General features: G+C 42.9%; 19 protein-coding genes and 4 long non-coding RNA genes across 55 annotated transcripts; 12 read left to right on the top strand and 11 right to left on the bottom strand.

Moving 5' to 3' along the window:
* Window positions 1–854: 854 nt before the first annotated feature.
* On the bottom strand, window positions 855–3190 carry LOC124203344 (SET domain-containing protein SmydA-8-like). The gene is made up of 8 exons (XM_046600087.1): window positions 2816–3190; window positions 2547–2739; window positions 2315–2467; window positions 1964–2241; window positions 1822–1901; window positions 1481–1757; window positions 1198–1412; window positions 855–1127 (listed from the first exon to the last, which is right to left on the bottom strand). Exons 1-8 carry the CDS (start codon window positions 3004–3006, stop codon window positions 895–897), a joined length of 1620 nt encoding a protein of 539 aa, XP_046456043.1. The 5' UTR covers window positions 3007–3190; the 3' UTR covers window positions 855–894.
* Window positions 3191–7010: 3820 nt separating this feature from the next.
* On the top strand, window positions 7011–21475 carry LOC124202974 (partitioning defective 3 homolog). Of its 11 annotated transcripts, XM_046599508.1 has the most exons (19): window positions 7022–7297; window positions 7676–7947; window positions 11757–12314; window positions 12643–13320; window positions 13703–14066; window positions 14232–15121; window positions 15196–15668; window positions 15774–15908; window positions 16056–16159; window positions 16523–16678; window positions 17050–17250; window positions 17493–17807; window positions 17953–18428; window positions 19054–19301; window positions 19388–19570; window positions 19734–19820; window positions 20056–20223; window positions 20308–20408; window positions 20489–21328. In XM_046599508.1, the coding sequence occupies exons 2-19, from the start codon at window positions 7828–7830 to the stop codon at window positions 20608–20610; spliced, it is 5379 nt and encodes a 1792-aa protein (XP_046455464.1). In that variant the 5' UTR covers window positions 7022–7297; window positions 7676–7827; the 3' UTR covers window positions 20611–21328. The 11 variants fall into 11 exon arrangements, with proteins under 11 accessions (XP_046455472.1, XP_046455464.1, XP_046455470.1 ...); XM_046599511.1 differs by lacking the exons at window positions 7022–7297; window positions 7676–7947 and adding an exon at window positions 8059–10697; XM_046599507.1 differs by lacking the exons at window positions 7022–7297; window positions 7676–7947 and adding an exon at window positions 10814–11436.
* Window positions 21476–21582: 107 nt separating this feature from the next.
* Window positions 21583–23176, top strand: LOC124202976. Its single transcript, XM_046599519.1, has 2 exons — window positions 21583–21800; window positions 21866–23176. Exons 1-2 carry the CDS (start codon window positions 21683–21685, stop codon window positions 22993–22995), a joined length of 1248 nt encoding a protein of 415 aa, XP_046455475.1. The 5' UTR covers window positions 21583–21682; the 3' UTR covers window positions 22996–23176.
* Window positions 23177–23202: 26 nt separating this feature from the next.
* LOC124202975 lies at window positions 23203–27152 on the top strand. Its single transcript, XM_046599518.1, has 5 exons — window positions 23203–23354; window positions 23430–23598; window positions 23662–24080; window positions 24161–25761; window positions 25833–27152. Exons 2-5 carry the CDS (start codon window positions 23479–23481, stop codon window positions 26855–26857), a joined length of 3165 nt encoding a protein of 1054 aa, XP_046455474.1. The 5' UTR covers window positions 23203–23354; window positions 23430–23478; the 3' UTR covers window positions 26858–27152.
* A 200-nt stretch (window positions 27153–27352) lies between these two features.
* Window positions 27353–29109, bottom strand: LOC124202977 (ran-binding protein 9-like). Its single transcript, XM_046599520.1, has 6 exons — window positions 28870–29109; window positions 28640–28751; window positions 28155–28577; window positions 28057–28092; window positions 27819–27987; window positions 27353–27755 (listed from the first exon to the last, which is right to left on the bottom strand). Exons 1-6 carry the CDS (start codon window positions 29021–29023, stop codon window positions 27720–27722), a joined length of 930 nt encoding a protein of 309 aa, XP_046455476.1. The 5' UTR covers window positions 29024–29109; the 3' UTR covers window positions 27353–27719.
* Window positions 29110–29423: 314 nt separating this feature from the next.
* On the bottom strand, window positions 29424–34613 carry LOC124203130 (plasma membrane ascorbate-dependent reductase CYBRD1-like). Of its 8 annotated transcripts, none has more exons than XM_046599724.1 (6): window positions 34278–34613; window positions 32292–32530; window positions 31935–31996; window positions 31695–31853; window positions 31054–31223; window positions 29424–30827 (listed from the first exon to the last, which is right to left on the bottom strand). In XM_046599724.1, the coding sequence occupies exons 1-6, from the start codon at window positions 34472–34474 to the stop codon at window positions 30677–30679; spliced, it is 978 nt and encodes a 325-aa protein (XP_046455680.1). In that variant the 5' UTR covers window positions 34475–34613; the 3' UTR covers window positions 29424–30676. The 8 variants fall into 8 exon arrangements, with proteins under 8 accessions (XP_046455680.1, XP_046455681.1, XP_046455678.1 ...); XM_046599725.1 differs by having other exon boundaries at window positions 31707–31853; window positions 34278–34485; XM_046599722.1 differs by having other exon boundaries at window positions 29424–30120; window positions 34278–34459.
* A 522-nt stretch (window positions 34614–35135) lies between these two features.
* LOC124203128 (homeobox protein aristaless-like) lies at window positions 35136–38759 on the bottom strand. The gene is made up of 6 exons (XM_046599720.1): window positions 38420–38759; window positions 37494–37716; window positions 37254–37377; window positions 36630–37020; window positions 36526–36561; window positions 35136–36447 (listed from the first exon to the last, which is right to left on the bottom strand). The coding sequence occupies exons 1-6, from the start codon at window positions 38757–38759 to the stop codon at window positions 35789–35791; spliced, it is 1773 nt and encodes a 590-aa protein (XP_046455676.1). The 3' UTR covers window positions 35136–35788.
* A 19-nt stretch (window positions 38760–38778) lies between these two features.
* On the top strand, window positions 38779–46896 carry LOC124203127 (calpain-C-like). Of its 2 annotated transcripts, none has more exons than XM_046599719.1 (15): window positions 38779–38912; window positions 42477–42651; window positions 43461–43650; window positions 43798–43853; window positions 43986–44089; window positions 44218–44674; window positions 44763–45042; window positions 45114–45188; window positions 45286–45497; window positions 45573–45691; window positions 45798–45994; window positions 46066–46124; window positions 46199–46463; window positions 46539–46597; window positions 46662–46896. In XM_046599719.1, the coding sequence occupies exons 2-15, from the start codon at window positions 42511–42513 to the stop codon at window positions 46686–46688; spliced, it is 2241 nt and encodes a 746-aa protein (XP_046455675.1). In that variant the 5' UTR covers window positions 38779–38912; window positions 42477–42510; the 3' UTR covers window positions 46689–46896. The 2 variants fall into 2 exon arrangements, with proteins under 2 accessions (XP_046455675.1, XP_046455674.1); XM_046599718.1 differs by lacking the exon at window positions 38779–38912 and adding an exon at window positions 38935–38989 and having other exon boundaries at window positions 42479–42651.
* LOC124203131 lies at window positions 39531–40731 on the top strand. The gene is made up of 2 exons (XR_006878448.1): window positions 39531–40462; window positions 40607–40731. It is a non-coding gene; the product is annotated as an uncharacterized LOC124203131 (long non-coding RNA).
* Window positions 46897–47588: 692 nt separating the features above from the next.
* LOC124203129 lies at window positions 47589–49093 on the top strand. The gene is made up of 2 exons (XM_046599721.1): window positions 47589–47825; window positions 47893–49093. Exon 2 carries the CDS (start codon window positions 47894–47896, stop codon window positions 48947–48949), a length of 1056 nt encoding a protein of 351 aa, XP_046455677.1. The 5' UTR covers window positions 47589–47825; window position 47893; the 3' UTR covers window positions 48950–49093.
* A 418-nt stretch (window positions 49094–49511) lies between these two features.
* LOC124201838 (speckle-type POZ protein-like) lies at window positions 49512–51563 on the top strand. 5 transcript variants are annotated; one of them, XM_046598080.1, is made up of 4 exons: window positions 49534–49629; window positions 49701–49746; window positions 49804–50048; window positions 50111–51563. In XM_046598080.1, the coding sequence occupies exon 4, from the start codon at window positions 50204–50206 to the stop codon at window positions 51275–51277; it is 1074 nt and encodes a 357-aa protein (XP_046454036.1). In that variant the 5' UTR covers window positions 49534–49629; window positions 49701–49746; window positions 49804–50048; window positions 50111–50203; the 3' UTR covers window positions 51278–51563. The 5 variants fall into 5 exon arrangements, with proteins under 5 accessions (XP_046454038.1, XP_046454036.1, XP_046454037.1 ...); XM_046598081.1 differs by having other exon boundaries at window positions 49807–50048; XM_046598082.1 differs by having other exon boundaries at window positions 49512–49629; window positions 49701–50048.
* Window positions 51564–52214: 651 nt separating this feature from the next.
* LOC124201839 (TD and POZ domain-containing protein 5-like) lies at window positions 52215–55515 on the top strand. 3 transcript variants are annotated; one of them, XM_046598086.1, is made up of 3 exons: window positions 52215–52349; window positions 52430–53298; window positions 53373–55515. In XM_046598086.1, the coding sequence occupies exons 2-3, from the start codon at window positions 52498–52500 to the stop codon at window positions 53400–53402; spliced, it is 831 nt and encodes a 276-aa protein (XP_046454042.1). In that variant the 5' UTR covers window positions 52215–52349; window positions 52430–52497; the 3' UTR covers window positions 53403–55515. The 3 variants fall into 3 exon arrangements, with proteins under 3 accessions (XP_046454042.1, XP_046454041.1, XP_046454040.1); XM_046598085.1 differs by having other exon boundaries at window positions 53419–55515; XM_046598084.1 differs by having other exon boundaries at window positions 52216–52349; window positions 52430–55515.
* Window positions 55516–56756: 1241 nt separating this feature from the next.
* LOC124201840 lies at window positions 56757–57349 on the top strand. Its single transcript, XR_006877721.1, has 3 exons — window positions 56757–57032; window positions 57127–57229; window positions 57291–57349. It is a non-coding gene; the product is annotated as an uncharacterized LOC124201840 (long non-coding RNA).
* Window positions 57350–58760: 1411 nt separating this feature from the next.
* LOC124203138 lies at window positions 58761–59999 on the bottom strand. Of its 5 annotated transcripts, none has more exons than XR_006878449.1 (4): window positions 59847–59999; window positions 59663–59787; window positions 59300–59466; window positions 58761–59015 (listed from the first exon to the last, which is right to left on the bottom strand). XR_006878449.1 is itself a non-coding variant. In XM_046599772.1 (4 exons), the coding sequence occupies exons 2-4, from the start codon at window positions 59710–59712 to the stop codon at window positions 58772–58774; spliced, it is 384 nt and encodes a 127-aa protein (XP_046455728.1). In that variant the 5' UTR covers window positions 59713–59777; window positions 59847–59999; the 3' UTR covers window positions 58761–58771. The 5 variants fall into 5 exon arrangements, 2 of the variants coding, with proteins under 2 accessions (XP_046455728.1, XP_046455727.1); XR_006878451.1 differs by having other exon boundaries at window positions 59377–59582; XM_046599772.1 differs by having other exon boundaries at window positions 59377–59466; window positions 59663–59777.
* Window positions 60000–60366: 367 nt separating this feature from the next.
* Window positions 60367–61159, top strand: LOC124203139. Its single transcript, XR_006878452.1, has 3 exons — window positions 60367–60470; window positions 60543–60712; window positions 60778–61159. It is a non-coding gene; the product is annotated as an uncharacterized LOC124203139 (long non-coding RNA).
* Window positions 61160–61460: 301 nt separating this feature from the next.
* On the top strand, window positions 61461–62515 carry LOC124201682. The gene is made up of 2 exons (XM_046597843.1): window positions 61461–61559; window positions 61622–62515. Exons 1-2 carry the CDS (start codon window positions 61461–61463, stop codon window positions 62513–62515), a joined length of 993 nt encoding a protein of 330 aa, XP_046453799.1.
* A 1005-nt stretch (window positions 62516–63520) lies between these two features.
* Window positions 63521–85780, bottom strand: LOC124203140 (dynein beta chain, ciliary-like). Of its 5 annotated transcripts, none has more exons than XM_046599775.1 (41): window positions 85581–85780; window positions 85207–85499; window positions 84374–85136; window positions 84197–84272; window positions 83436–84134; window positions 83185–83375; window positions 81243–83127; window positions 80980–81151; window positions 80276–80877; window positions 79966–80217; window positions 79296–79895; window positions 79148–79233; window positions 78824–79082; window positions 78237–78765; window positions 77863–78176; window positions 77625–77803; window positions 77506–77565; window positions 77048–77444; window positions 76653–76980; window positions 76255–76589; window positions 76030–76190; window positions 74883–75974; window positions 73729–74821; window positions 73419–73670; window positions 72753–73344; window positions 71157–72696; window positions 70807–71087; window positions 70278–70747; window positions 69227–70204; window positions 68979–69152; window positions 68769–68917; window positions 68561–68693; window positions 68114–68500; window positions 67929–68029; window positions 65710–67692; window positions 65547–65656; window positions 65370–65482; window positions 64673–65311; window positions 64462–64601; window positions 64204–64404; window positions 63521–63803 (listed from the first exon to the last, which is right to left on the bottom strand). In XM_046599775.1, the coding sequence occupies exons 5-33, from the start codon at window positions 83883–83885 to the stop codon at window positions 68339–68341; spliced, it is 13716 nt and encodes a 4571-aa protein (XP_046455731.1). In that variant the 5' UTR covers window positions 83886–84134; window positions 84197–84272; window positions 84374–85136; window positions 85207–85499; window positions 85581–85780; the 3' UTR covers window positions 63521–63803; window positions 64204–64404; window positions 64462–64601; window positions 64673–65311; window positions 65370–65482; window positions 65547–65656; window positions 65710–67692; window positions 67929–68029; window positions 68114–68338. The 5 variants fall into 5 exon arrangements, with proteins under 5 accessions (XP_046455731.1, XP_046455732.1, XP_046455733.1 ...); XM_046599776.1 differs by having other exon boundaries at window positions 65710–67153; window positions 67217–68029; XM_046599777.1 differs by having other exon boundaries at window positions 65370–65466; window positions 65710–68029.
* LOC124203142 lies at window positions 67232–68143 on the top strand. The gene is made up of 3 exons (XM_046599781.1): window positions 67232–67363; window positions 67452–67799; window positions 67870–68143. The coding sequence occupies exons 1-3, from the start codon at window positions 67322–67324 to the stop codon at window positions 67990–67992; spliced, it is 513 nt and encodes a 170-aa protein (XP_046455737.1). The 5' UTR covers window positions 67232–67321; the 3' UTR covers window positions 67993–68143.
* Window positions 84396–85647, bottom strand: LOC124201683 (BRISC and BRCA1-A complex member 2-like). The gene is made up of 3 exons (XM_046597844.1): window positions 85581–85647; window positions 85207–85499; window positions 84396–85136 (listed from the first exon to the last, which is right to left on the bottom strand). Exons 1-3 carry the CDS (start codon window positions 85645–85647, stop codon window positions 84396–84398), a joined length of 1101 nt encoding a protein of 366 aa, XP_046453800.1.
* Window positions 85781–85949: 169 nt separating the features above from the next.
* Window positions 85950–87519, bottom strand: LOC124203141 (cytadherence high molecular weight protein 2-like). The gene is made up of 4 exons (XM_046599779.1): window positions 87081–87519; window positions 86918–87027; window positions 86741–86854; window positions 85950–86682 (listed from the first exon to the last, which is right to left on the bottom strand). Exons 1-4 carry the CDS (start codon window positions 87388–87390, stop codon window positions 86041–86043), a joined length of 1176 nt encoding a protein of 391 aa, XP_046455735.1. The 5' UTR covers window positions 87391–87519; the 3' UTR covers window positions 85950–86040.
* A 195-nt stretch (window positions 87520–87714) lies between these two features.
* LOC124202773 lies at window positions 87715–88503 on the bottom strand. Its single transcript, XR_006878330.1, has 3 exons — window positions 88397–88503; window positions 88240–88326; window positions 87715–88074 (listed from the first exon to the last, which is right to left on the bottom strand). It is a non-coding gene; the product is annotated as an uncharacterized LOC124202773 (long non-coding RNA).
* A 237-nt stretch (window positions 88504–88740) lies between these two features.
* On the bottom strand, window positions 88741–93297 carry LOC124202774 (bromodomain and WD repeat-containing protein 3-like). The gene is made up of 7 exons (XM_046599194.1): window positions 92269–93297; window positions 91800–92094; window positions 91641–91730; window positions 91218–91571; window positions 91004–91152; window positions 89975–90943; window positions 88741–89915 (listed from the first exon to the last, which is right to left on the bottom strand). Exons 2-7 carry the CDS (start codon window positions 92086–92088, stop codon window positions 88947–88949), a joined length of 2820 nt encoding a protein of 939 aa, XP_046455150.1. The 5' UTR covers window positions 92089–92094; window positions 92269–93297; the 3' UTR covers window positions 88741–88946.
* Window positions 93298–99006: 5709 nt separating this feature from the next.
* LOC124202775 (zinc finger protein Noc-like) lies at window positions 99007–101783 on the bottom strand. The gene is made up of 2 exons (XM_046599196.1): window positions 101087–101783; window positions 99007–100937 (listed from the first exon to the last, which is right to left on the bottom strand). Exons 1-2 carry the CDS (start codon window positions 101150–101152, stop codon window positions 99171–99173), a joined length of 1833 nt encoding a protein of 610 aa, XP_046455152.1. The 5' UTR covers window positions 101153–101783; the 3' UTR covers window positions 99007–99170.
* Window positions 101784–110571: the final 8788 nt, after the last annotated feature.

Genomic DNA, 110571 nt, shown 5'->3' on the forward strand with positions numbered 1-110571 from the left:
GAAACAGAATTTTATTACGCATATATTTCAAAAAAGAAATTTAATTTTTAATTAATTCTGATCGAATTAAATTCAAAATTCAAAATTCCATAGGTGCTGCCATCTACTATTGCGTAATATGCATACTACGCAGTATCCATGTAAATACATTGTCCTATGTTCCTATTACGCAATATTGCGTAATCAGAACATTGGGTCTAATTTAAGTTGAATAATTCGCGTAATTTTAATTGAATTCGAATTAAAGATAATTTGCTGGAAAAGCAGTAAATGTACTGCGTAATTAAAATAAACGCCCGTCTCATATGAATATTTATCATCATACTAAGTCAAAAACAGCTTGGGAAATGACGTAAGAGGTTATAAAGGAACTGTGTTTTATTATTTAACTGTGATCGAATTATATTCGAAATAAAAAATTCCATAGAGCTGCCATCTGCTATTGCGTAATATGCATACTACGCAGTATCCATGTATTGCGTAATAAAAAACATTCCGTTGATCAATTCAATTCAATAATCTTAGTGGGCTTAATTTAAGTTGAATAATATGCGTAATTTTAATTAAAGATGATTTCCAATTAAAGATAATTTGTAAAAGCAGAAAATGTACTGCGTAATTAAAATTAACGCTCGTCTTATGTGAACATTTGTCATCATCATATTCATCCCCAGAAACTGCTTGGGAATGACGTAAGAGGGCGTAAAGGAGCTGTGGTGATTTCACTGTCGGTTCATTTGCCAGTGAGACGTAACTCTTGTTCTATATTTAAAAGTGCCGCTGTAATTTCCAAATGAATTAAGATAATATCATACATGAGGGAGGGTTATTCTATGAAATCAAACAACAGCTGATGAGAAATCAATTCGTTTATTTTCCCTTATTAGTTGTGCATCACATGGACGAGATCCATCGCTGGATTTGATCCAGGGCTTGAACGGCCGCACTACCCATGGCCCCTTCCGTCGAGGCAGGATCTTCTAGCGACAAGATTCTAGTGGCTTCCGACAATATCGACCGGACAGATTCAATCTTCTCTTTGAATTCCGCCGAACTGATTTGGCCGGCCTCGAACGTTCGTCTAGCCATCAGCAACATTGGCGCGTGCATCTCGTATAGTGTCACACCTTTATTCAACAATCAAATTGCTGTTTAAGTGATGTGAAAAGATTGAATTCATTTGGTTTCTATGCATACCTCTGATTCGTGTCAGGCCGGGCTCGACGACATCCGCCACATCCAGCAACTGCCGGCAGATGGCAACTTTACGTTCCAGCTGTTCCATCGTCAAAGTGTTGAGCAAATACTTTTCATCCCGTCCGTACAATTGGCTCAGCGACTGCCGGGCGCTCGTGAACAGGAAGTGATTGGGATGGACAAGTGAGGCGTGTCGACTTAGGAATCCTTCGAACCTTCCGGCCCAAAAAAAAAGGTTTGATTGCAACTTTTATAATCAGATTTTTTAAAAATCTCAAAATACTTTTCGACTTCGTTGGGTCCGATAGTTTCGAATTCTTCTTTGAGTTTGTCGACCACTCGGTTGACAACGACGGCCGTCAATTTGTACGAGCACAAATTGCATTTCCATTCCGTTTCTTTCTCATCCAGCGGGCGGATGGGCAGCACGAAGCCCGTGGGGCATTTCTGGCAGCGCAGGGCCGATAAATAAGTTGAGCATTCCGTCGGATCGGAGCAGCGGGAACAATCACATTCGAATAATTTACTCTGACGCAACAGAGATCGACGTTCTCTCGTTCCTGTAATTTTAAATGTAGCGTCATTTTCAGTTTAATATATTCATTTAATTGGATTAAATATTGCCTTCGAGCGCCAGAGCATAACTGGAAAAGACTTGCTCTCCTCTCATAATTGGAACTGAAGCTCGAACTGTCATCTGGTAACTAAATAAGAAATTTGATTAGGTTTTATTATTTCGGTATCAAAATTTTGAATTGATTTCTACTTGGCATCGATGACGTGGTTCATATTAGACACGCAGTTGTGAGACATCATCGAGGCCAGAGGGAACAGACCGAGGATGCGTTGCTGGCCACTGTTGGGAGGTCTGATTTCATAGGCATTGACGTCCAGGGCCCCGCAAGCCGAGTGGATTTCTTCCTGGGTAAATTGATCGGATAATTCGCAAACCTTGTGGAGAAATTCGACGACGTTGATTTGGTAGACGCTCCAATAGTCCGACTTTCTCCTCAAGTCGTTGTGGTTCTCCAATCCGTTGAATTGCTGTTTATTATATTACAAAACGGACTGTGTGTAATTAATTATTTTAATTAATTTGCAGTTTTTGGTTTTATACTTCGAATAATTTGGGCTGGGTCGTCTTCAATAAAAGTCCTCTGAGTGGCGAAATACATTGGTAGACCGGATGCGATTTGCTCATGTCGGTTATTGTGATGCGCGATTTGGTCCGGCTCAAAACTTTGCATTCCGTTTCGCCATGTTCGGGACTCTATTATTACGTATTTTGACGGACGGACCGTTTTTAGAAAGTCAAAGTTATTGTTATTTGTTTGGTTATATGATTTTACCTTGGCACATTTCTCTTGACAAAACGGGAAATTACATCCAGGGCACCGGAAGAGACTGGCCTCTTCAACATTCTCCAAACTGGTGTAGCACGCCAAACAGCACGGCAGACAACCTTGTTTGGGTCCCGTGAAAATGGCCTTTTCCCGAAATATGATTTCACCCGGTTTGATATTCTTGGACGCCACCATGATCCTAAAAAGATATAATCCGTTTATAGTCACGATGTGTTTTTATTTTAAATGAATTCTAATAGATGTAGTATTTATACCTGCCATATTTCTGGTCGAAAACAATCTTGTAAGGTTTGCACTGGCTCTTGTGAGTGGCCCAATGTTGTTTCTGGTGTTCCTTTGAGCAGTAAGAAATTTCACCGCATCCTCCGCAGATTTGCGAGGCTTTTGAACGACACAATGCGCACACTTTGCTGCTGGTGCCGTTGGCCGTTGGTCGATTCATCATCACAATTAATTAAATACAAAGGCGCTGCGTTCAAGTTTAATTGCACTGATTGTGTGCTGGGAGAGACAATGAGACGTTATATCCCGACTTGCGTGATCCAATGTTCCAACTGCGTCCTGACACGAAGCGTCTGGATTTTTCTTCGACTTTCTGGTTATCTGGTGTCGAGTCCCTTTTTGTTGCTGCTATAATTAGAGCTTCTCTCTTACATATATACACAGGGTCAAAACTGGAGAGTCCCATTATTCTATTTCCATATATCGGCGTTCCTCCCCCCACCCACGCCACTGTTGAAAATGTTACACACACACAGCGCAAAAGTCGGTCAAGTCTGGCGCTTATTCGACCTGCTGCTGGCTACTATATCCGACACTTTCAAATATGGGACAGTTAAACAGCACTAGGTCAGAAATTCAATATTATTTAGAAAGAAAAGAGAAATTCAAATATACACAAGATGAAACATCATCCAGAAAGACACGCCCGATACCATGTGCGCTTCTGTGATTCAAATAGGCGGTTGTACATGGATAAAAGAGAAATAGGGTCCTAATAATCATCCCCTTACAGCGTCTCCTATTGTCGCTTTTCACCCCAACAAGCGACGTGATAACACACCTTGAACCACGACGTTACACAATGGAAAGGGGGACTATATGTGTACAATCAGGGCTTTATCTTCTTCGGAGAAATATGTATACTAAGACGGAAGAAAGTTTTTTTTTGGAGGGGTATTGTTATAGACACACTCGGCCGTACTGTATGGGTCTCTGTCAACGGGCGCCGGGTGTGGTCTTTCTACCAGTTCAAAGAAGATAAGACTCTTATCTCTCTCTATACATGTCCATAAGCGCCTATTATAATACATACAAGCTATTATGAGTAATATCTCGTGTTTGAGGTTATTTAGAGACCTTACAGCTCAGCAGCTCTTGACATATAATCCCGATGCAGATTTGATGTTGAATGATCAAGTAGTGTACGTAGTGCCCTAGATATCTACATTTTTAAAAATTGGGTGGAATTAAAAAAAAGAAAGGAATTGGGAGCGAGAGAGACTTTATCCGTCAGCTGATCAAAATGGCCATAGCGAGCAAAACTATATATATTGGCTGTTGTGCTGCGTACTAGTTATATAGCCAATGATTTCACCTCAGCAGCAGCAGCAAGTAACAAAATGCGAGAAATAGGGCGTGATGCGCAGCAGTAGACACAGCACACGAGTCACTAGTCCCGCGTGACCCCATTCCCGCGCATTCACAACATTTCTTTCACAGTTCCCCCATTTTCTATATCGACTTTAATCGAGAATTCTTCTTTTTCTTCTCACCGTCTTGGGCGACTCTTTTAATTGCGTGAGCAATTTTCTTTTATTGTCATGACGACAGGAAACGGCTGAATTTGATTAACTGCCATTCATTTATATTATTCCCTGTAGTGTGTATAGTTGATGGCTGGTAATTTTACATGAACAACAACATTTAGCCTGGGATTATTAATTTCCCGAGTTAGACGCGCTTTGAATTTCAATGTCGTGACGGCGAATAAAATCGAAATGTTTTTAAAAATAACGACCCCCCGATTAAAGCGACTGCCGTCCAACAACATTCCTGCAAACGATATAATTAAGAAACACAAAACTCGTTATTATTATTATGATTTGAAATTGTTTCCTGTTCTCTCGATCAACCGCAAAAATATGAGTCACTAGCGCCCAAGAAGTGTTGTTGGCGGAGCAGACGGATTGAATTACACAAACCCAACCCTTTTGAACGCAATTCAACAACTTTTATTCTTTTTTTTTTTAATAAAGCTTATGGAAAATAATATTCTTTGAGAGCGATCTAAATTTCGTGGTCCTTAACACAAATTTTCAGCGCCAAAATGGGCGTGTCCGTTGTGTACAATGCGCCGCCTGCCAGTTGATCCGCGTAGATCCGCAATCGTGATTTTATATAAAAATGTGTACGAAAAAACAACAAGGAGGATTTGCCGCCACGCCCAGTGGGAAAAAGGCGTTTGAAAAATTCAAAAAACCTTTTTATTTAAGTTTTAAAAAATGTTGGGTCGATTCACAAGTGAAATTGTTTTTTTCTAAATTCCGGATAAGGATATAGCGTGTTGTCATCAATGTGTGCATGTCGAACAAACAAATGCCGCCATGCACACAGATGAGAGAGACTTCAATTAATCTATAGCCGAATTCTCTATGTTTTATTGCCTTTGTCAACTTTTGAGGTTTTCCTACTCCCCTATAGATATGGTGTATAGTCTAGAATGTGTGTGACCGGTTTTTCTTGTTATTCCAGTCAATATTGTCCTCAAGAAAAGAATGTCCGTATTATTTTTGGATTTGATTTGAATATTCCCTTTCACGTGTGTGTACACTTTCTCTGATAACGGTTGGAGAGTTGCTGATATAGTCTCTCAGCCACTGGCGTTATAGACGAGAAAGTCAAATAAAAAATCTCAAGGAAAAGTTTTTTGGATAAAACAAGTTTGTCTTATATGAATTTACATAAGAGATATGAATCTGAATATTTCACGATTCAACGATCCGAATTTTTATGTGCATGTATGGGCCGGCCGTGCAGTTAACTCTTTGTTTAACACGACGACCTTATAGTAAATTATAATTTAAACTGTGTGTATAGAAAGAGGCTGATCAACGTCAGGCCACATTTGCGCGTTCGGCAGCCGAGAGGCTTATGACAGATGGGATTTGACGTGTCAAACCAACGGGCAATTGAACACAAACATATTACCAAGTTAAAAAGAAAAACCGGCTTATTGTGTAAGAGAGTGGATGATCCGTGATGATTATTATTCAGTTTCCAACTACTGTGCGATTCATAAGAAAGTGTCTGAGAGAGTGAAATAAGAAAGGGAAAATCTCGACAGCAGCTAAAGTGAGAGTATGGATGCAATTTTTTCAACGCCCAAATTTTTAAAAATAAAAAATTGAACGACCATCCATCATCGTCTTGGGTATACAAAAATAATAAAACAATCGAATAAATATCCAATAGCTTCTCTCTCTTCCATTGGCAGCCATATATGATGAAATTCAATCCGTTGCTGCTGGGAAATCACACCCTCCTCTTTGAGCTGCTGGTTGATGATGAAATGAACGGAATTTTTTCTTTTCTTTTGATTATTATTTTCGTGTGTTATTTCAGCGCGACTGCCAAGGACTCTCTGCTGGCCGTCTCCCGTTTCAAAAGTTTTCGTAAGTGGCCCTCCCATGAGAGGCCCCTGCTGCAATCACGTTGATGAATGCGATGAGAAATAATATTAGCTAATTGTTATGTGGAGACCTTCGCGTCGGCTGGGATAAATAAATAATTTGAATGCAAGAAAAGAAAGGATGGACCTTGAGGACATGCAGATATGACTGTCTTGTGGTACTGTTATTTATAGTTTGTCTTGTGGCACGGAAATTTGAAATTAGCGCGCGGATGAAATGTGAAATTTAAAACAGGACCAGCTGGCTGCTGTGTAGATCTCGTTAATTAGAGTTTGTTATTTTCTTCTTTTATTCTGGAATATATAAGACGAGTTCATGTAGGATGTACTTCATCCATCATTCATCATTGATTTTTCTCACGGGTGTGAAGATTGTAGCAGCCAGACTGGCGCGTTAGATTCTCCTTGTGTGTGTGTGGATTATGTAAAACTATTCATTGTGTGTGTTCCTCCTGGCAGAAGAGCTAGCCGATAAAAACCCACACATTCCAGTTAGAGATAACGTCGTTTACCCATGGATTCCCAAATCGCCGATTGAAATTTGATGCCCCTTGCAGATAAAGTCAATTACCCGCCTGTGTGTGTGTGTGTATGTGTGATTTTGTAAGCGGTATTTTTATTTTCTCTTCCATTTTTAGTACATAGCAGCAGTGGAAATGTTGTTTGGAGAAATCACAGGTGTTGCGTTATTACGTCGAGTCGACATTCCTACTGGTAGATGGCGCTGACGGCGGCGGCGGTCTTCCCACCTTTATGCTTCACAACCACCTAGGCAAGCCCTCCAGTGTTATTCGTCGTGTCGGTTGCCGAACAACAGCAGCAGTTTTATAAGGCACACACACACACAGCAGCGCTTTCTCTCTCTCTCTCCCAACTACGAAACAGTTTAACGAGATATATTTACTGGGAGAAGAAAAAAACGGAAAAAAAAAGAAGAACTGGGTTGTGTGCTGCTGTAGAGCCCCATTGTGAATCGTGATGTTCAGTTCAACCGACGTCTGTCTTGTGAAGTAAACTTCGTCCGGGACCCGTACTAATAGTTTGTGTGAGATATTATATATTTAGATATTTCGTATTTTTCTTCTTTTGTGTAATTGTTAACCCCCCCCCCCCCTTGGTAGAAAAAGCAGTGCAACTCGTCCCCCCATCGTGGTTCCCCCTCCTTTTTTTCCCCTCCCTCCTGTCAATGATGGCTGGGTATGAAACCCCAGTTCGACTCTTGTAATTCGAAACGAATTTCCCAGGGAAAAGATCGCACACGTCTCGAGTCCTTTTTCTTTACTTTTTTTTCTCCTCCCTCAACCCAAGTTTCTTTTTGAGTTAGTTTCTTGTCTTGCATTTCGAGTCTCAGTTTGGAAGTTTGCCTCCTTCGGTGTTAGTGTGTGTGTTCCAGGAGATGCTGACAACTTTGTTTCTCTTACAGGAAGACCGTCAGTATCAACAGTGAGGTGGTTGCTGACTGTTGTGGACCGATCTGCTCTCTTCCCTCAGTGCTCAGCAAGTTTGGTTTACATTATCGGGCCAAATGTTCATTTAGATTAACACAAACATCAGCAGCAGCAGCAGTTCTTCGTCATGAAAGTCACTGTTTGCTTTGGACCTGTCAGCGTGGTGGTTCCTTGTGGCAATGGAGACATTTTGGTCAGAGATCTCATCAGCCAGGCTGTGACGAGATACAGAAAGGCATCCAACAAGGTATTTCCATTCATTCGTTTTATCTTATCTTGTGCTGAAATCTTGGTGCTCCACATTGTCTGAGTGGTGGACAAAGTGCAAGTCAACCCTTTGCCAAATTTGGACTTTGGTCATTAATAACTGTTTTGCATTCCTTAGATAGGTGAAGTGACTAATGGGCAAGCCATTTTTCTAGTTATTTTCACTCGTTTGCTGTTTCTCGTTTGGGGTGGTGGTGTTGGGGAGGAAGCCAAGTAATCGAAATAGGAAACGGGTATTTATTTTTCTGCTTTTCGTCGAGGCGTGTAAGTGTAGTTCCCGTCGGTCCAGCACGGCCGTTCATTTCATTCAAGATTTTTCGTTAACGACAAGAAGGGGGGTGAAGAAGAACGTGCATTCAAACGACCTTCCATTGCGGTTTTTCTCCAAAAAACAAAATGCTGTCGGAATTTCTTTCCTCGTCATCGTACGTTAGCTTTCAGGCTGGATGCAACCCGACAAACATTATACGGGAGTGTGTAGCAATACGCGGATATGCCCACGCACGGATTCTATCGCCACCGTTTTTATTTTCTCAGGAACAAAAAAAAAGAAGGAACCCAATATTCACGGCTGGCTTGTGTTGTTGTTGTTGTCGGTCCCCTATCCCAGCGGTACAACTCTATGGTAGCGGACTACTTTTGCTATTTTTCGTAAAAAGTGTTGACTCTCCAACGGTCGCGTGCCACTATACCGTCGTGATGTGTTGCAGCAGCAGCTCTCCTGTTCATCAGATAAAAGCGACTATAGTACAAGGGGTGGTATAGAGCAACAGCTGCCGTGATGTGTCTCTAGGCCCCTTTTGATTCGTAATGCATCTGCCACCCTCGTAGTCGAGTTGAGGGTGGGGGGGAAATTGTATAATAAGAGCAGAGAAGAAGAAGAACGACCGTTGGGGAATTTTACCCAGAGGGGAAGTTTGCACTGGTGTCAGACTGTGTGGACGATATTTGAGACTATTTTCTTCTTCTTCTTTTATTATTTAGAAAAGAAGAAAAGAAACGTGCGCACACTTTTACTTTTTTCCCCCATTTTTCTCCCTCGATTGACACTGGGGAGTCACCGCGTGTCGTTTGAAAATCGAGACGGGATGATGATGTCACCGATCGATTTTTCCGGTCGTGTGTCTATGTGTACCGGGGGGGATTGACATGACGAGATACACAAACCGTCAAAAAGCCCGTTCGTGATGATGTAAGGTTTCCCAGTTAGGAGTCGATCGATAAGCCCTTTTGTTACCCTCCGTCCGGCTTATGTCTCCAAGATTTAATTGCCGTATTGATTGATTCATTTTATCTTTATGAGATGAAAAAAGAGTCGAGTGGCAAACAGCGCCATTTCCTCTTCTCGTATGGCCTCTTGACCTCATCCGCCCACTTTTTTGGAAACGTTTGACGTTTTCGAGTGAAACACACAGCTGTTGTGTGTGTGTGTATAACAGTCATCCGTAGGCAGGATGAGAAAAAAAGGAAAAGTATAACGAGTAAAAATGTCTGCCACTTTTAAAAGGACGGCCATAAAGGTCACATTTCAATGTCGAAATGTGAAGCACATTTCCTGCGAAAAAGAAACCACTTTCTTCTTCATCTTGAAGTTGTGTGGCAACAACATCTTTTTCCCAGGCACCAAATTCCCAGTGGTCAAATCATGTTTTTGCTTCTTTTATTTTCTCAGAAACAGGATCTTACTCTGGAGACGGTTGTGTCACGACGATATTCATTTAAGTTTAATACTAATTTTGGAGTTGTTTGTTCTTTGGCATCAGGAATTATCGACCGTCAAATATTGACGCAGAGTTTTGTTACTGATACCGGGAAAGTTTGCTAGATACGATAGTAGTAGTGCTCTGGAATCATTCAATATTGACAACTATGGCGTCTGACGTCTGAACTTGGATGTTTGTGGACGTGACCCAGATAACGCGCAGGTTTTACAAAAGAAAAACGTGCGACAGAAGGAAACCTGTTGGATCACTTGAACGGCTAGTTTATTTCTATGCGATAATGTCAGTTGGAGGAAGACGGATGGATTACTAGTTTAGTGGGAGAAAAAAGGAATTGTTTACCGGAAAGTTGTTGACATTTTTTTGAAAATTTTTGACAGTTGCGAAAAAGATTGAACGAGTTGGTAATTTGACCGCTAGATGGCGGCGGCGCATTGTTTTTGTTCGTAAAAGACGGGGGAGGAGATGGAAAGGTGGAAAAATGTTCCATTCCGGTCTGAAAATGTTGTTTTTTTTTCTTTCTTCTTCATTTGATGTTTGCCTTGGATAGTTGGTGGGGTTCTGGTTGGCAGCTCATGCAAGACATTTCCCCCTTTCAAAACAAGTAAAAAAAAAAAAAACAGTCTCTGGTTTAGTTGGCTGCTGAGTGCTTCCCCTACCGCACTCACCGCCAGTTGGGTGTATTTTTGACTCCCGTCCGTTTTTCAGTACCTGTACCGAAATTGTGACTCTGACCAACGTGTGGTGTCGTGTGTTTGTTGTTGTGTCATTAGAGGAACCATAAAAACACGCCCATAGTGTTTTTTTTATCAGACTGGGCAGAATTCTTTCGTTCCATTTTTCTTTTCCCGTCCGCGATTTCCTGCTGACATTCAAAATTCCGATGGCTAATCGACTTTTGACACTTTGCGTTGGAGTTTATCCAATCGACCAGCTTTAATCCCCTTACTATTACCACCATCCGAGTGTTGTGTGTCACCTGGCGGCCGCCATTGTCTTCATCATGATTGTATGTCACGTATTTTCCTTTTTTTCTTTCTCCTGCCAAAATAAGAAATATTCTCTGACGTTTTGGTGTGTGTGTTTGTAAATCAAATACTTGGACTTTTTTCTTTCCCCTATTAGGTCACACTGTCAAAGATGGCAATAGTTTATTTCTTTTTAGAAGTAAATTTTCAAACGAAAAGTTTGTCCATCCCGAGGGGTGGAGTTGGCAGAGCCTCATTTTCCGTTTGTTGTTTTGTATTTTATTTTATTCTGGAAAACCGGACATTGCCCGCCCTTTTTTGCCTGTTATCAGGTGCCCCCCAGCTCCCCACACACACACACGGCCACCATTGACTATCACACAGTACATGTAGAAATTTTCCTGATTGTCCGTTCTCAGTCGTCGTTCGTGAGTTACCGGGTGCGTTGCGACCCAACCGAAAAAAAAAAAAGTTGTCGGGACCGTTTTCTTTCTTTATTCGTTTCTTTGTGTGTGCGTTCGCTTGTGACCCGAGGATATTCTACAGCACAGACGCAACGGTAGAAACAGGAGGAGAAAGATGTGAAAGAAAACGGTTGTGTGTGTGTGTTTGGCAATGGCTTACAAAAGTTGTAACAGTCGAGCAGTTCAACTGGTTCATTATTTCCCGTGCAGATTATTCTCCCATCGCGTTCAATCCTACCAGTTGGATAGTTGCGATTCTCTAGACATTTTCGACGACGCCACTTCTGGCTTATCCAACGGCGTCTACAAGCACCTGGTAAAAAAGAAAACACAAAACAAGACACGTCGTCGTCGTCTATTCCCATGCACGATTTCTTGTGGCCGGCTGAATTCATTTCTCGCGTTTTTCTTCTATTCGCTCGACTATATGTTGTTGTTTTTTGGGTGGTGGTGAGGGATGGAGAGAGTTGTATGTACGTGTCTGTGGCTGTAGGGAGAGAAAGCCATTGGCCGACCGCTCCCTTTTTGGTGCTTTGACATTTCTGAATGTCTAATGAGAAGGAAAAGACGAAGAAGAAGAAGATGGAATATCATCATTTGTGTTTCATTTTCTCGTTTTTCCCGTTTTTTTTTCAGTCAAATGATGCTGCCATTTCTGTAGCGGCTCTTCGATCATCGGATGGTGCCATTCTAGATCCGGATGACCGACTGGCCGATGTCGTCGACGATCGGGAACAGTTGGCCGCTTGCCTTTCCAATGGTGGCGGCGGTGGTGGTGGCAGCGGATCTGAATTGGACGAGCCTTCCCTGGGTGTCCCCTTGGTGCTCGGCCCGCGGATCGGATTGATGAATCTGCGAGGTGACGGCACTTCGGCCAGTTCCAACTCCGGTTCACCTTCGCCGACCGATTTCGGTCTCCATCACCACGGCTACGGCGTCGTCGGCAGCAGTCATCCAGCCAGTCGAAAGGACATTGAGGTCACAGGCCAAGAAGCGGCCACGGGTCTCATGGTCGATCACCTACACCTGCAGGTCAGACGCGGATCAGAGCCGGCTCTCAATCGCATCAGTCCCGACGCTCCGTCTACCGCGCCAAACACCACAGGCTCCTCATCTTCTTCAGCCTCCACCGGCCATCACCTCCACCACCACGCAGACATGCCACCTACCACCTCCAACAGCAGAGACTACAAGGTAACGTAACACACATGACCAAACTGGGAGTCCTTTTTTTCCAGGAGAAAGCTCCAAAAATCCAATCGATTTTTTCTGTTTTTCTACTGGCCAAAAACAGAAAGAGAAAAAAAGCCTTGGAGCTTCTTTTCTCTTCTCGATAAAAAATGGCAATCATAATAATAATCCTTGAAAGTTTTCTCTGTGTGTGAATTATCTTTGTGCACCGGTTTGATCCGGTGTCAGTGAATTGCAGTTTGGAATTTTATTTTATTTATTTTTCGTTTGTTTGTTTGTTTATCTTTTGTTGTACATTATGTGGGTCAATACCATATGGCCACATGAGCAGAGGTGGTCGGCAGCCCCCATTGTGGATCCCACATCGGATTCCGACTGCGAGGAACGTGACTTGGAAGTCGTACGACGCCACCCGTCCGGCCCGCGGTTCGCTCGATCCGGCGCTCGCGTCTCGATGCAAATTTTTGGCGGAGGCGTTGGCAGCGCCGCCAACGGCGGAAGCCATAACAATGCTGGATATCGGTGGGCTGAAGCGGCCGACAATGCCTTACTTTCCGCCGCAACGGCTCCGACGGGGGTGGCTACGCCGACCGCAACTACTCCGCCCGATTATGAGGAGACGATGCACCGGAGGACCCGCAGCCTCAGACGGGAACCGGTGGGCGCCACCAGTGAATCGATTCCGCTCAGCGACGGCCATCACCACCTCTACCAGCCGCACCACCTTAACAACAGCAGCAGCAACAACAACATGCAGTCCCAATTGGCAACAACTCAACTGGTGGTGTTGCCTAATGAAGGCGGCCAACCGCTGGGCATCCACGTCGTTCCCGATTACTCGCCCCTGGGTAACGAATTGGGCCTATTGGTGCAGGGCGTCGAGCCCGGCGGCCGGATTTACCGGGACGGACGCATCGCCGTTCACGACCGCATCGTCGAGATCAATTCGCATCCGCTCAAGGACGTGCCTTTCCACCGAGCTCAGGAGCTCTTCCGCAACGCCCTCCAGGTATATTTCTTTTTCTCTTATCTCATTTTTGCCAATCTCGTTTGTCTCAGCTGTTTCTGTTTTTGTTCCTCCTCCCGCCACATTCCGAAAAGGTCGTTCCGGCCATTTGATTTTGTAAACTACCAAAAAATGCAAAACTTTTCCTTTTTTTTCCTGAACGATTTCTCGCCCAGCTGTTAGCTGTTGGCCCTGGCATTTTTGTTATCGTTTCGATTGCTTATCTGCCTGCCCTCCCCTCCCCCCCTCTCTCTCTGAGTTGACCTTGATTGTCTACTTAATCAGGCCGCCAGTCACGATCCATAAAAACGGGTTCATTCCCAAAATGAAGACCCTCATCGAATTATTATTTTTATTTTGTTATTTCTTCATTTGGGAAAATCAGAGTCGTGACCTTCGTTTGCGGATAGTCAAATCGAACGGAGAAGTGAATCGCGGCCCGGCGTCGGATCAGTTGGATGAAATGACGCAACAACAACAGCAACAGCCGCAACTAATACAGACTCAACAACAACAGGCGCCCCCTTCCCGTGTAGCCGCCGTGTCGCCAACTCGCAAGACACCGGCCGTCGTCCCTGGAACGGGCCGAGCCAGCAACGCCCTCATGACTGTCAGCACGAGGAAAATCGGCAAAAAACTGGATTTGGAGCTGACGAAAGGCCATGAAGGACTCGGCTTTAGTGTCACGACGCGTGACAATCCGGCTGGAGGGCTTTGCCCCATTTACATCAAGAATATCTTACCCAGAGGTTCGTTTTGTCGTTCGTTTTTCTTGACTTGGCTCAGAAATGTCAAATTCCGTTTTTTCCCAGGTTGTTTTCCAACCTTCTTTTCTTTCCTGGAATCCTCCCTGTTGTTCTTTTTTGGAATGGCAATCAATTTGACTTTTAAAAAAATGTTGTAATATTTTGCAGGTGCCGCGATTGAGGATGGCCGACTGCGCTCCGGTGATCGACTTTTGGAGGTCAACGGCGTGGAAATGACGGGCAAGACTCAGAGCGAGGTGGTTAGCCTTTTGCGCAACATTCCCAGCGGTGGTGTCGCCCGTCTCCTAATTTCCCGACAGGAAACGGAAGAAGAAATCCAACAGTCGAACCAATTGCAAAATCAACAAATTCAATCGTCTCAGCTTCAATCGTCGACTCAAACTCAGCAGACGAGTCCCAAATTGCCCCGGCAGATGAAATCCATCAGCAGGGCCAGCGAAGAGAGTCTGCTGCTCCTGCCCTGGAAGCAGCGCGAGATCCTCACACTCGACATTCCCGTCCACGACACGGAAAAGGCCGGCCTCGGCATTTCAGTCAAAGGCAAGACGACGTCGTCATCGGGAAATGGCACCAGCGACCTGGGCATCTTCATCAAGTCGGTCCTGCACGGAGGAGCCGCTTCCAGGGACGGCCGGCTCTGCACCAACGACCAGCTCCTTCACGTCAACGGCGTCTCTCTGCAGGGGCGATCCAACACGGAAGCGATGGAAGGATTGAGGCGAGCCGTCCACCAGGAGGGTCCTAAGCCCGGGCACATCACCCTGACGGTTGCCCGCAAAATGCACGCGCTCAAGGATCGTGAAGTGACGCTGGAAGGGCAGTCGCAGGACGACACGGTGAACGGAACGGTTCGACTGGGCGGCAACGGGGGCGACAGCTCCGGCAGTTACGATCATTCCGGAGGCAGTAGCGACCAATCCGGTTCCACCGTCATTTTTGTCAGCGGAAGTGGATCAGACAGTCGTGAGAGAAATCTCATGAAAGACAATCGACTCTCCGGAATCTCCTCTGATCTCCGCAACGAGAGTTACTACCGGGTAAGTTTCAACTTTTGATTTTTCCCCAGTTGAATTTGAATTGATTGAATTTTGTTTTGGTTTTATTTTTGAAGGCCACGCACGAAACGTGGAACACGACACAGTTGCAGGAAACTTTGATGAGTTCGTCGAAATCGAACGGTGGGCACCAGACGAGCGTAGTGCAGCAGGGTCCAGGGCGGAAGCAGCATTCGCAAAACAGCCCAACGGTCCATTTGACGCCGGGCGAGGTGGTTTCGATCGACGGTGATTACCTGCCGCAGTCGAGGCCACGCCCACCCTCTATGATGATGATGTCGACGTCCAACGGTTCCTCAGTGGCCTCTACACCGGATACGACCATGAACTTGCCTTGGCAGCAGCAACAACAACATTCCAATAATAACATTCGTGGTCCCGGTGGTCAACGCTCTGGACCAACGGATGGACGCGACCGACCGTGGCCCAATGCCGAGCAGCCACAACCGCCCCAGAGTCCCCTGTCGGAAACATCCATGCGATCCGATGGACGTCCCAGCGATTCGGAAGCGCCCACCTACACCAGCCAGTACGTCACGTTTTATTTTTTGTTTTGATTGTTTTGGGAAATTCTTTTTATTTGTCATTTCATTGTTTTGTTTTTTTCTTTGTTCTTTTTTTTCTTTTTTTGAAGGACTTCTTTGGACACGGACCCGAACGCTCCCGGCTTTTCTCGCGACCAGTTTGGTCGTCAGAGCATGTCGGAAAAACGGCACGCCTCGCTGGACGCCAAGAACACGGACACTTATCAAAGGAATAAGAAACTCAGGTCGGTAGAAGAACCAACGCGATTTTATTTTCCTCTTTTTTCCTATTGTCACCAAGACGACCAAAACGATGATTATTACACAATTAGAAGCGTACGGGACTCGATACGGTTTTAACACGTCGGAAATATTTTTATTGAATTCTACAGGGAGGAAAGAGAACGTCAGAAACAGACCCAGCCCGAAAGCGAACAGCAACAACAACAACAACAACCGCAAACATCCGCAGTGAAAGAGAACATGCCTCCATCAGGTAAAATAAAAATGACATTAATTTCACAAATTCTCACCTGGACGCTCCGTGTATTTGGTGATAGGCTAAAAGCTTCTTCTTTTGTCGGCGTACTTTTTTTTATCGGGAATAATATTAACTACTTTCGGCTTATTTAACTCTCTCACCTTTTTTTCTCCTTTTGATGCTTTTCCACGTAACGAGAAATAACAAAATAACATTCATTTAGACATTTAGATAATAATCTCATCCTAACCGTGAACCTTCGAATTTTGTTCTTTTTTCTCTCTCTCGTCTACCCTCTCCTACCACAACCCTCAACTCCTCCGACTTGAAATGGAAACATTGCGTGTCCTCTGGCGTGTTGTTGTGTGGGTGACTCAGGTCGGGTGATCCGTCGCGCTGTCAAGCGTCGTCACGCCCATCCTTTGGTTTCGCGTCTGGAGAAGGATTACCTCAGCTCACCCACCTATCACCGATCCAGTCCCAATCTTTATCAACCCAACGATGTTGTTGGGGGTGTTGGTGGTGTGGCTACAGGTGTGTGTGTGTGTCTGTCATGTTGTTGCTGTTGTTGCTGCTGTCCCTTAACTTTCTTTTAATGGCCCCCCTTCTCGGTCTCCTTCTGTCATTGAACTTTCTTTTTACTGGTGACTTATATTTTAAAAACATTTTTTCTGTAAAATAATGAACTTTTCGTGAAGGTCAAAGTCATTTGAAATTGCGGAATTACCCGGAGAAGTTCATTATTGCGGATTAATTGCGATAAATCTTTTTTTTTCACTTTCTCTCTCTCTCTCTCCTTTTCTGCACACGCAAATTAACCAAGAGACTAACCTCGACTGAAATTTCTTTTTTCCCACCCTCTGTTTGGCCTTATCTGGATTGGAATTGGATTTTGGTTAAAATAGCGAATCGCCGGGGGGTTGCGGGCACGGTTGATCGGGGTAGTCGCCTCTCTGTGGCCCCATCCATGATGATGATGATGACGGATCATTATCATCAGCATCAACGTTCTCGTGTCTCTTCGGTGGAATCCCTTCCCCTAATCGCTCCGTCACCTGTCCTATCCCTTCAACAAGGCCAAAGACGGCCGCCGCTGCTACCTCCATGTACGTAACGCAATTGCCGCTTGCTCGTGTGTGTGTGCACCTCTCTTTGTTTTATTATGCTTGCTCGGTTTTTTATTTTTATTTATCGCATCGCGCTGGGTGTAACGCTTTTTATTCCGTTTCTTTTTTGGTTGCCGGTTTGATCCGGTTTTTATTTTTATTTTATTTTTTTTCAATTTTGCCATTTTTTTAAATTTAAATAATGATAACCGTTGTGGATTTTTTAAATGTGCGTGAATCAGACAAGTCGCAGGAGAATAGCCGGCCGCTTTTCGTCCGTCCGGTTGACCCGCCTTCAAGAAACTCTTCAAGGGACATCGGCCCGACTTTGGGGTTGAAGAAATCGTCGAGTTTGGAGTCGCTCCAGACGGTCGTCCAGGAGATCCAGATGCAGGAGGAGGAGCCTCAAATCGGTTGCTACGGCTATCACCGGCCGACGGCCATCCGGGTGGTTCGAGGACGCGGCTGCAATGAAAGTTTCCGAGCGGCTGTCGATCGCAGCTACGACGAGTCGGGCCAGCCAACTGACGGCACCAACAAAGAGCCCATGGAGACACGTAAGCAACCCGGAAGCGTTTTACCAGACTAATGTTTTAATGTCCATTGAAAATTTCGTGAAACTTTCGGGATTTATTCCGGACTAGTAGACTGGAACATTCTTTTTTTTTTAATTTCTCTATTTATTTTCTCTTTGCGATTTAGTGGACGAAGCGTTGGAAGTTGAGGTGAATGAAATGATGCCACCGCCACGCTCTCCATCGGACATCGGAATTCCCATGTTGAACAACAAGAACGAGACGCGCAAGAGCAAAAAGAAGAACGCCAACGCGGCCGGACTCCTTTTGAAAGGCCTGGGCTCCATGTTCCGCTTCGGCAAGCACCGCAAATCCGCACCAGCCAGTCCAGAATCCGGTCATCAGTCATCCGGATCGGATCCGACAGTTTCGGGTCATCATTCCATGGCCGGCGGCCACATGATTATGCCTTCGTCCGGAAACCAATCTCACCATCACCACCAGAGCGAGCGGAGATCTTCTTCCGGTCATTCCGGAAGCATCGGCAGGTCGTCTGCCGTGAGCGAAGTGGACCGCCATCACGTCCTCAGACGAACTCTTCCGCCCGATGAACGTGACCGTGCAGAGCTCGGACGCCAAATGGCCATCGCCGTCGCTCGCCAGGTAAATTGCAAAAAACTCAAATTCGTGCGGATGATTGAGGACAAAGAAGAAGTTTGGGTTGACGTCATCTCGCCTTATGTGACGTCTAAAAGGAGAGGGGGGAAAACAACAAGTGATTCACCGGAAACATTTCACCGACGCTCGATTGTTTCGTCGAATAATGATGTTCGATTAAAAGCGAGTCTCGACTTTTTACGCATTTAATTCATGGGACTCCCACGCGTTCACAGGGAGCCAAAGTTCGTGTACACAGGATTTGCGGCTTTTTATTTATTTTCTATTTTTTTCTACGCGAGAGAGAGGAGGGTTGGAATAATTGAATGACGGGATATTGTGGTTTTTTCAAGTGCACACAAGCGACATTGTGAAAGACACACGATTTCACTTTGGGAAAATCAGTTTTCTTTTTTCTAGCTATAGAGCATAGGCTTGTAATCGAAGAATTTTTGTGAGTTGTAAACCATTTCGATCGTAATGTTTATTTTCCCGTTGCGGAAGAAATTAGTGGCCCCGTTTCTAGTCCATTTGCTGTTGCCATCTAACGGTTGTTTGTTCTGGCTTTAGAATTTCTGGTTTTTATTCTTTTATTTGATTGTTCGATTCTTTTCTCTTATTCTTTTTACAGGCCGCCCAAGATGAACAGAAGAGAATACAACATCATTATTTACGGTTGATGGATCAGCAACAACGCCAGGCCGCCGCCGCTCACGATCACCAGCAGAAGCAACAACAGCAGCAGCAACAACAGCAACAAGGGAATTCAGCAACAACTGGTGACCGCTCGCAGAGGCTGCATCAGCTGCGCGCCCAGCACCAAAAACGGCACGCCGAACAACAAAGACAGTCGACTCACACGCCGACGGAACAGTTCGAGTATGAAAAATATTCAAATTGCAGACGATGGAAATGACATTTTAACGTTTTTTCTTTTTCTTTTTCCCTTGACTTGTTTTGGTTAGGTCAAATAATAAGAATGTGCCGGAAATCATACACGGACGCTCGGCCAGTTACGACCCTTACAACGACGTGAGGAAACCCCGTAGCCGGGCAGCTGTCGGCGAACCCAATACTCTTATGCCCATTCCGGCCGTGCCTTCCTCCACGTCCAACTACAACAACAATTACGACGAATTTCAACTCAAGTAAATATCTTTATTTTCAATTTCACAGAACTTCTTTGAATTTAAGATCGTTTGCAATGAACGTGTTATTGTTGTTCGTGTCTCCACTAATATTTAACTCGACCAACATGTAACTAACGGTTTTGTGATTTGATTGGGGGTTTTCTATTTTGGCTACGAAAAGAAATGGCAATTTGAACCCGGTTCAGATTCGTGAAATGCAGGAATTGGTCCGTCATCAAAGACTCAAAGTTGAACAGGGACAAGTCATGTAAGAAATCAACAACATTTCCAAACAAACAAAAGTAGCGCGAGTTGATTATTTTCTTCGGTTGGTTTGAATTCGCCGCATCCGTCGCCTGCATTTTTATTTTTCGTTTATGATTTTGCATGGTCCCCAGTTTTATTTGGTTTTATTAGTTTTTATTTCGGTAGACATTTTGTTTTTTAAATTAAATGTTGATTGGAATTTGTATTAATTCATTTTCATTTGTTTGTTTTTGCAGTCGGCGTCAGCAGCACTATCACTCGCAGCGATCGGCTCGCGAGACGCGGATGAGCCCACCGGGTGGAAATGGTTGGTCGGGTGCCGATCGGCCCGTCTCCAACTATTTCGAGTATGAAAGTCTTCACATTGCTGGTCACAAGGTCGCATTGAGCGGACCACCTTACAAGTAATATTGCACACACACGTTTCCGATTTTTCCCTTTGTGCAATAAACTAACGAAATGTCTGTGTTTTTTAATGACTTTCTCAGACCTCAGCAACAACAACAATCGGGAAATCGTCGCCCACCCACCGTGCAGGGCGATGATACAACATTTTTCCGGCGCCCTGATAGAAACAGCACTGGTCATGGTACGTCTACTTCTGTTATTTCGGAATTTCATCATCTTCTTTGATACACTTGAATATGAATGGATTATTTTAACTTGCAGAATACGGAAGCAATCAAGGACGGGCATCTCAACGGGAATCGGTTTATGGTGCATCCACCTACGGAAGCGGCAGCCAAAATAACCCCAGCAGACCGGCTCCTTTGACAGGATCTAAAGTCTGAGCAGCAACGACGGCAGCAGTTAACATTCAGCTAATTATATAGGGACAATAGGTATCTGTGTTAATATCAAACTCAAAAAAAAATGAAACTATCAAGTACTTTGAAAACGAATGCATGTGCAGTCCATTGGTCAGATTTTCTTTGAAATATTTTCAAAGGAAAAAAGTCCATTTTCATTTTCATTTTTTTGCTCGATCAAAAAAACTGTTGAATTGTAAATAACTTAAGAAACTGTTTATTTTTTCAACACAAACCCAACGCGGAAATCTTCAAAGTCTGTCCCCATCAACCAATCTATTTTTAAATATTCCAATCCCTCTTTTTACATATTAAAACACAAATTAAGCTGAAAAGTAATTGAGCGAATCGTGTGTTGTACATATCGCGGAACCGTCCATGAAAGAAAGAAGAAAAGAGTATTATTTTCTTTTTTTAAAATTATAAATAGTCCCAGTCGTCAATTGAATATTCTCGCACTAAAAAACAAAATTGAAAACTTGACGACTTACGGGCCAAATGTTTGTTTTTGAATGAAGAAGAGTTATAATTCACAATTTGACGCTAATATTTGCGCAGGTTGGCTCTTGAAAACTGTTTCAAATCGTGTGTCTTCATCTGTCACTTTCTATTTGTTTTTATACATTCCCCCCCATTTGCCATATCAAATCAAGTGTCTATTATTCCTCCTCTCTCATTTGTAATAATAATTTCTTTTATATTTCGGTTTTTAACTATGCATCACAAAACACACTCCGATATAGTATAATAACTCTGCTACTGTTTAATTTTTTTTCCGGTCGAAAGAGAAAAAGAAAAGAAACTAGAAAAAAAATTATCTTTTGAATAAACGAATGACGTGATTCTATTTTTTTTCGCCTTGACAACAAAATATTTAGACCGATTTAATTCATCAAGGACGTGAGGGACAGGAAAACGAGGGTCGGTGGTTTTGGAATCTTTTCCAAACGATTGCGTCTTATAACCTTCCAGGATATCCTGCAGACACCGTGTCGGATTTTCAGGGGTCTTTAGGCTACCGTTCCACATTGTGATTCACATTCATTCGCCGTAGATGGTTCACTTTATTTTCTGTAAGAATTTGTTTAAAATAATGACTTTGTTTTTTATTGTTTGGACGTGTCTAACCGTTTCGGTTGCATTAGCGAATGTACGGAATGCCAACGGCCCAGGTTCGTGAATTTTATTTTATTTTGCAATTTCTATTTTCGTCAATTTAATCACCCTTTTATTTTAGGCTGCGTCTTTAATTTGGATAAAGAATCGCCCAAATATCCTCCGCATTTATTTGACGCTACCAAGAATGAAATTATTCAACCGGTTTTGGTGGCCAACAAAAGAGTTATCAGTTTACCAGTCGGCCAGCAAGTTATCGTCGCCTGTGTAGGATGGAACAACGTTTTAAATGCTGCCAATCTGTCAGTCAGTGCAGCCGAATGCGTTTCGCCATCATCTCAACTCCGTTTGGGCGCCCAGAGTCTTGGCTACAAATCGTTGGGTTGCAGAACTCAAGCGAAAGAAACTCTGAAGACACTGGGGAAATGTTTTACCGGAGGAACTTTGATTGAGATCGGATGGCAAATTGAATCTTCTTTCGTCAAACAGATAACCATCTGTCACCAGCAATCCACTGCCAACACCCTGTACTCTTCCAGCGTCATCCGGGGAGCTTCAATTCTGGCTGACGATGAATCCAACAATCGTCCGCCCTTCCGCCAAGGATCCTTCTTTGCCGGAATTAACGTTAATCGAGCTTACTTGCAAACCAGTCAAATGGCTACTTTTACAAGGATTCTTGGCTCGGCGGAGCTGGCTAGACGATACCTGGATCCTTCCAAGAGCTGGTACTTGTCTCGAGGTCATCTGGCACCAGATGGCGATTTTGTGGATGCCGCTAGTCAGGATATGACGTATTATTACATCAACTGCGCACCCCAATGGCAGTCGTTCAACAATGGAAACTGGAAAGCGCTCGAGACGGCCGTCAGGAATTTGGCTTCCGGGCGGATGGCCGATTTCACTATTTACACTGGCACGTTTGGAATTCTGACTCTCGCCGATGTCCATGGACAACAGAAACCAATCACACTGTCAGATGGGAAGATTCCTGTGCCCAAATATTACTGGAAAGTAATTCACGATCCAGCAAGTGGAAAAGCGACGGCAGTGGTTGGCATTAACAATCCCTATTTGACTGTCATTACCGGTGCTGACGTTTTCTGCCCCGATGTTTGCAATCAAGTGACGTGGATCAAATTTGAAAGAACTAGGTTGGCCAATGGTTACACCTTTTGCTGCACAGTGCAGTCTCTACGCAAAATCATATCGTATTCTCCAGACTTGGGCAATTTATCTCTTTTGATTTAATTTGAAGCATTTACAAGTTTATTGACAGAAGCAGACAGAAGGAGATTATAATAAATTCAATGTCAGCCTTTGGTTCTTTTTCAAAAATTTTATGATAATTTTTGAATTTTGATTTTATTGTAAAAATCGGCAATGTTTTTGTAAAATGTTTTTTTAATTATAACAGTTTGGCAAACACGTACGAACTTCCGTTTCCCGCGCCTTCCTTATTAGACGCCATTGAATTTCTAGAAAACCTATCAGTTGGTTAGTAACCACCACCACAAGACAGACGTTCGGAGTTCAGACCTTCATAAATGTTTAATTAATGTTCCGTGGGATGATACATTTTAATTTCCTGCTATTATCCATCGTATTTGGTAAACAACCTATTGATTAATTTGATTGAGCTTGAAAACAACTTAAAGATGGATGTATTTATTTACATTTAACAGCTTAAGTGGAAACAAGGTTAGAGCTTGGCAGTTGGCAGCATCAGTAAAAATGATTCCAACTAATCGAATTCAGTCGCTAATTCACCCTTATTATCCATACCGTGACACATTTGCCGTTAATGTGCTAGAAAATTACAAATTTACTGAACTGGTTGGTAATGAGATCAAGGTATGCTAGATGGTGTTGAGAAGATAGACTTATATGTATTAATATATCGTAATTGTTATTTAGATTCTGTTTCTTGGATGTGTGGACCTAAGAAGCATTTTGAAGACAGTATCAGCAGGAAATGTAGAACACTTCCAATTTCATCTGAATTGTTCTTCCCCGTTGGTTTTGGCACGAAACATGTTGATACTCAAAATCATAACCTCCCAAGATTTTGATACCAAGAATGATGAAGATGTTGCTTTCCTATGGGATGTTTGGTATAATATGGATTGGCCAGAACAAACCCAACATCGATTTAAATTGGTATTGAGGGACCTATTGGACAATGATCTACCACTAAACATTACCATCACTAATAACAGTCAGTCCTTGGAAGATATAAGAACAGTGTGGTTATCATGGTGGTTATTTGTGGGTTTGTCTACTTTGGAATCCCATTCAGCAAGAAAATCGCTGCTGGAGAAAATCAATGAAGAAAGGTATTGAAACACGCAAACAAGTCTGTTTTAAAAAGTAAGCCAATGTTATATTACTGACAATTTTTTTTATCGAACTACAGGCTGAACTATATTGTGGAAGGCTGGCGACAACTCCACAGCAAAGATATAAATCCGCAGGGGATATACAGCAAATCATTGATTCCAGAAGCTGTAGATAACTTTGCGTTTCATCTAGATTCCAAGTTTAAACATCTGGGTGATGCAACAAGGAAGAAAGTTCACGAAGAAGCTATGCGATTTTTCTCAAAAGGAAGCTGTCGGCTGCGAAATGGAAATTCGAACGATGCTTTCGTCAACCCAACTATGATGCTAGATCCAACGACTCCCCATTGGAATGTTGCTCCGAAACTATCACCATTCGATAGTTTTCTGCCGTTAACTGAGGAAGAGCTTGATATGTCTGAAGGCGAAATTCTAATTCGTTCTTGTCAGAAAATACTCACGACCCAAATAGCCGGATATCGAAGTCGTCTAGAAACAGTCAAAATTGTTTTCCACCTGGAAGATCCCATGAAGTTTTTCTATTCAGACACAACCAACCTAACCTTTGACGTCATTGATTGTTCAAGCTTATCGGACACCGTTGGATTACTTAATCTCATCGTGGGAAGTAGCAAGAAATTGGCCGATACTCCTGAAGCTATTTTCTTAACCGAGAGCACGAATTGGCAAAACTCAGCAATCTCTGCAGTGGAATACGTCGAAGAAGCTCTTTGTTCTCCTCTGAGCATGATTCCGACACTTTACGGATTGAAACTGGCTAATCACATCGAATTGGGCTCTTCGCTACCTACTTTTGAATGCTTCTTGTTGTACTCCATTAAGCTTTGCTGGAAAAGGGCATCGCCTTTCCGTAATGTAGTACCGAGTCCGTCTCCGGAGATGAGTCGTTGGTTTCAAGAACTTGCGAAAAAGTGTTTCTTAGTTGGAGAAGGATGGACAGACAAATATCGGAACGAAAATCCTAAGAAGTCATGTGGTATGCTCTGCTACACCCCTCTCTCGTTCAGCTACGCAGTGAACTCGATGATTCAGCGCGTTGGTGGTGATTTTTTGAAAGACATCGAGAAGTTGGAACTGCCGTCTATATTTAGACTTACTTGGCGAACTTTTGAAAGCTGGAAGAACAACGAAATTGTCATGAAATTTTCTGCTGTTTTGAAGGGCTCTCCATTCCAGAATTTTTTGCTCAAAGCGTTAATCGAACTGAGAAAAACCCCTGTGTTGAGGCTTATGCTGATCCCCAAGAACGAAGTTCACTGCTTTGATCAATGTGTTTCGGAAATTCGTTCTCAACAGAGGCCCTGGTTGAAGATACCTAATGCTCACGTTATCGAAAACTTCGAAATGGATGTACAAAAGACTTCGGATGGATCCGTCAGCAAAACTGTTGTGTCATTTCTAATGGTGTCGAATCATGGCATTGAAAATACGCATTGTGCCGTCCTTTTTGAACTGATGACTGGAGTGCCAATAGTGAACTCTGGATTGGTGTCAGCTATGCGAGTGACAAAATATGATCATTCATTCCCATGGAATTCTAGAGTACCAACAGTACTTCCACATCTGTCTGCAGTGCGAATGGGCGTCATCAGTTGCAACGAGGATCCGTACCAATACGCCGTGGAAATAATGATTGAATGTGTCGGAAATATCTCGGGTAAAATCACATACATTATTCTTCATCGTCTTTTTATTGAAAATCGCTAATGATCTTTTCTATTTTTTTAGGTTTAAAAGTCTCCACAAACCAATGTCTACCCTGTGAGTCTATCCACGATGTGACGCTATCGTTGAGTCAGCCAAAAAACATGGAACCGTTGGTTTTGTCCTTTCCTCATCCCATCCTTGTCGACGGAATCAATGCTACACTTCACCGCACAACCCGTTCGATCAAATTAGTCTTGAAGAAGGCTCTTTCGGAGCCCTGGCCTTGTGAATTTGAAGTGGATCATTGCAAATTGAATGCGGATTGCTTAAAACCATGGGTAAAAGACAAATGTTTACTTTTAACTCATCTCCTTGGCAGCGTGGCCCGGGTCTACGAAAACTCGAATCCGCAAATTTTGGCTCTGAAAAAAGTCCGGGAAATTGTAGCAAAACTGTTTGTGGAGTCAACAATCAACGGCCATGAATATGTTCGCATCCAGAAAGAAGGTTCGACGGGAAGTCCCGATTGGTATATTCGAATTCACTCCCCACATCGCGTTACTCCGCTGAGCGCTCCTTTGTTAATCATATCAGCTGTTGACAAACGTTTGACGGAAAAACTTGTGCAGCAAGGAAAGTTGGATAAGTCTCGTGCTGATAAAGATTTATTGCGGATTTGGGAATCTCCAAGATGTAAAAAAAGCGCGAAGGGCAAAGATAACCCACTGACGATCCTGATTGGCAATGCAGAAGAAGCTCAGTTACTCCGCTTCGTTTTACGGCTGAATTCCACTAAGATCACACCGAGTGCCTGGCAACGCAAAAATCTTCCTCTTGGAGAGAACAGTCCATGGTTGGCAACGTTCATTACACCGCTCTACCAAGACAGTCCGCTTGACACCGAGTATGTGGAGAGTAAAATCTCACCTGCAGTTCTGCGTTATTATGAAGGAAAACAAGTGAATGACAGATATCGCTGTGCCGCATGTGACGCCATTTCCCCACACCTTAAGCAGTGTGGCCGCTGTCGCAATATTTTTTACTGTGATGTTCAATGTCAACGAGGGGATTGGGTTAATCACAAAAGCACTTGTTCAAAGCAGTGAATGAACACCTATGTATTGTTGATCCCTACCCCCCAAAACACTTAAAGTTCCCTTTAAAGTTCTTAACTTTCTGAGCTTTCAACCGTTTCAAATTCAATTGTTTGTTTTTGCGTTCTTAGCTGTTTGTTCGCTTAAGCAATGTGTCCTTTTTATGTAACTGCTAAAAATTGCTCAACTACCAGACTTCAAGTACGATATGCGTAGTTCAAAGTTATCCTGAATTGGATATTGTATTTCAAGGTTATCAAAAAATTTCGAGTTTAATGGTCAAATAGACATTGTCCTTTTCTACTTACTTGAAATTTCAGCCCTGTAAACTTTCTTTAATCGTTAATTCTTCTTAGGACAACTAATACCGAAGAGTCGATTACGAGTAATTCACGATATGAAGGTAAGACATTTTCATTATTCGTCTTTAAATTTCATTTGGTTTTTTGTTTGAAGTCACATCACCTCAGAAATGATAATTTGGGTTCATTTATGAGGAGAATTCACTTTTCTCGTAAATATCACATTTATTTTGTCCAACTGAAAACTAAGTTATGCAATTTGAATATTTGATGCGTAAGTTATTTGATGAGATTTCGCAAGCTCTATTTAAAAGAATAAATTCGTACAGTATCAAACAATTTCAGGGTCGACTTAAATACAAGGACAAGTTAAAGTTTAAAAATTTGTTGAGCTGCTAATAATCACAACACTCGGCTGGGGATCTGTTCAAATTTGTGTGACAATTTTTGCAATCATTAGGAAAAATGGCTGAATAATGCGAGCACTTGGAGGGGCTCAATGCGTTTCGAAGAAATCTTGTGATAATGTTATGCTGATGAAAAACGAGACGAAAAAGCCAAGAAGGCAACTACTAGGCATCGTCAGCTTTTCTTTTCCTTCTAGAGTCCTGTACAAAAATAATATTTTTTAAAATTTTATTTCAGACATTTGTTCAACAAATCGTACTCACCTTGCTGACGTGGAAGAAATTGCGATTGAACCAAAATTGTGATAATAGGGACGATGCCGAGCCAGGAGAGCTGATTGTTGTTGACGAGGCGATATCTGACAAACTGGAATCTGATGAGGCATTTCCTGAGGAACTAGAAGCTGAGGAAGCAGATCTGGGTACGTCACACCTACAATCAATAAGTAAAACATTTGATAAAACTAAATATAATTTAAGAAAGCTATAATTCAAAACATACCATTGTGGATGGTGCACTAAATACGTAGCAATCATACTGGAAAAAAAAGGAACTCATATCATCTGATGTAATTGATAAATCAAGAAATTTTGCGATACCTTTGAATTGAAGCTTCCATCGGTTTGTCAGGAATGGGATAATTAAGAATAACAGAAGCTATACGTGCCCTGAGTTCTCTCATATCATCTCCGATTTTGTATACAAAGGGACATTGACCAAAGTTGGCTTCAACAACTTCACCATGAGAATTTAAACCAACTGTTGGGTACAAATTTAAAGGTAAATCGACAAAAGCTGTTCCAAGGTTGAGTCCATTTTTTGTGTAAAAGCAAGTGTTGTCGATGAAGTTTATCCCGCATCCGATAACGTCGTTTGTGGTGAAAGTAGGTCCATATGTTTGGCCAGTACCAGATGAGCAAAATGACTTTCCATCATCACCGTGATACCCAAATGAGTTTTCTCTCCAACCGGGAAGTGCATTCATGTCAACCTCCTCAGCTGAGAGACCAATCCCAATGTAACTATCAAAGAAGAACTAATTTAGCTGCTTGTAGTTGAAACAATTTTTAAGATAAATGTATACCCATCACTTCCTCTGTTGATAATTTTCACTTCATAATAATACAGGCCACAAGCTGATGGAATAGGGTGGGTAGCCCTGACACTTACTGCGTCCAATTGTGTTTTGCCGTAACCTAGAATAGAATTGGGAAGTAGGAGAAATCAATGACAAGTTGCTTAAGAAAGAAAACACACACCATAAGAGTTGGTGCTGATCCCAAGAATAAAAAAAGAGGTTTAATTATTCTATACCTTGATAGCTGACTCTTAGGTTGTTTTCTGACAATCCAACAAAATAGAATTTATCCTCAGAACTCCAGCAGAGTGGCAGAGGAAAGCCGTCTTCTTCACAAACGAATGGGTAGAGGGTCCTAAGGCGGTTCAAACCTGGAGAATTATTCTCCATTTCCTAGAATAGTTGTAACCGGTAAAATTTAACGCTTATTGTGAGTTGACGTTTATGTACTATTCGATAAAAACAATAACAAATGTAACTCTGTTTGTAATTCCTATCGCTAGATGAACAATCTTATTTTGTAAAAATGTCCGCTAGATGACACTTACATCAGATTCAAATGGTATCTGTTTTGAAATTTTTGAAATTGAAATCGATCAACTTGAAATTTCTCCCTTTGAGGCTTTGAACTTTTCTTTAAAAAACTATTTGACGATGATTATTTGTTTACTTTAATTAGGAATCGCTTCACCGTAACCGTTTTTTTTTCGTTTATTATTTATAGGTTCTAATTCAACGAATCAATTTATATCGTCGGAATATTCGTAAAGAATGAAACAATTTTGATTGGCCGTGTGATAGTGATTTGTATTTTAATCTCAAAAAGTCAGCCATTATTATTTTTCCATAGAACTCATTTCGTAAACGGGAATAGAGATAGAAATAAAGTTCGAAATGAAAAAGGAAATAACAAACGAGTTGGTGGGTACGTGGCATGATGGTCGGGAAACTAAATCATTAAAATGGATGACAATAGCAGGTTGGTATAAAGAGAAAATATGTACATGATGAAGAAGCTGCTGTGTATGTGTGTTTATATGATTAATAAGAGAACAATCACCTGCTTTTTTGTTTTATAGTGAAAGTTGTTACACCCAAACATGCAAACCAGACACAGGAAAACTATTAGAGAGAAAGTAAAAAATGTTGTTACTGAAAAATGGCGGTCTGATGAATAGAGAAATCAACAGTAGCAGTTTTGCTAGAAGCTGTGATTGTACGAAAGAAATATAACAGACTAATAAGACATGCAATTTGTGGCGTGTGTGTGTTTACGCGAAGGAGATTGTGTTTGGACAAATAAGCCAAATTAGAGTCTCTCAGATTCCTCGTCGTGATCGCCGCTAGAATGAGATGAGATGGACGACGGCCCGCGATGTTGGCACCGAATAAGCATCAGCACCGGCATTAGGATTGCAAGTCCCATCAGTGTGGCTCCCAAAACATTGACAACCAATCCTTCGGGTGGGAATGCTGTGTACCAGTCTCTGTAGTGGTTGTTGTATTGTTTTGTTCACAAGTGTTGAAAGCAGGTTATTTTCAATTAGTTAAAATTAGGGAAAAAAAAGGAAGGAAATCATAAAAATAAAGTTATGAGAAATAAAAATCCTCAACCGCTTTTTAAAATAAAAGTTGAAAGGCTAACCCAACGGTAAACATAACTGTTGGCGTTTGGAGCTTTTTTTGAGCTTTTGGCGCCAAAAAGTTGTCGTTGCCATGGGAATCAAAGCAGACGAAAGGAGAATTGTGAGAGAAAACGTGTTTTGTGAGGCAACGAGGCAACATTCTAGCCATGAATATTTAAAAAGGGGAGAACCAGGTACACCCATTTGTTGTTTAAGGTATTGTATGAGATAGTGAAAGAGAGAAAAAAAACCCTCTTCATGCATTTCAAATGACCATTGATATTAAATATTAGGCAAATGTGGTTGTTGTTTCGGTGTCCTGATTTGCAAACCATTTTACAGTATAAAAGAAAATAACTGTCCACATAATAAATGAGAGGTATATATATGTATACGTCGCTTTGCTTTCAACGGATTCTTAGAGGCCATGGACTGCAACAACATGGATGCGTCGTGCACGGAATTTATCAAAGAGCAGGAGGACTGGCATCAATATCATCAGGGCCAGCAAGGTGACGGCAAGGACATTAACTACAATGGCTTCGTCACCAAGATCCCTGTACTTTGCCCTACATCACATTAAACGAGTATATAGATTTGATAAATTAATCATTATTTGAAATTAAATCTTTGTGATTTTGCAGTTTTTCCAACTCAACAACAAGATGGAAGAGTGCCTATAAAACTATGGTAAAAAGCCAGGGTCTATCAACCCCCCGAGTGGGCAGCTCTTGTGGTGAGTAGGATTGATGCCACATACTTAAGAATGCAAGTGAATAAATTGTGTGTACTAACCCCAGGCTGTTGATGGCCTTTTCTGTGATGCCAGTCAGGCAAGTAGCGATGGCCATAAGGAAAGTGATGAGTCCAAATGTAGCGTGCACCGGAACCAAGGCTGCCCTCAAGGCAGCGGTCCTAGCCTCACAGCACAACAGGATCAAGAAGCTGAAGAATCCGACAACCAACTGTACACACGTGGAGAAAAACAAGAAAGTCGTCCTCAAATTAACAGGTGAATCAACCAGTTGTTATAGATATTGTTAATAGTATCAATTTTGATTGAAGAAACCACTTGTTTGCCCCATTATTTGGCGGTACACACACACACACAATGACGTAAAAGCTGTCGCGCGATATTTAGGTCGAATGAAAAGCCGGTAGCCTGTTATGGTCTAGTAAGCATTTTCCTTAGAATTATGTGATTAGTGAGTAAAATGATGTAAGCATCTCGTGACGAACGACATCAGGCTGTCGTGCTTGAAAAAATAACAAAATAAAAATGAGCCAATAACAAGCTGTTTGGTGAATTTTGAAAAGGGTTGGATTAACACAAAAAAAAGAAGGCGGTGGTGGTGGTTTTTTTTTGGGTGGGCGACGATGTGTGGCGGTCAGCAGAGTGGCGATCTTTATTATTTGTAGTACACTAACTCTATTACCGTCCTGACTACCTGGATAGCGAATAGGCCCATGGTCGTGAGACCCATCCATGAATGGAGGCTCCAGAAGTTGGCGATGGGAGGAACGCTCAAGTTGCGAGAATCCCACACGGTGATGAAACCCATGACGATGGCCGGCACGGCCAAAATGTGGAACACCTGGGGGGTAAAGAAAGAAAAAAACATGTCGTGAAAAAATAAAAGAAACGACTCCCTACAAAAAGATCTGCGGTCGCTCACCGTATGAAATAATTTCTTGTAGATGTGGCGGCAGCAGCCGAACGAACGGTACGACAATAGAGCTGTTTTTTGTTAAAGTTTTGTAGAGAAATGTAACATGTTTTTAGGGCAGTCTAAGAAATGGACCATTCTGAAATTCTTTTTACGATTTTCTATCGAGATTATTTTTTACGTTTTATTATCCCCCCACTTTCAAAGTTCATGTTATGGCTTTAATTTTGGTGAGGAAAATTGAACTTTGTTTGCCCGGACAAAGGTTATGGTTTTAATTTTAAATGTTTTTCCATTGTTGTTTTCAAAATACCTTTTTTTAAATATTCAAATCTTTTTTTCTTTTTAGGGTGTTGGGTAATTTACCATTTCCAGACAGGTAGACGAATCCTCCAATCATGAGGACTGGATGGTAGTTGAATTCCAGTTTGGGTTGATCTTGCCATCCGAATCCGCCTAGATAGTAGATGACCCAAAAGAGGACCAGGCCGAGGGCGCCGTGCAACAGGAGTTGAGTCAGAGCCAGGAGCCAGCCGAAGAAACACCAATTAGGCGGGCTGGACGATCCTTCCTCCGAGATACTCACCGTCTCTACCTTACCAGATCTAAATGGAATAGACACAAGTAAGTCTGTTGTTGTTTGCCATGGCCCCCTTTTTTATTCCCCCCTCATCCACTCCAAATCATCTTATAATGGAGGTCGTCAAATGATACCGACGTTTTTACTCTCTCTCTCTTTTTTGTGTGCATCGTGCCATTCTCTAGAGAACAAGATCCTGCCCCCCAAAGTAGCAAGGTTATACTACTGTCTATTAGTTCAAGCAGAGAGTTGTTGTTTTCGAAAGGAAATGGCTGAAACAAAGAGGAGCAACTCTGAGAGACAGGACAGGGACATATTGGAGCCATTTGATGACCTACTTCCTGTAGAATTGTCACTCGCAATTGTTTCGGTATTCTTTGACGTAATCGAATGCTACATCTAAACGTCCAAGGCTAGTCAAACTCGTTTCTCGTCTTCCAAGGTTCAATCTACTGCGCAAAATTGACACGAATCGGTTCAAATTTCATCATGGCAACTCACCTGACCATGGCGTAAAATTTCCAATCGGTAGAACAACTATTTTTTAAAAAATCACACACACTAGAAACACACGATTGAATTCACTGCTAACACACTCTGAGAATAAAAACACCTGTCCGATTCCGACTTGCAACTGCGATTGTGTGTGTGGTGCGGACTCGTTGGCAGTCGTGTGAGAAGTGGACGAACGTGGTGGGACGCCCGTCTCCCCCGAAAAAGCCTTGAGCGTGTGTGTGTTGAGCCACCAAACAGCGTAATGGAAATCGGGAAATAAGCCTCGAGGCCCTTTCTCTCTCTCCCCTCGATGATTACGTTTATATTTTTCATAGTGCAAGCAGCAACCGACCCGCTCCATACGATCTACTATACTCGGCCCAACGAAAAGTGGTACCCCGTAGTAAAAAAGTTCCATTGCCGCTGGGCCAGCTTTTTAAATGCACTAGAGTTTGTTGACTCTTGTGTACTTGTATAGCTCTTTCGGTTTTGAACTCCTCCTAGTGCTGGGTTGTATATTTCTCCCATGGATTCTTTCCAGCTTGACCCCGCCAGCAACTTTTGCTTTCTCATTCGACAACAAGGAGAGGTCCTTGTACGCTTCTATCCATGTCGAGAGGCCTTTTGACTACAGTTGAGTGGGAAAATACGAGGGTGGAAATCGAACTAGTTGTGCTGTATCATCGCCAAAATTCTTTTTTTAATAACCCACTTTCACGGACGATTGTCAGAGCAATTTCTCTTTGCCCCCCACGTGAAAGTTGATAGGTCTAAAAAAATTGTCGATTGGCCATCAAATTTTTTTAACTGCAAGGGCGTGCTATGTAATTAGTAGACAAGATGTGTACGTCAAAATTTATTGAGGAAAAACCCCGCTGAAATTTCCCGGACTGGAACACAAAATTTTTTGGCCGGGCTTTCTCTCATTGATTGCAAAAGAAGAATTAAAGGCCGAGGTGCACACACACACGTACTAGATTCGGTCACCAATCCTTAGTGGCTCGAACCGGAATTATTCAATCAATTAAGGAAAAAAATAAAAGGAGGAGTAGGACAGAAGTAACTAGTTGTAACTTCCTTGATGATGATCGCCATTTCCTGTCTAGACCGGCCCTAACACACGCTCACATACTTTTCGAATCCAGTTGTAGGATATTCTCTGTTAACGTGCCATGCAAACCCGCAATTCCGGTTATCAAATTGGAATTTTCAATTGCTTTTTTTGTTGTATCAGATTTTTAAAATTAGAAATTTGTGGTAAAATGTTAGAAACTTACTTGAAAGCCATGATTGTGAATCGGTGAAATGCCAAGACGCTCGTGTGCAATAATCGATAAAAACAATCCCGAACGGAAGAAAGAGGGGGGGAAATTTTAATTAAAAGTATACTTGAAAGATTGATGAAGATTTCAAGTCGACCACTCTGTTGCGACACTGGTAACCGACTGATCGACGACGTTTGGACGAAGAGCATATGGCGGACGGGAAGCGGATGAGCCGTGAACGAACGAACGAAGGAACCGGCTGCGGTGAGGCGTGGCCAAACGATTTCGCTTGCTACACTTGAATTGTTATTTTTCTTTTCTTTTATTTTTGCGCGCTCCCCTGGGGGTGAACTAGCGCATTTTTCATCGCTGTGGTGATGCCATTATCAACTGGGCGAAATTTTTTTTTTCTATTCCCACCCACTCGTCGATTTACGTGATCGGATTTTTAATTTAAGGCAATTTTTCATTTTTTTTCCCCTTTGGGGGGGTGAATAATTCAATTTGTTTGAACTTGAATTATTCATATAGTCACCCCCGAATGTTTCACCCTCCCAAGAAAAAACAATTCTTCTTATGCGGTGGAACATGTTTCCGAATGAATTTTTCTCCCCTTGAAAGAATCAAACGAAAATTTCATCTTGGCCTATTTGCGGCATAGGAAACAGCAAGACGATGACCGACTTGATCCGCAGAGCGTACGACACCCAATCATTTTCTTGCTGACTCCCTGACTCAACATTTTCTCCACCCCAATCGTGACTTTGCTGGACCACCTTTCGTCGCACAGCAGAAACCCAAAAACAAAAAAACTGGTCCAAAGTCAACCAACCCAAGGTTTATTTCTTTTAACCAAAATCTATTGCGGTTAAATGGGGGAAAACTCGTTTTCCCAAAGAAAAAAGAAAAGGTTTCAAGTGGATGAGAAAGGTGACACTCTAAATGTTATATCGAGACGGAAGTGTATTTTTTGAAACATTTTTTCAGACCTGTCCTGCTATGGAGGTCATTGGGATCCTGTCCAAAAACAACTCGTCTAATAATTCCGACTCCTCTGCTAGACAGATAATTCCAAACACTCGTTTTCTTTTCCTCTAAATTTCCATTTTGACTAATGAGCAGAAATTTTCTTTCGTTTTGGTTTTGGTTTGCAATTCTTTAATCGACCAGTTCACCTGGATACAAAAATGTCCAGTTCTTTAGGTTTACACGTCCCACGTTTAGGCAAACACAAACAAATGAGGAGGGGAAAGACTTTTTCCAAAAGAAATGTTCACACATATTGTTTGTTCTTTTTTTCTATCTCACATTAGTGAGAAGGAGGGGAGAAATGGACTCTGTAACGGGACAAATCAGAGAGGAACACATACACACACCGTTACGTCTCTCTAATAGGTTAGTGGAGGGGGGATGTTATATATTCAAACAACAACATGAAACATCCACACAAATAAACTGAAAATTAATAGGACTAACAACAACAACACAACCATCCATCATCCACGTGTCCATCTTTTTCTTGTTTAAGAGTCGTTTAAACTGAGAACAACTTCGTCGTCAGCATCGGCGGCTCCAAAATCGCCGGAATGTGGCGGATAATCTTCTTCATCTGCGGTTTTGGTGTCGTTAGTCTTTTGGTGGTGGTGTTGTTGTTGTTGTTGTAGGTGATGGTGGTGGTGTTGTAGGTGTAGTCCCGTTTTGGATGTCGCGTTCATAAACGCCATGTTGGCTAAGTGGATTTCATCGCCGATATCGGCGTCGTCGTCCGTTACATCCGGTGGCTGCTGCGGCTGAGACGGCCCCAGGCGCTGCAATTGAGACGCCAGCGACGGGTCCGATTCCTTGTTGTTGGTGGCGTTGTTGCTGCTGCTGTTGTTGCTGTTTTGATTCATGAACGACGAGGCCAAATCCAATGCGCCGTGACTGGCGAAGAAATGGTAATCGTCGCTGTTGGCGCCGACGCCCACGTCCTCTTCAGTCCCGTGGTCGTCGGGCTCGTCCGATTCCCGGTACGTTGGATGCTGCTGAGTGGGCGGCGGTGGGTGGTGGTAGACGGGCGAAGATGCCGTCGACGTTGTTGTCGTCGTTGTCGTTGCATTGACGTAATGGGGCCAGTCGGGCGATGGAGACGCCGACAAGTGGGCCAGAAATGTTGAAGGTGTCACGCTCCCGCTCGTGTTCACTGTCGCATTCCGGTTCATTGAGATTTAGTTCACTCTGATTCAATTTGACTATTTTATTCAGGAAAAAAAATGTTTACCGTAAATCTGTTGACTCGATTCACCAGTTGTCGTTTCTAAACAAAATTATTTTTACAAATTTTAAAAGAAATCTAAATTGAATTGAAATGATTTTGTGTTTCACCATTAGTGGAGACTGGCAAAAGAGGTTCCGGATGATAAATGTAGGACGTTTCGTGGCCGACAACATTTTGTTGCTGCTGGTGGTGATGATGAAGGTATTGACTGAAAAGTTGTTGCTGCTGCTGCTCACAATCAACTTTGTTGCCAACGATGCTGACCATCGATGACGACGAGGCTTCGGGCTGTTGCATCAGTAAACCGCTGACGTCGGCCGTCAGTGACGCGCCACCCGATGGGTCACGTTCGAAAGGATTGTCGTGGCCTTGGTGCTGCTGTTGTTGTTGTTGTTGGCCGAGGTGGTGCTGCTGCTGCTGCGGGTGATGCTGGTGGTGTTGGTGATGAGTAATTCGTTCGTGTTTCCGAAATTTGGCGCGACGATTTTGAAACCAAACCTGAAAAATCAATTAGTTTAGGCAACGACTCGTAGATGGCGCTAGCGTCCGCGATCCACATTTTTAAAAAGGCCATTTTTATGTAATAAGCTCGGCTCGGCGCTCTTTAAGCCGCTTTTAGAAACAAAAAAAGTCGATAGATTAGTCCGTCGTGTATACCAATATATGCAAATGAGAGCCTTAAAGGTAAAAGAATTTGATAGTCGTAAAAATATTAATAAGAAAATTGGAACCTGAACTCTCGCTTCGGTCAAATCGATTTTGACGGCCAATTCTTCACGGAAAAAGACATCGGGGTAATGGGTCTTGTGGAATGCGTGTTCCAGCTCTTCCAGTTGGAAATTGGTGAAAGTCGTCCTGTTTTTCCCCCACCATTTTGTTATACCCAATCAAATTTTTCATTTGTTATTTTCTTTTTTTATCTTCGACTATCTATGATTTATTATATATATTTTGTGTGTGTGTGCAAGTACCTATATCTTCTTTGCTTTCGTTTCAGTGGGCCGTGACCACCTCCGCCAGATGTTTGCTGCTGTTGCTGTTGCTGTTGGTGATGGGATTGTTGCGTCACCGAAAGTCCCTGTCCCTGGGAACGGGTCGTCGAAGAGGTCGAGGGTGAATCGTCGTCGCCACTGTCGTGATTCAGAGTTTCCGGTGAACCAAGAGCTTCATCCTCTACCACCACACCATCCACCCCTAGTGGCAAAAATAAAAGCCAGAAAAAAGAAGAATAACAAAAAAGGCTGGTTCACACATATCCTGGACATCCATATCAGATTAGGTATAGTTGCACAACAAATAATATCTAGAATAATTAGCTTAGCTTAATTTAGTTAGAAATGCCTTTAGTGAGAGCCCTGCCGAAGACCTGAACATTATAGAGTCGATGGGGTAGTAGTAGCAGTGTGTGTGTATATGCTGTTGCTGTGTGTGTGTGGTGCTCTGCTCTCTATAATTGAATCAACTATCCTCTAACAAGGTTATAACAGCTCTTCTATACTCTCTCTCTCTCTTGACTAGCGAAAATTCTACATATAAGTTAGACTGGGCTGGGACCTGTCGCTTTTCAGTTACCAGATCTTCTCAGTCAACTCATCATCCACCACCCGGATGGGCTCCCGAAGGACCAACCGATTTCTCTGCTTTTGTAGTAAGTACTCTTTTGTTAGTGTACGTGGTTGAATGAAAGGCTCTTTCTTTTTTTCTTTTTCTCTCTCTTTTTATGGCTCTTTTTTTATATTTTATAAGAGACCCTGAAATCAACGTATCACGATGATTATGCAAGACTTGAAAGGGGGGATCCAGCCTCACGACATTTTGACTTTTCACGACTTTTTGTGTGCGAGCGTAGATTTGATTTTATATATTTTAAAAGAATCAAAAAGGGAATTTCTTTTACCTAAATGAGCGGATGATGATGAAGGGACGTGATGATCTAGAAGGAGTAATCCATTGTTGTTGCTGTTGTAAGGTGGCGGAGGCGGCTGAGTGCCGGACGAGGACGGAGGACAATCGAGCGAGTCGAATTGCGATTGAATGGAGACGGTGGGATCATCCGGACTGGCTGGATTGTAGTGCAAAATGTCGTGAATCGAGTAGCACGACGGCGGCAGACAGTTGAGCCGGAAGTGTCTCAACGGCGACGAGGACGACGAGCTGCCGGAATCATCCGGCTCGACATTGCCTCCTCCGCTGCTGCTGCTGGGCGTTGTTGTGCTGCCGTTGTTCATCACAGACATTCACACGTACGGAATTCGCGGACGACAACGGCAACTGTTCCGGTCCAGCTCAATCGACTTGACCGTCTAGATGAAGTGACACACTACGGGCCCCGACATTATCGTCGCCCAGTTGCAACTCGGATGGCAGGGACGGGCTGCCAAATAATAAAAAAAGGTAACGCAACGGACCTGATTGTCGCCGTAGCGCATGTCCGCCCCCGTCACCCTCTCTCTCTCTCTTTCACCAGGTATGGAATTATGATTTTCTTTTTTCCAGCCAGGGGGTTGTCGACTACGTTTGAAGTAGATGTGGATACCTCGATCCGCCTTCTTTCTCCCCCCTTCCATTTCGTTATTTGACTGATCTAACGGATTTCGAAGCTCTACGACCGTTTTTTTCCGTCTCTTTTTTTAGTCCGTCCGTTTCGTGCGTGTTTTTTTTGTTCACACAACAAGGTGGGGGGTGGTGGTCCACCTGAGTTTGGGGGGTGTCGTTTTGTCTCCCGGGGTTTATTTTTTGATAAAATGTTGAAGGGAATTATAATTGATTGGAATGACATTGCGACTTAACAAAACCCTCGGCACATTGTCGAAATGTGTCGGGAATCCAGGGCAACCAATTAGTCGGGATACAAGGTATCGGATAGAAAAATAGACGGGCGACTTTTGATAGGCTTTCCAATCCAATCATCGGTGCGTTTGTGTGTGTCGTTATATACCTACTTGATTGAGCCAGGGCAAATCAATTTGAAGATATCTTTTGGGTTTGGGAATAGAACGAGCGATCAAAAAGAAAAATAAGTTTTTCTTTAGTACATGGGTGGAGAGGGGATACACACAACAACCTCATTTTCATATTTTTTCTGAGCTCCGGCACTTTGTCGGCTTGAATAATCGATGGTCCCGCCGTTTCGTTAGACTATTGGAACTCCTTTTTTATTTATTTTTTGGAAATATATTTTTGTACTACACTGTGCAGTGGAGGACTGTACTGCAGTCAAGTCAGGAAATGATTTCAAACACCTGCTACCGCTGGCAAACTCTTACGCCATATCTTACTTCTTTAGCTTCTTTTTGAGTGGAAAACAAATAACAATAAAAAGAAAAAGAATAAAGGGAATCTGCACCGTTGCTGGAACACTTTGGCACGTCATGTCGGTCGGCTGCCTATGTGGAACAGCCCAGCGCCAGCCCAGCAAGAAAGAAGAAACACATTGGCGGCCGTGATGTAAAACAACTCGAGGAAAGACACAAAATGAGAGGAGATTAGTTTGACTGTTTGGAAATTGAATGTGTCGGACGGAAATAAATTATTGGGCCGTATAATACTGTTAGAAAATGCTCCGCGCAATGGCGGAACCGCAGAAAAGTAATCATCTTTTTTTCTCTAGTAGCTAATAAGAGAGAGAGAAAAGTTAATCCGGGCGCCAGTTTTAAGCGGGCATCGATGTCACTGGAACTTTCTACACACGTACTCATCTCGTCTTTTTTGTGACTTTTTTAAAACTGTAGCGACAACAATGGTCCAGCACGGAACATTATATTCCCTACTTTACTGTCGCCCATTTAGTTGGGGTAGTAAAAAACCAAAATTGAAACTTTTTCTTCTTCTTTTAAATTTTTCTGGTGAAATCTGATGTTGTGAATATTTCGTGAATTTCTGCCGAAATCTTAGACGTGTGTGACCGTTTGTCCGGCGTGTGTTGTACGGCTTCTTCACGGTTAGTGGATATCGATTGCATTCACATCACGCAGGGGAAAAACCCGCACCTCTAAATTTTTGTATCAAAATGAAAAATTCTAGCGCGCCATTATTCAAAATCAAATGGATTATTTTGCCCTTTTTGCCGATTTTAATTTTCAAGGTTCCACAAGCTGAGAAAGGGAAAAACAATTTAACACAAGTCGAGATGAGATCACACCCACTATCGCCTAGCATCTTCTTTTTCTCTCCGACCCTGAAGAACAAGTCAAATCGAATAAAATAAAAAGGAAAAATTTAAAGGATAGTCATCACGGTTCCTCCTAATATTTATTCTTCTTTTTCTTGTTGGAGGCGTCCGCTTGGCCATTCCGGGAATTTTGTTTGTTTGCGTAGGTGCGGTCGTCGCCGTCGCCGAAGAAAAAGAAGAAAAAGTTGAATACCAAAAAAAGATGGTCCATGATAACAACATTCAAAAGGCGAAGAGACGAAGGCAATAGAAAACGTTTTTCCCTTTTGAATTTTGTGTTTTTTTCTAGTCTTAGCTAGAGGCTAGAGTCTTGTGTGTGTGTTGACTGCGGCATTTCGCCCTGAGGCTCTCACCTGGTTTTTTTTTACCTGCGTCTTGCCAAGCCCGAAGAAGGAGGAGGAGAAAAAGAAAAGAGAGAACCTTCCAGCAGGAGCAGCAGCGGCGGCAGTATTATATATTTTGGTGTGGTGTTACAAGAGGAGGTTGGTTGGTTGGTAGGTACAGTACCTCATGGTCATCAGTTGCGTTCAGCTCGTGACACAGTGCGGTCCGCTTTTTATTCTTTCCATCCAATTTAAAGTTGCAGCTGTCGCCCGGTTTTTATTATTTTCTCTGTCTCAATTTTGTGTTTGTGTTGATGTGCTGTGGCCGTTTGCGAGTGAAATTTTTGGTTGATTAATTTCCCTCCACAAATTCGAATGGCTCATTGAGAGTCGTCCGGCCGACCAACGACGTTTCTTTTTCATCAGGTAAACACACACACACTAAGAATTGATTGGTATTTTTTACAAAAGATCTTTTGGGGATGAAGAGGGAAACTTTCACCCGTGTGGTAAATCACGTCGACCTATTGAAAATTCCTGACTCGTTGGTCATCATACACAAACACGCAACAGGTCGAGAGAGAATCGGTGTGGGGGGAGGAAATTCGAAACCGCCCAAGGAAAAATAGGAATTTGTTATTTTTCTTTCTTTCTCGGTGGAATAAATGAATTTTTTGTATTTATTTATTTTCTCCCTTTTTTTGACTAACAAATTGCTCACGTCGCCCACACGGGAGAATATTTTTGGTTCTCTTGTTTCCAACGAGTTGGACACGACCGATGTGAAACCGATAATCCACACGAAAAAGAGCGTGAAAAGAAACATTCATTTCCTGTCTCCCGAAAATAGTACATCTATTCAAACGGGATTTTAGGGTTTTTGTTATTTTTTACGATTATTAGATTCGCTTTTCTGATTTGATTTTAGCCTGCGGATCGTTGGCAATTGAAACGGGACAGACACATTTTTCTACAGAAAAAAAATCTGGGGGGGAGTTGTCATTTATTTTGCGTCACAGCTGTTTCGTCATCTCTCTGGTGTGGGCGCAGAAGGTTCTTTTTTATTTTTAAATGCGCGCACCTGCCGCTCACGGCCACGTTACGTGTTTGGCCGCGATTTATTTGCCAAGAAAAGTTTCCCCATTAGCGGGCGTCATTTCACGACGGCCTTTTGGGGTGGAAATTTTCAGATGACATCGTGACAAGGAGAGTTGCGTGCCATCAAGTTGTAATAAGATCAACCGTCAAATGATGATGATGAGGCTTGTCTCCCCCCGCCATTTGCCGGCGACCTGTTGACCTACTGAAAGAAAATCTGCGACATTTTTAACATCCGTCTGAAAATAGAAAACCAACACACACCCAGAAATTGTTTTTGTAAAAGTGCTAATCATCAGTTGAAACGAGTTTTTTTTATTTTCTCTTACTGGAAATTGACATTTCTAAACATTTTTATGCGCAGGATATTTGAAGAATTTCCCTCCACCCACCGTGATGGCGTCCGAATACGAACGCATCCGGCGCCAGTGCCTCAAACGCGGCGAACTTTGGGAGGACACGGAATTCCCGACGACGCAAACGTCCATTTTCTACCACCAGTCGCCGCCATTTCAATTTGTTTGGAAACGGCCCAAGGTAAATAATAATAATACAACCAAAAAATTGTCGCATCGTCTATTTAAAGAGAAGAGAGAGAGATAACAAACCCGCCCAACACACAAGAAAGAAAAAAAAGGTCGATTGTGAAAGTGGCCGGCCTGACTTTCACCGACTGGTTGTTGTTGCAACAACATTCAAGGCCAGTCCTTGTTCGCCTTTTTATATCCCTTTCCCAAATCCCACGTCTCTCTCCTTTGAGTTGTCATGTTGACGTCATGAATTCCTAGTCGGAGAAATGGATATATCCATTTGGGTGCGTGTGTTTGTGTGTTGTGATGGATCGATTAAGCCCCCCGGAAGAAGGAAAAAAAGCCGGATATTTTTTTTGGGGGATTTTCACAACACAACACCTTTCTCCTTCCTCGTTTATTGCGATCTAGCAGCCGACGAATGGAAAGTGTGTAGTAGTTTTTTGGCAGCACGTCAACCGTCAAGTGACGTGGCGTTGTGTTGCGATCCCCGACACGCAAGTCTCGGGAATTAATCGTCCGCGGATAACAACGCCAAAGAAAAACGGGAGGAAACTTTCTCTTTTCTGCTTTTGGTTTCTTTCTTTTTCTTTCCCAAAAAATTGATCTGACCGTAAATAAAATAAAATCCACCGAAAATGTCTGAAAATAAAAAGGGAAAATGTTCGTGAAAGTCGAAACCCGATAAAACGGAACGAGCAGCGTGCGAATCTATTTGGAATCAATGGACTGTCGATTCCGTTACAACACCGGGCACCACCGCCACTGTAATTTGATTTTCTCGTTGGGACATTTTATTATTTTTATTTTCATTAGGAACTGGCCACCAATCCGGTGTTTATACGCGAGGGAACTTCGGTGCTGGACGTTGTTCCGGGTAAACTGGGCGACCGTTGGCTCGTCTCCACTTTGGGCTGCCTCTTTTTGACCAAAGGATTTTTCTACCGGGTCGTTCCGGCCGACCAGGGATTCGACACGGCCCTGGACGGTACAAATTCGTCGACAGGTGAGAAAACAAAGATCCTCCTCCTCCTTGTTGTTTTACCCAACAATTAAAGTCTAAAAAAGAAAATTGTCGAGTGAATGAGAGCGGAACCAACATCATCATCTCTCACATCATCTTGATTTGTTTCTATTTCGTTTCGCCCTGCAGGTTATTGCGGAGCGTTCCGGTTTCGGGTCTGGTGGTGCGGCGAATGGGTCGAAGTGGTAATCATCGCCCGGTTCATTATGTCTTACCTCCTTCCTTTTTTCGTCGACTACTATGTCTTTTTTAAACCGAGAACGCGAGTTAAACCATTTTGTCTTGTTTGTTTTTGTTTGTTTTTCTTCTGCTCGTAGACCGTGGACGATCGTCTGCCCACTGTCAATGGCCGTCTGGTGTTTGCCCACTGCCTCAATTCCGGTCAGTTTTGGCCGTGCCTCTTGGAGAAAGCTTACGCCAAGTCAGTATAGCCACAATTAGGACAGACAGACGGACAACAGAGTTCATCATCTGGAAATAGTTTTATTATTTTGTATTTTTAATCATTTGCTTTCCTTTTGTTGTTGTTGTTTGGATGGCGTCCACCAGGTTGCACGGCTCGTACGAAGCGTTGAAATACGGCACCACATTGGACGGGCTGGCGGATCTAACCGGCGGAGTAACGGAAAGCCTTTCAGTGGTCGGCGGTGGTCACATCAACAAAGACACGTCCTTTCATGTCCGGCTCCTGGCCCGCCTCCTGGCCAACACTTCCATACTAACGGCCGTGGCCCATCGCCCTACTACTACTACCGGCACCATCCAGCAGCAGCAGCAACAACAACCCAACAGCCTGACGTCGCCGCAGCCCAACAACAAGGAGAACAACAACAATAATAATAGCTTGTCCTCTTGCAACAGCAGCAGCACAACCACAAGCAATGGATTAACAACAACCAAGGAGCAATCACTGCAACAACAGCAACAATCATCTCGCAGCGTCACCGATCGGCTGCCCATCGGCATCCTCGTCGGCATCAATTACAAAATCTGCGCAGTAGACAAGGTACGGCCAATGTTTTTCAAATTTATCTTTAAGGCAAATTTTTTTATTCAAATTTTATTCCATTTGTCTGGGAATGGAATGGAATTAGGTGGATACATTGACGGAGGAGAGCGTGCCACTTTTGCGTCTGCGATGCCCGTACGGGCGTCACGGCGAGAGCACGGGCGACTGGTCCCGTGGCGACGCCAAAAACTGGGAGACGTCCGTTTCCGTGTCGGCGGCCGAGCGCGAGCGACTCGGACCCGACCAACTGCCCGACGGCGAGTTTTATCTGAGTTTTCCCGATTTTATCGCCACGTTTACGGCCATCGAGTGCGTCCACCTGGACGCCGAAACCAGTCGCGACGAGCCCACCTTGCAGGGGCGAGGTACAACAATCGCCCATCCCCAATTGTTGCCCAACAACAATTGATTTCCATCTCTTTTTTCATATTTCCAGTTGCCTGGATCACTCGAGTTTACCAGGGATGTTGGCAACGTGGAGTCACCGCCGGCGGCTGCCGCAATAATTCCGGTAATTCAACTTGACCGCAGACTTGTGTGCACAGGATAAAAATAACGACAACTGATTTCCCCATTTTGATTGTGTGTGTGTGTGCGCTCGTATACAGAGACATTCCACATTAATCCGCAACTGCATCTGATTGTCAGCGATGCCGACGAGGTTGTCATATCGCTGAACCAGCACAGCGTCCTCGAGCCGAAAGTCATCGGCTTTTCGGTTTATCCGCTGCCCAAGCTGACGGGCTCAGACCTTATCAATCGAGCTTTCTTCAAAAAGACCAAAAGTCTCGTCAACTCGCAGTACACCAACAGTCGACAGGTCAGTCAATTTAATTTGATTAAAAATTCGGTTATCTCTTCTTATGCTAATGAGTTGGGTATGCGTTCATCACAGGTGAGTCAGCGCTCCCAACTGGATCAAGGCGGTTATTTGATCGTTCCTACAACTTTCGAAGCGGGTCACGAAGGATCCTTCACTTTGCGGGTGTACAGCACTCAGGCCATCAAGCTCAAGTATAAAAATTCGATTCTTAATTAGTCGTTGGCATTGAAACATTGGGAAATGATAAAAAACCCGTTATATAACATAACCAAACCCAACCCCAAAACGACAAAACAGATTGGTGGATATGTTGCCGTGTCAAATGAAACCGACTCTGATTCGAGCCCCTCCGGTCATCAACGGCTACAGCACGCAGACTTCTGACGGTAAAAACGTGGCCCAATACGAGGCCGTCTTCCTCCAATTGGCCGATGAGCATCGCACCGTTAACGCGTTCGAGCTGCACGAATTGCTCGAGGCTTGTCTACCCAATGGTAACGCTATACTCTCTTTGCTACATTGCTATTGAAATTTAGACCACATGTGTTTCAACTTCTTTTAATAGATTACATCAAGAGCTGCGCAAATTTGGACGTTTGCCGGCAACTCGTCCTCGTCTTTGATGTAATCATTTGAATTTTGCCTTTTGGCGATTTAATTCCAAACTGAATTAATTTAATTTTGTTTGTTTGTTTTAGGTGTCTGGACTGGGTAGACTGAAACTGACGGACTTTCGTGACTTTATGGCCAGTCTGAAACAATGGCAAACGGCTTTCAAATCGCACACGAAGGAGAAGACGGGCATTCTGAGAGCCGAGCGCTTCCGTGACGCCCTTCACGACGTCGGATTCCAAGTGAATAACGACGTTCTCTCGGCCCTCATTTTACGTCACATGCGCAAAGATGGAACCCTCAGATTCGGAGATTTCGTTTCGGCCGTCCTCCACCTCACCGTGGCATTTGGTAGAAAACAATTCGTTTCCTATTTCATTGACGTGAATTTTTGATTGTAAAAAACATTTGATTCTGATTTGATAGGGACTTTTGATAAGCGTGATCCGCTCCAGAACGGAAGTGTCAAGCTCACACTCACAGAGGTAAATTTTGTCAAATTTAATGTAGTGAATTTCATTAATAATGTGAATGTTTTCATTTTTACAGTGGCTCAAGTACGCGCTTATGTGCTGATCTTTTTTTGTGATTGGCTGCTTTTTTTTTACATCACACACACACACACACAAGTTTTATATGCTCACATCCGCATTGCTGGATTTTTGCTCATTTTTTTTACGTACACACACCCACACGAATAAGCAAATTTTTTATAATTTTGTATATAGCCTTTTTTAAAAGAAATGCTTGGCAATAAACAACCAATTGTTTGTTTTTTTCGGGATTTGAATATCTCTGGCAAATTTATTTTTAAAAATTTTGCATGACGAATCGAAATTATGCAAAGGAGATTGCATCACTGGCCGAATTTTTGAACTGATCTCTAATTTTATTTGAGTGATGGGATTGTGGAACTGTCGTCCTAATTTTCACGTCCTGGAATTCTTTTTGGGAAGAGGTAGAAAACGAACATTTAAATCCACTATTTCTTCCAGTCGACGCTTATTTATATGTTTTGCTAGGGGGCAATTTTACTCCGAGATCTGACCCAAATCTTTACTTCTAGAAGCTGTGTGAATCTCGGCATAGCTCTTCCTGTTTTCATAGTTTTATTAGCAACCAGTTGTATTTTTACAAGGAATTAGCATAACGGGTGTATACATCCCGGATCCCGCACACAAGGAATGTCAAGCGATTGATAGTGGCTTGGAACATATCCCCCATGTATGTGATGGTTAAATTTGATTGGCATTTTTTTTTTCGTTTGAACTTTTGGAATCCATGATTTTTTTTCTCATGCGGTGAAGTCAAGCTGGTTGCTAGACTGTTAGTGTTCATTTTAAATTTATCACGTTAATCGCAATCCGTGGGAATCTATTTTTCTAATTAGATATTAGAACCATCTAGCGGCCGCTAGATGGTTTCAATAGTGCTGCCACCTTTCGTGCTAATTTAACATTTTTAAATAATCGGCGTTACCGCGTAAGTGTGACGCACTCTGAGCAGTGAGCTGAGCACTGACATTTATGCTAATTCTTCTCAAAGTTATGAGCTCAGAAAATTTCGAAAGTGACAAAGTTTGAAAAAGTTAATTCTAAAACTTCATTAAGACTTAAATTACTTGTTTATTATAAGGGTATAAATTGTAATAGGCCTACTACTTATAAGGGGGTCTCGACTAGTCGACTCGAGAGACTTCATTCCACACATTTGGTAAAGAAACTCAAAGCTGTTCAAAGTTGCTTCGAATATTTGTATAATTTCTTCAATTCTGCATTAGAATGTCGGACATATCCGTTCAAGAATTGCGGCGTGGACTGTTCAGTATAATCTGGAAATTCACAGGCAGTTCTAAGAAAGTTGAACTTGTTGAACTTTGTGGATCCCAGGTGGGGCAAAAAATAACCATATCTTATATTGAAAATTCCACTGGAAAAACCAAGAACAAATATGAATATACCCTCCTTGTCGAAGAAACTTCATGGGGTAACACCACAAGTGATGATTCACAGCTTAGCGAAAGCAGTCAAGTTGTTGAAGAAATGCAACTGGTTCAAAAACAGATGTATGAAGTAAACAAAGAAACGTTTGTGAAAAAAAAATCAGCAGATCCTCTAAAATTGCTGAAATCTGAAATGCCCAGCCCAATACATATTTGGATTAAAGGCTCATGCATCAAAACACAATACTATCCACTGGTAAAAGTTGATTCTTTCAAGTGGAAAAAAGTATGCACTACGAATCAGCAACGAGATGTTCTTTTATTGTGCGTTGATTTCGGCTCGACTAATAAAAGTGAACGAAACATCATCACCGGATTGACCGAGATGTTCAACAACCAACATCGCTGCGACGTCCAGTTCAAGTTCATCAATGAACAAACGATCGGTGCCCATATTTTGATTTTGTCTGCTGGCAGTCCCGTCTTCGCTGCAATGTTTCAGCCGTGCATTTCGGAGTCAACAACCCGTCAGGTGACCATTACTGACATCAAAGTGGAAGTCTTCCGGCAGCTACTGATTCACTTGTACTCGGGCAGTGCACCGAAAATAGAAGAAGAAAACATCACCCAACCGCTCTACCTGGCTGCGGAAAAATACGACATCGAGACCCTCAAAAGCGATTGCATCGACGTGCTACTAAAAAAGTTGGACATCAACAACGCCATCGAAATGTTAGTTTGGTCTCATTTGCATTTCATCCCGAAGTTGTTTGAATTCGCCCTGAAGTTCTTGACGGATAATAGACGCGAAATCTGTCTCCTCCCCAAATGGCTAGACTTCGTCAGGAACCACCCGGAATTGTGTGCGCTTGTCACAAAGCGTATGGTTGTTTAATGTGAATTTAAAACAAAAAACTTTTGCTGTTACTGTATGTTCATTGCACAGCGCGTAACCTTTTTTTACAACACAGAAAACCTTTTTGTATTTGTTAGAACTTCGTGAAATTAATTTCATAAGGAAATAAATCTTTTAAACTAGGTTTAATTGTTAAATCGCTTAATGATAATAGATGAGATTTTTGAAATTTTTAATCGGATGATTGGATGACGTGGGATTCCTGTTCATCTTTTATTAGCAACCAGATAGTTTTATAAGAAATTAGGATAACATTAACAGGTGTACATCCTGCACACAAGGAAATGTCAACCATAAACGCTTGATAGTAACAAGGACTTGATCAGGTCCATTAAGAAAGTGACGGTTGAATTAGATTGGCGTTCTTTCTTTTTGTTTTTACAATTGGTAACAATTTTTGAAGTGTTATATCACTTATATGCAGATTGTTACAACGTCACGCCCATCGCAACGCATGCCGTGATGTTATTTTTTCAAATCGAAAAACAAAATCCATCTAGCGGCTATTTGAATACTTCAACCTGCAAGCCTGTTGAAAAACAGCGCCCCCTTTCATGCAAAGCGGCAAACATAAGTTTTGACATTTCTAATTAGCAACTGTGTTGGACTGTGACGCACTTACGTTATGCAAGTGATTTATTACATTTATTTAAATCAAAGTACGATCTCTTGAAATTTTTATATTCAAATGTGACGAAGTTTTTGATTTTCGTTTTGGGTTTGGTTACAGAAACTAGGAACCGCCGAACCGGACATCGTCCACACGTGGTGAATTGGTGAACAAACTCAAAAATTCCGATTATTCGTTCTTGCATTTCTTAGATTCTGTTTAGAAGGTTTAGAATGAACGCAACATCTGTTCAAGAATTGCGGCGTGGACTATTCCGTATCAATAATATTTGTACCAACTGAAATTCGAAAACTGATAAAATGGTTTAATACATGCAAATGGCAACCATGCACCTAGCTCCGTAGCTTCACATCATATCCACACACTCGATTGACGTTTAATTTTTGATAACATTTTCATAAACTTTGGAAGCATTCTCGTAACTTTCGGCAATTTATGGAATATTCAGTAACATTTTAAAATACCCATTAATTTTGTCAGTTGTTTAAACCCATTTTTTCTCTCTACAGGCATCAGCTTATCTGCTTGGAATTTTCGATCTTGAAGAGGAACTTGAAGTCGTTTAATACGTGATACCTGGTGATACTACTGTCTTGTGTGAAATGTCAGGCAAGTCAATGATCTCGTTACAAGAAGTACGTCCAGGATTGATCCGTATACATTGGGATTTCATTGGCCTTATGAGTGAAGTTGGTGTGTACACAGAGACAGTTTGTCTGTATCGATATCAACTGGGACTGACCTACACAATCACTTACCATCTGGAAAGCACAGGTGGCAGTTTAAATTATCTATACACTGTCACTGTTGAAGAAAGTCTGTGTAGCTGTGCTTGCTGTAAACTATGCTGTAATGAAGCATCAGACTCCACCATTGAAAAGTTCAAGACACTGCAACCAAATCGATCATCATCACATGTTAAGGCACCAGAAGCTGAAGTCCTTCGCCCCCTCTACATGTGGCTAAAAAGTGCTTACGCTGAATGCAGAGACATGCCACTACAACAAATGAGTTCAATCAAGTGGAAAGTATCGAGTGAAATCAGCAAGACACGTGATCTTCTCACACTGTACATCGATTTCGGGACGAATACTTTGAGCCAACGGAACATCAGTAATGGGCTGGCCGAAATGTTTACCAATCAAATTCTATGTGACGTTCAATTTCATTTTAACGACGGGCAGACGATCGGTGCTCACGCTGTAATTCTGTCTGCCGGGAGTCCAGTTTTCTCGGCAATATTTCATTTGAAAATGTTGGAGTCGCAAACTCGGCAAGTGAAAATCACCGACTGTGAAGCTGAAGTATTTCAACAACTTTTGATTCATCTGTACACGGGCAACGCTCCAAGACTGGCGGAGGAAAATCTCACACAGTTAATTTTTGCGGCCGCAGATAAGTATGGAGTGTCGACACTGAAAGGCGATTGCGTCAACGTGTTATTAAAACGAGTAAGAGTCGATAATGCCATTAAGTTGTTGACCTGGTCTCACTTCAACACCATCCCGAAACTCTTCGTAACCTCCATGACATTTTTGGTGGAAAACTGCCGCGAAATTTGCCTTCAGTCCGAATGGATAGATTTTACCAAGAACTACCCTGACTTGTGTGTGTTGGCCACTCAGCGTATGATCGCCTTGGTCCCCTCATCGACTGTCCCATCGCCTGAAAATTAATTCTCTCCTGTTCTTTGCCTATAATGCTTCTTTCTTTTAAATTTTGTTCTTGAAATTTTTGTAGTTACTTTTTTTATTTTTTAGATCTTTTTGTGTTTATTCGTTAAATGGACATCCAGAAGAAACAAATTGTTTCCAAAAGACAACATTGCTATTATTGATGGTCATGGTATTTTAATTTACATAAATCTCCTCATCTCCTTTTCATGAATCAATTTGTAATTTTGTGCAGGCTATGTTTGAGACTCAGAAATTCTGATAAGTAAACCTTAAATTGAAAATCTCAGATCTTTGCTTGACTTGGTGTCAAACAGTTAAACGAATAATTTTTTATGTGTGTCTGAATGGAAAGTTTCAACGTCATTAGCATTTTGATTTTTCCGTCATTTGCAAACGACTAAAAACTGTTAATGTGAGTGAATCACGCGGGAGCGACGGAGTTTTTTTTAAATGCTTTTTTTTATTTTATTACAGAATCGCAGGTAAAAACAGCAGTGAACTCTGTTCGAATCCTGAATGGATGGATTTCATGAAGAATTACCCGAATTTGTGCTTGTTGGTGATGCATCGATGGCTTCTCGACACCAAGGGTCTTTTTTCTCCTCGGCGGTCGTTTAACCATTGATAATTATCGCTTATTATTATAGAAAGCATTTGAAATCATTGTCTCAAAATTGAACTAGTATTTTTAAGTATGAACTCTAAATTTTTTGTCGAACTTTATTTTCTCCTGCGTCCCTGTGTGTTGTAGTTGTAGTTAACGTTCGTTTTTGCTCTAGAATGTTAATCGCCACAGGGGACAGGAGTACAGTAGAATGCATCCCTTTTGTGAATTCATTTTATCATGTAGTAAAATTCTTGAATAATATTGACTAATTTATTGTCTATTTAATAAAACACTATTCTAGATAAAGTTTTGCTATAATTTTTAGATTTGTCGCAAACGTCAAGTTGGCATTCCAATACGAATGGCAACTCAGCTGATTTCTCTTTTGAGGCAACAGAAACTGTCATATTGCACACTTCATCTTTAATTTCATTTTTTTTTGTGATTCTCAATTAGATTAAAAAGGTAAATAAAATTTCAAATATGTGCTGTGTTTTCATAATTCATAAGTATATGTATTTTCATTAACCTTTGATTTCTCATAGTGCATTGTGACATTAAAGTGTTTAGCTGGACCTTCATTGGCTGTCTAAATTTTCAAACCGGATATAACATGACTGATACATCGTCGATTAAGGTTCAAGAAGTGAGAAATGGCTTATACCGGATTCATTGGATCTTCAGTGAAGTTATGAAAAAGGAACTGGGCGAATATAAAGAGGCATTTCACCTGTCTGGAACCCAGTCTCATCGAATCTATACAATCAACTACCACATTAAAAGCACAACTGAAAAAGACTCTAAGCAGGGATGCAAATATGAATACTCCATAACTGTTGGTGAAAAATCTGAATGCCAACCAAGTAGAGATGCATCGTCCAGCAACCCCAAAATTCTTGATTGTGCCTATTTGTTTATGGATAACAAATTCGCACATGGTAATGAAATACCATTAAACAAGATAACTGCTGGTAAGTGGATGATGAAGTGCATTCATCCGTCATACCGAGAAAACCTAACATTGTGGATGGATTTTGGGGCGGATCCGCACTTGAACGAGAACGTAATGGATGTCATGAACGGACTTTCCGAAATGTTTCACAAACAAATATTGTGTGATATTCAATTCGAGTTCAACGACGGACAAACCATCGGTGCTCACGTTAGCATTCTATCAGCAAGAAGCCCAGTTTTCTCTGCCATGTTCCAGTCTGGTATGGTGGAGTCTCAAACTAGGCGAGTGATCATCACTGACATTTCAACGGAAGTCTTCCGCCAGCTGCTCATTTACTTATATACTGGCTATGCGCCTAAATTGGAAGAGGAAAGCATGACTCCGCCTCTTCTTGATGCTGCGGAAAAGTATGGTGTTGAGATACTCAAGAATCAATGTGTCGACCTTTTGCTGAAGCGGGTGAGAAAGGAGAACGCCATTAAACTGCTAATTTGGTCACATATTCATTCAATCCCGTCACTGTACGATTCCAGTATGAACTGCGTCGTCAGTCATTTCCGTGAACTCTGTTTTATGCAGGAGTGGTTGGATTTCATGAAAACTTACCCGGAATTGTGCGTGCTGGCTATACAACGAATAGCCTCACTGTCCTGCTAACAAACTCAAGATCTGACAGTGTGAAGCTATATTGTTCCCTTTTTGTGTGTGGAATTTTATGCTCAATTTGTGTTCATTTAGTAATGTGCTGCATCACTTATTTATTATTTTTCTTTTCAAATATCATTAACATTTCTTTCTTTGGTTCACAAAATATTTTTTACGAAATGATTACACACTTACGTTTGCTTTGTTTGTTTTGACATTTTTGTTTTTACGTAAACAAAAGACAGAACCATCTAGTGGTCTTTTCATTTGTGTCAATTATTTTATATTGATTTAGAAGTCCAACTAGTAAAATTTAATTTTTGCTAGATTAATTTAATAACAAAAAACATGAACATTATAGATTGTGTTTTATTGGAACTTTTCTAAAATATTTGAAATTTGAACATGCAACTTTCGTCGCAACGGCAACATTGGATTCCAGTCTATTCGGTCGTCGTTATGACGTTATCGGAATCCATTAATCATTTCCTGTTTGGTCTTAGCAGCTTCTTGCTGGTGAGTCGGTTGCTCTATTCTTACTCACTTGTGCAAAAATTACAGTGCTGTGCATCTATTTTGTGTGCTTCAACTGACTTTTATTTTCGCCAATTGCACTTTTTCTCCCGAATTGTTTTGTTACTGACTGACGTGTTTTTGCAAGTGTGACGCCATTACTTGTTGTGCAACAAAAGCTACCCAACAAAAGTATGACTTCGAACATGTCTGATAGTTCACGACACGTCAAGCTGCTTGAAATAAGACCTGGCTTATTCCGAATTCAGTGGAAGTTTAAAGACATGGATGAAGAGGGAATCTATACGAAAGAATTCAAACTCAATGTATCCCAATCCCAACGTTCCTACAGGATTACGTATCGTCTCAATAAAGTGACCAAGTCCTCGACTGCTAAATATGGATTCAAGTACCAGTATAAAGTTGTGGTTGAAGAAATTGGGAAATCAGCTGCCGAAAAGGTTTCTAAAACTTCAGGGCCTCTCTACATGTGGATCAACAGTCAAGTTCTTTTTGGGAATGAAATTTCATTGAAACAAAAACTGGAATCTGGCAAGTGGAGAAGACACAGAATGAGACAAACACCCCGAAAATCGCTCACGCTGTGGATTGATTTTGGCACCTCAACTGAAAACGAACGAAATCTCATCAGCGGAATTGCCCAAATGTTTTACACCCAAAGCTGTTGCGACGTCTTATTCCATTTCAGCGATGGTCACGAAATCGGTGCCCACGTTTCGATACTTTCAGCCGGAAGTTCAGTCTTTTCAATCATGTTGAATCGTCCCGATCCAATTAAACGGACAGTGGAAATTGGCAGACTGACTACGTACGACATCTTCTACGAGATACTTACCTTCTTATACACTGGTAATGTCCCCAAATTTGAAGAAAAAGATGACGGGATGATGCAGTTACTCTACCAGGCAGCTGACAGTTTTGGAGTCGAGGCACTAAAACAGAAGTGCACCAACGTATTGCAGAAACGAGTTTCATTAGACAATGCGATCAATTTATTGGTTTGGTCTCACATGCACTCCATTACGAAGCTGTTCGAAGTTACCATGGAGTTTATTGTTCACAATTTGCGTGATTTGTGTTACCAGCCCCAATGGAAGAAATTAGCAACCGACTTCCCGGATTTGTGCGTGATGGCTACTCAAAAGATTGCTGGCCCTCCCACAGTCACCATCGAATCAGATTCTGATGATTAACTTTGTCCTACACTTTCTTGTTTTTGGTTGTGCTTTCTTCTTTTTATTGATTGTAAAATTTTTGGATTGGAATTGAATTCAGAAATATGGTTATTCTCATTTGATTGTTCCAGATCCGATTCCAGGTTTTAACGACTCGATTTAACCATTATTCAGTTAAATTTTTGCTTTTTAAAATTGTGTATTGTGTGTGGCAACCCCGAACGTTTTGTTTATTTGTCTGCTAAGCTTAATTGTTTCCTTTTGTTTGCTCTGTTTTTTTGCAGTCAGTCGGTTTCAGAATATAACACGTGAAAAAGTTAAAGCGCTTCAAGTAAAGAGTGTAAAATTATTGTTTTAATCTTGCGTGAGACGACGAGATTTGTGATGTGTGATGGCCGTGTCTTGATAACTACGAGGTTACGATGATTTGGCGAGGTTACCCGTTACCGTTGCGTAAGTTTAGAGGTGTTTGTTACTTGTTTAGATATTTTTATTTCCGTTGAGTATGGATGTGATAGAGTGGAGAACGTTTGCTGTAAAAAACGTTTTTTGATGGCCTTTGACTGGCCTTATTAGATCACTGGTCAGAAGCGTTAGTTCAGTTACTTTACCTTATTTGCACACATCTAAAAACATTACTGTGAGGTGGCAAGTGTGTGACAGTTACTGTGAGGTAACTGTGTTTTGGGTGGTAACTGACAGTAGTTGTTTTACCATCAAAGTTCACTTGTTAGTTATTTAATAATCCTTCTTGTTGTTTACTTCCGAGTTTGAAATGAGTTCATACCCTACTACGAAAAGCTGGTATACATGTTGAACTATCTCTAGTTGAACTATCGGCCGTATAAAACTAAATCAATAAATGTGTAATTGAAAATAACTTGTGCCTAATTTGTGTTTTGTTTTTACTTCGGGTGTTGCAGGATGCAAAAATTGTGGATTGATTACCGTTTGGAGTTACTTATTTGGCTGTTGGTGATGTGTTGGCGGTTTTTTTATGGTGAGAAGATGATTATTTAGTGAAGACCATATTACGTAAGTATCGATTTCTCGTATTTCTTTGTTGTTTTAATGAGTGTCGATTACTTAAAGCGGGAATTATTTCCAATTATTTTAAACCTTGCCTTTGCCTTATTTTCTGCAGTTATTTTGATTTACTTTACACGTCTCTGAAACATTTATCGGCAGTTGCTGAGATGCGATTTTTAGTGATGACTAACATTTATTGAATCAGCAACAAAGCTCACTTGTTCGATTTTTGAAAAAATGATTTTTTTTCTACTTCCGGTTTTCTCATTTTAGTCAGTAGTTCAGTAAATATTCATTCCACGAAAAAAAGAACCACATTTTCGTGATCCTCGTCAAATTTGTGGTAAAGTTCATGTTTTTTTTTGTACGTTTTCGTACTTCCGGTTTCGAAAATTTTCCTGAACTATAGTTCAGGAAAATTCTCGATTTTGACAAAATTTTGGATTTCGTTCAAATTACACCTATTCGACCCCAAATTTCATGGAGATCACGAATATTTGGTTTATTTTGTCAGCAGCTCAACGGTTAAGGTGCTATCGCTTACTTCCGGTCTACTTCCGGAAAATTTGCATAAAACTAGCAAGTGAGCTTTGTTCTCAATACTGCTCTCAAGATTGATTGCTAGGTTTTGGCGAACAAAAATGCGCTTTTCAAGTTATGTGAGTATGTTAAGACCAGCCCTTCAAATACTGAGTTTTTAGACGTGTCTAATAGATGGCGTGTCGATTATTGTGTCAGTTATGGGCTTATGGCGTTTTGCTGTCAGAAGTTAAGTTATCTTTTCTTCGAAAATTACCAATGAATTCATAGGTAAATAACGAGTGATTTCGTCTGTAACTTGTCGGTGATGTGTTCTATTCCGTGTATATGTTGGATAACCTTAATGTTTTTCATCAACTTACAGTCTGATAACTGAAAACTTACAGTCTGAATGTCGTGCAGCCGGCCGTCAACTATTTTGTTCAAACTCATTGTATTCTACTGAATGTGCCATCGAAATGATACAGGTGACAACCAACACTAGCTTTATAACATGCTGAAACCTTAATTATTCTCATGTTTTATTAGGATTCATCATAATTATCGGCTGTTTCTATTGGACTTGCTAGATCACCAACCCCAGCATGGACCAATCTCTCATTCCAGCTTCTAGAGAATCTTGGATAACTGATTGGCGGTTTCATGTGTAAGTTCACTTGTCATGTCAGTCGTATATGTTTCAAAAGTATTGATCTACACTTACATCTATCTAATGTTTAAGAGACAATTTGAGTGTGTAATGATAACTGTTTAATTATTCTTTTAGATCATAGACGCACATTGATGACATAAATTATAAACAAGGTGACTTATTTTTCTTTTTTATTTACAGGATCTTAACTCCAGGTTTCTAAATTTGCACGGCAGACTTTATGAGAATTCATGTCCTTTAAAGTAAGTCAGCAAGGTCACTTGTTTACTAACCTTTTGGCTGCTACCCTTGAATCTCCCTTTTTACTCCCTAAAGCGGGCCATCTTAATTTGAGGTATTGCTTACTCTGTCGTTACAATCTTGTTTGAATATTATTGATATCCAAATTAATGTTCATTCTGCTTACAGGGTAATCCTTCGCTACTTGTCATGAACTTCAACCACTGGTGAAAACCGACGAGAGAATGCTGTAATCCAAGACTGATAAATTGTTTAGTCGTTAGATTAAGTTATAAGTGCATATCTGGGCTCCCTTCTTTTCTGTGGCCCCGTTTCCCTAACTTACCACTAACCAACGCCCGCCGGTGGTCACTCACCCGCTGTGAAACCAGGAGGAGGGGAGGGCTCTGGTCGAACGGGGACTTGGAAGGCGCATGATCCGATGAAAACTTTTGGAGGGTCATGAGTCTAACCCGGAAGCCTAGTATGACTACATCTCCCCGGAAAAACTTGCCTCTTACTTCTCTCTTCTTCTCGGTCCAGATAAATATCTCTGGGGGCCGTAGACATATCCTATAACAGCATGTGCGAGTTTAAACAATGCATCCACTACCCAATGAAACAAATAGCCATGGTTTATTTTTTGTGGAAATCTCCGTCAGTCAAGTTGCAAAGACGATGCAGATTTCCGCAAAACTAAACCATCGCTTTTTGTCTCATTGCCGCAGCGGTGGTGGCGGGTTGCGTTTTAACTCGTGCAGTAGTAAACCGCCTTGAACCGGACGCTCTGTTTATTGAAATTTTTGTACATATAAAAAATAAAAAACAGTTTATGCATTAAAATTTTTATTTATTACAGACATCACATTGTTAGGGTTTAACATTGGTTTATGTGGTTTAGGGTATAGATTTAAGGGTTGGTAGGTGTATGTTTTCGGAGTTGGAGGGATTGGAAGGTATATATAAGGTGGGGTTTGGGGATTAATTGGAAGGTATATGTTTGTGGGGTTTTGAGATTAATTGGTAGGGATATGTTTGTATTTAGGGTTATAGATAAACTGATTGTTTATCCAAACTTGAATTACCCCCTCCCACCAACATCCTCCACTTTCCTTTCCCAATCCCGAAAACATGTTTATTATTTGTTTGACATAAACATCCCATATTTGTTTTTGTTCCTTCTTAACTCCTGAACGATAACTGCAGACACAATGACAATAATTGAACAATATGATGATTGATGACGCAATTTTGGTAACACAACAACACCGCCAAGGAACAACCAGTTGAACTTGATGCAGAAAGATCTTTCACCAGACACCAGCATAGGCTGCAACAACGTGCCACATCGGACAGCAACTACGCGAACATAAACGCTAAACCTATAACCAAAATTAAATGAATTAATCTTCAGCATCAATGGAAATGCTGTCAATGAAAAGACAAATAAATCTCACTTTACGTTATTTACAAGAGTTAAGTCTAATCATAATTATACCAATAAAGAAAATTGTACAAGTCAAATCCAACAGACCATGGCTGAAAAAATACATGTGTGAATTAGACTGGAACGAAGAAGAAGGTGAAGCTAAAACTTAAACTAGCTGTAAATCTACAGACATAATGCAAATTGAACAAAATACTGCCTGCTTTTGTAACAAGACACCAGCAACAAGGAACAGCCACAGGTTAACTTGATGCACAACAATCTTTCACCAGCCAAGGGGTAAACAAACAAAGAACCTTGTTGACAGTGTTGGTGGTGTTGGCCTTTTCCTTATCCTTGGATGGATCCAGTGGATGGGCAACAAAATGGTTCTCATTCGGCAAAATCTAAAGCAAAATTTAAATTAGAAATAAAAATAATTAAAACTGTTGCACACAAAATGATGAATTCTCTCTCTCTCATCAGGATCTGGCGAAGGCATCAACATCTTGAAGATTTACAACTTGAAAGGGAAAAGTTTATGTGAACATTATCGTCTTAAAGAACACAGTAATTCAAAATATTTTTGGTTAACTAACTAACCTGCAACAGAAATTATTTTTCTTCAGAAGACGTAGGTTGTGAGCTTGCATTTTTGGATTAGATCATTTCATTTCAGTCACAAGCACCTAGTTGACAAGGTACATGAAAACTTCAGCTGAAATTATCTTAAAAACATTTAGTTAAGAATGCAGTAAGAATTATTAACGATTGTTTTATCTATTACTTAAAAACAGTTAACTTGCTATCCGATCTCCGTTGTTAAACTTTTTTGACGTGAACTGTCATGTCTGTCTGTGACTTGACTGTGCAACCAACTAAAGATTCAAAACTCATTACTAGATGTCGCTAGTGTCGCCGATGTTGTTCTTTCATGGTGAAACGAGGCGAAATGAGCGAAACAAATTGTTGCTAATTTATACTTATTCCTGTGATTTCAAATACCAAATTGAACTTCGTATCTTATGTAGGTTTATCTTTACTTAGTTTTCTTATTTTTATACTGTACCAACTTATTTCTTCAAATTCTAGATGCCTACTGCTACAAGTTGACTTAGTGCTCAGTCAATTTCCATCCATTAGATCCTCATGCTGTCAAAAGCCTAAAACTCATGTTTGAAGAGCACATATAGTGGAATATAAAGGTGCGAGATAAGGTATTTCCCCATTACTGCTGTATCAATCACCAGACCATTACAATTCAGATTTTCATATAACATAAGTATTCTTGCTTGTATGAACCATAGGATCTGTTCTGAATCTCGCAATTTTGGTGGTGTACCCTGCAACAGCATGTTTGTTGTTATGGCTGTTTTACTTTGGTTTAGAAGGCAACCCAGCTAAGAGCTAGGTAGAGTTTTATTTCTTATAGGTAAATTTGTGTAAATAATGTAGAGAATTTCCTTGTCCCATTTCCACTTAGAGTTTCAGTGACATGAAGAGTGTGAAGTGAACCACCTATCACCACGCTACTGCAATACTTCATGACACTTGGAAATTTATCCCAACATGTGGAGGAATGCTGTTGGTTTCTGTGAATTCCGTTTTTACAGTTTTGTCATCATGAACTTTTCAGTGTGCTTCTTAGAAAAGGTAAAGATTGATATGCTTTATTCATTTGTATATTTTCATTAATGTAAAACATTTTTTTTTTTCAGAGCACTCAGTTTCTTTGTGGATTCGTGTGGTCCTGGCACGGATATTCTTGAGCCAACGCTGGCTTTTGTCCATGACCAACGTTCTGCTCCATCCTTATCTTCCCGATGTATCCAGCTCATCCAGCTTCTGCTTCATCGCTTCGTACACAAAAATACAACTTGTCTTACTTCACTGTTGAGTACTCGAGTTGGAACACTTCAGCGGTCGCTTCCGTGCCGCTGTTACACACCTGCAGTCACTCACCACGGAATTATGCCCAGGTACCCGACAATTTACTTATTTTCGTAGATTATCTATTCTAATAGTATACTTACTTGTGTCTGTAATAATTCCGAAATCAGGCCCTACTTGCGCGCAAACGTATTGTTTCTTAGACGTTTTTTTTCTAACGCTAGATGGCTTTTCGATAATAGTCAGCTGTCAAAACAGTCAGTTTCAGTTACATTAAAATCTCTTTAAACATTTATCGGCAGCTGTTGTTTTGAAATTTTTTAGTGAAAACTGACGATAACTATTCCCCCAACAAAGCTCACTTGTTAGATTTTGAAATAATGTGTTTTTTTTTCTACTTCCGGTTTTCTCATTTCAGTCAGTAGTTCAGTAACTATTCATTCCACACACAAAAGAACCACAAATTCGTGATCCTCGTCAAATTTGTGGTAAAGTTCATGTTTTCTTTTGTATGTGTGGACGATTGCCAGGGCCGTTCAACTGTTGGACAGCAAAGATCAAGTTGTCCGTCTCGTTGCCAGAGCCCAACTTGAGAAAACCGTCTCCAGGGGTATTGACCAAGCCACGGATGTGCCGCTCCCCCTCTCCGATTTCCTGTCTGGCTCAACACAGGGGGGCCTGTACGACACTCGGTTCTACGGGTGCGGTCCGAACACATGGACTCGAACGCGAAAAGCAGCCAGGCGTCTTCACGCAAGGATCGACGTATCCAGCGATAGTTCCCTTTCAAAAGTGATCGCTGATGACGTCTCCTGCCTGTCGAACAAGGCTGTCCGCGGATTGAGGACGGTGATCAGGGGCCGATGGACAACCGAACTCTCCAACGCCTCAAACCAGGGAAGAGTGGCAAGAGGTCTCCTTTTGGACTCGTCGAGCGACATCGCCAGGCTCACATCATCACGCACCAAACTCAACTTCGAAGAATGGAAGCTGATCCATCGCAGCCGACTATCCATCCTACCTCTTTTCGGCACACCTGGAATTTCGGCTCCTGACAAGAAGTGCCGAAGGTGCAGGACGGACGCCGAGACCACGTCTCACGTGACCAGCCATTGCCGGGTCAACCTTCCGGAAATCGGACGGCGACACGACGCAATTCTGCTGGAACTGGCCAAAATCATCTGCAGGGCCGGTCACACGATTCGTGTCAACCAGGTGTTCCCGGACACTACCCTCCGCCCAGATATCGTCATCACCTCCGCAACACCGCAGCTCATCATCGACGTGACGATACCTTTCGATGCTCCGGAATCCCTACAAGCTGGATTCGACCGGAAAGTGGCCAAATATGGTCATCTTGGACCGACGCTTCCGGTGGTGATCGGCGCTTTGGGCTCCTGGATGCCGTCCAACAACGCGGTGGCCAACTCCCTCAACATACAACCTAATGCGTGGCGCCGTTTCAGGCGGAAGAGTCGACTTGCAGCCATCCAAGGGTCAATGAGAGTGGTCTCTAACCACCTTCACGCAGCTGACAGGGATGAAGGCCTACTGGGGCCCGCATAAGGATAGCTCCAGAACTCAAACTGTATGAACTTAACGAAATCGTGTCGTGTAAGTGTAATCGAAGTGGATATGTGGCATGTGCTGTAATTGCGTATTGTAGTTGCTCCATCTCTCCATTTTTTCATTCTCCATGTTTTAATTCTTTTTAATGTATCATCATATCGTTCACATTTTATTGATAGATCGTTGTCATGATCTCATGAAAATAAATTCTATGCATCAGGAAAATTCTCGATTTTGGCAAAATTTTGGATTTTGTTTAAATCACACCTAATCGACCCCAAATTTCATGGAGATCACGAATATGTGGTTTAATTTGACGACAGCTCTATGGTTAAGGTGCTGTGGTTACTTCCGGTATACTTCCGGAAAATTTTCAAAAAACTAGCAAGTGAGCTTTGTTCTGCTTACAATTCTCAATATTGCAAGCTTGATTTTAAGTTCTAAAAATTGCATCTTCAAATCTTTGAGCCAAAAAACCTGACTATTGTTTCTATCTGTATTATGTAACTTTTATTGGCATTTCACTTAATAACAATTGTTTTGTGTTTATTCAGGTAATGCAGAGGAGACGACGAGAAGATGGACACCAAAACATCTTCGTTATCTCCAAAATGTCAGCGCGGATCATCATTTATTGTTGGTAATATTTGTGTTTGTGTTAGTTAACCGTTGTCTGCCACGCCTTTGTTCTCCCCTACCTCCTTAGCACGGGCCTCCTAGAGGCCTCCTAAATGCGTGCATTCCATCTTCCCTGTCAGCCCGGACTTGTCAGCAATGGCAAGTCCCACCTTGGTCATGGATCCTTCAGACATGGCGCGTAGAGAGTAGAGAACAACCTACGGGTTGTGTGGCGTGGCAGCCAACGGGTTAACTTAAGTGTATGTATCTATGTATGTATGTTATTGTAAAATGTGGTGGAATTGTGGGTGGAGGTGGGACAATAAAGCAATTCCTTTTCAAGTTTTTTGTTTGCTGTGTCTTATAGCTTATAATAAAATCATGTTTAGCACTCGACTTGTATATTTCTTACAACTTTGAAGTTTTACATAATTAAAAGGCAGAAGTAGCTGATCATCTCCAGACTCTTTAAATAAACTTCTATGAGGAACAAAACACTATCTGCAACACTTGTGGCACAGCAATTTCAGGTGAACACCAGCACAGCTACTTCAGTTCTTTTTCTGTAATCCTGTATCAGCTGCATAATCACATCTCTCGACTGGAAACAGGCTGCAAAACCACTGCACATTGAACAGCACAGGCATAGTTTAAGTATCACCAAGTCCTAAGGGGAAAAAGGAATATTATTTTCCATGATCAAACTTAAGATGCAAAAGAAATCATGTAAAACAAATGACAGACATTTTTCCAAGATTCCATTGACGAATTAAATTTTAAATGAAGATTAAATCCCATGAAAAGAGAATTCTGTACATCTAATTCTTAAGTGTTAGAAAAAGTTGGTAATGCAGAGTGGAAAGTTTTGTTCTAGTTTGTTCAGAAAAAATTTGTTAACTCAAAGGAAACTGATCACTATCTGATATCTTTCACAGAAACTATTAGTTAGAAGCAAGAAATAGCACGACTCATTGTCTACATCAGATCACAGTTTACTTGTCAGTTGAATTTTTAAAAAAAAGACGCAAGACTTCCCAAGTTACAACCAATAAATTCAATCAACTTACCATTCCAAAAAGTCTTCCTGCAATGACACTTCAGGATAACACCAGCTCGATAAACTGCATGCAGTAGCTCAACTTGACTCGATCACACCTTTCACCAGCTGGCTGCAACAAAACCACTGTAATGATGCCAACCATACAGCGCACACTTTGTTGGGTTCTCACATTCTGCAACAGTTAAGCAATCTCCAACCTGAACACCAACTAATGAAATCTTTAGCATTATTGCAGGGAAATTGATCAACAAAATTGCTATATTACTGTAGTGTTTCTGCGTGAGATGAGACGTACATCCATACATCTAACAACGGACGACATTTCGGCAAAATGGACAGCATGTCTTCACTCTTCAGCCCACGCGATCGATTATTTGGCCAAGTGGAAAATATATGCCAGATTGCCTGAAAATTCAGACAGCAACGTCTAGGATTAATTGTATTTACCAAATCCAAACTAGAATTTAGTAATTTACCCATTCAGTTTTAATACTGAAAATGTAGATCGACACCTCAATCCAGTAACGAATTTGTAATACCTTTTCAATTGGCGTTACGGAACAAAATGGCGAAAAATTTCGTCCTCTCAAAGACACACGCGTCATCTGGCGGCTGGGGGACAACATGATTTTAGCCACCTACTGACGGAGCCAAAAGATTCCTCCATTGTTGGACTTTTAAAATCGTTGAAGTTCTATTGTCGCCTTGTCGGACATGAAAATAATTAAAGAATTTATTGGAGTTCTATTGTTGAAAGTTGAATGAACTCCATTGAATTTTAAATGTCCGACAAGTTCCGTGTTTTTATCGAGCAAATTCTGTTGGAGTTCATAGACAGACTTTTGTTCTTCTGTCCAAGCCATTTCTTTTGTCAATTTTTCTTCTTTTCTATGGATCAGCTGCTGTTGAGTTTCTTCCTTTTGCACCGTCAAATGCGCCAAGGATTCTCCAAACTCAAGTTCTTGCTTTTCCTTAAATATACGCTGCAAATAACTGTCAAGCATTTCCAATGTCCGGAAGCCATTTTTGATATCTCTCTCCAATTGCTTGAGGGTGCCCACAGATTCCTCTCCGTCAACCGATTAATTTTGAGAAGAAGTACATCTGATGGTAAACTAAAAATATACAAAAGTGTTAGCTTGTGAAATCCTATTCAGAGAATCAATCTATTACCTCTTCTTCATCATGAGTAACAGTCCTCTATATTGATCAATAATATTTGTTATCACAATATCTGACAGAACTGGAGATTTATTCTGCCTTGATTTTTCTGCAGCTTTCTTTTTCTGAAATGTATGAACAACATATGAAAAGAGGAATTTGAACCTGCTTAATTGTTTAGCGTTTTACCTTTGATTTAGAAGCTCGCTTAGTTTTGGGTGGTGATTCATCTCCAGATGTTTCAGGTGTCCCTTGAAATGGGCTTTCACTCTTGTGAACATAACCTTCTGTAGCATCATCTATAATTAAAAGTTAGTTAGTTGTTTACAACAACCTTAAAAAATATTCTAACCTGAACTGTTGTTTTCTATACACTTTTGTTTCTTTGTTGGAGGGAATGTTGGGACAGCGGTAGGTTTTAGATGTTTCTGCTTTGATGTCGGAATGTAGCAGTCTTCTGAAAAATGTTCCCCACAAATATATGTGTTGTCGCAGTTGTGCGCTTTCTTTCTCGTTTTAGACTGCCGAAATCCTCCATTTGCACTAATGGCCTCTAGCCATTTTCCTCTCAAAAGTTCATTTGATGGTAAACTGTGATAGCTTAATTTTTCCGTCTTGTAATTTGAATTTGTGCATCCAATGATATCACAGGTACGACCCATTTTGTGCTATTTACGTAGAAAGCAACAATTTACAATGCACTTTTACGATTTATTGATTATTTATGTTTGGCTTAACAAAGTGGACACACTATCACACCAACGACTCAACGAGTGAGTTGACACTATCGTCTGCTCTATTGACAAGACAGCGACGCCATCTATAGTCTCCACATTTCCCGATCCAGAGTAGGTCGATCTAAGAGGGAATTTTTGCAGTATTTGAATTTGAATCAACCTTTTCTCCCCCCATCAAAATGACGTCACAAATCGCTAAACCCCCTGAAATTTTAGGCTATAATTAATTAAAGATGAAAGCATTTTATCTTGAATTTTGACACCCCTTCGCATCATATAAGTAAAAAAAAATAATAATAGATCAGGAAATCATTTTAAAAGTGAAAAAAATCGCAGAAAATTTTTTCGATTTAATGTTTTTTAAATTTTGCGTTTGTGACATCACACTTTAAGAATCTCCCCCCTCCTGTACAGAGATCAGAAAATTTGCAAGTGAAACAATAAATAATACTAAAGCGAAAACAGATTCTTTTATTTCTTTTTATTAGTAATTTTGTTCGATCAGTCCATCATCATCATCACGTGTCGTGTCCTCTACGCCTACACTACCATTAAACTATTTATAACAATATGAAATTCCAAAACAATCCATCGAATCGTATATCACATTACAGATAAAATTTTTTAATAATGGACAAAATTAAAATCCCCCACATTCAGCCTGCATTCTTCACCACTACCATTTAGGTATATTTCAATTCAAATTAGCTTTAGATTGCAGAAGAAAGCGCCTCTAGTGGAAAATAATTTTGAAAACAAAAAAAAGCCAATCTGAATTTTAAGAAATTCTTCTTGTCTATTAAATTCTTACTTAACCTGTAACTGTAATTAATAAAAGATTCCACAACATTATCTTTTGCGATCACAATTTATGTCGACGCTGAGAATGACTAGAATTAATTTTGACATCCGGCTATCGATATACCACCCATCCTCAAGGGTCCACCCTCTCCAACCGGAAGAATTAGCCCTTTCACATGATATCTTGTAACCTATGCTAGTGATTTCAGAATATACTTTTCTCGTGGATCAATTTGGAGGTTATCGGGAAACAAATATCTGATATGAGTAGTAGACCTTGAGACACTTCTACGTTAGACCGACGATATATGGGCTGCTTACTTTCGAATTGTTCAAAACTACTGCCCCGACACAGCTAACCTTCTGTCGCAGTCTTCAATCAGCCGTTCGTTTAGAACGCAGCAACTCCAGATCGAGAGGTGGTGAATGGCCCCGTCCGTCTTCGTGGTGATGTGCGCAACCTTTCTGGTAAAATTTAGTTGTGTCTCATTTTCCGTAGGCTCATTTATGGTGCTAAATCTATTTTCCGGTGGGTGAAAATTAAAAAAAAAAAAAGTTGTGGGCGCAATTCGAGTCGACTTCCGCAGACGACCAAATGCCAGAAGGGGCTGCAGTCCAACATTTCACCGAGAATTCCAGTGGCCTAGCAGGAAGTGTTGCTGAAGGACACCTTGCTACACCCATGCCCAAGCACCGTTTCTCGTCCATGTTATCCGCTGCCAAAAAACTGACGAAAGCCGGTGCCTGTTCGCTGCCAGATGATCCTTCCGTTGACTTGGCGCTGGACCATTTTGGATCTAATTTACCCGTGACAAAAATCATTTCAATACCAGTTACAGAATTCTCTTGTAATGACCGCCAACCGGGTTATTACGCAGATAGAGATAGAGAAGCGTCTTGCAAGGTAACAAATATCAAGTGCAGGGACTACGGGCTGTGATCAAAATAATAAGGACGTCGTTATCCCTTTTTAGATTTTCCACTACTGTTACGAAGACAACCCCATCGTTTCCTTCATTTGTCCGACATGTACCTTGTTTCACGATGAAAAGCAACTCTGTGACTATTGGTACAACGTCGATTGCAAAGTGGGATGAAGGATTGCACCAATAAGCCATGAATATACTACACAACCTGCGAACAAAGAGAAATCTGTTATTTACATCATGTCCTCTATTTTCGTTCATATCAATTTGTAGTAATAACAAATTTTATTACCTGAATAATACAAACGGTGTTCTTGGTTAACCAGTTGCTACACACCCACTTATTAATGATAAGAGATAATGTTAGAAAGTTCCAATTTAACTACAGGAAATGCTGTTAATTTGAGGCGAATTTAGTTGGGTATATATTATTAGGTTACCAGGTGTGCTAATATACTATATCTACAGAAGATGATTTGTGTATATAGTATTCAAGATATTAAATGGGTTAAATAGTTTAAACTTGAAGTAGCAAAGCTGTGCCGGCCAAAACCCATTTCGATGGTTTGTCTCTCGTTTTTAACTGGAAATTCCAGATGTAAGTCTCGGCTCTCTGTTGCGTGTGATAGACCGGGCATTCGTATGTTCCTCTAATATCTAATTTATCTTGCGTGACAGCCTAAAGTAATCCGATTAGATAAATGCCCGCTATTCTTTTGTTCACAAAAAAAATGGATACCTTGACGTAAATAACGGGCATGGGTGGATGCAGTTCTTTGAGTTTCGCTTCCGCCAACACACCAAGATTGGAATCCCATCGGGCACCTTCCAAAAATAAGCCATGAATGTAAACGCCTTCACGAGGGGCAGACCTGTTATTTTAAAGAAATGACGTCAGTTTCAATGCCAACATGACAAAAAAATTTAGGGGAAAAAAGAAAACGCACGATATTTCTTCACGGGTTTTTTTGGTAACTTCTACAGATAAAGTCATTCGATCCAGCGGCAATTCCGCCCTCCTTGCGGCGGTTTGCATGACAGCAGTTAAGAAAGCCTGAGGACTGAAAAATCCTCCAAGCCAAACCGATGGAGGTGTCTAAACAAATAATTAAACCAATCAATTGGGCCAAAATGTCATTTGATGTTTAAGTAAATACCTGGAAATCGACAAGCCAAATGTCGAGCTCTTTATGTCTTTGTTGTAAATCGGTAATCCAGGCGGTCAGAGGCAACATTGATGGATAGGCCAGTTTAGCCCACCGGACCGGAACTTGATCGAGGTAAAGGGACGAAGACATTTCCTCCATATCCTCTGTCAAGGACAACTCTCCCTATGATTATACAAAAAAGAAAAACGAGTTATTAAGAACTCGTTCTAAAAATAATAAATAATAAAGCAAAATACCTTAAGTCCCTTGTCGAGTTCGCGGAGGGATCGTTTGGCCTCAATCAAAAGGCCATTGACTCTTTCGCATTCTTGAACGATAACGACCATAAAGGGCGTCTTTTCTTCCAATCGGCTACAAATTTCTACCAACGGGAACTCATCCGGTAACTTTTCGAGGATCTCATCCAAAATTTGTTTGACTCGATCGTCTTTGCTCAGCACGGCGCCTCCACTGACACCGGCACCCTGTCTGGGCTGCAGTCCGAGAAGTTCACGGCACAACATTCCAGCGCTGCGAGTCAAGATGCCGATTTCAGCGTTGGGGTGTAATCCGTAGAGATAGGTTGATTCCGGCGGAAGAGACTCGTCAATATAACGCTGATATCCGGAGTAATCCCTGTTGGGTGGCGCAGGGAAATTGGGCGCTAGCAACAGTTCTCCGTCGAGTAGATCCGGTTGTAAAAGTTCTTCCAAATAGGCGCGGGTTAAACGTCTATCCCAGTCATCTGTGACGTGGCCACCGTACATGATTTCGCCCAGCAAGTAGCGCAAATCTTCCCAAGGAACTCGACCGGAATTGCCGCTACTCTCGATGTAATTGAGCAACACGTTGACACTGATGGTCAAGTCACCTGCAGAGAACGGGTACGTTCTGTTCCAGCCCTGAGCCCCAAAATGGCGACGCTCAGTCACGACGGCGTGGAAATAGCACAGAGTGAACAGGAGCGTCTTGAATTCAGCTTCACGGGAACATTGCTCCAGCGCTTCTTGATCAAAGTGATCGAGTGCCATGTGTAGATTGGCTTTGATTCCACGAGGCGGCTCACTGGTCAATTTAATGCAGGATTCCAATAGACCCTGAGGGACGACGCTGGATGTCTTGGTAGTCGGCGGTTGAACGCTTAGAAAAACTCGGTACTCTGGGTGTGCATTGGCACCGAATCGTTCGAGAAGGCGTTCCAATGTCGGTAACCATTTTTTCACAAGATGGATGTTCTGTGGATATAAAAGGAATACCATTAACACTGAATAATCAGCCAATAAATCAAATAAAAGGGTATATAATTACTTGAAGAATGACCCAATGGCCATATTCGGATGATTTTTTCAGTACATTCTCCGCATTCCCTTCTTGGCCTTGTCCTAAACTGACCAGGTGTAGAAGGCCGTTGTCGGCTGTGCGACCCATTTTTCGTGCAATCTGTTCCACTTCCAGCAACGGATTGACACCCGTCGAAAGAATGAAACACAACGGTGTAGTCGGCGACATTTCCGCGACACATTGCGACAATTCAACGGTAAGCGATTCGACGTAGCGTGATCCCAATTTCTCTTCAATGAAGAGGCGAAGAGCGTGAGACAATCGGTCGGGCCGCAAGGCTCTCAATACGCACAGGCGTTGGAGTGCAGATCGTGTTTTCCAATCTTGGGGGAGTCGTTCCCGTTCGGGAAATTCAGATTCGATAATTTTGCGCCATCTCTTAGACGAAGACTCGATATCTCGATCCAAGTGCCGGAACTCATCCGTCGACGATAAACCTGCGATATTTTCCAAATTATTACAATGAATTTACTTAATTTACGTATTTTGAATTTACTTTTGACAACGCTCCAGGTAGAGGGAGTGAGATAATCGACTGGACTGCCGGAAACGTTGAGACCAGAAACGACTGGGAAGCGGAGGAAAAAGTCCACATCAACAGGATCGACATCTCCTGAAGCTATGAGAATCTGGAACGTCTGTTGAACAGTGTAAACCAAACGATCCTGTTCAAACAATCCTCTGGCTACGTATTGGAACAGAGCGTAGGTGATTGAGTCGACCAGGTAATTGACTCGGATGGCCACATCCGCCGAAGGAGTGGCTTTTGCCAATGCCCTAAACAACAAATCAAAACATTTGACGATAACATTTTTACGATCCTAAAAATTGAACAAAAAATTTTACCGTTGAAAAACCCCAATAAAGGATTTTAATGAAAATTGATAAATGGGATTCAGTTGACGCAGATCGCCAATGATGAAAAAGAGAAGCGAAGCTCGAGATGCAGCTGGACGGTAGAGCTCACGGAATTCGTTGACGGCCTGAGCCGTTTGGGCCGCTTCAGCCGCTCGTTGTGTGATATCGTTGGCGGTAGCTTTAGTTTGTTCCAGAGAATCTACCAGCTGTGAATCGGCCAGGAAAGCTCCTTGAGCTTTAGAAAGTCGAAGTAGGAGATCATCTTCAAGAGCTTTCAAAGCGATTTTAAAGTCATTTTCTTGTTTGACCAATTCAGCTCGTGAATTCTCCAAGTCTGGCCTTTCTGCCCGCACAACTTCAGCTAAAAGTTGTTCCTCTAGTCCGTCACGAGTGACGGTAAAGTTTAACAGAGTAGCCTGAGCTTGTAATTCAGGTCGAAAATGTGGGTTGGCCAATTTGGAGTGAATAATCAACCGGAAATCGGGATGCAAATCCACTTCCTTGCCGTCGATTTTAATGGCTTTTCCTTTCTTGACAAACTGCCGGCTCATCAGTGGATCCAGCGACGAATCCAGCTCTTCGTTTACATTTTCAATGAGGAGCACTCGGCCTTCCCGTAAGCAGCGCTCCAACATCTCGTGAAAACCTTTGAGCCCCAATGAAGTGATCTGCAGACGATCTCCATAATGTCCTTTGATCCACTTCAATCCTTGCAACTGAGGGTCAATCAATAGCGGCCAACGCTCGCAAGTTGTTAGAATTCCGGCGTTTTCAATCGACATCCGGTCGGCCGGAAGTCCTTGATTGTTCCACGTAGCTATTTGCGCTGCATCGGCTAGAAGATTGACAGGATCGAAGCTCTCGGACAACAGGACTGGCTTGGTGGCAAGTCCGTTAAGGAAAGGAATCCACGCCTTAGAGAGCAGATGAGTTCGGTAACGTTTTGGGAAGATTCCGGCGTAAGATACGAAAGCTGTGGTAAGCAAAACATCGCCAGCCATCGTCAGTTCATTGCGACGAAGGAATTCAACGGCCTGGAACCAGCGAATTTTCTCAGATGCCAGTCCGTGAATCAGTCGATTGGCTTGGACTAGTGTCCGATTGGTGTGTTCCGCCTCTTCTTGGCATTCTCTCTTTTCAGCGTTGGCTCTCTCGAATTCCGCCGTCAATTGCTCCAGAGTGGCTTCCAGAGTTCTGACTTTGGATTTAATGGCGGCTTCTTTTTCTTGGGCTGCAACTAATTCGGCGTCGGCCGCTTCCAGCGCACGACGTTTGGGTTCAACGTTGCAGTAAACCTCGTAGAAGAGGATGATGTTGATGACCCACGAGCACAAGCCGGCAGCAGCCGATGATTTTGACGAGATGAATTCAGGATCGAACTCGGGATTATCCAGATAAGGATGGATTGCACGAATAACATCCGGATGGATGTGCTCTTTGTCGTAATTGATCAGCGAATCCAAAAATTGATCGACTCTTCCCATCATTATCTTTGATGACCTCCATGATCGATCCTTTGGGATTTTACCTAACAAGTAGAAGACAAATGAATACACATAAGTGCGCATCAATTTATATATTTACCTTGCGGGGATAAAAGGACTAGAACGGCGGCTGTCACGTTTGTTACGGCAAGCGGAGGTGAGCTGAATGACTTGAGCTCAGTCAGATTGGCTTTATTGAGGGTGTTGAGGGCTTCCTGGGCGGCAACTAAAGCTGGTTCGGCTCTAACCAAATCTTCTTCGCACTCACGCTGCCTTTGAGCTACTTCAATGGCCATTGCGGCCACACGCTTCTCTTCGGCATCGGCCAACAACTTCTCCTTACTGACTTTTTCAGTTTCGATACGCACCACGTTGATTAAACGGTCAGCTTCTTCAGTTTTCTTGAGCAATTCAACTTCCTGGACGGCCAAAACTTCCTTCAAATCGTCCACTTGTAATGCAGCTACCCGCAATCGATCCAGGCCGTTCTCCAGTCGCCCAATTTTAGCCTGGAGCAAAGAGGTCTGTCGTTCGAGAAGTCGAACAAAAAGCTGCAACTGTTCCAAAAATGATTTCGGAGTCGTGTATGCGTAACGGCCCTCTGTTTGCAGCATAGAGCGACAAGTGTCACTGACGCTCGAGTGAACATAGGCCATGAACTGCGAAGCGGAATCGACGAATCCATCCGGTAGCTAACAAACAAGACAGGGAATATTAAATGGGAATATTATTTCCGAAATAACCGAACGCTTAACAGAACACTTACCGGAACAGTGATGTTGGACAGATATTTGTATGAGACGGAAAGTAGAGCTTCGTGAGGCCACGGTAAGAAGCAATCGATGGCCATACTAGCCAATAGCGCAGGAAAGCGTTGCGTCCGTAATCGCAGAGTCGAACCGACAGGTGAACAGCACAGGATGATGTGCAAATGACGTCTCACTTGTTCTAAGAAGAAACGCCAGCACAAATCACGGGAATCCATCAAGCCCAGTGCTTTGACTTCATTGCGCACGGCCTGAACGTAGAAAACAAGTTAAATGATGAAGAACTGAAAATAAAATGAAATTTCTAACCTGAACGACATTGTCGATTTCATCGTCGTTGAAGAGTCCCGGAATCTCTCCAGCTGCCAAAAAATCATGAATTGGACCGAGCAGGGTCTCGTCGACTAGCTGGGCATCCGTGACTAGCAGCACAGTCGGTAGTTTCTTCAGTCCAGCTTTGAGGCAGAGAGCGGATAAATCAGTCCGCAATTCCGGAATGCCATAACCCGGTCGGATTTGCAGTTGAGTCACATCGTATCCGGCGACGGAAGCTGCTAACCTAGCTAAACTCTGTTTGCCGCTTCCGCCGACGCCGACCAAAAGGGCGTGTCCCCTCGGCAGCTCTAGGATTCGATTGATCCTGCAAACGTGCGAGATGGCATCTTCAAAGAGGACGAGCTCCATGGCGGGATTGAGTTCGTTATAGGCCGCCAGCGCCTGATGAAGAATGCCGTTGAGTGAAGTGTATCCTTCCGCCTCGCCGTATTTAGCGTCGCCCAGTCCGCGTGAAAAGTGGCAAAACAGTAAAGGTGTCCGCATGACACTGGCTTCGTCCACATCGGCCAGCGCGGCACAGCAAGACTCGAGCGCTTGATCCGACGCCGACTGTCGATCGAAGCATTTCTTGACCGTATCGACCAAGGCTTTTTTGAACATGTCGGCATCCTTGTCGTCGTTGAGTCGATCACCGTAGACGCGGTGAGCTTCGTGCGCCCACAGCCGGACCAGCGACAAACTGGTCTGGACGGTTTCCGGTGTGCTAAGGAGTAATCCTTTAAAGAGAGCAGATAGATCGCGCAAGTTGAATCCGTAGAGGAACTTGCTGGCTGTCGCTTGGAAAATCAAACAAAGTCGTTGGTGGAGCGTCATGGAGGCCACCACCAAAGCCGGGACAAGATTGAGTAGATTGGGGGCGAACCGCTGCACCGGATTGCCGAAATGACGCTGGAGCCACGAACCAAACATCAATTCCTGGGTTTCGTTGCTCGGAGTGCTGACGGCGAATGTGATGAAGTGACGATGAAGGCGGGAGTCGATGGTGAAAGTTCCAGCGGTGGGATTCATGCAGGCAATATACTGGACGTTTTTGATTTCTTTGGGTACCAGCTTGATTCGATCATACCTTTAAAAGCAAAATTAAAATTGAATGTTAGAAAATGTTATTTTGAGACCACGAAATTTACCAATGGCCGTAGCTAAGATGCTGTCGCAGTAGAGTGTGCGCCTGGGCAGTGCCGTAAATATCCATATGAGGTGCGTTGAAATCGTCTAAAAAGTAAATGATGTGCTTGGTTCCCGGGGGTCCGTAGCTTCTTCCGGCCTTCTTTTCCAGGGAATTTTCTAGTACACCTTGCAGCATCTCTGACGTCATGTAGTAGTGCATAGGTACGGCACGAGTGATGTATTCTTCAGAGAGGGAACCCAGGGCCTCTTCCACTAAGGCCGTTTTACCGCTGCCCGAAGCTCCAACCAGTAAAATCGGTTGGCCAGCTCGCATCAACAAATCGAGGAAATAGCGAAGGCAAGTGGACTGGGCAGTTGGAACCAAAGTCGTGTAAATAGGCAGGTCGGGATCAGGATCAAATTTAGGGACTCGCTCAGTCCAGGGAACCAACGTTTGCAATTCCGTGTCGATACAGAAATCGAACACGGTCGGGCACCCGAATGCCACGGGGAATCGAACGGCTTTGAATTCGCTAACCCACCAAGTGCTGAAATCCGCTCGCTGGTTGCAATTGAGGTCACCGGGTAGAGCGGATCCGAAAGCCCAAACGCACGCAAAGACGAAATAAAGTTCAAACAGTTCACGAGGATTTTCTGATGTCATGATGGCTGGTGTAAGTAAGCAATCCAGCAAGCGACAGAGCATTTGCAAATGGCAGATTTCCGGAATGGGAAGGATGGTCTTGAAACGTGTGCGGATGACTTCCAGGCAACTGGGAATATACTTGTCCATCAGGATTGTCAAGTACTGTCGTTCGCCCTGGTGGAGAGTACCGCCAGGTAAGTCGATATCCTCCAAAGGACCTGGTTCTTCATCAGTGCCCGAACCTTCAGTCCTCGATTCGATCCAACTGGTGATGTAAGGAGTCCATCCGAGGTCTTGCACGTTCAAATGGACAATGCCAGCTCGGGAAACAGATGAAGGGGTAGCACATTTCAGATGTGAAATTTCAAATAACAACCGCATTTGAGGCGTCAATGCAATACGCTCGTTGCTGGCTAGTGTCAGGATTTTATTGTCGTCCATCAATGTGTTGAGCGACTCGATCCATCTAAATAGAATTGCTACAGCTATCAAAATTTACATAATAAGAGAAATAATAGTACCCAGGATCGATGTCACCATCGAGGACAATCCATTTAGGTCCCGCGTTTGGTTTGTTGGCGCTTTGAGCGGCCTGTTCTCGAAGGATCGATGACAACAAACCGTCCCTCCATTCTCTTGTGGTTGGATTAACGAAGCCAAAAAGCTCGTCGGATGTCACAGCCTGTAAACGAAACAAATTCGTGAAAATCAAATCAGAAATTTGGTACAATTAATTCGAATTTTACCTTTGGATCAATGTCCACACAGACGGGTCGCAATCTCATCAAGGCGTACGTTCGTAAAAGGGTCCGCCAGACTTGCGTTTTCCCCGTACCTGCTCGACCGAGCACGAAAACTGAATGTCGAACTTGAAGAAGTTCGTGTAACTGGACAACTCGAGTCACAAAAATATCCTCTGGCTGCAACTTTAAATCTAGAGCAGCTTGCCGAATAGTTCTTTCCATCGTAGCATCAGAGATGCGATTGAGTTCAACCGATGGGAAAAGATCACCCAACAAAGCCAAAAATACAGGAACATCGTCAGAAACCAAACGCGGCAAATTGGCATCGCGAAGAGCACCTGACAACATACAAATATTTTAAGTATAAAGGCGATAACAAGTGGAAGTAATTTATCGTTTACCTAATAATAGCTGCTCTTCGCTCAGATTGTGAATGGAATTGTTTCGTTTGGAAGTACCAGCCAGTACTAGCACAGACTTGATAGCTCGTAATCCCCAATCGTAATGATCCTGTTTGGATAGCAGACGGCAGCACAGGGAGTAGTAGAGGGTGACCAACTTGCGGGCCAGAGTTCGGGCTTCCAGGAAACCCTCGGCGACCAACATGATTTCGCAAATAAGATCGGAATCAGGGACGATCATGGCGCATGGTCGGAAGAGTGATTTCAAGTTCTCTGGGAGCTCTGTTCTTCCTGCGTAGCCAGGATTCATAGTGACGAACATACCGACCTATTGTATTTTAAAAGGAATTGTATCAGTTGAAGTTCTAAATTGTCTGCATCTATTAACGACTTACTGTAGGCTGAAGTTGAATCTCTTCTTCCATCATAAAGAAGCGCTCTCGATGCTGACGTAGAGCGTCCAAGATGGAACGAATTTGGACAGCGACGACTGAGAGGACTTCAACCGAGATACGATTGAACTCGTCAAAACATCCCCACGCGCCCGTCTGGGCTAATCCTTTGTAAATGTTGCCGCACGTTTTGTAATCCATTTGTTCTGAACAATTGAAGACATAGACCAACATGCCCAGAGCTCGACCCAGATCTTTGGTCGTTTCCGTTTTACCGGTACCAGCCGGGCCGGCCGGTGCACCTCCCATAGTGAGATGCAAGCTCTGTGTCAGCGTGATGTAACAACGATCCGTCAAAGGTGTCACTACAAGACGTGGAGTGTTGCCGAGATATTCGTACCTACAATTCACAGGGTTAGATGGCTATAATTTAATTAATAAATATTGAAGTTTAAAAATACCAATAACGAAATTGGGCATCGCAAATGTTAACGAAACAATCCTTTTCCGTATAATTCCATCTGTTGGGCACCAAAATATTTGTTGACACATTAACGAATAACTGGAATGAAATTTGTACCTGTGACGAAGCTGAGATTGCCATGCAAAAGCCTGGCTGCTTTCCACTTTATGCTGGACCAGTCGAGCGACAACGTCTCGTGAGTGAACGTCAATCGTGCACAGGGTCATAACTTTCTGCCTGTCGTTTGGACTGAGGTCACCTCCAAGTAGTCCAACAAGCGAATTCAATTGGACAATCTTCAAGAATAAATTATTAGCACATGAAAAACAAGTTTTACTTTTCCAAATAAAAATACCTGTTTTCTATGCAGATCCTTCATAGAATTTTCATAACCTTCTTCCAGCCTTTGGAAAGCTGCGCTGACTTCAGCGTTCCATGCAATTTGAGACGCCGTCAAAGTCACTTGGGCTGGGAAATCCCAAATCCACGTGTCTTTAGTTTTTTCTTCCAGAATGGCCACAGCGTCTTGAAGTAAAAGACGCAAAGAGACTCGCATGGAATCGGCCAGCGCATTCAACCAGCCCTCCACTTGGCCGACGCACTGGATAGGTTTACACAGAGGAACATATTCTCCGTCTTTAGACCAAAGCCCCACCGCTTGATAAGGTCCTGCCGAGTAAAAAGGATCGGTTAATATTGATCTAGAACACCTGCAAATTTTAGTCTTACCATCTTTTTGGGTAGTTGTGATGGGTTCCAATTTGATGCGCGCCAAAGCGTCAAATAATTTCGTCAAATGCCTTTGAATCAACTGCGGACTATTGCCGTTGGAAAGAATGTCGAGTAAATCGGCTGTAGAGACGAAATAAAAGCGCGGAAAGTCGACACGTTTCGATTCCAGGTATTGGGCAAGTGCTTTCTCGCAGAGCTGCAACTGGGAATCGATGCGGTGCAAGTCGTCGAGGACGTTGGGACGTGTGGCCACGCTAATGACGTTGGGTTTCAGTAGTAAGTGGCCGAGAAGTTCTTTGAAATTGGCGTTGGTCTCGTCAAAACGATTAGAGTCTTCGGGTAGTTGTTGACGAATATCGTCCGTGCCAGAACCGGCAAAAATGGACTCTAAATGGGACCAGGAACGCTGGACTTCACACCACAATGCCAGCACTTGATCTGCAAGTCCCAAGCGACGCTGCCAGTCCAAGACATCGGTCATCAAATGGGCAACGTACTTGGAACTGGCCAAAGTTTGCAATTGGACCTAAACAAAAGAATTGGTTGGTTATAACATCCGCATGGAGGTGGTAGACGGTTATCACCTGATTATCTTCCAGAGTTGCGATGAGCTCATCTGATGCTTTCAGCAAAGTCAATCCCGTTCGAGCGTGTTCTTCTTTGCCCAACTCCAGAGTGGCCCAAGTAGCTTCCAACTCTCGCAGCGTTTTCTCCATTGACACTTCACGCACGGCCCGGTCAACTACCGATCGCACTTCATCTTCGTAACGGTGAAGATCCAAGGCCAGCAAATCTGCAAGTGTAGTATCGATACCAGTCACCAGGCTGACAGTAAAATTGTCTCTAAAACACAAATAAAAGTCCATAAATTATCTGATAGTAGTACTATAATTTAAAGCCAAACTCACCTGAGGAATGTTTTGCGTTTAGTGGCTTCAATGAGTTGAGTCCAATGTCGTTCACGTACAGCAGGATTTTGCAATTCAGAAATAGCCTAAACAAACACATTGATCGTGAGACACTAATACAACGAATTAGATTTTTTTTTAAATAAACCTTGAGTGAAGTCAAGAGATCTCTGACGGAAGCATCGAGTCCAATATAAGCGTCCCATGCTCTCATCTCCTTGTCGAGACCGCGGATATTTTTAGCAAAATGTTTACATTCAATTTCCATTCGCTCGACATCGATTTCCTTCCAGTGCGTCGTCTTCCAGTTGTCAACACTTGATCTGATAACGTACGAGTAGTCCCACAACTGCTTGATCATAATCGTCTCGCGTCGGCAGTTCTTCAAGCCTCGAAACTCGGAGACGGGAACTTCAAACAGAGCGGCCCAGTTGGATAATTCTTCTAAATATTTCTCCATGGCGCAGATACGGTGATGGATATGGTCGAGGGTCTTGTAAGGATCCTCACAATTGAACCGGAAAAAGTCTTGACGATGGAATTCGTCTCTAAATTGAAGTTGCCTCAACTCGAATGAGCCCAACTTCTTGCGAACTGCTGCGATCTCGTTGGCTTGCAGCGATGCGACTTGTTGTTTGGCTACATGAGCAGATTCTTTGATGTCTTCCCACCTTTCAGGAAGATGTTTCAGTTTGAGAAGGATCTCTTCGGATAATTCATTCTCCGATTCCCTCAATAGTGTAGCCGCCTGAGAATAATCAGCAAATTAATCATTACATTGAATCATTTTAAAAGTTAACATGATTAATTAATCCCACCTCTTGCAGTGGAGCAAAGAGAGCATCGGTGCCCGACTGTCTGGAACGTACTTCCGCCAAATGACCCATCATGCGGAGGAGAGCCTCGCGTCCATTGTGAGAGTCTCCGTTCTCATTTTCACCTGTGCGCCAGACCAAACCTTCTTCGGCTTCTTGCAAGAATGTCTCGAGATCGCACACACTGTCCATGACGTAATTGGTAACGTGTTCCAGTAAGAGCACTCGCCATGATCGCATTATGTTTTTGATGCTCTACAAAATAAAAGCAGTTGTGAAAATGTTGCGTTGATTTAATTCAATTGAATAATACCTGAAGGGCCGGTTTGACGTTGAGTTTCAGTTTACAACTTTTTCCAACCTTCTCCAATTCTTTGATGCAATCGGAGGTGGTGACTTTCCATTCCGTAAGTTGGACCAGTTGCTGTCTAAAGTGCGGCAGGGTGGCTGGATTTGCAGGGGCGTTGTCATGTACGTATTCGCCCAGCAGACAGGTGTGATGCAAAAAGTTGTGCAAATAAATATTGGGGTCCGTGTTCCAAAGGAATGAATACTGCTCCAGCGATTGAACAGATTCGGAAACTCCAGTTACGGCGTTTGAGACGGTGGCGTTCAAGTCTTGTTGGAGCGTCATAACTTGCGTGTTATTGTCGACGCTGTGCGGGAATTGAACTTCTTTGCTGAGGGGTACCATTGAACTGGCCACTTTGGTGACACCCGTCATTAAAACGGCGAATTGCTGCATGATGCCTCCTGAGCCCACTTGGGCTTCCGTCCCGTTATTGATTGGTGTCGTTAGCGGCGGCTGGAAGCTGATACCTTCCGTTGTTATATTCAACTGTAGCTCGTATAAATTGCCTTTATTAGTCATTTCGATAAAGTGCTGGTACGTGTTGGTGATTGCTTTGAGTAAACCTGGAAAATATTACGAAAGGTTAAGTGTCAAATTTATCAGGAACCAATGTAACAGTGGATAAGGATTGGTCTGGAGTGAAAAACGACGTTTTCTTTTCTAACCTTCGAGAATGATTCCGTCAATCATCTCCAAATACGTGACCCAATCTGATGCTGGTAAGTCTGGCATCATTTGCTGGGCTTCTCCGACAATCAATCCAATCTTCTTGGAGATGGCAGCGTATTCGCTGTATTTCTTGTTGAATAATTCAACCAACTGTTCGCCAGACGGTAGCTATTTTTGCGGGGGGAAACAGATTGGTGAGAATTTCGATACCTAGCTTAGAAGTTAGAACATAAAAAAGAAAAAAAAGGGTAATTCATACCATTCCTTCTTGGAACTCGACGATGGGAGCCTTGGACCATCCATTCGCGATAGACTGGACGGTTTCGGCAGTCGACGAAAACTTCTTCATGGCTTGATGCAGTCGCAGTGTCGTCTCGGCCATCACGCGAAGCTCATCCTTCACCGTGGTATCTTGACTGCCCCACGTCCATGTCGAATTCTGGCACTTTGCAACAATTTCAGCCTTGATGGTCAATAGGCGTGGCTCGAGTAGACAGCGGGTGGATGGAGTCAGGGAAGCCTCGGTATTGCTGCAGCAACTGACGATGATATCTACCAACTTCATCTTGATCTTGAGTGAACCGTAAATGGCCGTCCAGGATTCCCAGCTGGGCGGAACGGTGGAGCAATCCAAAATCTGCTGCAGCTGGCGGCACTCGGTAACCATTCGGGCCATGGCGTTTTCTGCTCCGCTCTGTACCCGCCCGTTTCCTGCCTCGGCGACGGTTAAAAGCGGACGATGAATAGCGATACGATTCATCCGGGCCGTCCACAATTCCAGGTGTTGATTCATCTTAACGTGGACAGCGTCTTCCAAGTGTTTGTGTTTTTCCTCCAGGGTTTTCATACCGACCACATCGCTTTCAATTCCAAGACTGTTACAAGCGGCCAAATGACCACGGGCCCGCCTGCTGATTTGCTGAATTTGTCGGACGGAACTGACCAAATCCAGGGACTCGACGGCATTCGGTAGGCTCTTGAGGTAATCGGAACAGGTAGATATTTCTTGTAGGGCCAAGGTCACTAGACGAGGATAACTTTCGCGGACTTTCTGCATCATGGCCGGCCTGTCGAGGAAACTGCCCAGCAGTTGAATGACTCGGTAAGCATTCAAAGGTGTCGTGGCATCAGTGAGGGCGTTACTGACAATCGAAATCATTTTCTCTTCTAGACCAACGACTGAATGTTGAAAATCGACGGCTACGGTTTCGAATTGATGGTTGTCCGGGTCCATACAGTCGCCAAACTGACCGCTGACAACTGGTGCTTTAATATCGCAAAATTGGTTGCAGATATTTTGCACCTGAGCGGTTAAACTCCGTCCACCCATGGCGCTCAATTCGACTCGGCTCAGTCGTGAGAATTCTTGAATCAATTGGAAGATTTTGACGATGGTCACCAATCGTTTCTCGAAGATGGTCACTTTTTCAAAGACGATCTGCGTGGGCGGATTCCAAAGTTCTTTCGCTTCCGATCGACTCAGCGTTAAAGTGCAGCGTTTGGCTTCACGGAGACGTGTAGTCAGGCTGGGGATATTTTCACGTTCTTCATTATAAAACTGGCGAAAATGACCGAAAATGGTTCGGGCAGCCGCAGTCTTTTCCATGGCTTCTTCAATCTCCCAGGTGAAGATGGAACGTGAGTCGAGAAAGACCCGACATCGGTCAATCAAAGCATTTCCTACTTGTCGGATTAGATTGGCTAATTTGATTGGCTGGCGGAAATAAGCGCAAGTGCACCAGACGAGTGAGGCCGTGTGGAGCAAAACTCGTAGCGGTTGGGCCATTTCAGTCACATCAGCCGCTTCCAGGTTTTCCAGTGGTTTGATGATGGGTTTGAGGTGAAGCGAGATCTCTTGAGCTTCAGCCAGAGCGGCAATCAACCTGCGCAAAAGCATTTTGAAAGTGGCAGATTGAGCACTGCCGATTTCTTCTAGCGTAGCGGCCATTTGACGGACGACTCCTTCTTTCAATTGCTCGAAAATATTTTCCAAATCTTGGCTGCGGTTGCGCCAGTACATCACTTCGTCATTGAGAGACGCTCGCTCGCTAATACCACGCTCTTCGGCCTCTAGTAAAGGTGTTAGCTGAGTGGTCCACTGCTGGACGCAGCTTTCCATTTCCATTCGACTTGGTAGCTCGGTCCTGTATAAAACGATGCTTAATATTCAATCAACAATGGTTGTTGTTTACTTATTTTACCTAGCTGCACCTGTCCAGGGCCAATACAAAACCGTTTTGCCATCAAGAAGACCTCGAGCTCGATTGACAGTTCCGCGAATATTTCTAGCCTGGCGTTCCAATTCCATCGATACGGCAGGTGGCCATGGCAACTGCAAACTCTGATTATCCTTTCGTCCTTTAGATGTTTGATCTAACACGGGCGCCACCACCTAAAAACAAATTTACATAAGTTGAGGCATTTAGAGAAATACTAACTATTTATAACGTACGTCATCCAGAAAGGTGAGAACTTGCTCCAGCGGATGCGGAGCCAAATCGCCGAACAATAAGGAACTGCGTGGATCCTCGCGGTTAACTGGCTCGGGTCGTTTCTTCAGGAAATAAAGCGATTTCATACGAGCAGCCGAGCTCCCGCCTCCAGTTGTAAGAGTCACAGCCGGATGTTGCGGGCTGTTGAGTGGAGCATTGCTAACAGCCAAAATACCTGGTCCGCTCTGCGTAAAGATGAGGAGAGGAGGTTCGGCATTTTCGAGAAATTCTTGAATAATTTTGCGGTATTCTTCGACAGTCAACACTTTGATCCAACGATCGGCCTTCAAACGCAAAGATTTCTGAATGACGTGTGAGAGGAATTCGAGTCGAACATCTGTCGGCTGAGCTTGGGAAGATGCTGGTTCTCCGCCCAAGATGACGTTCACCCCTTCCGGTTTCGTCGCCATCCTTCCACTAATTTCCAATAATTTTTCTTTCCGAATTGCCCATCAAGACTACTTATTAGTTATTACAAACCAACTCGGTGTTGTGAACTGACAGGGCTGCTGTTGGGTCGATTTCACCTCGGTGACGTTTTTTAACCGACACATTTGGTCAATCGATTTCACATTTTTTTTTTTTTTTTTTTACATGTTACATTTCGTGTAAGGAATGCTTCAGGATAGAAGAAATCGCAATAAGACCAGCAAGAGGGACTGAAAAAAAAATCCGCAAAACATGAGTTATAAGTTCGACATAGCAATTGATTATGCGTTACCATGGCAACCGGTGCTCGATTCCCTAATAGCACCTATACGTTCAAAATGCAACCATATTGATTGAAGATGATAATTCTGAAATATAAAAAAATATATATATTGATGTTAAATGAAAACAAAGGTATGTATTGAAGTGAATTCGTGTCAGTTGACAACTAGATAGAACAAATGTTTACCGGTTAGGTCGAAGCTAAAAAATTAAGCTGGTGTAACACTTTTCAGGGCTCTGTTGACAAACAGTTTCAATTTTGAAGTAAGCGTTTTGTGGAGGTACTTGGAAAACTCAGCGGTGGAAGGTTTGTGTGCAAAGGAGAGCGTCTCAGTTTCTGTGTAGGGAATGGTTTCTTCTTTTGCGATTTTGACGGGACAGTCCATAGCAAAGAAAATGAATTTAGCCTCGTCATTCAATTCCAGGCGGGTTACGTAGCGAGCATCATCTAACTTGAAGAGTAGGATAATATGGCTGTACAATTCCTCGTCGTAGAAGACAACGTTAGTTGGATAGAGACTGAGTAGGGTAGATACAGTATCACGGCGTCTTTTATGGTTTTCTCTGACCTTTTTCAGAATTCGATACAATGATAAACTGAAATCGTTAAGGACGAGGGCGTCAATGTTTTGGCTGAACGAGGAAGTCGACTGTAATTGGTCCAGCAGTTGAGAGCCAAGGAGGCGTTCAAGGTAGGGAGAAATGACTAGTGAATGGGTTAGAATTTTTCCATCCATTCCCAAACAAAACAGCAGACCAGCGTATACTAGAATGCTTCCAAGCCCTTTGACTACAGGGAGATCTTCATCATTTACATTCAGCTTGATCAAAAAGTTGAATTTTCTTTCTCGAGAGAGGTAACATGCTTCAATGTTTTCAACCAAGACACCTGCTGTCACCAAGGAGTGATAGGTTTCAGCTGCTTTTCCGAAGCCCAGAATTTGAGAAATCTAAATAACAACAAAAATTGGGTTATTACCGATTTAGACGTCACCTCAAATATGGTTATTTGTATCTTACTTGGTATTCTTTGTATATATGGATCAACTGACTGATCAATTTCGCTAAACAATCAGGACTTTGCAAATCCCAGAACTGCATCATTTGACAGTAGGATTCTGGATCACAATTTATGTCATCGGCACAAACAAAATCAGGTGGCTGGGCTGGATTCTTGGGATCAAAAAGGATTTCCCATTCAACAAATGTCCCAGAATAAGGAATTCGAAATGTAAAGTGTTGTCCAGTATAAGGCTTCACAAAATCATCTTCTGATGTAACTTTACTGAGTTCAAGTGGTCCACCAGGATATTCTTAAATTCAGAAACACACACAGTTTGATGACATGGTAGTATTGCAAACTTTATCATCACACTTTGAATTATAAAACTCACCAAAAGCAAGGGCCGTTTCTACCAAGTCAGAAAAAAATGGATGTATTTTGTCTTCCATGTCGTCCATTTTGTCTTTTTAATACACTTAACTAAAGCGATCTTTTCCGAAATAAATCTCCCTAGTCCCTACTCAACTCACGTGCTCGATTACCTCCTATCTGCTGTAGACGACGAAATAAAATGAACAACCTGCCTAGTTCTGCGGCTGCGGGAATTGAACAATTGAATCAAATCGACATCGAAAAGCGTGGTCCTGTTGACATCATTCAACGCCATCTGTAGGTGAACGATAATTTCTGGATAAATTTTTATGACATATTTTTTAAAAAAGAACTAAAAAACACAAAAACGTGTGGATTTTCATCAACATCATTTAAAAATCTGTGTATTTAGTTGAATATGTATCAGTACATATATTTGGACCCACATTTTCAAATACTTCCCGCCTAAAGTCTGAACACTAAGAAGTGTACCGATCTAATTTATTAAATCTTTCTGCAGCTTTATTTTGGATTAACTTAATTTCAAGCACTTTTGACTCTTCGACTTTTTGCTTGAGATCTTCAATGAGATCCTTCTTTTTTATCTGCAAAGTCGATTCTTGGTTGAGTAGTTCTTCCAGTTTAGTCGAGCGATTGTCTTGGAATTCAGAGATTCGTCGGTCAAGATCTTTTACTTTCTCCTCCAGGACGAATATCTCGTCATTGGTCAAATTTCTCAACTGTTTGATTTCTTCTTCCCTTTCGGACAAGATTTTTTCCATTTCTCTAAAGTGCTCCGTGTTTTTATCGTCGCTGAGCAAATTCTGTTGGAGTTCATAGACAGACTTTTGTTCTTCTGTCCAAGCCATTTCTTTTGTCAATTTTTCTTCTTTTCTATGGATCAGCTGCTGTTGAGTTTCTTCCTTTTGCACCGTCAAATGCGTCAAGGATTCTCCAAGCTCAAGTTCTTGCTTATCCTTAAATATTCGCTGCAAATAACTGTCAAGCATTTCCAATGTCCGGAAGCCATTTTTGATATCTCTCTCCAATTGCTTGAGGGTGCCCACAGATTCCTCTCCGTCAACCGATGAATTTTGAGAAGAAGTACATCTGATGGTAAACTAAAAATATACAAAATTGTAAACTTGTGAAATCCTATTCAGAGAATCAATCTATTACCTCTTCTTCACCATGAGAAACAGTCTCTCTATATTGATCAATAATATTTGTTATCACAATATCTGACAGAACTGGAGATTTTTTCTTCCTGGATTTTTCTGCAGCTTTCTTTTTCTAAAATGTCATTCAACATATGAAAAGAGGAATTTGAACCTGCTTAATTGTTTAGCGTTTTACCTTTGATTTAGAAGCTCGCTTAGTTTTGGGTGGTGATTCATCTCCAGATGTTTCAGGTGTCCCTTGAAATGGGCTTTCACTCTTGTGAACATAACCTTCTGTAGCATCATCTGTAATTAAAAGTCAGTTAGTTGTTTACAACAACTTTAAAAAATATTCTAACCTGAACTGTTGTTTTCTATACACTTTGGTTTCTTTGTTGGAGGGAATGTTGGGACAGCGGTAGGTTTTAGATGTTTCTGCTTTGATGTCGGAATGTAGCAGTCTTCTGAAAAATGTTCCCCACAAATATATGTGTTATCGCAGTTGTGCGCTTTCTTTCTCGTTTTAGACTGCCGAAATCCTCCATTTGCACTAATGGCCTCTAGCCATTTTCCTCTCAAAAGTTCATTTGATGGTAAACTGTGATAGCTTAATTTTTCCGTCTTGTAATTTGAATTTGTGCATCCAATGATATCACAGCTACGACCCATTTTATGCTATTTACGTAGAAAGCAACAATTTACAATGCACTTTTACGATTTATTGATTATTTATGTTTGGCTTAACAAAGTGGACACACACTGTCACTCCACCAACGACTCAACGAGTGAGTTGACAATATCGTCTGCTCTATTGACAAGACAGCGACGCCATCTATAGTCTCCACATTTCCCGATCCAGAGTAGGTCGATCTAAGAGGGAATTTCTGCAGTATTTGAAATTTGAATCAACCTTTTCTTACAAGAAAGAAGAAAAGCACCAGCAGAAAAGATTTGAAATTTCAACTATTGTGGACATTTAAAAAAATACAAAAATTAATGCAAAACATTTTCAAAGTATATTTTTAACGTTTCCAACAAAAACATGGATGTTTTACAAATCTATTTCATTTGCCTCAACTGTCAACTCTCCCCTTCCCCGTCCCCATGCTTCGACCGGATCGACCCCCATTTGAAGAAAAGTGTTCCATAAGAACTTCCAGTGGAAGGTCATTCAGCACAGCCTCAAGCCTGGATTGATGCTCTACCATCATTCGGGAATTTAGTACACACAGATCGTCAAGAGCTTGGGCCAATATAAATTTAATTTGTGACATCTTAGCAAGTTTCTTTCTCAATGACTCATTTTCGGCTTGCAATTCAATCAAATTGGGAGATGGCTCGCCAGAGGATTCACTGCAACACAGAAAAACAAATGAATACTTAAATCTTGAGCAAAAAAAAACAAAATACAGTTATTGTGGTTCTCTCTTGCAAAGTTGCATCATCCTCATGCATTAAGCAAGTGGAAAGATGGATACTAATTAGTAATTAAAAACACTAATTAAAAAAAAAAATAACCTTGGTGTTGTTGGTTCACTTTTATTCTCTGCTTCTTGACTGGACTGGACAGCTGAAGTACTTTTATCCATTTTTCTTCTTTGCAACCTTAAGAATAATAATGAAAAAAAAAGATAAAACAAATGAAGTAATGAAAATAAACTTTTGTCAATTTTACCGTTTATAAGCAGAACCTTTGCACGACTCGAATCAGAAAGCGACTGAACTTCTTTTCAGTAGAGCTTCACGTGAACTGTGAACTGAAATTGTCAGGCGCTCACAGAAGGGGTGGGAAGTCTGGGATTTTTACCCTTGAGTAACAGACAGACAGGGACATCATAAATGATTGAAATAAATTCAGCGTGATGTATTATGAAACGGAGATGTCATTTTCATTATATCCAAGGTTATTACTACCCTACCCCTTCTAAACAGTTTTCTCTACAATCAAGAAAAGAACCAGCAGAAAAAATTTCAACTTTTTAGCTTTTGTAGACGCTGGCATTAAAACAAATACGAAAATTAATGTAAAACATTTTTAGAGTATATTATAAACGTTTCCAACAAAAACATTAAGAATGGAAAAGGATTGGGGGAAAATGTCACCTATTTTTTGTTTGGGGGCTTTTGGGTCTGGAAAGAAAGAATGAGTTGCACTGGTTTTGAACACTAAAAAATGCATAATACAGTCGAGGTAGGAACACGTTGAGATGGCAATTTCTGAGTAATCATCCCATGGCATCGTTGAGTTCAAGTGGATCCGATTCGGCAAGTCGGTCCAATTTGTTCAACCTCTCTTCCGCTTTCTTATGGCTGTCGGCTATGGCTTCTTGATAAGCAATTTTGATTAATTTCATTTCCAGCATCTTACTGGCATGAATGCGCTCTTTGAGATTACAAATAATGTCCCTCTTTTTCGTATCCATGTTGGAGATTTGATTTTGTATGGAAGTCGCTATCACTTCCATGGTAGCCAACAGGTTGTTGAAATTGGCTTTCAGCTCACTTATTTGACGATCGAGATCTTTTTCTCTTTGCTTTAAACTCAGTAATTCGTCGCTGATTGGCTTCAGATTGTTTTCCATCTGCTTGGCTTGCAGTTTACTCTCTTCCAGCTTCTTTTCAATGGCACGAAACTGTTGCGGGTTCTCTTTGGCGTCCATTAAATTCAGTTCCACTTGAAGTTTCTTGACCACTATTTGCTGTTCCAAAAAGGCCATTTCCTGTGTCAATTTCTTGTTTTCGACCAGAACAAGTGGACTGTGAACTTTTTCTCTTTCTTCGGCTAAACGCGTCAATTTCAATATCTCCGGCCATTGACTGTCCGCCGGTCTGCACGTCTCGTCGCGAGTTTGCTGAGACATGGCGACACGAAGGGCGGCGATTTTCTGCTTCTGCTCCGATAGCAAATTCCGTTCTTTGACCAATTCAGACTCGATGGTCGTCACCAGCGTACGGAAACGATTTTCGATGTCAACTTCCAACTGCTCCTTCTCATTCAGATGTTGGATTTTATCTTCCAAAAGGACATCGATGGCACAAGCGCAAGAATTTTTGGGATAAATCGCCACCGTATTATCGGATTTATTGGCACAATCCATTGCAGCAGTCGCGGTGAGTGGTGCAGTCGACTGGCTTCTCTCGTTGGAGCTGGGCGTTGCATTTCCGTACGGTCTCGGGGTAGAAATTTTCTTCTCCTGGAACAGAAAAGACAAATTAATTTTCTTTCTTTGACTAAATTGACACGTATACTAACCTTTGATTTAGCCGTAACGACTCCGTTGATTTCTTCTGTAGGCTGTGAGTGAGGCGAGTTGAGTCGACTGGCGGAACGAGGAGTGGGAGGAGCAGGTTGATCGCATTCTTTAGCGACGGATGTGACAGGGTTTTCCAGGATTACTTCATCGTTTTGACTTTTGTACTTTTCGACGAGCTGTTGGTAGACGGAAGTGATGGCGTCGGTGGAATCGCGGTTGCGGATGACTTCGAGACACAGGTCAGAGATGATGGACGCGTTCCGGACAATGTCCGACTTTGGTTCGTTGAATTTGTAGGCATTGGAGCAGATGGTGCGGACGTCGTACTGGACGGCGGCCAGGCGCCGATAAAATCGGTTGTCCAGTCTCGCCTTCACCGTCGACAGATCCATCGGCGGATATTTAACTACAAATACGTAAAGCGGGTAGGCCTCAAGGTTGACGGGCGCAGTGAAAGGTTTGGCAGCCGTCAGGTTCATGATTTTGCTGATTCCGGACGAGATGCGGTCGCACTCAAAGTCCATGTCACCTACTGGTGGCCAGTCCACGATCTGAGGTTTGTATGAGGCGCTGTCGGGGCAGTCGATCGATCCTGGCATGTTGACTTTGTTGACGGACCTAGGCCGCCCTCTTGGCTTCTTCGTGGTTTCGTGCAAATCCCAGGGACTCAGGCGTTCCATTTCGCCATTTTCCCATCTGATGCGGTAGCAGAGAAACAAGGAATTTGGGCAGTGCGTGCTGAAAGGTTCCCGCATCTCAATCTGTCCTTCCCGCCACGAGTCATTCCTGTAGCTGCGGAATCGTTCACCGGGCTGCCAGTCACGCCGAATAGCCCAATCGTAAAACTGTTTGAGAACCAAGAAATCGGGAACTCCGTCGACGTTGTGGTACTTGACGGTAAACGATCCGCCATTCAAGACTCCCGACTTTGTTTCTAGACCGGATTCGGTATCGGGCGTAAGGCGAAGCTAATATAATTAGGAATATTATCATTATTATCCACAGATTCTAGACATTCAATTTTTTACCTTCAAGCAGAAAAGTCTGTTTGGTGGTTTAATATCGTACTTGATTCCGATTATTTTCACCAACTCCTGCTCATTCAGCCAAGGAAGCGAACGCAGATGCAGGTCGGAATGTTTGTGCTGATTAACCGCATCCACGTAAAGTTCATGACCTGTAACAGATAACAAATACAGGTGAATAAACTGACAATGAATGATAAACAATGCAAAAAGTTACCTTGTCTAAAGTAAATGACTTCGTCGCCCATTTGGGGTTGGAAAGGAGTTATGCGTGAGTGTACCGAAGTCAAGAGATCGGACGGACGCAACGCTTCGGCGGGCAGATATAAACCGCTGTTCAACGTCACGGGATTTGATATTCTAATTCGAGCACGTTTAGCCGGGATGGGTGTCCACATTCTCTCTGAACTCTCGACCGTCCAGTCGGAATAATCTGATGAAGATGAGGAATGGTCCAATTCGATGTCGTCGCACATTTCACTGGCCCTGTCGCTCTCGAAATCATACGAATAAACTTTGGCACGATTGGAGGCAAAGTCTTCGTCGGTCATGGATCTAGTCGACCTGCGACCTAGTAAAATGTGAAACGAAATTATTCGACGGAATAAAATAAATGGAGGACAAAAAATATTTTGTTTACCGGTAGATGCAGGTGTGTGGGGCGATTTTTGTTGTTGGGGACTTGCATAGCTTCGAGGCGAACGTTGGGAAATGCCGTCAAAGATGGAGGCTATTGGAAAAGAAAAACATGTGTTACGAAGTAGCAATATTTGGCCAGTTGACACACTGCTTTGTTAACCTGGGAATATTTTTGGAAGGGCCCCTTGTCTCAGTCTCCATTGCAGTGGATGATACTGGTAGAAATCTTTTTTCCCATTGATGACGATTGTTTTACCTTTGATTATGTCATGTTCTTGGAAGTGCAAAGCGCAAACTCTGTGTGTCTGCTTCAAAGGGCCTTTCCTTGGCAAGATGTTTTCCCATTTCTTACGCTGGTGATTATCCTTGGGGACCCAAAACAATGTGTACTTTTCCGGATTACTCTTTAGTGTGTTTTTGCAATGTGGGATGCAACACTCATTTGTCATCGTTAACTATTTGAAACAAATGAGAAATTTAGACGTGATTAAGAGAAATCAATATGTTTCTAGCAGTCGCCTAAGCCGAATGCAGACATTTTTGTTTACAGAATTAAGACTTTGAACTTAATTTGTTTTCTAAATCACTGGATAACTGATAAACTAGTCGTTTAGTCGATAAAACATTACCTGTTATTAACAGTATGACGAAGGTATCCAATTAGGCCCCAATCTCGAGATTGAATTTGCCAAATCACAGCTTTTTTTAAATTTGTACACGTGTCATGTTGGCTGCAATATTTACACGAGACGACATCTAGCGGTCGATTTTGACAAATGTTCCTAGATGGCGTTGACGTGCACAATTTTTCGATGAAATTTCATCGGGAATATTATTATTAGCCCTCTCTGATGTGTGTATTATGCCACACACAACAATTGCATCGTAAAACAAAATCTTTTTGCTGTAAAGAAAAATAATGTGTAGAGATAATTGTCGGAGTATAGAAACGAAGCAGTAGCGCTCTAGTCTACATTACATACTCATTTCTTTCAAATAAATAAGAGAGAAAAACTGAAAAAAACATTCCTCTTTTCTTTTTAAATACCGTGAGATTGTCATCATTTCGAAGCAGCAACAGTCATGCCGTTTGTTTTTATGAACACACGGTACCGAAAGGAAATAGCGGACATAAAAATTGCTGCTCACCTCTCCAGAGTCGTTGAAGAGACGATCGTCTGTTTTGTTTTTAACTGCGGGAAATTTAAAAAAAGAAAAAGAAAAAAAAACTTTTGTTGCCCATAAAAAAAGAAGAACCGACCTCCCCTCCTTTTATATTCCAAAAAGAAAAAAACTACCGGTCGTGCGGCATTGCAGCAGACAAAGAAGGCGAAACGAATATTCGTGTAATAATAAATGTAACGAAAAACCCCGTCATTAGAGAAGAAAAAAAAAACGTTGTGTTACGTAAAAAGGTTCACGTGATAAAAGGCTCAATAGTAAATCTGGAGAAAGAGTCAATATATATAATTCGCGGCCAAGAAATGTTGGACACATATCCTCTGCCTCCCGCCGTGATATGTTATTGAGCGACGTCCAATAATAAATAAAAAATGAGACTCGGCGTTCCACTTGAACCTTTCCAAAAAATAAGAAGAAGAAGAAGTTATGGCATGCCCTTAAAAAGGAGCGGCGAAGAAGAAGGTCTGCTACAGTATATACACACACAGAAAAAGGCAGGAGCAACAGCAGCAGCAGCACTGACGCGGCCATATAAAATACAACAAGGCACTTTTTTAATGGCAGTCGGCATCGTTTGAAGCCAATGCGCTCTGTATACACACACACGTCGTCGGGCTATCTATCAGTTTATCCTCCCGCAAACATGTGTGCTGCTGCTCCTGCTGCTGCTGTGTTATTTCCTTAGCTCAAAAGTTACAAACAGCCCCCCGAAAGAAAAAGAAAAATTTCAAAATTTTTTCGACGGGAATTTGTTGTTGGCGTTGGACCAAAGGCGAAGAAAAAATTGGGAATTCCCCTGGAACGAAAAAATGTGAAAATAATAATAATAAAAGATGGATGGATGGAGTTGGCCAGGCGAAATGAAGACGTAACAAATGACCCCGTGGTGGATCGAGAGAGACTCTTGTGTATATTATCTCTCATCTACTGTTGGTTGTCTATATGTGAGTATAGATGTATATTATAGATATGATGATGTATATAAATACATCTCGACGCGCCACACGCTCCTGCTGCTGCTCCTTGTGTATTATAAATTCTCCTGCGTGGCGGCGAGTAGAGAGAGCCAACAACTCTCTCCCATGGCTTTCCAACAAGACAAAGTCGTAAATCTGGCTCATTAAAAACCAGCTGCCATCGATATATAGACACACACAGCTCACCGCTCAGCTCAGCTCAGCTCTCTGCTCTGTCTTACATTATTTATAAGACGTAATCAGACGAGTTCTCTTATTATTATTCTGTTGGATGGGCGGCGAACATGATCAGCAGCAGCAGCAGCACTGACGGATGAACGATGACGTCCCGTCGCTCGTCAATATTTTAAAACCGGCCCAGGCCCATCAGGTCTCAGGTCTCCCCCCATCAATACAAAGGAATTTCTTTGATGGAAATATAAAAACGGGGTCGCGATTGACGTTATCATGTCATTGGGATAGACCGACTCCCGTGCCATCAATCAAAAGTGGCTCTACAAATGTCAACCCAGCAGCAGGCCAGCAACTCTCTCTCTTCTAAAAAGAGAGAGAAAACACGTGTACATCTATTGAAGCTGCTAGCTGCAGCTCGAGTGAAGATGGATGGAGGGGCCCATAGGCGGGGGGTTGCTGGTTTATTGTTGACAAGTCAGCGGGATGCATTTAAACGTTTTTCCGTTCCTTTCTTATAATCTATGGCCCCTTACACACAGAACAACAACACAATGTACAAAGTAGTTTTGGCTGGGGAACAGGTGAGAGAGAGATGAAGGGCTGGCAACCCAAAATCGATTGAGCTCGACGTGAAATGATCAATGACCGAGTAAAGGTCATTTCATTATAAATATCAAGAAAAGGTTTTCCAGTCAAGTTGATGTGTAGTGCAAGAGGGGCCAGCCAGGCCAGCCAGGCCAGCCCAGCAGTAGTACACAAAAGAAAAAGAAAGAAAAAAGGTTCTTTGATTTATGATATGGCAGCGATAAAGAAAAGGGAGAAATGGTGGGGTGGTGTCGGCTCGACCGAGCTAAAAGATAAATGGCTCTCTCCTATATTATCCCACATGTACACTAGTCTACCACCACCAGCACTATAGGCTACTAGCTATTCACTCCCCTCTCTTCTACATTTTTATAAATATTTTCTCTCTTCTCTTTGGCTGCTCCTTGTTGGAAAAACGAACGAGCCGCCCTTATAAGAACCGCCACACAGCGTATAGCAACCGACACGTCTTCTTCTTCTTTCTTTCTTTTTACCAGAAATAAATGGCCCATAATTCACCCAAAGGGGCTTTAACTCGCATCCACAGCGTGTACACACAACCCGCAAAATGATAAAGCTACATCCACCCCTCCTATAGCTCCTAGCTCCTACCCAACCACCCGTTTTTAATGTGTATACGCGCCATCACGACAGTGGGGCCAGCAGCATATACAAATCCATCCATCGCGTCTTTTTAGTGTCGTGCCACGTCAAAGCCTTAGTTACGGGCGGTAGAATCTGAAAACTTATTACAAATTCGTAATTCAAATTTGGCGCGCTTCATCCCCAGTTCCAAAATGACGTCGGGGGCCCATTCATCATCACCACCACGGCGCAACCCAAAATCTCCTTCTGCTGCTGCTGCCTCCGTTATAATAATAATAAACAAACGCGCCCGTCCATTGTTATTAAGTTGTCATGGAGACTCGCGTGTAAAATAAAAAAACCCGTTTTTAATTTTAGCGCAGAGAATTTCCAGTGTGTCTTTTTTTGAAATGATTTCATTTTACTTTTATTTTTTAATTGATGGGAGAAAAGAGAAAAAAGCGTCACGAAATGTTACGGACATTTCGTCCAAGTTGATGTGTTGCGCTGGGGGGCATATCAAACGAGACACGAGTCCCCCCCTGCTGCGCGCGCGAGATTAATGAGTTTGAATAAAATTTCCCGTCCAGTGTGTGTGTGTGGATTGATGTCCAGGCGCGCGGGAGAGACACACACAGGACACGCGCCATCCTCCTTATCCAAAAAAAAATAAGAAGAAAATGATAACAAGTCGCTGCCGCCCGCTCTCTAGTCGTCGGCAACTGGACAAGAGAGAGAAAGGGCCGGCCCCACTTGACTTTTTGGCTGGACATGACCAAAAGGCAAACAGACAGCGCGCCAGCCCTTATAGCATCTCACAGTACAGACAAGACATGCAGGAGAGAAGAGAGAAGATAAATGTCGTGTGATTGAAAGACATATGGTCGGCTGTCAGGTGCACATGCTGCCCGGCTCTGCTTCTGGACTCCCATGGATGGACCTGTCCCATTATTCTCCTCCTCTTCCTTTTTTAAAACTTTCCAGTTAAATTCCACACCCCTCTTTCTTTATTTTCTCTATCGTGAATTTATTTCGTGATTTTTTCTTTTACCGGGCTACCGGGCAAACCGGTCCTTAAACAAGTCTCTACTAGGTCTACTACTGCTGCTGGATCAGTTTGGTCACGTCATCTTTCTTTCGCCAAATATCGAGCAGCAGCAGACGGGCGGAATTCAATTGCCCGTCGCGCGTCCGTCGCTCGTGTGTCAATCAAAGTCAAAAGTTTTCCTTCTTTTTTTCCTAAACCCTCTGGCAGGTGATTGATCACGCGCCGACATTTCTCTACCCCCCTCTCGTCGTCCATATAAAGGTGTACACATACACAAGCGGGGCAGAGTAGAGACGGTGGGTGGCTGATTGCGTGATGACTCGCCTCGTTTATTTTATCCCGACGGAATGAGAAAAAGAAAAAAAAAGTTACGACACACAACAGAGGACACAGTTGCGAGCAGCAGACGAGAGAGAGACGTGAATTGAATCGTCAAAATCTTTTTTTTTGTTTGAGCTCATTAAAAACCCGAAAAAAGAAAACGGGACCTGTCTGTGATGAGATGTTTGACCGGCTCATTTATTCACTCTCCCGCCGATCTCCCGGCACAGATAATTCAACCCGAATTTATAAAATTTTTTTCGGGTTACATGTTCGTTTCTACAAAGTTTAATTGTATCGGAGAGACTATTCCCATTTTTGGGCTGATTGGGAAATGTGCAATTTCATTTTGATTCTTTTTATTTAGGTGGAAGGAGGGGGGAGAGCATGTGCGTGTGAGAGTCGAAAAAGATTCCGGCCGGATGATGGATGGGTTTGGATATAGCTAGTAGACGCCTGGCGTCGCCCTTAACATATAGACCCCGGCCGTCGCTTTGATGATGATGTACAACTCTCTACTACTACTACTACTAAGGCTGTTTGGTAGTTGGGGGGAGATGATTGCCGTTTCGCCTGCCTTTATACACACTCCTACAACAACAACAACAACAACTACAGCAACTACTACTACTGGATGTGTGGCTGTGTTTTGATGGATATGTTTTTTTCTGCTGTGGAAGAAGAACGACTTTTTCGCTGCCGTGTATTTTATACCCGTAAAAAAAACGCCCCGGGATAAGAAGGGACGCATGTACAGCAATCAACGATGGATGGATGGATGGATGGATAGTGGTGGGGGAGAGAAATGGATGATTGAAAATCATCACCATTAAAACTAGAAAGGGGCGGGACACGAAATGGGCCGTCGTTAGATTATATTCCCCCGTTCTTCTTCTCCTTTCGTGTGGTAAAATATACACGGCAGCAATATACAGCCATACCAACTATACATGTGTGTAGCTCGGCGCAGGCAGCAATAGCCTACAATAATCATCATCATAATAATATACAGGTAGATGTAATAAATATATATAGAAGAGCGTGGGGCTGGCCTCGGCTCCTCGGCTCCTGGGCTCCTCTTTTCCAGTTGTCCTTAAATATATACAGCAGCAGCAGCAGCAGCCAGCGTCTCCATATATAATCATTTTAATGATACATCCATCCCCCTTCACCATCACTCCCGCTTGGCCCACAATGTCCGAGAACCAAACAACACCACCACCACCACGATCCATATAAGTTGTTGTGCAATTTCAATTCGCTTCGAATCAACTTTGATATATACAAGATTCGCGCCAGACAAAATACACATCCCCAATGATTTATACATATAACGCGGGATATGCGTCTATAAAAGGCCGTGAATAATAATGAACAACGAGGATTACACCCGCCCTTGCGTTATTTGCCAGTTTTCAGCTTCTGTTTTATTTATTCCAAGGTCCATTTTATATAAAAACCCACAGTCTGGTTCAAAAAATATTATTATTAATGGTCCTTTTTTAAAAAATAAATAAATACACCCGACACACGCGACTGAAAATTAACTTTCCATTGAACGAATTCACGCTCAACTCTTATTAGTTATTTGGATAACTAAAAGAAAAAAAAAAGAAGTTGGTGTTTTGGGTGCTCGTTCCCAATTTATTCGGGGAAAAAGAAACTTGCGGTCGATATAACCAAATTGTTATCATGTGCGCACTTGAATTATTATATACGTCGTGTGGTTGTTGTTTTCCACTGAACGAACGGACGAAAAAATGTGATGATGTGAGTACGAGTCAACATGCAATCGCCACATACATCAGACGAGAAATATATATCACCTTATAGTAGTATGTATTATTATTATTATTTAGTCTGGCCGCGGCTGATATTATCAGCCGGACGATGATCAATTCTCTTTTGGTCTGAGAAATACTCCCCAAGAAAAAAAAAATTAAAGGTGAGAAAAAGAAAAGAAGCGTGAACGACATCAAAAAGTGAAAATATCGCCCGTCTATCTATCTGTGTGTGGGGAAGGAATGGATGGATGGAAAGCTAGCTAGCTCCAGTTTTTTTGGCCGTCTCTCTCCCTAATTAGTGGCCGGTTATAATCATCAGGTTGGAGCGCAACTCTCTTTCTTCTTCGTCTGCTGCTAATAGTAGACTGTGGCAAAAGCAACTGGGAAAAAGAAGAAACGATCCATCACACACACACACAGCACGCCGCTCACCTGCTACCCCGCCTGTGTGTGTTTGTATGTGCGGTGATCACAGGTTGTCGGTGGGGAAAATTGAGCGAAGATGGCCGGGCATGGCCGCCAGCCGTCAAAAAACAAGGACCGCCCTTTTCCGGCCGTTTATTACACATCACCATCGTCATCATCATCATCATCATCTGCATACACACAGCACAAAAATGATGATGATGACTGCCCCAGGCATCCGCCCGTTCTCTACGTATACATCTTTCACCCCCACCGTTAAGATAAGAAAAATTATTAAAAAATCAATTTTTCCTTTTGAATTTTCCTGATTATTTTATTGGTACGGATGTCAAACGGGAGAGAAAGTCAAAACTATTTTTACAAAACAAAACAAAATGGCCGAATCACTCGACACGCACTCAAATTGGCTGTACACTTGGAGTCTGAACCAAAATAGTTCCAGTTTTGTATTAAGGCGGTGCTGCTCCTCCTGGAGGTGCGGGACCCGCAGACGGAAGGACTACACCCTGCTGCTGTCTAGACCCTGACGGCTGATTGGCCGCCTGCTGTTGCTGCTGATGGGCGAAAAGTGACAGGTGAGAGTAGTAAGGGGCAAGGGCCGGATTCAAATGCTGGAAAAGTGATGCCGTCGATGGAGGTGGGCCGTAAGGTCCGGCGGAGGCGGCCATAGCCTGCGCCATGGCGGCCGCCATTCCCGGATGATGGTGAGGATGGAACGGGAAAGGACTACTCGGTTGTTGTTGTTGTTGTTGTGTGGTGGCCGGATTGCTTTTGCCGTACGGATGATAACGTGCGGCTGACAATGGACTAAGGGGCGGAGTCGGATAGGCTGCCCGCATCATCGATGATGGATGGGCCGATGGATGAGCGAAAGCTGCCGCGCTCACTGGACCGTCCGATGAATTGGCCGCCGAGAGATTCGTGTGCGTGCGGAGGTGCTGGAGGAGATCGTCGGATGAGCCGAACCTTTTGCCGCAATAATTGTCACCCACGATCCAATTGCAAACGTATGGCCGGTTGTTGTGCGGCGAAGACGGGCCGGGACTGGACGACGACATCATCAAGTGCTGGGCAGAAATCGGGACTTTAAGGTGGTCGCATTGGACGCCCAAACCGCATCCGGCCGTGCACACCATGTGAACTCCTGTCGACGAAGGTGGTGGTGGTCCGGAATTGTTGTTGTTGTTGGCTGGGCATCCGGTGCAGTAAGGATCACGACACGGAGGATTTGGATCAGATTTGGATCCGGCGCGATTGATTGCAGCGTTGCCATATTGTTGTTGTTGCATGGCTTGCTGGAGAGCGGCGGAATAAGCGGCGGCCGGATGGCCGGCCAAGTAGCCGCTCATCATAGCAGCAGCGGTGGATGTGGGGATAAAAGGATTGTGTCCGGCGGCGACGGAAGAGGAAGATTTGGCGGCATTCAAGGCACTGGCGTAGGCGCCGAAATCCATGGCTGACGGATGATGAGGTGGACCGTAACCCCCACCTCCTCCTCCTGCGTAAGGAGATGAATGCGGAGGAGGCGGATAAGGGGCTCCGTAGGGTCCACTGCCGCCCATTCCGGCGGCGGCGGCCATCAGGGATTTGTAACTGTTGGCAAGGGACAAGGCAGCGACGGAAGAAGAAGAAGATGAATCGGGTGATCCGGCTAGTGCTGCCGCCATCATTAGGTGGTGGTGGTGAGACGATGGATGGATGGAAGAAACGCCAGGATGTTGTTGTTGTTGTGACGGGTGTAGGAGGAGGTGACTCATCAATCCTGTTGACACACTGGCCGCCGTCGTTGTCGTCGGTGATTGGTGATCCATCGGGAGACCAGCAGACGATAAATTCTGGCCCGCCGCTGCTGCTGCTGCTGGCCCACCGCCGCTGGATCGATTGGGGTTTTTAGGTGAAGTGCTTTTCGATCGGCGATCCGTTGGCGTCAGTCGGTTGTTGTTTTCGTTGTTGTTGTTGTTGTTCTTTTTGTTTTTAGTCGTTGTTGGAGTGATGACTGCCGGATCGCTGGATCGGTTGTTGTTGTCGACGGACAAGACTGGACTGCTTTTGCTTTCACTTTTCTTGCGTTCCGTTGTTGTTGGTTGTGTTGTTGTTGTTGTTCCGCTGGACGATAAAGTGGACGACGACGACGACGTTTTGACGGCCGGAGGATCTGCTCCGATTTGACTGCAAGTCTGGGCCAGCAGAGCCAACGGACTTTTCTTCGAATCCATCTGGATGATCCGTCCGAAAAAGTAAAATAAAAAAATGTCAGAAAAATGCCAAGCCCCGTAATAAAATGGAAAGAAAAAAGAAGAAACTGGATTGATCTAGACGGGGGTCATGTGAGTTTGGAGTAGAATCACGTGAAAATGTCATATACCGTGGTGGGTGGTGGCGGGTTGAGATATTCCGGTCGCAAATACGGATTGCCGTTGGATGTAAGCATTATCTGCTGATGGGATATCGCACACTTTTCTTATTTCTTATTTCTTTCCAAATTGTAATTTTTTAAAAATATCAATTGACACTTTTATTGGGAGAGAGTCAAAGGGGTTGGTGGTGGGGAGAACACGTACACGTCCAGCAGGGACGAAGCTCAGGAGCCGACTGAGTTTGTCTGTTGTCTGCCCTCGTCACAAGTTGCTGAGACTGCCAGTCGTGGTGGCGCATTGGCGGCGGCGGCTACTGTTTAGTCTTCCTCCTACTTTTCTTTCTTTTCTCTTTTTTCTTTTGATTTTGATGATTTTTATGGTTATTATTGAGGAGGGAGGTCCCCAATGCACTTTTCTTTTCCCAACCATTCGATTGATGACAAGCCGCTGCCGCCGCCATCGCCGTGATTGCCTTTACCTTCCATGTCTGGTGTGGAAGCGGAGTAGAGTAGAGGGGGGAATGGCTGGCTGGCCGTGTGTGTGTGTCAGCTGCTCATTACACCCGAGATGGATGAGCTAATGGGCCGCATCAGCTGATACACATCCGCTCGACTGTTCACCGTTTTTAGTTTGGCTCTACCAGGACGACGGCCATCATTAACACTCTGTTGGATCAAACACAACACAGTGTGTCCATCCATCACCGGAATCCCTTCCACCCACCCACTAAATAAAAAAGAAAAGTTGTTGGCCAGCAAAGAAGAAGAAACTGTGGGCGAAAAAATAAAATAAAAAGAGAATGGGAGGGCGGCAGTCAAGAAAAATGAGCGAACGAGTCAAGAAGAAGAATGAGCTGCTGCTGGGCTCCCGACCCCTTCATCATTCATCATGTCCGGCCGATCCTTCCGCCTGGATCGTCAGCTCCATCCAGCAAGAGGAGGGGATCATCAAAAGGAGCTGCCAGACTGGCATCTAGAAAGACACGACCGAATGTCAAACCGGCCATGACTGATGGTTTTTCTTCTCTTCTGGTGCTGCCGTGCCGCTATACTTTCCTTGATAACATGTTTCGGGTTGTTGTTGTTGTTGTTGTTGCTGTTGTTGTTGGGTGGTTAGAATAAAGAGAGAAGGAGAGAGCCATATCGCCTGCAAATTGTAACGTAGGACGAGACGGGCACGGCACCTTGAGGCGACGGGGGCAACAAGTCCGCCGGAATGATGAATCGACTGGCCGCCGCCGGAATGATGGATCGTCTACTGCTGCTGTCCCTGTTTTTTCTTCTTCCACCCGTCACGTCACGCACTCGAAAGAAACTAAGGCGTCTCTCTCTCCTCATATCTTTCGTGCTCAACATCGTACCTCTCTCTTTGACTACTAGAATGTACACATTGTGTAGTGTACAAGGATCGACAGGAGCAGGAGCAGGAGCTTCTGGTGTGTCATTTCTGTCCTCCTCTTATCTCTGCTGATGGGCAGGGGGGGCGGAAAAAATAAACAGGAGCAAAAAAAAAAAAAAGTGTCGGCAACTTCTTTGACTCTATCGACTCTGTTGGTTGTGTGTGACGTCACACACATCCGCTACCGCCGAGGCGGCGGCTCTGATGTCTTTCCATCGCCACGTCGTTAATGCATCTCTCCCCCCATCGGCGAGCGCACATGGCCGTCCCCTGGGCGCGGCCGTCCGCACGGGAAAAGAAAAGAGAAATATATAAGAAACTTCTTTTTCTTTTCTGGTTGTTTTTGAAGTTGCTGACGCCGAGTAAAGTGAGTCTGTTCCACTTTGCGCCCAACTTTCTTCTTCTTCTTTTACTTGGGGGAACGACGTGAAATGACGCGCGACTGATTGGCTGTCGACATTGTCAGACACTCGGGCCCAATGGCTCCCACAAGGTTGTTGCTGCTGTTGCTGTTGTTGGAGTACAAACTCATCCGTCATCTTCACGTCAAGTGAGTCGGAGGAGCGATGAGCCAGCACAAAAGGCGTCATCATCCACTTGTCTTTTTTTCTTTTTCTTTTTCACGATGAACGAACGGACGTTCACCACATGTGTGTCTCTTCTTCTTCTTCTTCTTGGCACGACACCTCTCATCTCTGTGAGTTGATTATTTATTTTTTCGGCAGTTTGAAACGGCGCCAAATTCAAAATAATAAAAAAAAAACAAGGTCAACAACACCAACCGGGCCATTATTTTTCCAACGCTCAACACACCGCACACACAATTTGATCATTGCGGGTTCACACACACAAAAAGTAAAAAACATTTGATGGATCGCAAAAAAAATAATAAAAAAAGAAGAAGAAGAATTTCGCCTTTAGTGCGGATCCATCCGTCTTATTTGTAGCCCGGCAACCACCCGATGTCTATTTCCTCTCTCTCTACAGTCAGTCGGTCGGTCGTACATCATTCGGGTCGTTGCTGGCGGCGGCCTCGACGACCCAAAGTGATGGATCGGCCTGTCTCTCTACTTCACTCCAAAGGGTGGGGGGAAATAAAAGGGCGGACTGGGCTGCTGGCCCGTCTGTTTCTTTTGCGCTCGCGTCGTTTGTCATGTGCCCAGCAGCTATAGGAAAGAAGAAGAAAAGGGGCAGGCCATCAAGGTTAATGACTGCCTTGGACCTGACACACTCCTGTTATTAAGCCGTCGTCGATTTCCACCTTCTTCTTCTTTTGCTGCTGCTCTTTAATAATAATTCTTCTTTCTTTTTTCGTCGATAAATCATGGCCGGTGCTGACAGGTTAATGCCTCGGCCGTTTCTTCTTCTTTTTATTCTGAGTTGTGGGTGGAGCAAATCACGCCAATAATCATCGCCCATTGATTCGCCAACGACATTTTGCGCCGATCAACATTTTAGAGAAAAAATTTGAAAAATAAACGCGGCGAAACAAGAAACGAGAGATTTTCTCTTCCGGGGGTTGATGGATGGTGATGGAATTCCGTGACGACCGAATAGGAGAAAAAGGAAAAGAAAAGGGTCGATCCATCTTTGTGTGTGAGCAAGACTTGTCTGTTTCATCATTCCCCCAAACAGCGCAGGACACACAGAAGAAGAAGAAGAAGAGACGGGCGACAGGATGGATGGATGGATGGCACTGCTGCCTGTCATCAACGTCGTCCCTCCGCATAGTCCCCCCGCTGGATGTGATATCTGGTGATCAACATCAATCGATCGACAAGTTCTTTTCTTTTTCCCATTGGCCCAGCGGTAGCAGCAGCAGCAGCACAAAAAGAGTCAAATGTTGGTATAAGAGAGACACGTCGTGAATAACAAATTCCGGGCCAGCCGACCGACATTGATCCACGGCTCTCGACTATAGCCACATGCAAATGAGGGGGAAATTCAAGCAATTACCCAACAACAACAACCAGAAATCGAACAGAGAAAAAGAAAAAAGAAAAATAAAAAGTTGGAAAGACGAAGAAGAATATGGATCGATGCCCGTCAGTTGTGCTCGTGCCCATCCATCACCCGGGTTCTATCAAAAAACCGGTCAGAAGAAAATGAAAATGGAAAGAGAGAAAAATAAAAAGGGGAAAATAACAAAATTCTCAACTTTCTGATATGGCGCTGCTGCTGCTGCTGCAACTGTCGCAGTCGACAAAAGGAGCACACGCGATATCAAATGGGAGGAAAAACAACAAGTCGCTGACAAAGATGGATGTGTCAACTCACGACAACCCCAAAAAAAAGAAAAAAGAAAAGAAAGAACCTGCCACTTGGAAATTGTCTTTTCCAGATCAATAATTTCTGCATTTCTCCTTACTCCTTACCAACTATTTTTAACACTCGGCAGTCATCCATCTTGTGTCTTGTCTTGCCAGTTTCGTGTCCGCTCAGTTTTCATGCCCCCCCAAACACAATGGCCCAACTCCATCCATCAAATCCAACCCACCCACCCAACAACCCGTAAAAAAAGAAAAAAAGTTAAAGAAAAACCGCAGGGCCCGTCAAATAAATCACGAGCTAGTCGCGAAACAACCGAAAACAACGTGAATTACGACATTGCGCCATTTCTAAAAATTCAACTTGAATAAATAATAATAATAAAAATTTCGATAAGAGACACATGACACGTCAAGTACAAAAAGAAAGTCATTACGTCGTTCCTCTTCTTCTCCATTCGACTTTCATAAATCAATGCGCTATGCTGCTCCCGTTCGAGTACACCCAGCCAGTCAGCCATCAGCTGCCGTGTAGTTTATCAACGTCTCCCGTGTCGGCACTCGGCTCCTTATCTCGTACAGAAGATGCGCACGTCCCCCACGTTCCCCCATTCTTTTTGAGAAAAAAGAGGAGCCAATGGACGTCATGAAAAGCGACAGCTCCACATGACCTTCTCTACCCACCCACCCACCCACCAGAGCGTTTCTCTTATATTACACAAGGACGTGACTGTTGACTGAACACACCACCAGGAAAAAGAAGAAGGAGGAGGAGGAGGCTGGTAGCTGTCAGCTGTTTATATCAACGACGACATCGTTCATTGTCTGCCTGACTGCATGTGTGTGCGTGTGTGTGTGTCTTGTGTGTACGTGACACGTTCCTTCCCCTCTCTCTTCTCCATGACACGCTCAATTACCACAGAGCGGCACACACAGAAAATCACGTCATCTTCGCCAATAATTCCCCTACCAACGCCAACGACGACGTCATTTTATTTGTTTTAAAAATGGCCAATTTCGCGTAGGATTTTTTCACTTTTTTATTGGGAAAACATTTTGTCGAACATGGCGGGGCAGCGGCGGCGGGAATTTTGAAAATTATAGGACGGATGGATGGGAGACAATTTATTGGATGGGCCGCGCCGGCCGCTGGCGATTCTCGTGAGCCACACGTGATTTCCTGTTGGTCATTTTCTTTCTTCTCTGCTGCTGGTCGTTGTTGTTTTGTTTTCACAAGAAAAAAAGTTTATGGCATTTCTTTTTACGAGCAATTGAGTCGAGACTTTATTGCCGATTTGGAAAAATGCCGGTGACGATTTTGACCAGCAACGTTATTTTTTTGGGGGTTGTTTTATTATTTGTGTGTCTGTTTCGAATGCGTCGCTTCCCGCCATTTACATCTCCATAAAATTAAATGTTTTTTCTTTCTTTCTTTCTTTCTCTCTCCTTATGTTTGATATCCCATTTCTAAATGTCTAAAAATTGGTTTTTATGGCCGCCGCCGCCCGGCCTTCTTTTTCTTTTTTTTTCCCGTCCCGCTAGGACAAGAGAAAATGTCCGTTGGTCTCTCTCTGTATACTTAGTCGCCATTTCTTACGTCCAGCCAGGGGTAAAACACGGGGGGCTGGAAAAAATGATGATTAATAATAATCATCTTTTACCTCCTCCTTCCGCACACGGCTCTCTCATGTGTAATCTGTGGACGTTGAGTGGTGACTGCGGCCTTGGAGTCGACGGGAGTCTGACGAAACGCTAATGACATGTACGCAGTCGTTTTGATGGACTTAACGTCTAAGATTTTGTTTTAAAAAACAAACGGGAGCGAAAAAGAGTCGCGGCGGAAACGGGGCCCAATTTTTATTAAAATTCATTTGGGCGTCGATGGAAGAAAAAAAGAAAAAAAGCGCTAATGGATGTTATTTGTTCTGGAACACACGGGAGAGAGAGATACGGCGGCCGTCCGTCCATTGCGCCGAGTGGGTGGAGTCGGGTAATGACAAGGTGAGCTCGAGCGCGCCCAGGTAAAAGTCAAGAAAAGAAGAAGAAGATGATGAGAGACAAGAGACACCGACTGTCAAAACGAGGAGGCGGCTCCTAACTGGAAAAAAAGGTGGAACACACACACACAGGAGCCAGCAGCACCGGTTTTATTCCCGCGTGTCGCAATGGCACACACGGCGCCAAGCGAATCAGAAAGACGACGACGCGCATATAGAAAAAGAAGAGTTTTTCTCTTTTTCTGATTTTTTGACAGGTGACAGTTGTCAGCCGACAGGAGAGAAAGAGGGGGAAGAAGAAGGAGAAAAGTCCATTATCAAAGGCAAAAGAGATGAAAATAGTGCAGCAGTAAGAGAACCTGTCAGATTCAGCGTCATCACGCCCCACCAACCCACTCACATGTCGCCTGCAGCCCAAAGGCAACAGCTTATTTTGACATGGTCTTTTGACAGCACCACCACCATCACCCTCCTCTTCTCTTCTCCTTCCATCCGATGGATAATATGCGGTGGATGGATGGATGGGGGAGCAGCAGCAGCTTAGGGCTGTCTCAACACACACAAGAGGAAATAAAGGACGACACACACACAATTGACATGTTGAAAGGTTCTAGGCAACAACTACCCACGCAACAACTTTTCATTCTTCTTCTTCTTTGACTTGGCCTAAAATCGTTAGATTTTTTCACGAAAAAAACGGGAAAAAAGAGAGAGAGATGGATGCGCAACCGTGTTTGGTGGCCATCCTTCATCCTTGTCATTTTTGCGTTTTCATAAGAATAAAAGCCTCGAGGCTTTTTTTTCTCCAAATGAATTACGACGACTGGAGGCAATGGCGGCGTGCGTGCTGTACACACATCCATAGACATACACAGCAAAACGAGGCAGTTTATTATTCGTTTTTGTGTGCCCAGCAGAGAGAGAGAGCAGCCCCCCTGTCGAGCTGTTAAGCTGCCCACATATATTATTATAATATATATAACTACTATAACTTTTCCTTCTTTTCACAGAGAGGCCCGGCATGGAGAGAGAGAGAAGGGGGGGGGGAGCCATATATATATACTTGACTGGGATGTTTATGTATGTGCGTGTAAATGGCCCTGTTGTCGGCTGTGTGCGGATCACATAAGGATTTTTCTCCTTTTTTTTATTTATTTCGGGGGGGCCACCAACAACATGATTTAGGTGACGTTTCTTCTTTTTTCCACCATTTTTATAAATATTTTTTGGGGTTTAGGAGCAAAGTTCAACGACAGGCGCATTTTTGGGTGAACAATAAAAATCGGCAGATCAAAAGCGGCGGCGGTGTCGGCTCTTATCAAAAATCTAAAAAAGGCGGCGACTGTCTCTTGTTCCTTCGTATATATACGCACGTCTCATTTCGCTAATGTCTTATTGGCCGGTGGGAATGTATGGCGCGGGCGTGGCCGGCCAGTGTTTCTGTTTAGGCTGTGCAAGAGGAAAAACAGACGGCCTATCCAGCAGCAGTAGAGAATCTAAATAAAACGTCGTCGCTTGTTGATGGCTAATAGCCGCACCGACCAGTCGGCCAGTCCCCCGTGAGTTTACACGAGTCAAGAAGCCGACCGACACACACACATCAATTATTGAAGCCGCAGGAGATAGTGGAGACAAACCAGAAGACACACAAAGAGAGAGGGGGGATCTGCTCAGCAGCAGCCACCCACAAAAATATAATATGACGAGCGGCGGCGTAATAATTCTTCATCAGCCGATAGTCGAGCGCGGCTCTATAATAAATCTCCAGTCCAGCAGCCCCGAAACAAAACACAAAAGGGCCGTCGTCCGCGCGCTATCTCTTTTTTTGATTTTTATGGCAGTTTGGGGGCTTTTTTATATGGCCCACTCTGATTATACTCTTGTTTTTATTTTTATTCCACCAATTCGAATAGGGAAATAAAAGAGACGAGAAATTCTTCTGGCACCAACGTGTCACTACAAAACTCGCAGATTGTGTGTCTTACTCTTTTTCATATTTTTATTTATTTTTATGGCAGTGATGAAATTTAGTTGGGTTCCCCCCCGCTGGGTTCAATAAATCTTTTCCCCCATTTTCACAGTTGTTACACATCAAAACGGAGAATATAATAATATTATAAAAGGAGTAGAGGGGGGATATGTACGATAATAATTCATTTTTTCTTTTCCGTATAACGCCATCGGCTCGTTTGTTGACCACCTAATGATCAAACACGTTTTTCTAGACTATACCACAGTGCCAGCAAACAATCGATCCTGCACTGCACGGTGGAGAGGGGGGTGGAAATGCTGCGCCACCCACGCACCAGTGGAAACGAGACGGATGTGAAACGGGAAAAAAGGTCATCCATCATCTCGTCAAGGCCCCCCCCCCCCAGCAACGAGAGAAAGAAAAGCGGAAGATGGATTGACACGTCTATTCCACTGAACGATACGGCGGGAAAAAAAATAGTATAAACTTTTCTTCTTCTTCTTCTTTTGAAATTGACTTGTGTGTGTCGCTCCGACGACGGCCCAACACGGTTTTCTAGTTAATATAAGAGAAATGGGTTTCTACTACGATGAGGTGGCAACACTGCGGGAAACGGCCGATAAATCATTAGCCATTTTGGTGGAAGGAAAAATATTTGAAAAAATTGTTCATCATCACGGCCGTCATATAAATAACTTTTCCCCTTGGAAAAAAAAGTCGCCAGTCGTATTTTATATTTTTTATTCTAGTAAAAAAAAAATGTAATTTACGATTTTTCTCAAGACATACAGAGAGAAAAACGAGGAGTTGTTAAGTGCCATCGTTTCGGCTTCCCCCCTTTTTTGTTTCTTGCGTCGTGAATCAAAACACAAGAGAGAGAAAGCGACGACTGCATGAAAGAAGAAGAAAAAAACAACTCAAGAAAAGACATTAGCATTTCTTGCTATAGGGAAAAGAAACCCTGAGCGATAATCAACCCCCTTGGTGGTGGTGGGGGAGGAGGCGAATGGAATAATCAACTTTTTCAGTCGTTGGGGAAAGTCATAAATTTCCCAAATCAAAAGGGGATCCAACGGTCCAGCAGTACATCCATGTGATGACCAGCTTTTCCGTCTATTATATGGCGCGCGGTTGTGCTGGGCGAGACCCGCCACAGCGGCGGCGGGTGGGCGGGTGTCTATACTCTTTCTGACTGGATGAATAAAACCTTTAACCTCTTCTTCTTCTTCTAACCGCCACTTGTCTGCCGATCTTTTTTCTTAATTCCATTAATAATTTACGAGTTAATTTCCCACCTCCCTCCCACTCGATTTCCAGTGACTCTAGTGAGGGATGACTTTTAGCGGTGGCGCTGCTTGTCGTATCATTCAAATAAATCACCACACCTATTTGATAGAGGAGACAAGTGCTCATTTAATCGCTGACAAACGGGCGCTGGCGGCCCGTGTGTGATGAAATGGCCGAAAAAATAAAAGAAAAAAAGAGTGGGGGCAATAACGCGGCGACAAGATGACGGCGGCGGCGGCGGCGGTTCGGCATCTTTTTGATGTTTTACTGTCGTCATTCCGCGCCCATTTCCTTCCCAGCTCTTCTCTCTCTTCTCTAGCGGCGGCGGCACTTATTGGTACGTGTACCCTCGAGGATATATACGAGAAAGAGAGAGAAGGAATTGTCACAGCGACATCTATTAGATCTACAGCCACCACCACTAGTCGTCGTCTAATATAAGCGGCAACAAATAAAAAACTCAAAAGGCCCTTCTTTTTTTTATTGCGTTATATCATATAAATATGTACACCATATCTATCTTCTTCCCCCCATCTTTGGAGAAGGAAAAAGATTTATCGCTTTATTGGGAC

The sequence above is a fragment of the Daphnia pulex genome, chromosome 9 (assembly GCF_021134715.1).
Source record: "Daphnia pulex isolate KAP4 chromosome 9, ASM2113471v1".
Lineage (NCBI taxonomy): Eukaryota > Metazoa > Arthropoda > Branchiopoda > Diplostraca > Daphniidae > Daphnia > Daphnia pulex.

What these genes read in the sequence shown, in the direction of transcription:
- LOC124203344 (XM_046600087.1), bottom strand. Translation starts at nt 3,006, where the DNA reads ATGATGAATCGACCAACGGCCAACGGCACCAGCAGCAAAGTGTGCGCA. An exon ending in CCCAGCCCAAATTATTCGAA is followed by an intron (nt 2,242 to 2,314) that starts GTATAAAACCAA and finishes TATAATAAACAG; the next exon opens with CAATTCAACGGATTGGAGAA. An exon ending in TTATGCTCTGGCGCTCGAAG is followed by an intron (nt 1,758 to 1,821) that starts GCAATATTTAAT and finishes TTAAAATTACAG; the next exon opens with GAACGAGAGAACGTCGATCT.
- LOC124202974 (XM_046599507.1), top strand. Translation starts at nt 11,272, where the DNA reads ATGGCTTACAAAAGTTGTAACAGTCGAGCAGTTCAACTGGTTCATTAT. An exon ending in GCAACGAGAGTTACTACCGG is followed by an intron (nt 15,122 to 15,195) that starts GTAAGTTTCAAC and finishes TTATTTTTGAAG; the next exon opens with GCCACGCACGAAACGTGGAA. An exon ending in TGTTGGTGGTGTGGCTACAG is followed by an intron (nt 16,679 to 17,049) that starts GTGTGTGTGTGT and finishes TGGTTAAAATAG; the next exon opens with CGAATCGCCGGGGGGTTGCG.
- LOC124202976 (XM_046599519.1), top strand. Translation starts at nt 21,683, where the DNA reads ATGGTTCACTTTATTTTCTGTAAGAATTTGTTTAAAATAATGACTTTG. An exon ending in ACGGAATGCCAACGGCCCAG is followed by an intron (nt 21,801 to 21,865) that starts GTTCGTGAATTT and finishes CTTTTATTTTAG; the next exon opens with GCTGCGTCTTTAATTTGGAT.
- LOC124202975 (XM_046599518.1), top strand. Translation starts at nt 23,479, where the DNA reads ATGATTCCAACTAATCGAATTCAGTCGCTAATTCACCCTTATTATCCA. An exon ending in TGGTTGGTAATGAGATCAAG is followed by an intron (nt 23,599 to 23,661) that starts GTATGCTAGATG and finishes ATTGTTATTTAG; the next exon opens with ATTCTGTTTCTTGGATGTGT. An exon ending in ATGTGTCGGAAATATCTCGG is followed by an intron (nt 25,762 to 25,832) that starts GTAAAATCACAT and finishes CTATTTTTTTAG; the next exon opens with GTTTAAAAGTCTCCACAAAC.
- LOC124202977 (XM_046599520.1), bottom strand. Translation starts at nt 29,023, where the DNA reads ATGGAGAATAATTCTCCAGGTTTGAACCGCCTTAGGACCCTCTACCCA. An exon ending in CCTAAGAGTCAGCTATCAAG is followed by an intron (nt 28,752 to 28,869) that starts GTATAGAATAAT and finishes ATTCTATTCTAG; the next exon opens with GTTACGGCAAAACACAATTG. An exon ending in ATTTCTTCCACGTCAGCAAG is followed by an intron (nt 27,756 to 27,818) that starts GTGAGTACGATT and finishes ATTTTTGTACAG; the next exon opens with GACTCTAGAAGGAAAAGAAA.
- LOC124203130 (XM_046599724.1), bottom strand. Translation starts at nt 34,474, where the DNA reads ATGCTCTTCGTCCAAACGTCGTCGATCAGTCGGTTACCAGTGTCGCAA. An exon ending in CGTCTACCTGTCTGGAAATG is followed by an intron (nt 31,997 to 32,291) that starts GTAAATTACCCA and finishes AACAAAAAACAG; the next exon opens with CTCTATTGTCGTACCGTTCG. An exon ending in CTATCCAGGTAGTCAGGACG is followed by an intron (nt 31,224 to 31,694) that starts GTAATAGAGTTA and finishes ACGTGTGTACAG; the next exon opens with TTGGTTGTCGGATTCTTCAG.
- LOC124203128 (XM_046599720.1), bottom strand. Translation starts at nt 38,759, where the DNA reads ATGTCTGTGATGAACAACGGCAGCACAACAACGCCCAGCAGCAGCAGC. An exon ending in CGAAAGCAAAGAAGATATAG is followed by an intron (nt 37,378 to 37,493) that starts GTACTTGCACAC and finishes GGGGAAAAACAG; the next exon opens with GACGACTTTCACCAATTTCC. An exon ending in TGACCGAAGCGAGAGTTCAG is followed by an intron (nt 37,021 to 37,253) that starts GTTCCAATTTTC and finishes TTGATTTTTCAG; the next exon opens with GTTTGGTTTCAAAATCGTCG.
- LOC124203127 (XM_046599718.1), top strand. Translation starts at nt 38,950, where the DNA reads ATGTCCGCCCCCGTCACCCTCTCTCTCTCTCTTTCACCAG. An exon ending in CTCTCTCTCTCTTTCACCAG is followed by an intron (nt 38,990 to 42,478) that starts GTATGGAATTAT and finishes TTTTATGCGCAG; the next exon opens with GATATTTGAAGAATTTCCCT. An exon ending in CGGCTGCCGCAATAATTCCG is followed by an intron (nt 45,189 to 45,285) that starts GTAATTCAACTT and finishes GCTCGTATACAG; the next exon opens with AGACATTCCACATTAATCCG.
- LOC124203129 (XM_046599721.1), top strand. Translation starts at nt 47,894, where the DNA reads ATGTCGGACATATCCGTTCAAGAATTGCGGCGTGGACTGTTCAGTATA.
- LOC124201838 (XM_046598082.1), top strand. Translation starts at nt 50,204, where the DNA reads ATGTCAGGCAAGTCAATGATCTCGTTACAAGAAGTACGTCCAGGATTG.
- LOC124201839 (XM_046598084.1), top strand. Translation starts at nt 52,498, where the DNA reads ATGACTGATACATCGTCGATTAAGGTTCAAGAAGTGAGAAATGGCTTA.
- LOC124203138 (XM_046599772.1), bottom strand. Translation starts at nt 59,712, where the DNA reads ATGCAAGCTCACAACCTACGTCTTCTGAAGAAAAATAATTTCTGTTGC. An exon ending in AAAAATAATTTCTGTTGCAG is followed by an intron (nt 59,467 to 59,662) that starts GTTAGTTAGTTA and finishes ATTTTGCTTTAG; the next exon opens with ATTTTGCCGAATGAGAACCA. An exon ending in CCACCAACACTGTCAACAAG is followed by an intron (nt 59,016 to 59,376) that starts GTTCTTTGTTTG and finishes TTTTGGTTATAG; the next exon opens with GTTTAGCGTTTATGTTCGCG.
- LOC124201682 (XM_046597843.1), top strand. Translation starts at nt 61,461, where the DNA reads ATGTGTGGACGATTGCCAGGGCCGTTCAACTGTTGGACAGCAAAGATC. An exon ending in TGAGAAAACCGTCTCCAGGG is followed by an intron (nt 61,560 to 61,621) that starts GTATTGACCAAG and finishes GGCTCAACACAG; the next exon opens with GGGGGCCTGTACGACACTCG.
- LOC124203142 (XM_046599781.1), top strand. Translation starts at nt 67,322, where the DNA reads ATGGCCCCGTCCGTCTTCGTGGTGATGTGCGCAACCTTTCTG. An exon ending in TGATGTGCGCAACCTTTCTG is followed by an intron (nt 67,364 to 67,451) that starts GTAAAATTTAGT and finishes AAAAAAAAAAAG; the next exon opens with TTGTGGGCGCAATTCGAGTC. An exon ending in ATAGAGAAGCGTCTTGCAAG is followed by an intron (nt 67,800 to 67,869) that starts GTAACAAATATC and finishes ATCCCTTTTTAG; the next exon opens with ATTTTCCACTACTGTTACGA.
- LOC124203140 (XM_046599775.1), bottom strand. Translation starts at nt 83,885, where the DNA reads ATGGCGACGAAACCGGAAGGGGTGAACGTCATCTTGGGCGGAGAACCA. An exon ending in CAATCTCAGCTTCGTCACAG is followed by an intron (nt 77,566 to 77,624) that starts GTACAAATTTCA and finishes GGTGCCCAACAG; the next exon opens with ATGGAATTATACGGAAAAGG. An exon ending in TTTATTGGGGTTTTTCAACG is followed by an intron (nt 71,088 to 71,156) that starts GTAAAATTTTTT and finishes TTTGTTGTTTAG; the next exon opens with GGCATTGGCAAAAGCCACTC.
- LOC124201683 (XM_046597844.1), bottom strand. Translation starts at nt 85,647, where the DNA reads ATGGACGACATGGAAGACAAAATACATCCATTTTTTTCTGACTTGGTA. An exon ending in AGAAACGGCCCTTGCTTTTG is followed by an intron (nt 85,500 to 85,580) that starts GTGAGTTTTATA and finishes TCTGAATTTAAG; the next exon opens with AATATCCTGGTGGACCACTT. An exon ending in ATATATACAAAGAATACCAA is followed by an intron (nt 85,137 to 85,206) that starts GTAAGATACAAA and finishes GTTGTTATTTAG; the next exon opens with ATTTCTCAAATTCTGGGCTT.
- LOC124203141 (XM_046599779.1), bottom strand. Translation starts at nt 87,390, where the DNA reads ATGGGTCGTAGCTGTGATATCATTGGATGCACAAATTCAAATTACAAG. An exon ending in AGCGAGCTTCTAAATCAAAG is followed by an intron (nt 86,855 to 86,917) that starts GTAAAACGCTAA and finishes ATGACATTTTAG; the next exon opens with AAAAAGAAAGCTGCAGAAAA. An exon ending in TTTCTCATGGTGAAGAAGAG is followed by an intron (nt 86,683 to 86,740) that starts GTAATAGATTGA and finishes GTATATTTTTAG; the next exon opens with TTTACCATCAGATGTACTTC.
- LOC124202774 (XM_046599194.1), bottom strand. Translation starts at nt 92,088, where the DNA reads ATGACAAATGAGTGTTGCATCCCACATTGCAAAAACACACTAAAGAGT. An exon ending in AGTCATTTACTTTAGACAAG is followed by an intron (nt 91,153 to 91,217) that starts GTAACTTTTTGC and finishes TATCTGTTACAG; the next exon opens with GTCATGAACTTTACGTGGAT. An exon ending in TCGTTACGGCTAAATCAAAG is followed by an intron (nt 89,916 to 89,974) that starts GTTAGTATACGT and finishes TTTCTGTTCCAG; the next exon opens with GAGAAGAAAATTTCTACCCC.
- LOC124202775 (XM_046599196.1), bottom strand. Translation starts at nt 101,152, where the DNA reads ATGCTTACATCCAACGGCAATCCGTATTTGCGACCGGAATATCTCAAC. An exon ending in ACCCGCCACCACCCACCACG is followed by an intron (nt 100,938 to 101,086) that starts GTATATGACATT and finishes CGGATCATCCAG; the next exon opens with ATGGATTCGAAGAAAAGTCC.